The 136,092-nt window shown below is 44.4% G+C and overlaps 22 protein-coding genes across 33 annotated transcripts in view; 14 read left to right on the top strand and 8 right to left on the bottom strand.

The window, feature by feature from the left end:
- Positions 1-1,150, top strand: part of LOC113566197 (chondroadherin) — a 4,950-nt gene extending 3,800 nt beyond the window's left edge. The window contains exon 2 of the mRNA XM_026990743.1: positions 1-1,150. This exon is cut by the window's left edge and continues 5 nt beyond it. Coding sequence (XP_026846544.1) covers positions 1-1,150 — 1,150 coding nt within the window.
- Positions 1,151-33,896: 32,746 nt separating this feature from the next.
- On the top strand, positions 33,897-35,489 carry LOC6597239 (innexin inx6). The gene is made up of 2 exons (XM_002022498.2): positions 33,897-34,617; positions 34,682-35,489. The coding sequence occupies exons 1-2, from the start codon at positions 33,958-33,960 to the stop codon at positions 35,402-35,404; spliced, it is 1,383 nt and encodes a 460-aa protein (XP_002022534.2). The 5' UTR covers positions 33,897-33,957; the 3' UTR covers positions 35,405-35,489.
- Positions 35,490-35,836: 347 nt separating this feature from the next.
- LOC6597238 lies at positions 35,837-36,821 on the top strand. The gene is made up of 4 exons (XM_002022497.2): positions 35,837-35,912; positions 35,980-36,044; positions 36,098-36,157; positions 36,220-36,821. Exons 1-4 carry the CDS (start codon positions 35,837-35,839, stop codon positions 36,655-36,657), a joined length of 639 nt encoding a protein of 212 aa, XP_002022533.2. The 3' UTR covers positions 36,658-36,821.
- An 11,256-nt stretch (positions 36,822-48,077) lies between these two features.
- On the top strand, positions 48,078-49,885 carry LOC6597237 (N-acetylglucosamine-6-phosphate deacetylase). The gene is made up of 4 exons (XM_026990727.1): positions 48,078-48,309; positions 48,640-48,908; positions 48,965-49,505; positions 49,587-49,885. The coding sequence occupies exons 1-4, from the start codon at positions 48,078-48,080 to the stop codon at positions 49,766-49,768; spliced, it is 1,224 nt and encodes a 407-aa protein (XP_026846528.1). The 3' UTR covers positions 49,769-49,885.
- A 605-nt stretch (positions 49,886-50,490) lies between these two features.
- LOC6597236 (ras-related protein Rab-10) lies at positions 50,491-53,362 on the bottom strand. The gene is made up of 4 exons (XM_026990631.1): positions 53,157-53,362; positions 52,322-52,521; positions 52,111-52,200; positions 50,491-51,897 (listed from the first exon to the last, which is right to left on the bottom strand). The coding sequence occupies exons 1-4, from the start codon at positions 53,281-53,283 to the stop codon at positions 51,700-51,702; spliced, it is 615 nt and encodes a 204-aa protein (XP_026846432.1). The 5' UTR covers positions 53,284-53,362; the 3' UTR covers positions 50,491-51,699.
- A 1,485-nt stretch (positions 53,363-54,847) lies between these two features.
- Positions 54,848-57,295, top strand: LOC6597235. The gene is made up of 2 exons (XM_026990619.1): positions 54,848-54,899; positions 54,960-57,295. The coding sequence occupies exon 2, from the start codon at positions 54,963-54,965 to the stop codon at positions 57,126-57,128; it is 2,166 nt and encodes a 721-aa protein (XP_026846420.1). The 5' UTR covers positions 54,848-54,899; positions 54,960-54,962; the 3' UTR covers positions 57,129-57,295.
- Positions 57,296-57,473: 178 nt separating this feature from the next.
- Positions 57,474-60,462, bottom strand: LOC6597234 (protein obstructor-E). The gene is made up of 4 exons (XM_002022493.2): positions 60,327-60,462; positions 58,409-58,624; positions 58,131-58,325; positions 57,474-58,053 (listed from the first exon to the last, which is right to left on the bottom strand). The coding sequence occupies exons 1-4, from the start codon at positions 60,376-60,378 to the stop codon at positions 57,824-57,826; spliced, it is 693 nt and encodes a 230-aa protein (XP_002022529.2). The 5' UTR covers positions 60,379-60,462; the 3' UTR covers positions 57,474-57,823.
- Positions 60,463-62,593: 2,131 nt separating this feature from the next.
- Positions 62,594-65,064, bottom strand: LOC6597233 (protein obstructor-E). Its single transcript, XM_002022492.2, has 4 exons — positions 64,898-65,064; positions 63,684-63,887; positions 63,422-63,625; positions 62,594-63,328 (listed from the first exon to the last, which is right to left on the bottom strand). The coding sequence occupies exons 1-4, from the start codon at positions 64,947-64,949 to the stop codon at positions 63,072-63,074; spliced, it is 717 nt and encodes a 238-aa protein (XP_002022528.1). The 5' UTR covers positions 64,950-65,064; the 3' UTR covers positions 62,594-63,071.
- A 2,736-nt stretch (positions 65,065-67,800) lies between these two features.
- Positions 67,801-76,071, top strand: LOC6597232 (cytoplasmic dynein 1 intermediate chain). 6 transcript variants are annotated; one of them, XM_026990586.1, is made up of 9 exons: positions 67,801-67,846; positions 68,290-68,564; positions 68,652-68,798; positions 68,896-69,023; positions 70,100-70,120; positions 71,802-71,849; positions 73,685-73,837; positions 73,901-74,823; positions 74,908-76,071. In XM_026990586.1, exons 2-9 carry the CDS (start codon positions 68,410-68,412, stop codon positions 75,259-75,261), a joined length of 1,929 nt encoding a protein of 642 aa, XP_026846387.1. In that variant the 5' UTR covers positions 67,801-67,846; positions 68,290-68,409; the 3' UTR covers positions 75,262-76,071. The 6 variants fall into 6 exon arrangements, with proteins under 6 accessions (XP_026846387.1, XP_026846386.1, XP_026846389.1 ...); XM_026990585.1 differs by having other exon boundaries at positions 73,682-73,837; XM_026990588.1 differs by lacking the exon at positions 70,100-70,120.
- Positions 76,072-76,429: 358 nt separating this feature from the next.
- Positions 76,430-78,075, top strand: LOC6597338 (annexin B10). 2 transcript variants are annotated; one of them, XM_026990684.1, is made up of 5 exons: positions 76,430-76,602; positions 76,716-77,427; positions 77,495-77,676; positions 77,790-77,792; positions 77,851-78,075. In XM_026990684.1, exons 1-5 carry the CDS (start codon positions 76,591-76,593, stop codon positions 77,905-77,907), a joined length of 966 nt encoding a protein of 321 aa, XP_026846485.1. In that variant the 5' UTR covers positions 76,430-76,590; the 3' UTR covers positions 77,908-78,075. The 2 variants fall into 2 exon arrangements, with proteins under 2 accessions (XP_026846485.1, XP_026846486.1); XM_026990685.1 differs by lacking the exon at positions 77,790-77,792 and having other exon boundaries at positions 76,432-76,602.
- Positions 78,000-79,255, bottom strand: LOC6597337 (TIP41-like protein). 2 transcript variants are annotated; one of them, XM_002022489.2, is made up of 4 exons: positions 79,175-79,255; positions 78,776-79,113; positions 78,470-78,689; positions 78,000-78,394 (listed from the first exon to the last, which is right to left on the bottom strand). In XM_002022489.2, exons 1-4 carry the CDS (start codon positions 79,184-79,186, stop codon positions 78,146-78,148), a joined length of 819 nt encoding a protein of 272 aa, XP_002022525.1. In that variant the 5' UTR covers positions 79,187-79,255; the 3' UTR covers positions 78,000-78,145. The 2 variants fall into 2 exon arrangements, with proteins under 2 accessions (XP_002022525.1, XP_026846488.1); XM_026990687.1 differs by having other exon boundaries at positions 78,776-79,110.
- Positions 79,256-80,097: 842 nt separating this feature from the next.
- LOC6597336 (xaa-Pro aminopeptidase 3) lies at positions 80,098-81,885 on the top strand. Its single transcript, XM_026990694.1, has 2 exons — positions 80,098-80,491; positions 80,555-81,885. The coding sequence occupies exons 1-2, from the start codon at positions 80,138-80,140 to the stop codon at positions 81,827-81,829; spliced, it is 1,629 nt and encodes a 542-aa protein (XP_026846495.1). The 5' UTR covers positions 80,098-80,137; the 3' UTR covers positions 81,830-81,885.
- A 97-nt stretch (positions 81,886-81,982) lies between these two features.
- Positions 81,983-83,374, bottom strand: LOC6597335 (delta(3,5)-Delta(2,4)-dienoyl-CoA isomerase, mitochondrial). The gene is made up of 4 exons (XM_002022487.2): positions 83,263-83,374; positions 82,935-83,118; positions 82,225-82,849; positions 81,983-82,142 (listed from the first exon to the last, which is right to left on the bottom strand). The coding sequence occupies exons 1-4, from the start codon at positions 83,312-83,314 to the stop codon at positions 82,044-82,046; spliced, it is 960 nt and encodes a 319-aa protein (XP_002022523.1). The 5' UTR covers positions 83,315-83,374; the 3' UTR covers positions 81,983-82,043.
- A 908-nt stretch (positions 83,375-84,282) lies between these two features.
- On the top strand, positions 84,283-86,071 carry LOC6597334 (PHD finger protein 7). The gene is made up of 3 exons (XM_002022486.2): positions 84,283-84,447; positions 84,505-85,001; positions 85,078-86,071. The coding sequence occupies exons 1-3, from the start codon at positions 84,349-84,351 to the stop codon at positions 85,871-85,873; spliced, it is 1,392 nt and encodes a 463-aa protein (XP_002022522.1). The 5' UTR covers positions 84,283-84,348; the 3' UTR covers positions 85,874-86,071.
- Positions 86,072-86,931: 860 nt separating this feature from the next.
- LOC6597333 (ras-related protein Rab-35) lies at positions 86,932-89,190 on the top strand. Its single transcript, XM_002022485.2, has 3 exons — positions 86,932-87,519; positions 88,240-88,539; positions 88,637-89,190. Exons 1-3 carry the CDS (start codon positions 87,468-87,470, stop codon positions 88,885-88,887), a joined length of 603 nt encoding a protein of 200 aa, XP_002022521.2. The 5' UTR covers positions 86,932-87,467; the 3' UTR covers positions 88,888-89,190.
- A 1,831-nt stretch (positions 89,191-91,021) lies between these two features.
- Positions 91,022-97,390, bottom strand: LOC6597332 (neurogenic locus notch homolog protein 3). Of its 5 annotated transcripts, none has more exons than XM_026990698.1 (6): positions 97,316-97,390; positions 95,372-95,558; positions 94,770-95,002; positions 94,606-94,687; positions 91,654-92,267; positions 91,022-91,432 (listed from the first exon to the last, which is right to left on the bottom strand). In XM_026990698.1, exons 1-6 carry the CDS (start codon positions 97,316-97,318, stop codon positions 91,223-91,225), a joined length of 1,329 nt encoding a protein of 442 aa, XP_026846499.1. In that variant the 5' UTR covers positions 97,319-97,390; the 3' UTR covers positions 91,022-91,222. The 5 variants fall into 5 exon arrangements, with proteins under 5 accessions (XP_026846499.1, XP_026846497.1, XP_026846500.1 ...); XM_026990696.1 differs by having other exon boundaries at positions 94,770-95,005; positions 97,316-97,389; XM_026990699.1 differs by having other exon boundaries at positions 94,770-95,005; positions 95,483-95,558; positions 97,316-97,389.
- Positions 97,391-101,303: 3,913 nt separating this feature from the next.
- LOC6597331 (putative odorant receptor 19b) lies at positions 101,304-102,622 on the top strand. The gene is made up of 3 exons (XM_002022483.1): positions 101,304-102,037; positions 102,111-102,471; positions 102,557-102,622. The coding sequence occupies exons 1-3, from the start codon at positions 101,304-101,306 to the stop codon at positions 102,620-102,622; spliced, it is 1,161 nt and encodes a 386-aa protein (XP_002022519.1).
- Positions 102,623-105,126: 2,504 nt separating this feature from the next.
- Positions 105,127-109,651, bottom strand: LOC6597330 (putative uncharacterized protein DDB_G0291608). The gene is made up of 5 exons (XM_026990726.1): positions 109,535-109,651; positions 107,963-108,137; positions 107,637-107,773; positions 106,541-107,555; positions 105,127-105,965 (listed from the first exon to the last, which is right to left on the bottom strand). The coding sequence occupies exons 1-5, from the start codon at positions 109,649-109,651 to the stop codon at positions 105,127-105,129; spliced, it is 2,283 nt and encodes a 760-aa protein (XP_026846527.1).
- Positions 109,652-124,177: 14,526 nt separating this feature from the next.
- Positions 124,178-124,579, top strand: LOC6597329. The gene has a single exon (XM_026990688.1). It carries the CDS (start codon positions 124,193-124,195, stop codon positions 124,568-124,570), a length of 378 nt encoding a protein of 125 aa, XP_026846489.1. The 5' UTR covers positions 124,178-124,192; the 3' UTR covers positions 124,571-124,579.
- Positions 124,580-129,932: 5,353 nt separating this feature from the next.
- Positions 129,933-131,233, top strand: LOC6597328. Its single transcript, XM_026990705.1, has 4 exons — positions 129,933-130,414; positions 130,487-130,634; positions 130,716-130,914; positions 130,973-131,233. The coding sequence occupies exons 1-4, from the start codon at positions 129,979-129,981 to the stop codon at positions 131,180-131,182; spliced, it is 993 nt and encodes a 330-aa protein (XP_026846506.1). The 5' UTR covers positions 129,933-129,978; the 3' UTR covers positions 131,183-131,233.
- A 305-nt stretch (positions 131,234-131,538) lies between these two features.
- LOC6597327 lies at positions 131,539-133,109 on the bottom strand. The gene is made up of 6 exons (XM_026990709.1): positions 133,050-133,109; positions 132,662-132,976; positions 132,352-132,607; positions 132,064-132,266; positions 131,781-131,973; positions 131,539-131,715 (listed from the first exon to the last, which is right to left on the bottom strand). Exons 2-5 carry the CDS (start codon positions 132,667-132,669, stop codon positions 131,958-131,960), a joined length of 483 nt encoding a protein of 160 aa, XP_026846510.1. The 5' UTR covers positions 132,670-132,976; positions 133,050-133,109; the 3' UTR covers positions 131,539-131,715; positions 131,781-131,957.
- Positions 133,110-133,360: 251 nt separating this feature from the next.
- LOC6597326 lies at positions 133,361-134,626 on the top strand. Its single transcript, XM_026990706.1, has 4 exons — positions 133,361-133,851; positions 133,924-134,071; positions 134,153-134,351; positions 134,410-134,626. Exons 1-4 carry the CDS (start codon positions 133,416-133,418, stop codon positions 134,617-134,619), a joined length of 993 nt encoding a protein of 330 aa, XP_026846507.1. The 5' UTR covers positions 133,361-133,415; the 3' UTR covers positions 134,620-134,626.
- The last annotated feature ends 1,466 nt before the right edge of the window (positions 134,627-136,092 follow it).

Raw genomic sequence — 136,092 nt, 5'->3', positions numbered from 1 at the left:
GTGTAACACGGGCGGCCTCGAACAGATCCCGCTACGCCAGCTGCCGGCGACAGTGGAGAACCTGGCGCTGACCAAGAACAACTTTCCGATCATCAAGCCGGACTCGTTCGCAGGGCTGAGGGCGCTGAAGAAGCTGTCGCTTGACGGCAACAACATAACACGGATCAAGCAGTTCGCCTTCCGGGGACTGCCGCGGCTCAAGGAGCTCTCCATCCAGTATACGCCACTCCAGACGGTGGCACAGTTCGCATTTGCTGGACTGCAAAACCTGTCGACCATTCTGCTCAGCCACAACCAGATCCAGCGGATCGAGGGCAATGCCTTCGCGGGGACGTCGAACATTAAGCTGATACTCCTGACAAACAACCCGCTGATCCGCATCGACAGCTCGGCCTTCTCCAGCCTGACGAATGTGGGACACCTGATCCTGCCGTCGGGCATTCGGAGCATCGAGCAGGATGCCTTCTTCGGTATGGATGCGGTGGGGCTGTTGAAGTTGGCCTACATGGACCTCAAGGAGATCGCGCCCTTCACCTTTCGTGGGCTGTCCAACGTTCTGCTGCTGACATTGCAGGAGTCCGACTTGGGCGTGATCTGTGCAGACGCCTTCACGGGCCTCACCCAGGTGGACACTCTGCAGATCCTCAACAATAAGATCGACTCTATAGAGGAGCTTAACTTCACCAGTACGGCGGCCATCAAGCACCTCAAGTTCCACGGCAATCACGTGCTGGAGACACCCGACCCGAACGCCATCATCGTGGACGGGGTGGATCATCTGCAGCTGATGAACAACCACTTCCCCTGCGGCTGTCACATCCACACCCTGCTGGACGGGCCCCTGGCCGAGGGGGCATACAACCTGAGCGACTTCCTCCAGAAGAACTACTGCATCTCGCCGCTGGAGGTGAACGGACGCGTGATGAGTGAGCTGGACATCGACTCGATTGGCCGCTGCTCCGACCAGCTGACCAAGGGAAATCTGGGCAGCTCCGCCGCCTCGCTGGCCCTAAGCATCAACTCCATGTTCCTCATAGCCGCCGCCAGTTGCGTGGAGTGGCGCCATGTCCGGTTCCTGGCCACGCGGCTCGTCCAGCTCCTCGGTCATGTGGCATGGCGACGGCGACGGAAACGGCGGAAGGGCAACTAGGTCGCGCCCAGAGTCGCGCTCTCACTCGTACTCCTCCTCCGCCTGTTAGGTCTGCCCACGACCAAGGTAGGTAGCCCCAACCCACGGCTTTGTGTAGTCTGTAAGTCATGTGACACCTGTTTAATTCCCTGAATCTCCCGTACGGAGCAGCAGCAGCAGCAGAAACAGAAGTAGCCGCAGCCGCATCAGCAATGTCAGTATTTTTTCCACTATTTCCAACTCCTATTGTCAGCTGGCAAATGGGAAATGGTTTCAATGGTCTCTCATCTTTAAATGCAATAGCAAATACAACCGGCAGACCCGGCGGCCGTCAAAGTGTTTAGTCATCATCATAAGTATTAAACGCAGTCCAATCCCGATCCCGATCCCCAACGCCACCCCACCCCAACCCCAGCTCGAATCCAATCCCAAACTCATTCCCTTTCCTTTCGTTTTTTGGTCAAAACCAATTGAACTGCTTGAAGGCCAACGCTGCAGTGCAGCAAACATCAGTTTTCGGATACAGTTTCATTGTGGAGCGCTTTAAGTGTGTGGCTACAGGGCGTCCAGCTGGAGAGGGGGAGGGGGATGGGGTCAGTGGGTAGGTTAGCATACAAAACGAAAACGGAAATTACAAATTCTATTCACTCGCCCCGACTGTGGCACTCTAATTCGTAGCCAGACCGGACTGGACCGGACCGGGCCGGACCTCCCATTCCATTCTGCGCTCCGCAAACCCCTCCGGCAACCCATTTAGCCTTGCAGCAGACGGAGCAACTTTGATGGAGACGTCCGGAATGGAGATGGGGTTGGCGATGGGGATGAGGATGGGGTAGAGCAGATTAGGGTAAGGGGGTGCGGGGCTAGGCTATTCTTTAGCCGCTTATCGCAAAGGATTTAGATTTATCTAACTTGATTATGATGCCGAGCATTGCTGGACCTGGACCTGCCCCCAACGACAACGACAACGACGACTACGACTCCTTCTGTGAGTCCTGTGAGGCTTCTGTTTCTGATTCAGATCCTCCTCGAGTTAAAACAAATGCCCAGAGAAATCATTGAAGGAAATTAAAACTTTGTTTACTTTCAAGTCCCTCCTCAACAGAGAAGGCAAAAGGAAGCAAAGGAAAAAAAAATTCGTCGGGATTAGGACATTTTCCGAATGTTTTTTTTTCTGTGTTTTTTTTTTTGGCTTCGTTTGCTCCGCTTTCCGTTTGCATTTGCATTGGCTCTTCCTTTTGGCCACATTAGATGGCCTATTCACTTAATCAGTTTTTTGGCTAATTGAAGGACAGCTTGCAGCACGATGGCGATGCGGATGAGTCCACTTAAAGACTTAAAGCCACTCCAGGAGCACGACCCCGAACGGGCGAGGCCCGGACGATGCTCGGAATGAGGATGAGGAGGTGCAAGTGGACGTGCAATTGTCGCCAACGTTCAGTTCGTGTCCAGTGGCCAGCTCTGCGATGTGGCCAGCTTAACACGTTCCCAGGACCCACTCGCACTCGTACCACCAGGCCCACTCCCACTTCCATTTCCATTCCCAGGAACCCCTTGAAGGCCGGCCCCACTCCTAAGTTGACCATGTTGTAGGCGCACTTTGCTCTTTGCCGCTTTGGCTCTCGTCCGCAGATCGTTAACTTAATTGTTCCGCTTGAAATCCGAAAACTGCCATCGCCATTGTTGCGACTGATAGTCGTGAATGGGTATGGACACGCCCCCGTAACCCAAAGTAGACGCCTAGGGCAAAAAACAGAAACAGTACTCTAGAACCGTAGACCACTGGAATACCAGAACCAGAGCACCAGAATACCAGAACACGAGCCAGGAACAGGAACAGAAACAGGAACAGGAATGCAATAAAATTGGCGTGACTAACTCGGCCCTGGAAGCGATGCGAGCGAGCATTGCAGATGAGCTGAGCCTCGAGCTGGTGCCCCAGGAGGTGATGGCGGATGTCGAGGAGGATGTGGCTCCCAGAGAAGGGCGCAAGTCGTGCGTGCCTCTGCCAACGTTGACGCTGTCATGCAATCAGCAAATAGGCGACCGCAGCAAAAGTCGCGTAATTAACGCGAGGCCAACATGACCAGAGGAGTTTGGCGTTGGGCATTGGGCATTGGACGGTGGGCAGTGGGCAGTGGGTGCCCCCATCCTGTTGGCAGTTCCGTTCCCATCTCAAATTGGAGTCCCCAATCATCGTCCGCCTGCTCTGTAGCTTCCCCACCCTGCCCGACAGTACGCCTGTCTGTCCCCGAGCTGTGATAAATGTTCAGTCCAAGGTCCGGCGTGAGGCAAGAGCATGGGAAAGTGAAGGGCGATAAATAAAATCAGCGACGACGGGAAATAAAAACGTAGAGCGAAAAGTGAAATGCAATTGGGAGACAGTTGCAAATTGAAAAGACTAGATTAGAGGAGGTTCCACAAAAAATAATATATAAGAGCTTTGCATCGCTGGAAGGCGTTTGATGGGATTATCCGCAATGAGTATCTCCTTTTTTTATTGGATATTGTATACTAGACACTGGATTTCCTGTGAAATATTACTAAAAATGACTAAATGGGTCTTATATACTGTCCTATTAACTTTGTTGTTTCAAAATGAGTCCATTAGGTCCAAATGCGTGTCACTCTCCTGACTATTTTGAATGGGTGGTGAAACTCATGTTTAAAAGCACCTATCAGCACTTTTGGATGAGCGGAATATTCAATATTTGGCTCGTTCTTGAAAGATCTCTGACATGTCTATCTCTGCGAGTGTCTATTTTACGCCTCTTAAAATAAATATATATATATATATTGAGTATATCCTTTTAAGTTTTCTTAGTTCTCTCTTTGGACAACCTCATCATCGTCTCCGCCTTAGGGTCACGTCTTAAGTATCGTCCCAACAAAATCCTCCTTGAAGCCGTAAAAGTTTCCATCCCAATCAGCAGTAACATATTTAAAGTTGCTTCTGACAGCTGGCCTCCGTGGAGTACATAACTATAACTAGCAACCCTTTCGGAGTACACCCTGCCATCGTCCATTACCCGAGTCCATTGTTCAGTTTTCCTTCCTTTCCCTAATCTCTTGAGCCGTAATGGGATTAGCCTAGCAGCTAATCGCTGGGACGCCATATGGATCATTGCTCGCTCGTCATATGCAAACATTCATTCAGACTATCCCATCCTGTCCTATTCTATCTGTCCCACATACAGCCCACATCCCTGCTGCCCTGCCTCCCTGCTTCATACAGCAATCTCTGGCAAATTACCAGCGACATAAATTATAGCCAAACCACAATGGGCTACAAGGTTCCAGGGTGTGTCTGAGAGTGTCTGAGTGTGCCTGAAATATGACAACGGCCAGTGGCGGGTTAAGCGACGTCCATTTGCGTGTCGCAGGGCATTTTTTATACTTCTTTGCTCCATTGCAAATTTATTGAGCTAATACAAAATTTAATCAGCCTCCCAGAACATTCTCCCTCTCTCTTTTTCACTCTCTTTCCCTTTCTCTGTGCTCGCTTTGCTCTTTCTGTGTATTATCAGACTCGACTCGACCATAAATAACTGAAAGTAAGGTCCAGATCCAAGTCTGGGTACAAGGTCGGGGTCGGTGCCGATGCCGATGCCGGTGCCGGTCCCGTTGTTGCTGTGTGGAGTTTGGGGCAACAGCTGGCGGCAGAAAAGGATTGCCATTGGTCCTTACACTTCATTTAAAGTCAAGGAGTCGCACATAAATTTACATGCACATAATTAAACTACCAAATGACAAAGCAAAATCGTTAAATCGAGGTCAAAATGAGGCGACAATGAAGGAGGCCATGGGCCGTGGGCCAAAAGTCAGGGGGAGTAAGATAGGGTAGGGTATGAGAGTGGGAGTGGTATGCAGAGGGCCAGCAGTCGCCAGCAGATTCGAGGTAGAGGCAACCCCCGGGTTAAGTACAATTCTAATAAAATATGCAACCAGATAACCCCGCACCAAATTAACCGACCCCAGCTGCTAATTTTCTGCTCGTGTGTGTTTATCTAATAACAAAAATTATGAAAATCTATGTGGGTGTCCTGTCAATTAACGTCGAAAGGCAATGACTCGACGGACACACAGCCAGAGCATATGAACAATGGGCGACTGCCAGCACAAGCCACACAATGCGGGCCTATAGAGCATTTGCAAGGAAACGGAGGGACACTGAAGAAATGGTCGGCAACAGCTGCGGAAAGGGCACTAATCTGAATTAAAAACTCAACCGATTTCGAATTGAACTCTATTCATTAACTCAATGGAGCTAGTATGTTGTTTCAACAATCACATATGTTTCAATCATTTCAATTGTTGCGGGATTGTTTTTGACGGGAATATCCCTTATAAACCTGTTTCAAATCTTAATTTGTAATTTAGATTGAGGGGTTGTGCTTTAAAATCGTCTGTCAAGACATTCCTTGGGTTGAAATGACTCAAGTCAAGTTGTTTGAATGGGAACAAGGATGCCTAAATTGGCTTTGATAGGGAGCTATCAAAATTGGGAAACCAACCTTTAAGATATTCCGATTCTGATCTGAATCTAATTGAATAAATACTTATTCAAGCCTTTTAATAGAATTTTGCCTTTGGAAAAGAAGAAACCAATCGATATTACGAGAACTTCGTTTAGCAATTCAATTCAGCTAATTGCTGCCAGTGGAAGAGAGCTAATCACTCCAAGATCCCGAACTGTCTGGGCACGAGAGTGGCAGAGCTGGGGGTTGGGGTTTGGGTTGGTTGAAGGTTGGCACAGGGTTAAGTGCGAGAGAATGGAGAACTTTATCGACGCGATTTTGGCCGCTGACTGGGACTGAGATTGCGACTGACATCGAAGGCCGAGGCCGGGGCAAAAATGCTTAAGTAAGCTTAGGGAGTTGAGAAGCACACACACAGACACACACACACACTCCCCCCTCCCTTCCCACCCTCCTATAAAACATTTCCACACATGTGCGCACTTTTGTATGCTACACTGAACCTCCATAAGAGTGCAAGAAAAGGGAGTATCAGAAGCTGAAGGGGACGGGGACGGGGACTGGGATGGGTACGGGTACGGGTACGGGGACTAGGGCCTGAGGGCCTGAGGGCAGAGCCGCGCCAGAAGGAAGAACCTTGCCAGAAGGATGAATCCGAGACAGAAGGAGTACGAAATTGAGCGTAGGGGTTCAGGAAGGTAACATGGGCCGAGCTCAACAATTTAAAAGTTAAAAAGTTTCTTGCTGCCTTTAAAGCCTTTAAGTATTTTAATTATGTAGGATTTCAGTTCCCGTTCAGTTCTGTTTCACTTTCCTGTTGAGCCCATAGCCTAAAGCTCACCAAAATTTGTAGATGTCAGTGCAGAATGGGGCACCAAGAAGGGCCGGGGAATCGGGAGGCTGGCTGCCAACTAATTGAAAAATCGCCTATGCCCGGAGCTCGACTTTGTCTCAGTTGCGGAAGTTTTGCGTTGGGTTCAGGATACCCATCCGCCCCTCCCCTTTGGGGGCCAGGAGCAGGGGAAGTGCGTGCGTGTTGAATGGAGTGCTCGGAGATGAAGATGTGAGAGACTTGTCACCAAAAACTGATGTGACACATGCAAATCATACGAGCCTGCCGACTAGATGGAAGCGGACAGGACACGGACACGAAGACGGAGACGGACCCGGACGCTGACAGGAGCTCTGGCTAAGTGCTTTGGCTGTCAGTTATGTCGAGGCGAGTCAATCTCTAATCCAGTCCGATCAGCTACCACCTCTCGCAGCAACTTGTCGACACGCATGGCAATGGGAGATGGAGATCATCATAATCGTCATCAGGATAGGAAAGGACCTTGCCCCAACAGAAGTTCAAGCCCATTTCCATTTCCATTTTCATTCCCATCCACATCAACAACATCTTCATGCTCTTCAGTCGGCAATATAAATCAAATCAAAAGCACAAACAAGCCGCGAGTGTGTACACAATTCAAGTAAACTCCATGGAGAGATTGTCATGGCCGAAAATTTCAGAGAAGGCACCGACACAGACAACAGACAAAACAGGACTCGGTCCAAGACATGCGGACGGACAGGCATTCGACTGGGACATAAATCAAGGCGCCGCCAACTTTGCACTGCACTTGCAGGACCAGGACCAGGACCAGGACCAGGACTCACTCGTGGCAACGGCAAAGGCAACGGCAACATACAGATGTCAGGGGAGTCATGCACACACGAGTACACATATCTCTCTATATAGATGTACGATATATACGATAGATAGGCATGTAAGTGCACTCGAATGTTGCTTTTTGCGATGATGACATCGTCATCCTCCTAGCCCTAGTCTGCAGAACATCCACATTCTCATCCTCGACCTCATCCCCATCCCCGTCCTCATGCTCCTCTCCAACCTTATTCCTTATCCTCATCCTCACCCTTTTCAAGGCTCTTAGCTCGTGTTTTGGGTGGTGGAAAATGTTGTATGGAACATCAATCTGCTTGAGCTATGACAACGAAGCGTTTTATTGTCGTAAGCATACACACACTCAGAGATGGAAAGAGATGTAGAAATAGGGAGCGGAACCGGAAGTGGGGAAGCCCAACAAATAAAAATTTCGAGTCCCTGTTGAAGAGCTCAACTAGTTGAGACCCTGCGAATTGTCCTGTCCGACCAAGAAGCAAAACGACCTCACCTTGCCATCCCAGCAAAGGAATAATATGGCTTGAAACGGCTAAGAGCCCTAAACAAAACTTTAGAAGTCGAACTGCTCAATATCAAACTTATATTTAATCTCCAATGAAGATAAATAAATTCTTAGTTAGAGAGAGATAGCTTCTAGATAATTGTTATTTCTCATTTGAAAACCTTTGAAATTTTTCGATCTTGTGCATCAGAAAATAAACACATTTTTGGATGATTCTTTCCGTTTAAATATTCATTTTAAATACTTCCAAAAATATATTTTAAGCTCGGTGTTCTTTTCGAAATTCTTGGTTTTATTGATGCTCTAAATTTGTGGTCTAAGTCAATCTTTTGCTTGTTTCCCAAACGAGATTTCTGAAAGCTTGCATTTAAAGTGGGTTTTTTTGCTTGGAAAAATCTCAACATGCACTCGCCTGTTCCTGGGTATCTGCCTTGTACATCTTTATTGTATATAGAGATACAAAAAACTCGTATATGTACGTACGAGTGGGTATATAGTAAAAAGCTACAAATTGTCAAATGTAAAACGCTGCATTTTTGTTATCAACATGAAAAATCAGAAGGAATCTAAAGCTGAGGCTGCTTCTGCTGCTGCTGCTGATGTTGCTCCCCTTCCTGTGAACTCTGCCGAAAAATGCTGAACCCTGGGCTAATCCTGCATCCAGGATGCGCCATCCTGCAAATACTGGGCCCCGGGGCCCGTTACGTTACGTTTGTTTGTTAGTTGTTGCTTTCTCTGTTCCTGTTCCTGTTTTTTGTTTTGTTTTTGTTTCTGTTTGCGCTAAATGCGAAAAGCAAAATGCGGATGGCGGATGGCGGATTGCGGATTGCGGATCGAACACTGAATTATTATTATATCGAATTTCGAGCGGAATGTGTGTAAATCATGGAAGAACACATATGGACGGCGGCATAGACAAAAACTGATTTAAGCGTATTTTAACATATGTATTTGTACATGTAGCCGTATATATGTAAGCATATTCATATAATTATATATATATATATATATATACATATATATATATATAAAGAAGCAAGTTTTTTTTTAATCATAGTCGATTTTTCATAAATAACTGGGAAATTTATTGGCCAATTAATAAAGATGCGATTTATATATACATCGCTATAAATACTATATGGATAAACGAACAAGCATCTGCATTACCTAGCCACATGGACATATACATATACATATATTGATATGTTGGTGTATATGTATATGTTTACATAGCGAGTCTAGTCAATTAAGGCCACAATAATCGTATCTTGTGTATCTCTGTATCTGTATCTACGATAGCCAACTTAATGCTAACTGAAAACAAATACACCCAACTAAAACACAATTTGTACTTATTTTATATGTAAATCATGCGAAACGAAACACGAAACATGAATGGTACACACTATTACTATTATATGGATAAATATGTGATAAAATGTTTGCAGTGTCACCAACACGGAGGGGGTGTAAATCCCACTCGCATTGCAAGCTGTACATATCAAAAAGGAAAACTCTTATCAATTACCCCTTTGCTTAGCTAACTTAATGAACCTCCCTCCCCCCCACCTCCCACAGAAAAACAATGTACATTTGATGGCTAAACGAAAAACACCCAGCCTAATCCAACTAAAAATAACTGTATCTTTAAGTGAGATTGAAAGTCTATCGAAATTAAATGTAAATTTAACCAAATTGTCCAAACAATTCTGCCACAAATCGAATGAAACAAACAAACAACAATTTGTACAAGCTAAATTGTTTTTCAGCAAACCATTTTCGACTTGTGTGTGTGTGTGTGTGTGTGTGTGTGTGTGTGTGTGTGTGTGTGTGTGTGTGTGTCTGCGTGTCTGATTCCATTTGCTGAAGCCCAGGCGCATTGTTATTTCAAATTAGGCGTGTTAGCTAAGAAACCTACAGCGAAGTGAACAAATACATAGGGTACATACTAGTACATAATATATAACATATGTATAACATACATACAACACCATAGATATCCAAAGGTTTTTTTTTTTGTAACCCAGTATTATGTATAAGAAACATTTCCCTCTTAAGCTGCTAGCAAAATGTAACTCGAAAAAGTTTCTAAAAGTCGAGCCAGTCGGCTGTTTCCACAGCGATACAAATTTCGATTGTATGTAAAATAGGATAGTTGTGTGACCCTAGGCTAAGATCCCCTCATCATCAAGATAAGTCCGGAGAATAGGGATAAGATCAAAGTGGTGTTCCTGTAAATGTATTTGATTTGATTTGATTTTGGTTTAAAAGAATCCACTGATATAATTCTGAACAGGTGCCAAGAATGTCAACAGAAGATGATTCAAAAAGAGCTAAATATTCGGAGATGATTCGGTTTTGATACAGACCCAGACTGAGCCATATATCGACCCGGGCGATATTCGATGGCAGAATCGAGTTCATCTTAAATTCAAATCAGTACAGGAGTTTGCAAGAATGCCACTAGCGATGAAGCAGGGGAGAGGAAAGATAGCAAAAATATATACATATGTACTATCTTGGGCATAATGCATTATAATACTACTACATGTAATGTTAAATGTAGGTTAAATATGAGATATACAGGTGCATAACGATAACGATAACGATAACGATAACGATGCATAGCTGCAAAGAACTAAACTAAATGGAACTAACAACTTAAAGAAGCCCATGAAAAATTAATAATATATAATAATAATCAAACCTACTATCGATGAAGAAGCCAAAAAAAAATAAAAAATAAAAATAAAAAAAAACCAAGATGAGGAATCGAAAACAAAGACAAACATAATAAATTCAAAAGCCAAGCCAAAGGATTATTTATTTCTGGGGGGCGAAGCGAGGTTGTGGGAGGATGGTTGGACGACAACGACAACAGGGCCCCCCCTGTTCGCAGTAAGTAGGCGTGGCCGTTGGTTGGATGGCGAGGGGACGGCCTCGGCGACGAGACTAATAAATCAAGGATTGGCGCATCCCAGATGCTCTCCTGCTTCTTGCCCTCCGCTCTCCATCGTCTGGCCAGAGCGTTGGGTCTCTCTCTCCATACTTCCCTGCATTGACCCCGACCCGACCCGCTGTCTCACTGAACATCTTCTTCTGCTTACGCTCCTTCTTCATGATACTCTTCGAGAGTATATTCTGCTCTGCACCTGATGTTTGCAACGCAGAGAAGGATTGTTCTTTATAGGATTGTTCTTTACAGGGAGAAATGGTTTGGCATATCGGAAACTTGATCAGAATCGGATGATATTATATACACTAGCATATGGAAACAATGGACTCCAGGGTATGCAAAGCTTCGGCGTTTAAAGGTAAGTCCGACTTTCCTTCTTGTTTTTTATGTTTTCTTGTTCCGCTTTGCTATTTTTTTATTTATATGCCGCAAAAGCTTTAAATGCGTCACCAGCACCAGGAGGAGGAACAGGAGCACCAGGAGCAGCAGCAGTAGCAAAAGGACAAACGAAGAAGGAAGAATGGAGAAAGCAGACCAGAGCAGAGCAGAGGAGAAAGCGAGAGTGGAAAGAGGAGCGCTCTCCCAGGGTGAAGATACACAGCAATTTCAGCAACAATAATAAATATCGCGAGTCAACCGCAGCTCCACAGCAAAATGCAAAAAAAAAACATTAAAAAACAAAAACAAGAGCGAAAAGCAAAAAGAAAAAACGACAAAAAACAACAACAGTGCAGAGCACACACTCTGCTTGGTCCTGCGCCCGCTGGCCCCCTTGTTGTGCCCTTTTGCGAAGACAAATGTATGCATAAGTCGCCATCCAGTATCTGCGGGAATGATTTCGCCCAGTTGCTGCCTGCGCCACGGTCCAAGGCTGGCCACAGTCACTGCCAACAGTTGGCGGACGCCCACCGATAGCCGGCGGAGGATACAATGACTGCGGCGGGAGAAACTATTTCATCATGAATCATGATGAATGCCACGATAGTACGATGGTACAGTTTCTGGCTTCTCGCTTCGGTTGATGGCACTCCTTTGGCCAATTACTTTTGCCAGCACCTGTATCACACATACAGCAGCATGCAGATGCATAGTTAGCCCTTCGACTGCCGCTTCTGCCACTGCCTCGGCCTCTGCCACTGTGGTATGCGAAATATGAGCCGCATTAAAAATTAGTCCAAAGTACTGCTAAGTGCGGATGCCACCGCGGCAAACTATCAGCGACAGCAGCTACAGCAACGGCAACAGCAACAGCAACAGCGGGAGCTATCGGACAGAGAAGGGCAGAGAAGGTGGACAAGAATCGACCACTTGATACCCAAAACACTTTGTGGAACAGGGTAGAAGGATGGATATTATTTTTCTCATGATTTCCCACGACTCTCTCTGAATATCCAAACCTAAACAACCTTTAAAAAAAACATATACCATGGAAATTATCCAAACCGGAAAAAAAGAGCTAATTAATAATTAAAATTTCCACTGTTTTTTGATTGGTTTCTAATTTTTCCGCTCAAATATGATAGAGATAGAGAATTTTAAATTACACAAAAACTCAGCAGCTATTTCAAAGCCAAGAGTGGAACTCGTCTTTTAAGAGGTTTCATTATTATTATGTATTTTTCGATATGTGTTGGAGAACTCGAAGTAATAGTTGGTCAAATAATACAAGTAGTATACAAATGTAGTAGAGGACTACGCTTGGATCCATAGTGTTCATAAAATCACAGCTATGCTTGTTAAATACTTTCGACCATTACGAATCTTCAGAATCTTCCGTTAGATTCGGATCACTCCGCATCACTAAAAACCGCAAAACATTCTCTTGCCATAACTGAAATTCATTTGGTTACTTATAGTATAAATGTTATACCCATTGAGAAGTAAATCCACATGTAAAGCCTTTTCTTATGAGGATTAACCAATTCCAAAACTAGTCAGCAATGAGGCCCCAAAGAAATATCTAATCAGATCAACAACAAAAAAAACAATCATCTGATCGACCGTAAAATGTAATATAAAATGTTTGAAAAAAAGAGGTCATACAAATGTCATACAAAATACAATATGTTTTCAAATAATGTAGCCTAATAGTGAAGGACCAACAAAATATTGCTTTTCAAAATATTCCCCACTTGTGCATCCGCAGAAACCAACATTCCAAACACTTTTTCGACTTCTCTGAAACGAGTGTTTTGGGGAAAATGCCAACTTATGCTGTATATCACGAGGAAAATTCTTCTTGACGACCATCTTTTTATGTAACGTTGAATGCCCTTTAATTCCCAAAGATGCCTTTATTTCATGGTATGACGATATTGGATCAGCCAATCCCGCACAGCATCCCTTTTCCGTGTAGTGTTACTTCCATTTTTCTCCCAAGATGACTCTTTCGTTTATAGTTAAAGGATTTATTTGGCCAAAAAGTGCTAAACCTTCAAATGGAAGTGTCGATTTTGGACCTGGTCTTACCAAAAGCCTACGTATTCTATCCCTGCAGTACTGGGATAGCACGAACTCTCCAAAGGTAAGTATACCAGTTCGTTGATGCCCTTGCTACCCTACACATACATACCTACATATACAATGAACTGCCACAAAGCCTCACCACTCACACACAGCCAGAAGCTCAGAGATGGCCATCTTCTGTGTGCCATATTTTTAGTGTCCAGCCAGTAGTTGTGTATGTCTCCCCCGCCCGTTTTCACTGTCTCCTCGTGCCCCTCTCGGGCATGGTTAGCTTTTGCTCTGCTGTTGCAGAGGGTACTATGACTTTGGTACCTGAAACGCTGAGAATAATGCAATTCCGACTGAATAAACTGTATTGATCAGCATTCACGGCTGCCAAGGTCCATCCATTTTGCTACCATTCGGACAGTCTGTGTTTCTACAGATAATTCTCTATAGCTCAAAGTCGAGTGACTTTATCCAGTAGCAATTATAGAAACCCGAAATCTGAAGGGTATCAAATATGTCGGACCCATAAAACTGTCCTTGTTGTTCCCTTTGCTGGCAGTTTTGTTGGTCGAAAATTGTAATGCCGCATTTAGCACTGGCGACAATGCTGACGTTGGCTCTCCTCTAGCTCTGAAGCTCCCTCTCATCTCAAACCCTCCCCCCCTCCCACACACCCATCGTTCGGACATCCCTAAGCTCAGCGAGGCTTTAAAACGTCCCGAAAAATATGCAATTCTTTTTTTCCTCTGTTTTATTCTGTTTTGTATAGAACAGCCAATACCCAACCCCCCCCCCCCACAACATGGGAAACAGACGACATTGGCATATGCCGCACGAATATGAGCAGTAGTTGCATCCAAATGGGGCAGAGAATTTGGGGACAGTGCAGTCCATTGGCCATAGAACGAGCATAATTGGCAAGTTGTATCTATTTAGTAATGGCAGCCGTGGGTTGATGTGGGTAGAAGTGGGGTGCATGGAATCAGAAGAGTGCTTCTGCTATTTTTGGGGGGGGGGGGGGGGGGCGACAGCTGTAAGCGAGCATATGTATGTATGTACGGCTAGAACGGTGGAAGGGTGAAGGGTGCGACGCGTCGCGACGGTGGCGGAGTGGAGGGGCACTCAAATGGAGAATACAAAACGAAAATCGCTTAAACTGTGCAAACCAATAAATTTAAAGCAGCTTAAGCGACGAACATGAAACAAAATAAAAACAGTGTGGCCAAGAGCAGACAGAAAAAGCGATGCAACGAAATAGAGGCAGAGTCACAGTGTGGCAGATAGTTTGACAGTGTGGGTGTGGGTGTGGGTGTGGGTGTTGGAATGTGACCGAGAGTGAGAGTCCGATTCCGAGTGGGAGTGGGAGTGGAAGTGGGAGTGAGAAGGTGGGACTTCACACAAAAAGCCACTTTATAAGAATGGCTGTATTGGTGGGGTATTCCCAAAAAATGTCACATAGACGGGAGTCACAGACAGGGTGTGAGATCGCGGGAATGGCATCATGGAATAGGCTACTTTGGTGGCGTGTGTTTTGGTGTGGGGGCTCCCAAAAAAAATCGCTGCAATTAAATCGAAATCACATGCATAGATGCAGCCACCAAAGAGAGGTAGAGGTTGGTCGTAAGGGGGAACGGGCAACGGGGGAGTAATACGTTCACAGGGTAGCAGGGTGTGATTGAGACCCAACTTGAACTTCCTGTTGTTCTTACGGCCAGCTGCATGTTTAGTTTTGTCGGTCGTGCATCATCCTCATAGCCGTCATCATTATCCTCCACAAATGCACATATGTAGGTAAACAAATCACATCAGCAGCGGCAAGAGCACTCACCTGTGTATATAACCGCCACATATGTCTCCTTCCACAGATAGTACACCGACTATAAGCACATACTCGTATGTATCTCCCTCTCTTCGTGCACTGAGAAAGAAAATGTTACAAAATAGAGAATATGTCAATCTTAGGATACAATCTTTAACCAAAATGTAAGGACGGATCTTATTGAAAGATCAGAAAGTCGTGAACTATTCGTATGAACGCAAGGATCTCAAATACCCTTAGAGCCCCGACGGAAGACAAGCTGGAGAAACCTTAGGCATCTTCAATCTTATATCAAGATCTATCAACAATATTTGGACGCTGTTTCCCATTTCTCACCCGTTTCCTCAGTGTATGCGTATGTGTATGCGTATGATTATTTGTGCCAGATGACCCTCTACGAGTATTTCGGCTACGGTCTGTCTGGACGGGTCCCCACACGCCACTGGGCGCATCTCGCTCTCTCTCGCTCTCTCTCGCTCTGTTTTCACTTGCTGCTCAAACACAAACACAACACACACCAATTCAACTGCAATTGGATGCAATGCATTTTGCATTTAGGATGCCCAGGACAAACACTCATCGACGGCTGAGAGTGGGGGCCAGAAGACCGGGAGAGCCGGGAGAGTCGGGAGAGTCGGGCATCTGCTGGCCATGAAATAATCCTTAAAAGACCACAAAACGATTTTATTCAATTAAAATGTCAAAAACGGTGTTTGTTTTCGTTATTTAAAGCTACAAATATTTGGGCACTTTTCTATATGCTGCTCCACTCGCCATCCGATGAGAGGCGGGTCGGCTGCATCCATGAATGGCTGAAAGGGAAAGCAAAAGCTTTTCACTCGAACTCGATCTGTATTTACACACTCGACTGCTCGAAATGATTGAGAATTAGAAGTAGTTACAAAGGCAAATGGATAAAGCCAATGGGAGTGGTAGTGGCAATAGCAAGTACTCGGTCGGAATTGGGAACTCTGAAATAAAAGTTTGAGAGTAATACTCAGTCCTAGAACATGTTGGGAATTCGAATATCAAACAAATAATACAATCTGAAATCGTCGCGACTAAGCTGATTCTGATGCGGCAAGATGCAATGGCCGCTGCGTGGGTTGCCACAAGTTGCCACTGCCACTCAGATTGTTCCACTTCGAGTGGCATAAACATTGCTTACATAATAATTATGATTATCAAATTGAATGGTGGAGGGTATAAGGGCTCTCTCTCGCTTTCTGCCTAAAAGAAGATGCAGCCAGGGCCGGGCCGGGCCGGACCGGGCCGGGCCGATAATTTGTTGTTGCTGCTAGCTGAACAATTTTTGGCTTATTGCAAATTTTGGGCACGTACAACTCGTAAAGACTATTTACGATTCTAATAAAAAGTGTGCCCCTGAACCGAATAGCCCAACCACCGGCTGGAAGGCCCCCTGGAACCGAACCACCTACTGGCCGTGTCATCGTCATCCCTTTTCGAAGGAGTAACCAAAGTTGAAGTTCTACTGAAGGTCCTTATAATAACGAGCGGGGTCTACTTCTGGCGTGCGCCCCCCCAAGCCCCCCCCAAGCCCCCTCTGCCCAGTGTCTTTGTATGGAAATTGTTAAATTTGCTGCTAATTAAATTGCCGACGCTCCTTGAAATTTGCATTCGCTTTTAATAAACTTTGTCGAGAAGGAACTGGAAGAAAGAAGAAAGAAGAAGGCAGAAGGAAGAGGTAGAAGGTATCTTTATTAGGGGACAAATATCCCTGACAAGACACTGACAGAGACATTTTAGTTTCTTTGTCAAACACGCAGGGAAAAGCTGATCTAACTCTTGGGCGAAACCCTAGAGGGCACCGTTTTTTGGCGACTTCGCCCTTCGCCCCGCAGAAGCAACACGGTACGATACGCTGTTCAAGTCGTGGACTCCACTCTCCGCGCAGATCGTACCCACCGTTGGTAGTCCACAATTCGTTTTATATTTGCCATTCAATTGTTTTTTATTTGCTAGTATTGCTTTCTTACTTTGCTCTCTTTTTGCCCCTCCTCGCTGGCAATCTGTTTTCTTCCTCTCTTTCTGCACTGGTTGCATTTTTAAATCTCTCTCGCTCTTGTCGAGGGGCAAGGTAAATGCTGGGAAACTTGGGACCTGCTGGCACTAGTCAAAGGACACCATAAGAACAAGTTGGTGGAATAAATCCTTCCATTCAGAGGGGTACAGACGGTGACCTGGTGTCGAATTCAATCATAACAATCGAATGCGAAAGGATATTTAGAGTTATTGCATCCCCTTGTAATATGTGTAAGCCCTGACCAATATGAAGAGTGCCAAACGCCTGCCACGGCATCCATCTAGTCGATCAGTCGATGGCAGATGTCCTAGCACTTCTTACGTGCCTCGTTCGGTTGCATTGATTGCCACCTGGCAGTGCCAATGCAGTGTCGCTTCTGGCTACTGCCTCTTGCCTCCTGGCTTCTGTGTCCTGCCTGCTACCACCTGCCTTCCGGCGCCTGCCTCCTGGCTTCTGTGTCCTGCCTGCTGCCTCCATGAATGTTGGCTTCCGGCGCCCCGCTTCGGCTCCGGTTGCTGGTTCTCGTTTTAAATCAATACAACAAATTTCGCGGATCGCCATGGACTGTTGGTCTGGCTGCCACCACACTCTATACCAAACCAAACCAAACCACACCACACCACTCCACCCACGCAGTCAGCGAGGGGTAGCTGACTCCACCCCAATTTCCGTGGCGACTGCCCCTATGGACTTCCTCTTGGCCATCTGCTTCTTGTGCCGTTTAAAATGTTCTGAGTAATTAACACGCCGCGTGTGTAACCCCAAATGGTCATTCCAGGCGTGGATGGGGTGGCAAGTGCCACCGTGCAAATGTGCAACGTAAGCGCAGCAGCGGCAGCAGCAGTGGCTGGATGGGGTACATGAACTGTGGGATGGGATGTGGTGGGAGGGGGAGGGACCCCACGCACATGGCCAAAAAGTTACACGTCCCCTTTCGATATAGTATGCTTTCTGTGTGTAACTTTTATTTATTGATTTAATACTTTTTCAATTTACTGCAAATGGCCAAAGAGTTTGTGTCAGTGTGTGTGTGCGTGTGTGAGTGTGTGAGCCATAACTAGCGACAGTAAGTGAAAGGGGAAAGCGATGGAGAGGAGGAGGGGCATTGAGAGCACATTAAAGAAATGTTAGACCATTCCCAATACGACTGCGATGCCAGGGCATTAACGGCAATGTCCCCCAGTCCACAGTGCCAGTCCACAGTAGCAGTCCCCAGTTCCATGTCCTGCGTCCTCGCTGCCTGTCGGTGTAATCGCTGTCAGCTGGCTCTAACCCTGTACGAGTATTCCCCGGATAATGATGCTACAGTGAGAGAGAGAGAGAGTATGAAACAACGTTTCGATTCGCTCTTAATTCAAAATTTAATTTCACAGTTAGTTGCTCAATGAACAAAGGCTGCTGGATCTGAGTTCTTTGCTTGTTTTAATAAGCACAATTCAATACAATTAGGGATAAATATGTTTCTGCGATGGCAGATCACAGATCTATTCCGTATAATCCTCTTAAGACACTTAAGCCCGCCCTTGGAATCCTAAGCACTGGCACTAAGGGGAGTGAAACACTTTTAAAGCTGGTAACCAACCCGTATGCAAGTGAGGTCGCAGATCTCTATAATTACGGCATTTAAGGGCAGGCTAAGACTAGCAATTCGTTCAAGCAAAACGTCGCTCTCTGTCCCCTGTCCGGTTTCCCCTGCCCGGTGTCCCCTGTCCGGTGTTCCCTGTCCGGTGTCCGCTGTCCTCTCGCTCTCTATGTCTAAGCAAACTCAAGAGTCTCGGCGGAAATGAAGGTGCAAGAGACGAGCAGACCCGTAACCGATGTTCAACCGTGACGCCGACACGTCCTTGCCCTTGTCCTTCGCGGACCCATCCCTTTTTGGAGTAGGAGTCCGGAAAATGCCCGTGAAAAGCAACAGCAACAAGAGCAGCGTCCGGGAAAGTATCTGAGAATGGTAAAAATTCAATGAAGCGAAATTGATTTGATTCGATTCGAAAGCTGAAAGCGCACTCGCAACGATAACAACAAAAAACGAACAATAAAAAAATAAGGAGCCCCGAATCGAACAGAAATCATCAGAGAACGGGGTAAAGGAACCAACAAAAAAAAAAAAGAAACAACAAAATTGATGTAATTGATTCATTTATGGAGAAACGAATGAGGTGCAGGACTCGCGGTTGGCCAATTGTTTACACTGTGATTGCCTCGCATTGTGTTGCAAAATGAAGGTGCATCCTATAGATACAGATACGCCCGCACACACGCACAGATATGAGTGCCGCGCCCCAATCCGCACAGGCCGACACCCACGGGCAATGGGAATGCAACGGTCAGGACAGGCAAACAGCGAGAGTGAAAGTTAAAAGGGGGAAAGGTGCTGCGAATCAGGAAATACAGAAAATAAAGGGTACAGTGCGATCCTTTCGTCAAGGAACCAGCGTAAATATAGGTTATATGCAGAGACTATTGTTCTAAGGATTCTATGTTCTTCTTAAGTATAAGATAAGAAGAGTTACACCTGATTATTACGATTTCCACCACACAAACATATATCAGAATAATACTTTGAAAACATATAAGCTTTAAGAGCATATGTTTCAAATGCATTTGTAAGTCCATCGTTCTTCTGAGAAACAAAATGAAACAAAATACTGGCCTTTGAAACGATCGTTGTCAAGGTATCATATTCTATTCTCTATGATATTCCTCCTGTTTGTACTATACTGCGTGCAGCAAAACGAAGGAGGTATGTAAAATTATAGTCGTAGTAGTTTGCATAGAAACCAGACAGACAGACAAACACACAGACAGTAGGACAGACCTTCGGCAAGGATAGAATAATTATTTTTTACGTGTACTTTATACAAATCCCCATGGTCTATGCGAAAACAGTTCGCTACCCTTTTAATCGCTTTAAATACGAAATATTTCGTTAATTTTAGCTCTGCTTAAAAGTTGGTTATGAAAGGCAGCGTAGAAAAATAAATTTTGTTCCAATTAGTTTTTGGAATCAAATATTTACGGTGCAAATAAGTTATGAGCTCCCCACCTGGTCGAGTTTCGGCATTGCCGTGGATACATTACGTTACAATAAATTAACACAAGCTGTTTACACTTTATTCACTTACTCGTACGTATACCTCCAATTGCGAATACAAAATTTATAGGGACATTTTCTGATAAGGAGTTTGTAAAGACTAACAATTTAGGATTGAAGTCATTTAAATTTAATTATTCAGTAGAGAAGTTTTAACCTTAACACGTGTCAAAGGAAAACAGATGGAGGAATTCTGTTCATTTAAAGCTTATAATTCATGAAAGAAACTGGGATTCCTATACGAAATACTAACTGAATCTTTTCCAATGCGATTTATAGAGGACAAATATTGTACTGTATACGATGAATTAATAAATTTACAAATCTCGTGACCCAGTGTTTGTGGTTAAACTTTGTTGTATACTTAATAAGTATGAGAATAGGCTTTGTTTCTTTATCTTACATTCGAGTACGCGCCAAGTATTGAATATTCCGCTCATCCGAAAGTGCTGATTGGTGCTTTGGCCGCCATTCCATTCTCATGCGCTCCAATTTTAGTGGTGATGGATTAGCACTGAATATACCCGTCATTCATCGGCTACACATCTGAAAAATGTTGTCACTGTATAATGAAGTATAATTTTACTCGACCTTCAAACTTTTAACGGGCATATGGGGCAAACTTGTTTGCTTTTCAGTTTCAAAAAACTTAAGCAAAGTTTAATCAATTTGGAGGTGTCCAATACTTACCTCACGGTAAGAAGTTGCTCTTTTCAAAGCGATTACTTACTGTAGGCGCCAGTGAAATGACAGGTCATGCCAATACACTCACAGCCATAGCCACCACCAGCGGATGACGTCCCATCAATTGCGTCGCCAATAGCGGACTTACATATACCTTGAGGGTGGACGGAGGGTAGTGAACCTGCACATACATACCTGTACCTGAATGGGAGTTCAATTGAAATGCCTTAACCTTGTATGTACATATGCAGATGTGAGTTCTCTCGCCCATCTCCTGTGTGCTCTTCATCCTTGTCAACGCCATCTTCTGAGGTCAATGGTGGCGCTAGGGGGGTGGATAGAATGAAGATTCATAGAACCCTTCTTTAAAGAACATTCAAAGGCCTCAACTAAGAGTTGGCCTTTGATCATACGTGTACGACTGTTGGTCACATTTAATCCTTTCCTTGTGAACCCCTTTGTTGACCCAATTTATGCGCGCTCTTCGGTGATCTTCGGTGATGTTCCTCTTATTTTGTGTGGACTGCTGTCTTGATCCTGCATATCATATGAGACCCCGTCACTCTACGCCACTCCTCATACTGGTATGTGGCTATATATGTATGTGGTTTTGAGTGTGTTTGTCGGTCATATTTCACTTGACCATTATCCGTTGTTCTGAACAGATGCAGACAATTTTAGCCAGAGGGTGAGGAGTGTAGTGGAGTGCAGTGCAGTGGCTCCCAGAGAGGGAGAAGGGGAGGGGGACAGCCAGGTAGCGTTAACATAAATCAAAGCTTGAAGCTCAAAAGCGAGCGACAGGCGCAGAGAGGCACACACACACAGACAGAGAGAAGCAGAAAGACACGGGTGGGGCTGCAGAGCGCCATCATTCTGACGTCCACCGCTGGGGATGTGCAATGTGCGAAGAGGCTATAGAGACATGAGAGGGAAAATGCACTGTGAAAAAACATACGTTCTCAGATGAAGGCCACATCGCTTGAAAATTGAATGGAATTCGTTGATAATGGTTCTTAAATCTAATAGCTAATCCGTATGGCTCCAGAACTATCTGCTATCTTCTGAGGAACCAAATTCAGGTTTCCATTTATCTATTAGGCAGGTCTGATTGCCTTGATTGTTGGCGTATTTTCGTCAAGTGTATAGAACATGCAACGGAAATGCCGCCTGACACACTTCCAGCTGCATTTCGGCACGTGCACTTGAAAAGCGACGCCAAGCCAAGCCATGGCAAGGGATGGGGGTGGGGATGTGGAGCCCAAGAACTCAAGAACTCCCGGGTTGTCACAGTTCTCTCGGCTTTGTGCGAAATTAGACAGAGCATATCCAGAAGCGTCGCCAGAACGGGGACAGGAGGGTGTAGGAGATATAGGGAATGCCTCGCGTCATTGCCAGTCATATCCTGCGGGGATAAGCGCACTTTATGCAAAACGCACAACCTTTTTTCTCGCTTCTCGCCAGAGTTCTCCCCATCTATCTATAGGGGCGAGAAAAGTGTGAAAAGCTTCAGCAACAGCTCCAGCTTGGGCTTGGGTTTGGGCTTGTCCTTGTTATGTCGCCGACAATGCCTCCAAGTTGATGGCTTTCAACGGAGATTTGCCACCGGAACGACGGAAGACGGTAAAAGGCACAAAGGCGGCGCACAGCAACGCGCAACAACGGTAAAAGCGATGGGAATTGATTGAAAAGAAAATCTCAAGAAAGTAGCGAAGAAAGCAGGAAACCGAATAGAGGAAGCAGCTGAAACACTTAACTAGAGAATTAAGATATACGAGCAAGAGCAAGAGCAGGAGCACGAGCAGTCCTATATGTAACAAATATGTCCTCACACTCGAATAACTGGCAGCTGCCGCGCCCCCGGGCGATTTGATTATGCTAATGAAATAACAAGCCTATAAAACTGAAAAAAGTGTCACTAGGGTAGGACCCGTAGAGCACAGGGAAATGGGAAATGGAAGCTCAAACTGAAGCTGAAGAAGGAAAGCGAGAGAAAACTATGCCAATGTCAATGCCAATTCCCATTCACACGCACGCATATCTCGTTGGAGGAGGTGTGGGAGGAGGTGTGGGAGGAGGTCTGGGAGGAGGTCTGGGAGGAGGTCTGGGAGGAGGTCTGGGAGGAGGTCTGGGAGGAGGTGTGGGAGGAGGTGTGGGAGGAGGTCTGGAGGTGATGAAAATGACACGGTTCCGCATACTTCGACCATTGAAAAGGATGACGGAAAATGGGAATGGGAAATGGAAATGGAAATGGATATGGCAACGGATTAGGAGGAGATTCGAGCGACTGACTTAGATTGGAGAACATTGAATACCCTCTTACTTTGACATCTCATTTATTCTCTTTCGTTCCTGGGTCATATATCGGAACAGAAAATCATCTGTTGAAGCTCTATTTGTGAATAGAATGATAGGAATCACGCAGCTCTTAATGGTGAACTATTTCTGAAAACACATGTGGATATTTTATCGGATAAGTGTGGACCACAGCTGGAAGCAATGCGAATATCAAATATCATTGTTCGGAAATATGGATACCCAGAAAAATATCAGCGCCGAAGGTCTATTTCCAATCAAAACAATCGAGCACATGCCAACGCGAATTCCAGCTCAGATCCAATGACAGTGCGTGGAAATATTTATGAAACACAGTGCCATGTGGCATGTGCATTAACAGATGCCATTTAAAAAAAAAACAAAAAAAAATAGAAGACGAGCAAATATACCCCAGAATGAAATAAATCAATCAAATCAAGCGTCAATCATAGATGAGGAAATGTGAATTTAAGAGATTTCGTTGGACTCAAGTAAGTATCAAACAAATTAAGCATACCCTGTTGTGTAGGGCAGCATAAAAAAGCGATTCGGGATGGTCCAATAAACGGAGTCGCTGACGGAACTGCAGCGACACCTCAAAATAACGCTTACAGGAACGATGTGACGCGGCGGCAGGAAGGATGGAAGTAAGTGTGCAACCATGGAAGGCAGGACGCAGGAAAGGAAGGAAGGAAGGAAGCTGGTAACGATGCAAGCAATTGTGCTTTGGGGCATCTTCATTCGATGGCCGGCCTGCCTCACTTATGGCCCACTCCAGGAACTGCCAAAGGAAGCTGCTCCTCTTTGCCTCGTTGCCCCGCTCTTTCGCACGGTTTTTTTTCCACAGAATTTTTGCATATTTATTGTATAGTTTTGTAGTTTTATCAAGTTAGCTAGTTAAAAGTCAAGATGCCACCAAGTGGGGGGGGTGGCTCGTGGAGCCTGCTGCAGGTGGATGAGCACGTGCACGGCGCCATGTCGACGGCTTCCAGCCTCCGACGTACCTCATACTCCACTCCACTCCACTCCCCCACCCCATCTTCTTTCATGGCCTGGCTTTTATTAGCTACGTGCAACGGTCACGAAGGGTGGAGCCCGGCCAGGAGGCGGGCTGTTAGGGAGGGTCAGCCGGAGGGTGGGCTGGGGAAGTGACGCCAGTTAGGTGGGTGGCAGAACTTGCCACGGCGCCGCGGCGATAAGATGAGCGTGCTAAAGTTTTATTGCCGCATATTTAAGCTATTAAAAAATTCATGCATAAAATGACACACACACTATCACACACAGATACACACGAACACATGCTGAGGCGCACACACACACACGCAGATGCATAGATACAAACGCAGCTCAAGGAGGAACAAAATTAAAAACGCAGTCGAAAAGGAGCAGCAGTCGGAGTACAGAGAAGGAGTAGGTATCGGAGTCGGAGTACGGATCAGAAATCGGAGTCGGAGGCGGAGGCGGAGTCGGAGGTCAGAGGACCAGCCAGAGAAAACTGGAGAAAATAAAAATAGCCAGAAACAGCAACCGGAGTCAGAGCCGGAAGAAAACCGAGAGCAGCGAGTGTTAAGTTGAAGCTTAAGTGTGCTCCGGAATGACTACGGATATCCACAGTGGAGGATAATGACTGTCAAGCAGCTAAGGATACGGCATCTAATGCGAATATTCAGTCAGCTACAAATTCGAATACACTTGATTATAAAATCTGATAGGAATCCGATTCGAGAGGATATTCTGGCGTTTGAAAGCTATAAATGAGGCTTCCAAAACTGATTTTAAATTTGGATACAATTGGGGATAGAAAGATGGATAGCAAAGCAAATATAGTAAAGGAATTATGCCGTAAATGGGAAGTACAGAAGGATCCATATGTGTAATAGAGCCCTGCATGAAGCCCTGCCTCTTCGGCATCTCAGCTTTCTCATTACACCATCATTACAGCATTTTTGTTCGGAATCGGCCAGATCTGACCACTTTCTTAAATATACATACATATATATACGGATATACATAAATAAAGACACCTGAGTGAACATCACTCAATACGGATAAAAACAAGCAGAGCACCTGCTGAGGCAGAGTGGCCCCAGAATGTTAAGGGCTAACAATCGCAGACGATAAAAAAAAGAAGTGCAGAACAGAGCTATGAATAGCAGGAGCAGGGGGCAGGGGCATCGGGAGACAGACAGGGCAATAAGCAAAACGTTTTATGTTAAATACCGCATCGTTATCTCCTCTGTGCCGTGGTCGAGCAGAGCAGAGCAGGGCGGGGTAGAGTCGAGTCGAGTCGAGTTGAGTCCCGTCGCGTCGCGTTGAATTGTCCGGCTCTGGCCCGAGGCACCTACAATGCTGCAACAACCGCGATGCAGATCGCACTGCAGCTTGCATTGAAGTCGTCACCGCTGCCCAGACGAACCCCCCGAGCCCTGCACAATAATAACTATAATAATCAACATGGCGGCCGCACACACACACACACAGAGTAGCGGACGTGTCCATGTTGCTGTTATACCCTGAAAAAGGGTACCATCATTTTGATCAGATCCAACATAATCTATTATATACGCAGAGTCCATTTTAAGGACAAGTGTTTTATGGCAAAGACTCTTTGTCGGGTTTGGAGATATTGAAAGCAATCGTTAAATACTGTATTTCCATATCGCCATATTATGTATGTATGTATATTGTTGTCATAGGAATGACCGATCTTCAAGGGTATCCGTGGCCTCGAAACTCTTACCTAACATTTGCCTTCCTTTTTTTTGTGGATTTTCTTCATTTCATTTTCTTAATTTTATACACACGTTTGTTTTCATTCTGCTGCCTTTTTGTTGTGGCCTCCTTTCGCCCTTCCCTGCAGTGCAGTGCAGTGCAGTGTGGTATTTATTGCAAAACGCCCCACACACACCCTCTGGCAGCACTCTCAATACATCCCCGGCACGGGTTGGCGCCCCATTCCCCCTAGAGCTCGTCTCTTGTCTGGCAGCTTTTTAGTATTCATTAAACTGCATAATTATACAATAAGTGCAATGGCTCCGACTTTGCTGTGTCCTTTCACCCTGACCCAACCCCAGCCCCAGCCCCAGCCCCACCCCAAACCACACGCACTCCTTTGCCGCCCACTGCGGCCACGCCCCCGCCGACACACACTGCTGCCACTCCACGTCCTACGGGGACTGCATATGTACTCCGAGTATACGTAGGAGTATATCCTAAATGGTGTATGGAAAATGCGTGGGGCCAAAAGATACATTTCCTGCTTTCCGGGGAGCAAACAAATTTCAGTGGACAATTTCAAAGAATTTTCATCAGAATGATTTCCATATTCTAGATAAATCTATGAATTAAAAGATCTAAGAAAAAGAAACTATAGAGCTCACAAGTTAATCGCAGAGGAATAACAAGTACCAGTAAGCATTGGCAGCAGCTTCGAATAACTCTTATGATACTTGTATAATCTCGTATATTAACGTCTATCCGAGTTCTGTTAATTATTCTGTTGTCGACCATCCACGCTCTCCCGACTCTTAGAGAGGCAGGCACTAGAAAGAGATGGCAAACGTTTTGCTTCCATACTGATAAAAGGATGGTCCTCGAAAGAGAGAAGATACGGTGACGACGATCCATTACAAAACACAAAAACACAATTGTCTATATTTGTTCCAAATACTCTGTCAGATTCCTAGGAGCTGCGACTGTTAACCAAAGAAGGCATTTAGTAGGTGGCCTTCTTACCGCCGTACACATCCGCATCCACAGTCACAGTCCCATCAAACACTTGTCCCAGAAATGAGGATAATTTATTTAACTTCCCTTGACCTCCCCGGTAATGGCCAAAACAAGAAAGGGTCGAACAGGGGCTGCCAGAGGGATGCTGTAGTATGGGACATGGGATTATTAAGCAGGATTATGAATAGATGGGCTCATTCAGCCAGGCCGTTCTCGCTCAGGCCACTCATTGTTTTTATGTTTCGAGAAACTTTTGCCAATTTCAAATGGACAAAACGGAAGCGGGGCAAAATATGGCCAGCCACCTGAACTACTCGCAGTCCCGGTCTAGTCCGGTTGAGATCTGGGACAGTCCTCTGCAGGACACGACAGACCAGGACAGGACAGGACAGACCAAGCCAGGGCCAGGGCCAGGGCCAGGGCCGGCCCAGGCCAAGCCCAGGCTCATAAACAAATCCCTTAAACGTTTTAAATGCCGGAGCCCAGCTGCATGCGGCCACGCCTCCAATCCACCATCCAACACCTCCTACGCCCCCACATAAGTTGGTGGCAAACGCAACGAAAACCGAACCAAAAAAAAAAAAACAATTGAAAATAGACAAAGCGAAAGAGGAAGCATTGAAAGGGGGAAACCCCGGACTATGCGAAGTCTGAATACCCTTCATTTCATTATAGGACTCCCGTATTGGATTTCTCCTGAGAAATTTCAACGAACTGGACTTGGCCATACAATGATGAGCTGATTTAAGGGTCATTTGCAACGACTATAAGGTAGGTGAGAAAATTATGGCTTCCAATTTATAGCAGAGGCCATGTTTGCATTCAGTCTATTCAGTCTATGAAAGCAAGCGAAAGTCTTTCCCCAAAGTCTCAGCCTCCATGGCAATGGGAAAGGCCTCAACCTAGGGTATAGGGAAAGGCAATGGGGAAGAGTGGACATTGGACGCACTTGGAGCATGTGTGCGGACCATTTCATGCTCGAAAATAGTTTTTGGCCGGCGATTGGGCAAGGCATTGGGTGTTAGGAGCTATAGCTGTAGCTGTAGCTGGATATGGAGCAGTCCGGACAGGATATGAGACGGGGCCAAGGAGCGTGGACCAACCAAGCATCGCCCTCTGGTGCATCGTAAAAAATAAGCAGCAGCAAATTGTATTTTTATGAGCTGAAACTGTTTTGGGGCCACATTTCAATGTCGATAAAAACAACGACGGTCTGCTTGTCGATGCTGCAAAGGGGGCAGGAAATACGGGGCGTTCTTTGGGGCAGGCTAAGGAGTGTGAACAGTATGTGAACCCGTGTGTGTGAGTGTGAGTGTGTGTGTGTGTGTGTGGGGCAACTGGAAAACCGAGAGCCGACAACCGGCAACCGACAACCGGCAGCCGGACACCGACAACCGACAACAACAATAAAAACTGAAACAAAAACTTACAACAAATTACAAATAACGAGGCAAAAACCTTCGTCTAGCACTGAACAGGCGGCAGCGCGGAATAGATTGCGGCATGGATACTGTGGACTGTGGACTGGGGTGTACTAATAGAAAATCATGTGGGAAAATTGCATTGCGGGCCGCCGGCTCCACCTCCAAAAACGGGGCAGAGGAAACAGAAGACGAGCCCCTGTCAGCTGAACATTCATTAGAACTAATTAAACGTGATCATAAAGCTGGTCCGTACCCGGAGCTGCAGTCGAAGACAGAGCCGGAGTGAGTTCGGTCCGGACCTAACTAGCCGGGAGACCGAATCGAATTTGAACCCTCTACAGAGCACGGGCCGGGCATGTTTTTGTCCCGGTCATGGCTGTGTCTATGGCTAGTTAACTAAGCAAACATGCAACTGGTCGAATGGGGTAAATTGAAATCCCAGACCCCCACATAATGAACACAGGGAATGGCTAACCACCAGTATCGCGCGAAATGTCCGGTCTAGCTGCCAATGGGAACGGGTTCACAGAAGGTGGAGGCCAATTCTCATCTGGTTTCCAATACAATATGTACAAATGAAGGGCAGAAAAAGAAATCAAGGTCAAATTGTTGCTTGAAAAACATTAAATATTGACTTAAGTGGTCTTCCTATCAATTTACTCCTATTTCGATCTCTCTTTTTCAATCATCGTCTTATTCATGTGCATTCATCTAACTTTTTGTGTTGATTTTGTATCTTAATATTAAGCTTAATGTATTTTCTTTTCAAAAAAGGCATAAGTAAGCAAGTTTTGAGCGCTATATGTACTAAAAAGTTATTAATATATTACTTATAAGTATTAATATTCATAGCAATAGATATAGCCGATATTTAGTGCATCAATATCGATATATTCTTCATCACACCCATCACTAGGCTCAGGTACTTTTTTTCAACCCTGAATTGGTGAAGTGCTAAAAATAATGTTAAAAAATACCCTTTCCGCATTATAAGAAAATTTTCCGTTAAGGATGGGCGATGAGAACGAGTTTACTCTATATGTACATCCCAAATTAATATTGTGCCCAAACCATCCTTTTTCCCACGAACAATTCTGTGTAGCGTTTACCAATGCTTCATTCAAATCGCTGTATCTATGTACAACCCCTGCCCTTACCCATCACCAAATCAGAGAATCGCTCAATCGCCTGCTCGCCGAAGCGAACAAGGTTAATCGACAATCTAAGACGACCACAGCCACATCTCTGGTTGGTCACTCGGAGCCGCATCTCTTTGTCGATGAGTTCATCTCCATTGTTGGCAATATCACATCAAATATGTTCCTCATGCGCCACCGTTTGATTGCTACTGGGATTCTAATATTAATTAAAGGCTCAAGTCGGTGGCCCCACAAGCTGCTGTCTACCCTCTAGTTAAATGGTCCTCGTACTGGCATCTCCCTCTGTCACTTTGTGTCCCTGTGACTGTGTGCACGCCCAGTAAATAAATATAATTAGCTGGGAGAATCGTTCCCTCTTCGGTCGCCCCGTTCTGTATTTGGTTCGGCTTTGGCCCCGTTCTGTTCCATCCTGTGCCTGTGTTGTGTGGCACGCAAAATGATATGACACTAAATCAAAGTTATTCAAATCACGTCGTGAAGTCATTAATCGAACAATGCACGGCGGGAACATGCTGGGATACATTCGCCCACACACTCGTCGAAACATATGCTGATATCGTCCTTGCCGTCGCCGTTGCCGTCGCCGTCGCCGATGCCTTTGCCTTTGGCTTTGTCTTTGCGTCACGTTGACGGCCATGTTGGCACATAATAACGGGTCCAGCCCCTTGACGACAATGATGATGACGATGATGATGTGGCCTCAGAGATAACTAGCGTCATCGCGGGAGCCATCATCCAACTCTTCGGACTCTCCCAACTCCGATGCATTATTAAACGCATAAATTTCAAGCCAAGTGGCAAGTGGCAAGTGGCAAGTGGCAGCGACGCGACCTGAAATGCCAGAGACAGACACGCGTATGGGTACCCAGTGACAGGCCCTTGCTGGAAACCCTTTCCCGAGTGATGATGGTCAGTGGTCGCAAACAGTCGCGGGACTGCTCCAAGAGCACTGCCTTGCGGTGGTACAGCAAGGAGCAGTCCAAGGCCTTCCAAGTGCTTTTGACAAGAGTTCAGGCTGTGGCGAGACATGTTGTCAGAGTGGAGTGGACCCGGCATACAGCCAACCGCAGATCTGCTCTCCGAATTCAGTCATAATTTATACACGATCCATTCAATTTATTATCCATTTTTTTTAACGAAAAGAAGTCGCATCAAACAAGTAAGTAACTCAAGAAGTTCCTCCTTAAAACTGAGTCAAAACCAAGGTTTCGTAGATATAGAACAGGCTTCGTTTCACCATCATTAGATTGCAGCCTTATAAGTACAATTCATTTAATCTGTATCGAAAGATTAAATCTGTATGTCCATATTTCAGATTGCAACGAGCCCGAATATCGAAAAACAGAACTTCAGAGCTTGCCACCAGAGGTTACCAAGTGTAATTTACGGGTAAAAGCATTGCCAATTATGGTAATGGAAATAAACCTCGTTAATTATTGGGAAATCGTACCAAAGTTTAACAAAGTTTGACCGATTTTCGCATCAAATAATCGAATCGAATCGAATCGAGTCGAGCTGGGGAAAACGCAAACTAAACCCTGGTCCACAGACAGAGTAGAGGAAGAATGGGCTGTGCTGTGTTAGGCTAGGCTGGGCTGGGCTGGGCTGGGCTGTCTGGCAGCTGCTTTGGCAGATTTATGCGGAAAAGTAAACCACCATCGACCATCCAGCAATCCAGAAATCCACGAGTACAGTATCCTTCAGCGGACAACGTTTGACCATACAGCAGTTACCGCATTCAGGAGTTACAGCGCAGAAAGGGATCGGCATGGGCATCGGCATCGGCATCGAAGCATCGGGAATGGAAATGGAAATGGAAATGGGATATTGGGATATGCGAATGGGAGTCGTCAACGGGCAGGGCAACTGTCGGCCGGAGAATGGAGAATGGCCCGGTAATAGGATTATGCCTGGGCTCCATCAAAGCCAAAACAACCGCAACCACGCATAATTGTTCAATTTATTTATTTAAGCACGAAATGCGTGGCCGTAGCCCAACACAATGCCCACACAAACACACACACACACACACACACTCACACACACACACATAGCCATCGAAAAAGTGGGGAGTCGGGGAATAAGATCCTGCCATCCATCCTTTCAGCCATTCATCGTTTCACCCATCCATGGCTGGACACCCTTGGCCAGACCCCCGCACCCAGTACCGGCCACGCCAGTCCCCAGCCAGAAAAGAGCTGGGGCCGAGGCCGGGGTCGGCAGCAAACGTTTTTCGGTTTTTGTGGTCAATGAAAAATCGCTTTAAATAATGAATTCCATTTAAATAAATATTTAAAAAGCTGTCAGCGAACTTTTATGGGCTTTTATGGGTGGTGTTTCGCATTGGTACCCCAGCAAGCGGATCATCACCTGGCTGTGATTGGGGCGGCTGTGGGCGAGTGTGGGCGGCTGCCAAGAAATTAGTATCTATTTAATGCGGTTATTTGGATTATGGTTCGTTAAATGTATTCCATCACGAGCAATAAGCACTGCAGAACAAACCCAGCTCTGCTGAGGAAGATTTTGTGATATCTATCGATTATTTTCATACTTCCAAGAGACAGAGTTTCAGAGTTGCACTTCAATCGATTGCAAAGTTTCAAGTTCCACGATTATTCCGGAACCACCAGGGCACTGGTGCCCTGCCTTTTTTCTAAAATTCTTGCGTGACGGATAAAAATATCATTTTTGCTGCTGCATAATTATGATTATGAATTTGTTGAGAGATGCGCCGGTACCCAATCTCTGCTTAAAATTGTTCTTTGGTTGGGAAAATGCAAAATGATTTTCCTCTAAGGCTAAGAAACGGTAGAATGAAAGTTTGCTTTGTTTAGTTTTTGGGGCCGTCTGATGGAAATTATAGTACCCTCTACAAGGGTATGGCAACGTTGTGACTTCTTCATTTAACGTAATTTCAATTCATATTTCATTTTCATTCTCATTCCTATTTAATGGCCAAACAATCAGCGCAGGGGCTGGAGGTGAATGGATAAGGGATAGGGCAATTGGTAGACACGAGAAATTATAATTATAATTTCTGCAGCCCGGGTATATACGGCACCAGGCCAGGACTAATTAGTCTCCTGAGCGTGTTCTTTGATTCCCGATTTCTGATTATTGTAAATCTCTGGTCACGCACAAACGAAACAATTCATAAATTTAATTTTTGTGGCCCTGGCAATAGCGGAAAAAGAGAGCAGAGAGAGGAAGAGGGAGAGATGAAGAGATGGATGTACAGCGAACGGAGGCCGGGAGTGTGCCCTGGGTGAAGGTTGTGAAGGTGGTGGGGCAACTGATGCTGGATGCTGGATGCTGGAGTCGCCACTCGACACGTTCCAGTCAACGAATTCCCACAATAAACATTTGCACGGGGCCATCCGGCAGTGAGGATGATAATGTGGATGACGATGTAGTTGCTGCTTTCCACTCCAACTCCCACTCCCAATGATGATGATGATGATGATGATGATGAGGACGATGTGGGTAATGACGCTGATGACGACACACCGTTGGGAATTATTTGTATATGCAGTCATGTAGCATCGATTAATCATTTTATTATTATTGCCATTCGTTGCCGTTCCCATAGCTCGTGATCCTCATACATACGAGTACGACTGCGAGGATGAAAAGTCTGCGTGAGTGGACACCCGGGGCAGGGGTCCTAGTTGCGGTGCTTAGGTGCGGATTGATGATGGGTGATAGGTGATGGCTGATGGAATTTAAAACGCTGTTCATAGTCGCTTCGAGCAAAGTTTACCCAATTGATGGGTTAACAAATCAAGTGCAAATACCACGTACTCGTGTCCAAGCTGGCAATGCTGAAAAAAGAGCATCAAGCGTGCTCTTGCCAAAGTCTAGGTATCTCTAGTGCTCTAAAGACCATAAATATAGAGAATCGTTGTATTTACTTAAGCTCGAACGATTAAATCGGCACTTACACTTATCACTTTCCATTATGATTAGCTGTGCTGCAATCTGGCAAAGCCCACTGTTGGCAATGCTCCACAAATTACATTTGTACTTCATTTTACAACACTTGACAAATAATGACACAACACAGAATGCATTTCTATCGGAAAGCAACTGCAAACAAAACTATACCTGAAGTGGATCTAATCTAGAGCTTTTTGCATTGGCATCCACTACCCTCCACCGTCCACTTTGACAATCATTCATTGAAGCAAACGTTGAATTTATCGATATCTATCGATGGTTAACACCATGCGACTCTGTCGTAAAATTGTCACCCGAATACGAATATTATCATTAATTGGAAAATAATGGTGGCAACTCAGTTCCTATTTGCACTTCAGTTAATCGGCTCTACAATCGACAAGAAATGAGACAGACTTGTCAGATTTTGTTGAAAACAAAAAAAAACCTATTTCTGGAAAGTTCTTCCTGCGGCAAGGGGGAAGCGGAGTCCTGGACCACAACAACAACAAAAATACATAAAATAAAAGTTCCTTAAGATTTTGGCTATGTATGCGGCAGTGAAGCCTCTTTCAAAGTACCTGCGCCAGAAGACGGTGCGCATATACGACCCGATATTCACACTGCACTCCAAGTGCACCATCGTGATCCTGCTGACCTGCACGATCCTGCTGTCGGCCAAGCAGTACTTCGGAGAGCCCATCCTGTGCATCAGCACCAGCAGTCACACGGAGTACATACAGTCCTACTGCTGGACAATGGGCACCTATATCCTGCCCACCGAGAGCAACAGCAGCGCCGGGCTCTTCTTGCGCGGACTGGCCCCCGCGGACTTCAATCGGAGCGATCTGCGCGGACTGATGGCCAGAGATCAGCAGTTCGTCCGCATCATTTCGATAGCCGAGGGCGTGGGTCCCGAGAAGCGGGGCGTTACGAAGCGCCTCTATCTGCGATATTATCAGTGGGTGTTCATGATTCTGCTGTTCCAGTCGCTGCTCTTCTACTTGCCCTCGTATCTGTGGAAGGTGTGGGAGGGGCATCGCATGGCGCAGCTGTGCTGCGAAGTGAGTGGCGCCATCATCCTGGAGGACACCTACCGCACCCGGCTCCAGATGCTCACCAAGTACTTTCGGGCGAAATTTTCCAGCATCCACTGCTGCTATGCCATCAAGTACACCTTCTGCGAGATGCTCAACCTGCTGATCAGCGTAAGTATACGCCTAGTAAGCCCGTCGCTTAGGCTCCTCTCTAATCTATAAAGCATTCCAGCAGATACTGAACTTTTGGCTTATGGATGTGGTTTTCAATGGGTTCTGGCACAAGTACATACACGCCCTGGCCGCCATACCCGTGTACGATTGGCAACTGTGGAACATGATGACCTCGCGCGTTTTTCCCAAGGTGGCCAAGTGCGAGATGTTTGTGTATGGGCCCAGCGGCAGTCCGAATGTGCTCGACATCCTCTGCGTCCTGCCGCTGAACATACTGAACGAGAAGATCTTCGCCGTGCTGTATGTGTGGTTCCTGTTCATCGCCATGCTATCCGCCCTGAACATCCTGTACCGAATCGTTCTCGTCTTCTGCTCCCACTTGCGGCTCCAGCTGCTGCGCACCCATCTGCGCGGCATGCCCAAGTCGCATGTCCGCGAGGTGCTGTCCACCGCCGGATACGGTGACTGGTTCGTCCTCATGGGCGTCAGCATCAACGTGAACCCCACGCTCTTCCGTGAACTGGTCGAACAGCTCTACGCGGAGCTGATGGAGGAGCGTGCCGGGCTGCACGCATCCTCATCCAAAAGGCAATTGTCGTCTCCTCACTACACGACTAACAACAATCCACAGGAGCATCGTTCGATTGGTGCGCTGAGACCCACTCATGCCGAGAGGAATCCATCGGTTCCCACCCTGACTCTGATGGCCCCCACCCTGAATCTGATGGGCTCCAACAATGAAATCGTCAGCATTGACCGCTTCTGCGATGAGAGTCAGGCCTGAGATCTTTCAAACGTTCATGTAACTGCATTTCATCTCTTCTTTTGAGTTTAATTATCAATATTGCTTAGAGTCTGTATTTTACGTACATTTTCTGTCTTTCATTCAGTGGAATGATGCAAGATGTCTGCGCATTGATTCGATACCACACACACAAAGAGTGTTATATTTCTTCAATGGCTTGATCATTTTTCAACAACTGCTATGGAAAGGTTCGGTTCGCAGAACTGCACTGTGTAGAAGTAAAAGGTGTACAATCATACGTTAAACGAAAAGCTAGTCAGACCTTTCCTGGGCTCGAATGTAAACATGATACATATCGGTGGTGCCACGCCAAACGCTAGGGCTCTGCCAGCTGTGCGGAGTCTATAAAAGGCCCATGTACGCTCTGGCTGAGGCACAGTTTTCAGTTAATACCTGATCGAAATGCCATCTATGGGGAAATCGTTTGTGTGCATATCATTCATCCTGCTCCTGGGTGCCACCATCCACTTTCAGGACTACTGGCACCGTGAGTTTCTGTTCATCTCTCTTCCCAATTAAGTATAGATTGTATTTATGGTCTTATGCCTTCCCAGCTCACTGCTCGAAGCCCTTTGTGAACATCGGTGGACGGTGCTATTTCTTCTCCTCCAACAAAGTCGTACGTAAGCCATCCGTATGCCGGGGTTCTCTCTAATGATTCCCTTTTTGTAGCCCACTTACGAGTACTACAAGGTCACCTTCAAGACTCGGGTTCTCAGTGTGCCCGTCGTAGTGAGTATTTGCATTTGAATCCGCCACAAGGGTCCGAATTATTCGAGTCTCATCGACTTTAGATGGGTTGGCTTCATGCGAACCTAGGCTGCGAGGCTATTGATGACAAGTCCCGGCTGGTAACTGTTCGAACGGTCGAGGAAATGAAACAGATTGCCTACTACTTGAAGTACAAGGCACATGCCGCCACCCATGCGGTCTTCTGGTGCGGCGGTCATCGCGGACGCCTGTCCAATCCGGACGATGTTGATCACAAAACACTCTACGACTTCTACTGGCACAATGACGCCCTGCCCATGAACTATACCAACTTTGTGAAGAAGGAGCCACCAAAGACCCGCTTCGGCGATGGCTACTGTGTCTATATGGAGTTTACGGGCACAGAACTGGTCATGGGTGTGGAAAAGTGTGATAAGAAGTTGGCCTTCGTCTGTGAATGGGACCCAAATTTACCCACACCACCCAATCCTTTCGCCCCGCAACGCGACACAACTCTGTAGAGTATTTAAAAGTACATAATTTCACGTAATATATTGGCTATATATATTGGGACACTAAAAACTGCGTATCATTTGATCGCTCCCAAAACCATTTCTTCGTTAAGTAAAAAAACATTTGATCTTTGTAATAGATATTGTTCAAATAAATTCCCATAAAATAAGGAATTATTTATACAAATACGTTTATAAGAAACCTGATTCATCGTCTGGTATTTAAGAATGATGGCGAAATCTAAGTAATCGTCCCCAGACTCCTTGTTGGATTGAGTGCCCAGAAGTATGTACTTATCATAGAGACTCTCAGGAAGGATCATTTTTGCTGTGAGAATCCCCTTCGCCTTAAGTTAATCCATTCATATATATTTTTCAAATAAACGAATTGCATTAAAATGCTAATAAAATGCACTAATCATAATGAGTGTGGCGGGGGGCGGTGGGTTAATGCGTTGGTATGGTACCAGCAGGAATAACGCAAAAACTTGAGCAAACTGGCAAAAGTTACACAAGCCCTGAGAAGGCGGAAGATGATGGCGATGATTGCAGAACACTTCTTCTTCTTCCGACCTGTCTGTTTGTCCGTCCGTCCGTCTGCCAACAGGTAGGTATAGTGGGGGTGCATGTGGCTAGGATGGTGGCGATGACAACACAAATGGCGGCAATTACATGCAGCTACTCATACAACAACAACAGCCCCCGCGAACAGCCTCCACAACTGCATCAGCAACAAAGAGGGATCAAAAAAAGAAAGGGCCGAAGCCGACCATTTGACACCCTTGCAGATCCGTCGTTCGTTATTAAATTTTCATCAAAAATTGGCACAAGCCAACAGAATAGACCCTGAGAGAACAGGCCTTTAGGCTCGAAAAGGCTCTATGCTAGAAGGAAGACATTAAAATGGAAACGATTTCACTTACCTTTTGATCTAAATATAATTCATATTTAAATTAACTATTTCCATATTTGAATTGAATATATTGCCCTAAAATTTAATATATTATATTTATTTTAAAGTCTTTTACATTTACATTAAAGACTTCTTAATACATTTATTGTAAGTGTAAACCAAAGTGATTTTTGTACATTAAAATCAATGTAATATTAATTTAATTTCATAAATGTTTATTTAAGAACCGAATATTTAATTGAAAGTGAACGAATTATATATTACAATGTATGATAACTATATGATATAAGAAAATATTATTAGAAAAAACTTGCTTGGTAACTAATCGTTCCTAAGAGAGCTGCCAAAATATATATTTTATATACTGATAATACTCTAAAATATACTGACCCGAGCTTGGCGGCATCCATTATCGGTTGCAGATCGGAAATATATGTATTTTCCTTGCTTTGTTTCCAACATCTGCCGGAAATCATAATACCTTCTGCAAGGGGTATAAAAAGAAAGACGGTGAGAGAGAGCAGGAGAGCAGGAGAGCGGGCAGAGTAAACATTACTGTGTCTGTGGCAGCCAAAGAGAGTGCAGGCTAGAGAAAGCGAGAGAGTATTGGGTGGGGGGAGGGGGGCATTTGGCGTGAGGAAAAGCGTAAAATAAACAAAGTTAATTTTAATTAAAAACCGCAGGAAACCGAAAAAACAACAAAATGCTAAATAAAATGGGCGTGAACAAGACAGGAGGCCACTCTCAACGATGACGATGACGATGACGATAACGATGGCGATGTTGAAGTCTTGCATATGCAAGTGCTATGCAATGAGTGGCTTAAGGGGTGGGATGGGTGGTGTGGAACTACAAGGCAAAGAGTGGAGGCAAATAAACGGGAAAGAGGCAGCCAGAGAGACAGCCAGAGCGCCTGCCAGACTGCTGGCTGCTGCCTACTGCCTGCTGGCTGCTGACTGAGTGAGAAAGAGAAAACATGCCTCCAGCTGTAACCGAGCAGCTGTAGCCGGTTGTAGGCCCACTAACACTAAACCAACACTGGCGCCCCTCACTCCACGGCACCACCCCCTAAGCCCGCGCCGAAGCGCCCTCGGAAGACCCACCAATGGATAACTGTAACAAAGACACATGTAAACAATTTCGTTTGTCTTCATCACTGCCTTTACCGCTTTCCGCCTGCCCCCAGCTTTAATTATACAAAGGGAAAACTTTTCCCGCACTACCCTCTCGCACCGCACCTCACCGCACCTCACTCGCTTCCCAGAAGAAAGTTGAAAGTGAGCAACGGTGAAACGATTTCTAACCTACCCCCACCCCCAATACACATTCCCCACCTCAGACCGAACGGCACTCGCTCAAAAGTACAAAAAGTACAAAATGGGCATTGTACGGGGGAACAGGGGAAAAAAATGCAGTCCCATAAGGAAATGATTGGGAATAGCCAAGTGGAGAGTCTGTTGGAAAGGAAAGAGGTTACAAGTTGAACAAGAATGTCTTTTATTTATTTTAGTAACGAAAAGCCCCGTTTGATTCTCTAAATTAGCAAAAAATATGTTACGTATACGGTCAAAGAGGAGAGGTACAAAACAATAAATGAATCGACATGAAAAATTAATGAAAGTTCACAAAAAAACGCCAAAAAAACGTTCGATAATGTGATGAGCAACGGCAAGGTCCGCGGCTCTACACTTATACCCGATACTCAGTCAGTAGGAGGACTCACAGGATTTTGCACACACAATTTTATTGCTCTAGCACTTATAGACAGATAGAAAGGACTTTAGCGACTTTTCTATTGAGGCTAATCAAGGATTTATATACTTTATGGGTTCGGAAACGCCACCTTCTGGGTCTTACACACCTCCTCTTCGAGTACCGAGTATTGTAACAAAAAAATGAAAGAAAGTCCCAGGATTTCATCCCTACAACCATTAAAAGATACAACCCAATTAACCCATAAGCGATGAAGAAGGAGAAAGGCACTCTGAAACTCTTATTAAATCTTGAGAGCAGAGAAATATACATACGTATATCAAAAGAAAGAGGAAGGCCACAGAATGACTTGGCTGATCAGAAGCAAAGTTAAACAAAAATTAAGTTCCGATCAGAAAGGATGACAGAAAAAGGTTACTTTTGGAAGGAAGGCGAAAAGTGGCAACTGTCTTTAAATAAGTGCTGAATACTCGTATTGAGGCAAAGGAAAATTCAACCCAAGAAGAATTAAAAAAGAGAACATCGACATCTGAGGCACCCTCAAGAACCCGTGCCCATAATCAAAGACAGCCAAACAAAAACAAAAATGAACCCGATACCAACCATACCATACCATACCAACCAGGCTGGGTTACCATCGTTCCCGGTCGAGTTGTTGGTTGTTGTCACTGGCGCCACGAACAAAGAAAATGGCAAATAAATTAACAAGTTAATTGAGTTTCGTGTTTAGGCAGCGGCGAAACGAACCCAACAAACCCCAAACCTTATGGCCAATAATCGAGTGGAGTTAGGGTTCCAGGTGGGCCAACGGCCTCCTCTTCGTCTCTCTCTCTCACTCTCCCTGGGCGGATGGTGTCGGGCTTGATGCGGTTTGTCAGGTGCGTTAAACTGTGCGGTCCTCGCTGCGGCCGCTCTTCGGTTATTAACAATTAACAATTAATGCTAAATCAATAGGCCAGCGCGAGTAGAACTTGTTTGAAAGGAGACGCATCACTTTGCCACACCCCCTTCCCTCACCTCACCACCCCTTCTCCCACATGCCACCACACTTTTATGTCTGACTGAGAGGACAATGTCATTTATATGCTAATTAGGATAGCTCAAGGAAGGCCAACCCCCCTTTTGGCCCCATGGTCTTGGAGATCTTTCAGCAGGACACAATTCTCGACGAATTAATTAAAAATTGTTGCGCCCCCCAACGAAATTACCAAAAAGCAACGCCACGTTTCGACAGCAAATGCAATCCGGATCCGGATACGGGTCCTCATCAACAGCTCCGAGCCCGAGCCCGAGCCTAGTCCCTGCCCATGGCTCTGGCTCTGGCTCTGCCGTGGCTTCGGCTTCGGCTCCCCATGCCTAGGCAACGGGCGGACATGTGTAACAAAATCATTTTTCAATTACATTTTCGGGTTTTCGTGTGTGGTCCCAGTTTGGTCCGTTAGAATCCAGCCACGACCACATACCAGGGCCTAGTCCCCGGCCCGACATACTAGCTGGGAGGGAGGGACGAGGAGGCGATAGATAAAGGGATAGTCAGGGATGTTGGTCCCGAAGGTGGGTCCACGCCCGGCCTGGACCGTCCTGGACCGGCCTACCACTCGCGGTGGTGCATATTGAAAATTTGCTGCAAAATTGATTCCACGACATTTTTGCGGACACGGCCATAGCGATGCGCTTTTTGTGACCACCGATGATTGTGATCGGATGAGCAGAGCAGAGATTCTGAAACAAGCGGGAGGACAAAGCGAGGATGAAACAAGAGAAATCCATATAAAGGACAGCTTAAAATGAGAGCTGATAAAAGCGAACGAGACTTTGATTGGAATACGGGCATGATGAGACAACGACTAGACATTTCCACGTAACCAAAGAGCCTTAGCTCTTATCGAATCAATCACATATGTTTTTTTTAACTCTAATGTAATTAGGCTTTTAAAAGAAATAAGCCAAAATATGACCTGACTAACAAAAACAGAAGTGGCTTTCGCGATTAAGACTCGTCTCCGGTTTTTTCCATATAAATCCGCGGAAGCAACTGATGTACGTTACTGGCATTACCTTACCAAATTCCAGGGTAAAACAAGTCACAAACTATTCCTTTAGACGATATTGGGCCAATTTACTGGGATTTTTGTATAGTTATAGTTCAATATGTTAGGGAGGCGTTGAGGAAAAACTTTGATCAAGAATCATCCTTCTCATAGGAGATAATAATGGTAAACATAGCTATAAAAATAGCGAAAAAAATTAAGCTTCTAGTAAAGGAAATGCCCATAAGCTCATATGTATAAGGTATAGCCTTCCGATAAGTAAGACAGATGCTATATATATATATTTTTTGAGCCCTTGATCCTCTCTTCTCTACTTTTCATTGCAATTTTGGGTAGGGCTTTGTAAAATCCCTTAAGTTCTCAATATTGAATAAATACCTTTGCTGCAATTTGTATGGCATTTATGTAGGAACAAATGGTTCTGTTAAACGTTTAAACACATACGTACTCGTATGGCATTTGTATGCTGTTTCTGTTATGGTCATTCTGGATCTGTGGATCGGGAGGGCATAGCACCGAAACCGATGCCCAAACAAAATCCAATAAGGTGGCATTATCTGTAACCGAAACCGTTTTGCCAGCAAAGGCGTTGATTCAATATCATCCCCTACGGCCGTGCACATTCAGTTCTGGCTTTTCCCATTACTGTCCATGGCTGTCCCTCGTCATCGCCCTCGCCTACGCCCCGTAATGCCCAAGGCCCGTAGTCCGTAGTCCGGACAGAGCGCTATCATCCCCATCACCATCACCATCGTCGTCGTCATCATCCATACCGTGCCGTGCCGTGCCATGCCGTGCCGTTTTAATCAATTATAATTGCTAGCATTTTTGATTAGTTGGCACCTGCCCCAGTCATCAGCAACGTCCAAATGGTTGGGAATCGTTTTGGTCAACCATCCAGAGCAACGTATGTTGGATTCCGGTCGGTATGTGGCTGCCCTGATGCTGGTGCGGGCCAGCAATGGGTGTTCTGGCCAAGAGGAGACGAGAAGAGAAGAGGAGACTGGCAAACATTTTACGTAATTGCGCACATATTTAAATTGCGTTCCATAAAGCACAATACATCAAATTATGAACCAAAGCAAAGTAAATCTGACAAGACAGACTCAGATGTGGAGAGGGGAATAAAAATGGAGGTGGTCCTGGAGGTGGTCCTGGAGGTGGAGGTGGAGTTGGAGTCCTGAGGCCAGTTAATAAGTAAGCTGCAGGATTCATCTTGCTGTCCTGTCCGTACTTTGGTCTGTCCGTCTATGCATCCAGGGACTGTCTTCGTTTGACTTTCGCATGCATTTTGCATGAGATTTTTGTGCACTCAAAACTGAGGAAAATATCTATCCATCTGCATTCGGGCTTTGAAGCTTCTAACCTAAGATCTTTACGTTGGATACTATAATGTGATGAAGATCTCAATGAATTCGTAATAATAAAATGAAAGATCTTAAGATTGGGTGGAGAATCCAGGCATGAATTATTTCTCACAGTGTACCAAAAACACAGACAGAGCATTGCACTGGCAGTATAATTTATTTAGATTGTCTTGGCAAATATTTATGCACATGTTTTTATTGATTTATAAATCAGTTATTTCCCTTTGGGGCCAGGCCAAAGCCCTGGCCTCGACTCTGTCCTTAATTAACAAAGAGGAGAGGCCCGCGGTAGGGCCGGGCTCAAGTAGCCATCAAGATAAATTACCTCTAAAGCGATTTCGGCCATATCGGGCCTAGTTGAATGAAAACTTTACCGCACTCAAGTGTCGCATTATGGTTCCCGGAAGGGAAGACACTTATACACTTACACTAACCCCCACCACAAGTGGAGTTCAAAGCTAATCCCTTTCCGGGCCTTCGCTGGCTCCTGGATTAGAGGCAATTGTCCGTGAGTTTGGGAGGGCCATCGCCATCGCAATCGCTATACTTGTGGGTCATATCCTTATCCATGGCTGGTTAAGTTTGCAACTGATTTGATTCCATCTTGGCCAATTGTCCTTGCCGGCCACGCCTGCAGCTAAACGTTCTGCCGCAACGAGAGTGGCAGCAAAAAAGGACCACTCCTTCCCGTTCCCCATCGTTCGACATTCCACTAAATATGGTATACTGGATATCTAAATATACATGTGGATATGTACATATGTATGTACATATATCCAAATCGTTTTCAAGCGTCTTTGTATGTACCTAGAAAATATTTCACAGGCAATTTCGCATCTTCACACACAGCTTCGTCGTCATCGTTGTCGTACCTTGGTTCTGGTCTCCGGCTGCGTCTCCATCCCTGTCTCCGTCCCCGTCCCCGTCCCGGTCCCGGTCCCGGTGCCGGTCCGGTTCCTGTTTCTGAATTCGTAGCCTCCGTCTTAGTGCCGGTCCTGCCACTCCTGGGTAGGGACATCCACTATTGTGCATATACAAACTGTAATAAAAAATTCAGTCCACGTCTCAAGCACTTATTGATACGTGAGCATAGATGACATACACATGCTCGTACTCACACTCCTACTCCCACAGACACAGTCATAAGTAGCGCATATATATGCATAGGGTCTGTGTACGGGGGCGTGGGGAATCCTGTGGGCAAGGACACTGGGCACCGGACAGGAAACAGGCGGCAGGCTCGTGCCAAAGGCCATGTACTGACCGACCATCAAAAACTGCCTTCAGTGGAAACATTGCGTGAGAGAACAAAAACAATAAGCTAACAATAAATCAAAATTCAATGAAACATTACCTTCAAAGCCAGTTATTTGTTTAAATATAATTCGCACAAGAATCTTAATTCCTTGAACAGTATTCATGATTAGTATCTTATATTGCTGGGACCTAAAGCCACTAAACGGATATATTTACTTACTCAAACCATTAAAGAAATTGTTTTAAATTTTAACGTTGCCAAAACATTAAATAAATATATTTTTCTTTTGGTACACAAAGCATATACGATACCTTAAACGACGCCTAATCAATGAAAGTTTTCAAAACATAAAAAGAAAAAAATGTTTTCCTGTCAAAATTTTGAAAGTAAATACCGCAAAAATGGATAAGCTTTGCATTTGAAAGCTTAATATTTCCCAGACAGTAAGCCGAAGTCACAAAGTGTTTGGATCTGATTTATTAGCTTTTTGGGGAAATTATTGAATATTAAATGAGACAATTTCGAAGGACATTTAAGGGGTTACGGAATGGCAGAGGGAGGGCCTCTAAAAGCGGTCCACAGGCCCGAGAAGGAGCTTGTGCAGAAACACAACACCGTGGCATATTGCACGGTAAAGTAATTCAATTCTAAATAAATGCAGAACGGAGTCGATTTAGTCCGTCCGTCTGCGTCAGCAGCAGGACAATGACAAACATTTCTGTGACACATACCAACATTTTAATTAATTAAATTTACTTATAATTGTGCGGTTACGTAAACGTACATTTAATACATACATATACGATAAATAGCCACCTCGAATAATTACTCAAATTACTCATTAAATGAATCATTACACTTCCAGCGCAGAGCATAATTCTGTACGCGGATTTGCAGATCTTTCAAATGGAATACATGGGGCAGTCAAAACACTTCAATCATATCTGAGCAACGTCTTCACTAGAAACAAAAAATATGACCATTTTTTATTATTGGGAATACGTCAGAATGTACATATTCATATTTAAGAATAGCAATAGAAACTACCCGCATAAATCGAAAAGTGTGTCAGGGTCCAGCAAAGTAAAGATATTTTAGCCGTGTATAATATTTCAAAGAAATAGGAAGAGAGATACAATTTGTCCGGTTAAAGGTGGATCACAATTACCATCCATCTTAATCTCTCGAACCATCGCTCATTACAGAACGAGACCCACTAGCACGTCGAAATGAAATACGTGCCGTGTTGTTAAATTATCGCGGCTGAAATAACCGAAAATGTTTATACATTTGTACATTTATTCTCTATGCCAAGGTATATTGTACGAGTATTTGCCCAGGAAGGATCAATGCTATCCCTGCACATCCTTTTCTGCAGCGACTGGTATAAAAGATGGGTCGGCACTTTCGGCACTTATACTACTAGGGTATTCTGGTTTTATAAAAAGGGTATCTCTTTTGTCCCAACGAATTGGGATTATGTGAAAGGATCCACAATCCCACCTATCTATCATACCGGATACCTAGATATTTTGTCGATTTAGAGGGTATTCAAAAGGTTTATAGGCCCGGACAAATGGCATTATCACTTGTTTTATTTCGTTTGTGGAATTTTTTGTTTTTATAAACAGCAATGAATTGGCATTCGATTAATTAATTGGGAAATTGCAGTCAGAGACACGCACGTCTGAAGGACTCCATAAGGAGCATTGATTACTTCAATTTTGTATACCCACATACAAATTTACATACTTATACATATGTATGTATGTATGTACCATATATAAAAGCACTCGGATATGTGTGTAAATGGACGCGAACAAATCAATTAACATTATTCATTCAAAGACAATTAATTCCCATAATTAAGTCTTATGAAATGCGCTCTTTGAAGTGCCAACTAAATGATGGATGCCAACCATAATATTGATGGTAAAGAAAATGATTATAAACGGAATCGCGTACAATAACCAGAACCATACATACTTGTACATACTCGTATTTTTTAATTTTATGTCAAAAATCATCATCATTGTTGAATGGTCCCGTCTGTTGAAAAATATTCAAATAAATGAATATGAATATTAATATAGGGAAAGGTACGAGTAGTATTGAATATATTTATGTATGTAGAACCATTTAGGTACCTTAAGAACCTGAAAGAAGACGATCACAAGTTGCTGGTGGCTGAACGGATCGCAGAGGTATTGGATCCAAAGCTCTGACCGAAGAAGGTCCACGTGCAAACAAGTATTCCAAGTGCAAGCGAAGAATAAGGTCGAGCGCGTCTCGCTGCATGCATATACATATGTATGTATGTATGTATAATATGCATTTATTTGGGTTTAACAAGTTTACATTCGCGGCTGGTTGCAACGGGGGTTGAAACGTAATTAAAATGTATGTTAATGCAAGTTCGAGCTTGAAAGCTCAAGTCGCGTGTGGATCTTGAGAGCGAGCGCGATACTATTCTCAGAGAGCGATAACAGGCTGTTAACCTGGGGTGCTAACAGCGCTGATGCTCTTTTAATGCTTTTTCAGCTGAACAAGTAATTTACATATGTACATACATATGTATATAAAAGAGCGTTTTTGCCCGCCAGTTTCTCCATCTCATGATCGTACGGCTGGCGTTCCCTTCCGAAAGCTTTCCAAAGTGCGTCTTTTCAAGGCAAAACAATGCCAGAGATCGCTTTAACTATATTTGCCTATTATGGTGTATAGCTCCTGCTCTCACACTGTCTCCGGCTCGCTCGCTCTCTCTCGTCACGCCTAATGTGCACGACACAAAGGAACGAGGCGAGCCAATCTCGGCATAAACAGGTGACACCAAGAGGGAGACAATAAACTGCAATGGCATATATCGTGGGGTGTCGCAAGGCAAAGCGATGATGCAGAGAGGGAGAGAGAGACAGAGTGAGCACACGGGGCGGGCCGAGATGCACACAAAGAGTGGAACATTTTGTTAAGGCCACTTTGCGACATTTTAATTTAAATGCTAATCAGTTGCCAATAGAGAAAAAAGAACGAACCTATGCATCCCACCTCGAGTGCACTCTTCCCCTCTGCCACCCCTTTTTGCAAGTCATTTGAGTAGAGCAGGGCAGAGAGAGGAAGTAGGAGAGAGGGGGAGGGTCAGGTGAATATCAAGAGAGGGAAACAGCGCTGCAATTTGTGTAAAATGTCGGCCATTGTGGATTAGCAGCAGCATCGGCCGCCGTCCGTCGCAGGCGGCCTACGAGTATGTGCAGTTGGGGCGACGGACAGGAGGCTGTCGTGCTTCCACCTGCAGCTAACGGTTTAGTTGCGATGCCCTTCACAAAAGGGTACAACGGCTGTCCGTCTATAAGGAATTCCACGGGATATATGTATGTACATGTGAACTTATGATGTTTTTTAGTCGCTATAGCGTCTTTTTTTGTTGCTGAACGTTTCATATACATATTTAGTTCTCAATGGATCTGCGAGAGTATCAAAGGTTTCGGCTGGGCCTGCTTTATGTTTGTTTCTGTTTGGGGCTGTTGTTGGAGCTGCCGTGTCATCATTATCATTTGCATTTGCATTTTCGGCAGGCGGGCAGTGGCTCAGCACCCTGTGCCCTTGTTTGCCTCTGTTGTTTGGCAAATATTGGCATTTTATGCTGCGTCCACAGCGTACGTCTATGGTCCGGCGATAGCATCAGCAGAGGCACTGGCATGTGAGTGTCAAAGTGGCGAAATGGCTAATTCCCCCAAGCATTTTGTGCCATAAAAACAAATTGGACTTGGGCCACAGAGAGTGTATAAATAGTCAACCCAAGAGTTGAGAGTGCAGTCAAAAATTGAGTTAAGGAATGGAACGAAATGCATTTACATGATTTAAATCTCCCACCTCAATAGACAAGTATCGATAGGCTGCACACTGCCTAAAGGTGGCTGATGAGGCACTCAAAGGACTGCCATTCTTGTCGATATTTAGGGTATTTCGATACTCCGCACCTACCAGCACTTGAGGCTTACCCCTATGCAACACTGATTGCTTGTTATCGTTAATTTCGTTTTCGTTTACGTTTTACGTTTTTTTTTAATGGACTTTAATTTGTTTTCTGTTTAAAATAAGCTTAGTTTAGTAAACGACTGCCTCCCGCCATGGCCGCACCACGACTCTGCGACTGTGATAGCCCCACGCTGCGACTGCTGCAGCTCACCAACTGCCGCCTGGTGCGCGGCCACCAGTTGGTCCGCGACGATTTGTGGGTGCGCGATGGGAAGATCGTCAATCCTGAGCCCGTGTTCTTTGATGAACAGACAAGAGCCCACAGGCGCATCGACTGCCAGGGTGCCATCATCGCCCCCGGCTACATTGACCTCCAGATTAATGGTAAGCCCCGCTACCACCATCATAGCTATTCTCGCACTCCCATTTGGAAATTTCACTTTCGCTGCGAATTCAATCAGTCCGTCAAGGTCGGGCGGGTCTTCTCAATTCACCCAATTACATGATGGCCTGGCGGTCCCCGTAATCAGCTCGTTAATCTTATCGCCCCTTTGGCGGTCCCACAAGTGGTGCACCGCACTGGCGTCACGATAGAGCTAACCCAGCTTGTGTGATAAGCTATGCCTTTGTTTTTGGGTCGCTTTGTGCGTGGGAATGACCCCATTAATGCCTACTCTTTATTGAATTCCCACTTCACATTGCACTCCCGATCAGGTGGCTATGGTGTGGATTTCTCGCACGACAAGGACACCATTGAGGAGGGCGTCACCAAGGTGGCCAAGGGACTGGTCCGGTGTGGCGTTACCTCCTTCTGCCCGACGCTAGTGACCTCACCAAACGCCAGCTACCACTCGATACTGCCGCGCATACCCAAAAGGGTGCCAGAAGGAGCTGGAATCCTGGGCATCCATGCCGAAGGGCCATTCATAAATCCCCAGAAGAAGGGTGCCCATCCTGAGAACTGCATTCAGACAATTGACAAGGTAAGCGGATCTCTCAAGTCTCAAGTCCCATTCCTCTCTAATGATCTAATCTGCAGGGGCTGGAGACACTGGAGACGACATATGGATCGCTGGAGCGCCTTAAGATCATTACTTTGGCGCCGGAGAAGGTCAGCGATCCGGAGGTCATTGGACAGCTGGTGGCCAAAGGCATAACCGTGTCCCTGGGCCATTCCGCAGCCACACTGAGCGACGGCGAGCGTGCCGTCCAACAGGGCGCCACCATGATCACGCATCTGTTCAACGCCATGCTGCCGTTCCACCATCGCGACCCCGGCCTGGTGGGACTGCTCTCCTCCGATGCCGTGCCCCAGGGACGGACCGTCTATTTCGGCATCATTTCGGATGGTGTGCACACACATCCCGCTGCGCTAAGGATCGCCTATCGCACCCATCCCGACGGTCTCGTCCTGGTCACCGATGCCATTTCGGCCTTGGGCCTGCAAGATGGCATCCATCACATCGGTCAGCTGCCGCTGGAGGTCAGAAGGGGCAAGGCCTTTATCGCCGGCACCGAGACCCTCTGCGGCAGCATCGCGCCAATGGACGAGTGTGTGCGCATCTTCCAAAAGGCCACAAGTGAGTAGAGAGCCACTCCATCCTGCTCTGATAATGAAATGGGTCCTCTTCACATCGTAATCGTTGTCCCTGATCCCACAGATTGCTCTATTGTGTATGCCATTGAGGCGGCCACCTTGCATCCTGCCCGTTGCATCAATATCGAACACCAGAAGGGAACCCTAGACTTTGACTCCGATGCCGACTTCATACTCCTGAATGACGAGCTGCGTGTACTGTCCACCTGGATAGCGGGCTCCTGTGTGTATCAGTGCATCAAATAGTACATGCGATACATATTTATATGTACATATACACGGATATAGAAGCGATACTGGGATGCACATATGTATTATACACGCACGATTCTCTGATTAAACTGTGAAATCTCTACGTTCCAATTGCAGAGTAGTTCTTCTGTATTGCACGTAAAAGCTGTGATTTGTAGGATTGGTAGGATGTCCCCGTATGTCCCTCAGCTCAGATCTGTTCACTGGATAAAAGTTTGTAAAATTGTAGATAAATCGTTTGAAACACGACTCCTCAAGTGATATACATGTTAATATGCCTCCAAAATGAAGCATTATTCCAAATATGCACTACACAGATCTGTTCATTCCACCGAAGAAACCTTCTAATCCTTTGGATGCAAGTTTGAGGTCTTTAAACATCGTGCTTAGGTTGAGATTTAAGACAAAAGTAGATGTGAAATCGTAGGATCGGCCACAAGGTTTCCTTTCACCACAAAATACTCCGCATGCGGCCTTCATCGCTGTATTGGGATATGGCTTGGATTGTTCATTATATTTTTTTTAATCGGTAAATCATTTGGTGTGGACAACTACACTAAATCCATATACAATTACAAATAATAAGTATTACACAAAAAAAATAGGCTTACAATAAAATTACAAGAAGGAAAAAGTACACAAACGTACATCATAATATATAGGTTTTTTAGGTTTTAGGCTGGGCGCGATTAAAACGATAACACCCCGCCCCCCTCCCCCCACACTCTCTCACACACACACACACATATGGTGTGTACTATATATATGCATTGATCAGAAAACAATTGTGGAAACAGGCACAGCGAAACCCCTGGCATGATGAGTGATTCCAGACCCAGAAGACCCCCAACCCCACCCCTCCTCACTCTGCGACAACTTACAAACAAAACGAAACGATACGAAAACGAAAACGAAAGCAAGATCAAGCTACATATATAAGTACCATAGCATATACCCATGAGTATATATATACACACCTATGTATTACTGGTAGATATCTAGGCTGCAAACACAAATAGTACGATGAAGAAAAACCCACCCACACTTTTGCCAGAGGACTACGGACTGTGGACTGTGGACTGCGGACTGCGGACTGTGGAAATGGAAATGGAAGATGGAGCAGTAAAGGTGCGCTGGTGCAGTATGTACTAGGAATTATGGTATATAGCATATCAAAAAATGTTCCATTATAAAAAATTGCTTTGTTTTTCTAGCGTTTTCTCGCCTAGAGATGGTCTATGGAAAAAAGGGTGTTGTTCTTCTGTGGTACTCCCTAATCGTATTACTCGTATTGTAAAAAATCTGTCCCACGTTAGCTAACTAGAAATCGCTCAAGATGTCCGCTTTCCTGGGAAGCCTGACACGCCTAACACGCCTTAAACAATCCTGGAGTGCAGTGCCCTGAGACAGACATGAAATGCAGTTCTGTTTCTCCTTCTTCTGCTTCTCTCGCTCGCGCGGTTTATAATTTTTGTTTGTTTTGTTGTTGGTCGAGAATTGTTCTTGGTTCAAAATGTGTTGTGCGTTAACTAACGTATCTGTATCTCTAGCTGTTTCTGTATCTGAAGCTTCCTGATAACAAACATCATTGTCGTCTACGGATTGTAAAGTTTCTTCCAAATGTTCGTTGTTACAAATTGTTTAAACTTTAGGTAGGATGTTTCTGTTACTGTTTCTATTGTTTGTTTGCTTGCTTTTCCTTCTGCATATTTTCTTGTAGTAAGTAATTTCTCTCGTCTCCATCTACCCCGGTCTGTGTGTGTTTACGTTTATTGCTTCATTTGCGTGTGGAGCAGTTTCAAAAACCGATCCGCAAACCCCCAATATATCGTCTCGCGTCGCACAGCTAAACACACGCCACCGCCACGGCCACGGCAGAGAGAGCCTTGACCAACGGGCCGGCCTCAGGGCCACTCGTCCCCGTTTTACGCACAGCATTTGCTGTAGCCCGGGGCCTTGTCATTATTCCGGCGATCGATGACGACGCGCTCAGGATTCTCGGCCGCCTCCTTTCCAGATGTCTTATCCAATATGGCCTCGGCAAGCTCGCAAAAAGCACGCTCAATGTTGGTGTTCGACTTGGCGGACGTTTCCATGAACCTTATGCCGTGCTCGCGGGCAATCTAAATGAAGAGTATTACGGAAACAGTCAGTTTATACGAATGGAAAGCTGTCTTGCCTACAGCTGCGATCAATATCATAGTGGCAATGAGAAGCATTTCTTCTTTTCTGCTCATGAATACAGAGAGTGAAATAGAACTTATAATTTAGATATTGCCATAAAAACACTATTCTGTTGACCGCTTCTGTAGCCATAATGGTTGAGTTTTGCTTACCGCCTCGCCGCGCTCTTTGTTCACCACACGCTTGTCCGTCATATCGCATTTGTTGCCCAGTATCATCTTCTCGACATCCTCGTTGGCATGCTGCAGAGAGCCACAGAAGACAGAGAGATAGATAGAGAGAGAGAGAGAGAGAGCGGAAGAGAGAGAGTGATGATGATGAATCAATCAGCGAACGGGACCACTTATTTACTCTTGCACTCACCTCGTCTATGTTCCGTAGCCATTTGACGATATTCTCAAAACTCTTTTCGTTCGTTATGTCATAGACTAGCATGATGCCCATCGCCCCGCGATAGTAGGAGGTGGTTATTGTGTGGAATCTCTCCTGGCCGGCCGTGTCCCATATCTGTAGTTTGATCTTTTTGCCCCTCAGTTCCACGGTTTTGATTTTGAAATCAATTCCTAAGAATAAAATTTAATCATACGTTATGACGTCACAATATGCATTAGAACGCCGCCTGGCCATAAACCAAAAAAAAAAAAAAAAAAACAGTTGTCCTCTCTCATAAATTATGAATCACCAGAGCACACACACGACGCACACACACACAGCCCATGGGGCAGACACGGATATGGAAGTGAGACAGATAGATAAATAAATGTTTGCACGTATCGGTTACGTGTATTAATCTAGTTTTATTGCCTAACTAGGGGCAGGGCTACCGTAACCCGCTCTCCACAGGCCGAGTCCAAAGGCTGCAACGATCTCTACATTCACACATATTTATTTACATATGCAGAGAGAAACAGTACATTGCATTCACACTGAGAAACATAAGCATACATATGCGCACATGTCGAGATGCCTTTGCAGGGAATATTCCCGTTTCTGATCCCACCGATAAGACAATGCCACGCCCAATTACACACACGCATATCCTTGACACAGTCGCCGCCGCCTACCCACTGCCACAGCTGACACAACTTCGGCATCTACACATGTGCATACACATGTACTACATAAGTAAATTGTAGGCAAAGTGTTTGTACGAATATCCCGTTTGCCTTTTGGACAGGCCATGGCCCATGTCACTCACCTATGGTGGATATAAAGGTCGAGGTGAAGGCATCATCGGAGAAACGGAATAATATGCAGGTCTTGCCAACACCCGAATCGCCAATTAGCAACAGTTTAAAGAGCAAATCGTAGGTTTTCTTCGCCATTTCCACACACCAGCGGCTCTTATAGAACAAAGCACACACAAACACACGCGCAGCACACAACGCACGCACCCACACAAACACACGCACTCACACAAACACACACACTCGCACCCACAGCACACAGGTGACAAGCGATTAATGCTCTTGCTCTAAATGCACTTTGTATATGCTTCGCTTTATTTAAATATGTTTTGTTGTTTCTTGGCTTTGGGTGCTGATTGATTTGATGAGAAACGTTGATTTATTTCAGCTATGCGCATTTGATTTGACTTAATATTTTTCTCTTTTTTCTGCCCCTCAGAAATATACCGAACTGCGTCACAAATATCAAAATATACCATAAATATACTGACGAATTACTTGTATTCAAGTTCGATCATGTTCCATCGTTTTTGATATTCGGTTGAATATTTCCAGCAAGCTAAGACCCTCAGCTCTGAACTTATAGTTGTATCCGAATACTAAATCAATTTCCTACAAGACAGGTTAAACTTAAGCAAACGTAAACTTAAACAAAAACAATTTTCACTAAATTAATGTTTCTACATGGCAACTACGCGCTAACTGCACATTTGCTACATAGTAACTACATTTTTATGTAATTACCAAAAGCGACACCTGAAGGGTTTACATTTCAAATTTTTTTTCCCGTTTTTTTTCATGTAAGCCCCATTGAAGCGCCAGTGTGAAAACCTCCGCTATTCCCTTTCTGACATGGCTTTTCTTCCGGCATTTTTGAAAAAATTGAGGTATTCGATGTGGCCTGGAACATGGCTCTAAATGGCATTTCTACACGTTTTCTACTTTGGTGCATTTGACAAGAGGGTGAGTCAATAAGGCATTTTAAAATATACAGGAAAATACTATGAAAAGTATACACATTTGCAAGGTGTGTGAGGTAGACATGGTGGCACTAAAATCTGAAAATGCGATGAAATATACGGTCTGACCCTCAGAAATATACAAAAATATACCGTCTCATTTTAAAAATATAAAGTAAAAGAGCCTCAGCGATAGTATCAATATTGAACTCTCTTGTTTAACCTTGTTTTAGTCAAAATACAGTAAATGGGAGTACTCAAAAGTAATTAATCTTGTAGAAAATTTATTCATCAATAGGATAAAACTATGTTGGCAGCGGCGAAGGTTTTAGTTAGCCCGCTTTATTCAACGGAATATCAAAATTGAACAATAGGAACGATTACTGTCTTACTGTCTTACGAATTTTTGTTGGTTGACCTTTTTCGCTAAAATATTTTTCTATTCAAAATCCAATAAAAGCAAGTATTTAAAATAAAACAATCAAGTTGAAAATTGATTCAATAATCGTATAAAATTATGTGGGCAGGGCTGAAAGGTCTATCTAGCTAGTGATACCCGACGGAATATCAAAATCGAGTAATAATGGAACTTGAATTCGTCAGTATATTTACGGTATATTTTTACAATGAGGCGGTATATTTCTGAGGGTCGGACGGAATATTTTCACGATAATTCTGCGGTCACACTCAACACTGCAACCTAAACAATTTCCGAATTGTCTTTGTTTTTACCCATTTTCTACTTTTAAATTCAACAAATTTCCTAATTTGCGTGGAAGCTCGAACAAAAAACCGGTAAATAGCATCGATCTAAACATAGCGGCTGATATTTAACGATTCCTTTGCTCAAAAAAGGTCATGGATGTCGACTGGCAAAACAATCTGACTGCGATTAAGGATCGCGGCCAATATCTGCTGCAGACTGAAAAATGGGCCGACTGCCGTTTCCTGGTGGGCACATCGCCCAACCACCGCATCATTGCCGGCCATAAGCTACTCCTGGCGATGGGCTCGCCGGTGTTTGAGCGCATGTTCTTTGGCAATCTGCCGGACAAGACCGATCCCATTGTTATACCCGATGTGCAGCCGGAGGCCTTTGAGGCCATGATGGAGTACATCTACACGGACCGCATCACCATTGGCTCCTTTGATAAGGCCTGCGAGCTGTGTTACGTGGCCAAGAAATATATGCTGCCCCATGTCGTCACCCGCTGTACCCACTTCCTGTGGGCCGATCTCAGTCCCAAGAACGCCTGTCGCGCCTACGAGTTTGCCAAGCTATTCGATGAGCCGCGCATTATGCAGAGCAGCATGGACCTGATTGCGACAAACACCAGGGAGGTGCTGTTGGATCCCAGCTTCATGGACATCGAGGTATCCACATTGATGGCAATACTGGATCAGAACCGTCTAAACATCGACTCTGAGCTTGATCTCTTCAACTGCCTGCTGAAGTTTGCCAGTGAGAGAGGCATTCTCAACGAATCCGGCCAGCCCGAAGGCCTCTACATATCCGGCGACAAAGAAATCACGACCAAACAGTCGCCAGACCACTCCACCGGCGATATAATGGTGGAGGAAATCAAGATGGAGCCCGATGTGGCAGCCATGGTCCAGCACATGCATCAGGATGATGATGGGGACAGCTTCGAAGCAGATCCGAATGGAGCCTCAACTTCTTCCGCAGCTGCTGCGGCAGCGGCCACCGCTTCGCCTGATGCGAATTCCAATGCCGATGCCGATACCGATGCTGATGCCGCTGCCTCTGACGATGTGGTCATCATCGAAAGCGATGCCTCGGGCAATGCCCTCGACGATGAGGTGAACATGATTAACATAATGGATGCCCAGCGTACCATCATGGACGGGGCGATGCTGCGGCAGGCCGTCAAGAAGATACGTTTCCTTACCATGACACCGCAGCAGTTTGCTGAAGGCCCGGCCCGATCCAAGCTGTTGCAACAGCATGAGGCTCTCGCCATCCTCATCAAGATCTCCAGTCCCACCCTGAACGACTGTAACATGCCCGAGGGCTTCTGTGTCTCTCGCAGCACTCGAAACTTCTACGAATCTGGACACCGTCAGAGAGAGTTGTCCACCTCCTATCGTCATTCCGGAGCCGCTGCCACATCATCGGCAACCTTCTTTCCGGTTTTTGGGAACCGAAACAACGGGGGCGAGGTGCTATTTTCCCGCATGGGGGCCACAATACATCGCACGAACAATCGCACCGACGCGCCCGCCCTCCCTATTAATGCTGGCGTGTTTGGCGAGGAGGGTATCATGCCCATAGGCTTGCGAGCACCGGAAACGGTGAGTGTGGCGGACAATCCGGGCGCTAATCCCGCTAGCCATGCCACATTGCGTTGCTTTGGCGATGGCTATGAAGGCGGAGGAGCTGCCCCCGCTGGACCAAACAACGTCAATGAAAACGAGCCACCAGCTGCTGGAGGTGGTGGTGGCATAGGTGGTGTAAATGGAGGTGGAGGAGAATCTGCTGGGAACCAGCACAACGACATGGTCCGAGCCTACTGCACGCGCTCGCTGACACGTCAGTTCGACTATCGCAATACCAGCGTCACGGATGCGGGAGTCACCTTCCAGGTAGACACAAACATCTGGATACTGGGCGTCCAAGTGCCCACGCGTGTGCTCTGCGGCGAGCTGATGACCTCCGCCGGCTTCACCGAACGCTACAACGAGGTTCTCTACGCCCACATCCAGGATATGCACGGCTCGCGCATCACCTACACCCATTGCACTGCCCGGGTGCGCTATGACTCGCTGCTGGACATCACCTTTGACCGGCCCGTCTACATCTACCGCAACCAGATCTACAAGATTTACGTGGTGTTCAACAAGACCGGCTGGTATCCGATGTACTCGTGCGTGCCCGACGCCAACAGCCATCGCGTCAAGTTCATGTTCAACGTGGGCAATCCCACGGAGTCGGTGCGCGATGGCCTCATCTATGCGATCATATTCTTCACTCCGCAGGACCATTCACGGCATCTGATCGACTGAGCCAGGTATTCAACGGATGTCGCCCACATTTGGCTTCACTTTAGGTTTAATTTTGAATTTTTGATGTGATAGTTTTAGGCCGCTAAGTATTTCCGCACGGATGGAAACTACTTTTCCCATATTCTTATCTTTAGAATAAAAATTGATTATCCTATTCCAATATCCGATATTCCCTAACTCCATGTTTTTCATTATACTACGGGGCATTCGAAGTATTCAGGCAAAACTACGTTCCACGAACTAGTTCAAAGTCCGTTGGATTAAAACCACATACTAGTTCACTTCTGACAGCGCCCAAACAACGTTTGTGGCTCGTTTTCGCATGGATTTGTTTCCAAAAAAGTGTTACAATAAATAAAATTAACTTTATTGCGATTCATATACAAAAAGGAAGCCCACAGAACAACAAAAAGATAATAAAATACAGAAAGATAGAAAGACGACGATGTTAACAGGCAAAATTACTATATGCAATATTTTTTTTAATCGGGATTGGGTTTCTTTTCGCTAGGAAATTCGGGATAGTGCGAAAGGCTTGCGCGTGCAGGGATAGGATAGATAGATTGTAGTGAATTGGAGTGGTTTGGATAGATCGATTCGGAGCTATTTAGCTTTTCATATGTACGTATTTACATACAGAGCCTATCCGATCCGATCCGATCCGAGTCGAGATCGGACGAAGACGACGTGGATCTCTACTTTCCGTAGTTGGCGCAACCGCCGCTGGCGTACTCGGGCTCCTCGCAGGTGAGCGTGTGCTCATCGAAGACCTTGTCCTCGCCGCAACTGATGAGACGGGGATAACCCTCCACACAGGTGATCAGGCGATGGCAGTCCCCGGAAACGGGGAAACGTGGGAAGGGCCAGAAGCGAGCGGCCACCGAATTGGGATCCACCTTGGTGGGGCACTTGAAGCCAACGACAGCTGTTAGGGTGCAACAAGGCCAAACATTGTTATGTAGTTCGAAAATAGAGTGGGGATTGGGCAGTGGGGGATCTTACCCTCGGGATTGCAGTGGTCGAGTAGCTGGTCGGGCCAGTTGCAGCCATGGATGCGCTCATCGTAGGCCAGGCCTGCATCGCAGTCCTGTTCGTGAGGCTCGCCGTGAGCACATTTGATGTACGTGGTGGCACAGTCCTTGGACACCGCATACAAACCGAACTGATACTCACAGCCCGGCGAGGAGATCGGAGTGGCTGTGGGGTGGGGTGGTCCAAAAGAAGTTCAATTTAAAGGTTATCCCAATCGGATGGATATATCCGTATCTGTATCTACTCACGATCCCACTGACGGCCCTTGCAGTCGACGGCCCAGTTGTAGTTGCAGTGATTGTGGACAGCGCCCTTGCCATCAAAGAGCAGTCCATTCTCGCAGGTCTCCAGGGTCAGGGTACCATTGGTGCAGAGGAAGAACTGGTCGCAGTTCTCGGTGTGGGCATAGGCCTGTTCACCGTACTTCTCGGGGCACTCCGGTGAGCCCACGGCCAGAGCATGTCCTGGGAATGGATCAAAAGAAACGTATGTAAAATATCCACTACTACTTTTAATTTTTCCATTTCGCTTCGATTAAATAGATCCGTAAAAATCACTTAACGAATTAAGGACAATCCATAGACATGCATATATTTATTATCGATTTAAAAATCATTAAACAAAGTCGAACATCATCGTAATTGATCGATCTCGATTGTTTTATCGAATCATCGAATTTTGACAGCTGCAGTTGCGAAAAATGTCACCAGCACCCACCATTAACCACTTCCTTCCTGCCTCTCATGAGGAGGCGGAGGCGTGCAACTGGTTTGGGAGTGCGAGTGCAAGTGCAAGTGACGCCACTGCTCGTCTCGACACTTTCGCGCATCTTCGCGAAGCGGCATGGAGCGGCGCGGTGCGGCGCGCGTCTAGCGGCAAATGTGCGGCTCCGTAACATGATGTAACCGTCGGCTGGGTATATCGCTTGGAATGCCGATGCCACCATCGAGATCGGGTAACAGGTTGATTGCCTACCTGTCTGCCAACACTTTGCTCAGAGCCCAAAGCCGACAACAAACACAAACGCACACGCATACAATGTGTGCGAGTGAGTATATATATTTAAATCTGTGAAGATTTCCGGTAATTTGTCTGGGACAAAATGTGTGTTGGGAAAACTCTCTCGGGGCGAAAATGCCGAAACGAAAGTTAATCGATGGCGCCTCGAATCTTTCGATGGCCTAACAATCGTTAGATGATCCCAACTGATCTGATCTCTTCCCAGATTGTAGCACAACTCATGCTATTACTTCGTTCTCTTAAATGATATTTAAAGAAAGGCAATCAAGAAGAGTGTTCTTCGATCATTCACCAATTAAATGGCAACGTTACCAATCGTTAAACCTAACCTTTTGTTGGTTTAAACTTGTCGTGTCGGTTGGGCAATATCTAGATCGTATCAAGTGATTGTTTTGCAAGTCTTTGTTTTATTTATTTATTCCCACCCATAATTGTCAACTGGTTTGACGGGCCCCAAGTTCTACTTTGACCGACCGGGCTTTGGCATTTGATTTAGGTTGCGATTCCTGATACTCGTATGCTATATGTATTTATTGAATACTTGTGGTGCCAAGCACCAAACGGCTTGAAATGATCAGTGATTTTAGATTTTAGATTTTAGATTGAGGATCTCGGTTATTGGAGATCTACATATGATCGTGCACCAGGCCCAACCCAGGCAGGCCCTCGTCTGCTCTACGCTTGTGAGTCAGCTTGAACAGAAAAGCAAAAGTGATCGAACGCACATGATCTGCATGCAAAATCAGCAGCAATAAGCCACTCTCCCTCCCCGCCATGGCGGTGTCTCAGGGTTAAGTATCCACCAATCTACCAATTGGAGCAGTCAGGTAACTAATCTTTGGCCTAGCCTTCGCTTGAAACCAGTAATTAAACTGGATTTTGATTTTGATTTCGGTATTTCGGCTTGCTACTGAGGTGAGAACAAAAGAGCTAACGGTGGCATGTGTGTGGTGTGGTGGGTCTGGCGGGTCTGGCGACCGTCTATGACCACTTCACGCGATTGCAATTGGAATTTTTGAAAGTAAAAGCAACATGCTTCGTAATTGAAAGGTTGCGCTAATTGCGAATTGGGAATGAGTATGAGTGCGAGTATACTGCACACACATGAACACCACCGCGCCCCAAGGCCCTTTTTGGAATACTCACCAACTGTTATCCAGGACAGGGCCAGGATACTGCATACTAGCATTCTCTGCATATTTAACACTTTTTGGTTTCTTTTATTATGAATTTGGGTAAAGCGGAAATTCAAAAACGGAAATTCACACGCACACACACTCACACACACACAGAGAAAATCACAAAACAACAACAACAAAATTTCAAATATACAACACGCGCAAAAAAAATATAGGTGTCGAAAAAAAACTGAAACTTTCGCTCCAAGTGGCTTGTACGTTTTAACGGTTACGCGTTCCAAACTCAACTGAAAAGATTTATACCGGACTCCAAGAAGAAGAAGCAAGTAGCGGTAGCAGTAGCGGCAGAGCCAGAGGCAGACAGCGACGTCGACGGCGACAGTAAACAGAAACGAAAAAAAAATATACCAACAAACGACAAAAAGTTTTGCAAAAGCTTTGGGTTGTTGTTGTTGGGGGATTTGGTGGGTGGTAGGGATGTGGCGAAGGACGGTTGATGGGGGAGGGTAAGGCAGTTTTCTGTGTGTTGTCACAGTTTTATCGAATGATCTGCGGTGCCTTGCTGTTGGTGTAACTGCAACTGTTATCGGCTGTGGTGTTGTTGAATCTGTTGGGATTTGTGTTGAATTTGTTGTTGTTGTTGTGGTAGTGGTGTTCTTGTAACTGATAATTCTGCTGATATAAATATCATAGGTGTAGCTGTTGGTGTTGTTGTAACTTCTTTCCTTTTTACTGTTGGTGTTACTTTCGTTGCAGTTGTTGTTGTTGAACCTATTGTTGTTGAAACTATTTCTTTCTGCAGATGTTATTGTTGTGTCTGTTGTGGCTGCTAATGCTGATGGTATTCCTGTTATTTGAATGCTGCCGCTGTTGTTGGTGTTGTAATGCTGCTGCTGCTGCTGCTGCTGCTAGCTGCTGTTGTTGCATGCAAAACGTGATTTGGGGTAAGCTTCCAGAAGGCATGGCATGCACGAGTATGTGATTGAAAGTAAAAGGCAAAGCTCGAGCAGAGCGCAAGCTTCATTCATGATTGGCTCTTGTCTCGTTTGTTGTTGCTGCCGATTACCGTTACATTGTTAACTATTGCAAAACTTTTGGCCGCCGTTGTGCTGCTGTTGTGGCTGCTGCGGTTATTGCATAACCAAAAAATCTGCTGCTCTGCTCTGCCTGCAGCCTTTTTCATTTATTTTTGACTTTTTTGCTCTGCTGCTCTTGTGATTTGTTTCTCTTGCGGCAATCCGCTTTGGCCACTTTGGTAATTAACGGCTCTTTTGTGTGCCCTGTCCCAACAAAGGGTTAATAGATCACCCCAGACCCCCCGCCCCACCCCTTTCTGTTGTTGCCTGTGCTGCAGCGTGTTGCGAAGTCCCGAGTGAAAGGTTTGATTGATTATTCGAAATAGATGATCTCCGATATACATGTACATGTATTTCCAAACAAGATAAACACAAAACACACACACAAGATTTCCTGTAGTTTTGAAATCATGTTTTAATTTAAAAATGAAGTAAAAGTGTGTCTTCCATCCATACATGAGATGGAAGACTAACAGTCGGGTCTTAAGCTTTAGATAAACACACATCAAAAAGCTGTATAGCCAGAATAGTTTTCCAGTCAAAGAAAGAAACAGTCAGAAACCAAATAAATATTATCTAGATATTGAATAGAGAGTGCTTAAAATAGCGGAGAAGAAAGGTGATGAGTATTTAGAATAGTATTTTAAAAGGTATACCAGAAGATACGATTTTATAGCTGCACAAAAGAGTTCCAAGTCTTCGAGTAAAACAGTTGTTCAAATAGAAAATAAAGTTTTCAGATGTTGAAAGATGCCTATAGGCAAGCAATATTATCAAAATAAATTAATAGTTTTTTCAATAGACCAAGAAAATGTTAAAGAAAACAGTTAAAAAGATATCTTAGATACAAAGTAGAGATCCAACTTAATTGGAGATGTTAAAAAACAGAAAATATCGTATAAAGTAGTATTTCTTAGAGTAAGAAAATCGAATAGAGAAGCTGGTTAGGATATAGAAACAGTACAGGTATTGTTACTAAATACGAGTATATCCTTAGGAGAAGTAAAAATGTATAGAATATGGTTAGAAGAAGCTACAAATAGTAGTCCATTTTCATATGATATGATCAGATTGATCGCATAGCCTAGGAGGATTTTGAAGGGAAAGAAGGCAAGGAGAGCTGAAAGATAGAATAGAGAATAGTAAAGAACAGATATAGTTAGAGGAAGTGGAAAGATACATAGAAGATAGATAGAAGAAGTTGCCGGTGTAGTTTATAAAACAAAAATCAGTTTATTTTCTTGTATAATAATTAAATGAAAGTCAGAAAGAGGGGGAAATATATACACAACAATTTGGTCAGAAGATTCAGTTGGGCACAGCGATAGACAGGTGAGGAGGTAGATACAGAAAATGAAGAATATAGTATAGTTTGATAGAACGGAAAGACCGACACAGTCAGACAGTCAGATAGTCGGACAGTTGGTGAGTAGACAGAGGATAGATTAGAGTTTAACTGCTACACATACATATGTACGTTCTATAGGAAGTGGGCTAGAACTACTAACTTTAAGTGACTACGACGCGAATCCTTTTTTTTAGTGTGCATGAGTGTGACTGTAGGTGTTTTGGTGTAGGGTGTAGGGTGTAGTGTGTATGTGTAGATGGAGAGGAGAGAGGAAGTGGGAGACGCGCATTGGGCTTTTATCGGCGGGCGGCGCTGGACAAGAGCCGGCTTAGTCCTTCTTGTCATCGACATCCTTGTACCAGTCCTCGCATCCGGGCACATTTTCGGGTGCGTCGCACATCTCTGTGTTATCGTTGTAGACCTCGCCCAGCTGGCAGCCCAGATCGCGCGGATCCTCGCCGTTCAGGCAGACGTAGAACTTCTGGCAGTCGGTGGGATGAGGATACTTGGGATGAGTCACAACCTGACCGCGATCATCGGTCTTGGGCTGATCCTTGGGGCACTCAAAGCCAGTCTCAGACATTCCTATAAGAATGGTGAAGAGAGAAGGAAAGCAAACCAAAAATTGGGAACCCATCAGTCAAAAGTCCATCTCGAAAGGCAGCTGAAAGGACTTACTCTGCTCGGGGTTGCAGCCCTCACGCTTGGCCGTATCGGGCCACACACAGGTGCCCGAGTACTCGTCGAAGTGCAGGCCCACGGTACACTTGGTCTCCAGGGCATCGCCCTCGATGCAGTTGTAGAAGATATTGCACACAGCCGGATCGGGATGGGCAAAGAACCCGTTCTTACGTGGACAATACTTGCTGGACTTGGGCTCCTCTATAAATGGAAATCAATTAAAACCAGTCTTGGACGTCACTCCATGTCATTAGCTTACGCAATTCTGTACGGTCCTCGCAGTCTACATTGAAGGGCTGATCGCATTTGTTGAACTTGCGGTTCAGTGGATCGAAGACCAAGCCGTCTGGGCACAATCTCGCCTTGGGCACACCATCCTCGCACACATGGAACTTGTCGCACTGGATCTCATCGGCGAACTGGCCGTTGGGCTTGGGGCACTCGAAGCCGGCGGCGGATACAGCTGGATGGAGGAAGAAAAATATACAGACGGGAAGAGTTCAGTCAACTTGTTTTTCACACTTTCACTTTTTCCATAGCACGGAAAAGTGTAACAACGTGACCGATGATCGAACAGTCGATGGCAATTCCGTCATTGGCATTGCGGTTTCCTGCTTGCCATAGAAATGACGTGGGGGACTTTTAACAGAGTAACGGTTGTGGCTATGGCAATGTTAGCAGGGGATATGTTTTAACAGAAGGTGCTAGAAGTATGGGAAATTTTAGCAGAACTTGAGAAAATTTAGACTCAGACTTCAGAAAAGCTCTTGCAGGAATGCCAGACCCGAGACCCCACAGTACGTTATAAATGCGATCTCCCAAAAGCGAATAACGATTTGAGCACTTAAAGTCACAGCTTAATTAGGAGTATCTGTCACAGTCACAATCACATTCACACTCGTGAGTGCATCTCTGGTCTATGTGGTTCGCGATGGCATCGCCCCGCCATGCAATGACGAGTGCAAAGAGTTGCATAATCCACAATTTCAGGCAGACAACGACCGTTTTTTAGGCTTGGCAAGCGCGCAGCAGCCAGTTTGCCCAGACCCCCGGAGACCAGACCCAGTCCTAGCCACCAGCCGGTTTTCACTCCTCATCTCGTTATGCCCCGCCTCGAAACCGTTTATGGATCTGCGTCTGCGTCTGTATCTGGGAACTTCTTGAAAGGTTGGGTCGCCACATTTCAAGTCACTTTAAATGTCAATCGCTCGTCTGGGCAGAAATTAAAAAAAAGAGGCTAAGCCTAATCTTGATTTGGTGTCAATGTCAAACTAATTAGCAACAAGTTGCGACTTCTGCGGGTGTTTTTATGCAAATAAACAGACAGATATCGGATATCTATACCACTCAAGCGACACCGACACCGAAACTTCCTTCAGTCTCCACACGATCACCGATCCAAGCCGATCATTGATCATTTATCATTGATCATCGATCATCGATCACCGATTAGCGATTCCGTTCAACACTCACTTGTCCCTGCCAAACAAAGCGTTACAGCAATGGCACATAAAAATAATTTCATTTTGTGAATTTATGCAGATTCCAGGGTAAAGAAACAAAAACAGCACACGATTTTGTGACGGCGGGTCCTTCCAGGAAGAGGGGAGCAGCTGAGCAACTAAATCGCGACTCAAGCGGTGCGATGGTTAAACTTAAACTAACAACGGAACGGCAGAGAGGCGCACTTTTCAAGACTTTTTCACCGGCCCCGGAGGTGCTGCGACGACGCCGACGCCGTTGACGGCCGCGGCAGAGCAATGGCAGCGCCAGCACCGCTCTGAGGTGGGGCAGGGGCAGGTGCCGCCACTTAAACTGGCCGATGGAAACGGCTGGGGTGGGCTGGGAAGGGAAGGTGGCAAAGAAAGGCGAGACAAAGATGTAATGAAACCAAATGGTGCGAGGAGCAAGTCGAGCTTTGCATACCCTTCCCCTTCCACTGTTGAGCCAGGCCGACGACATTTATGATCAAGGCGTCAGTGCAGTGATTGGGTGGGTAGAGTATTCCACAAGGAAGTAAATCAGCTAAGAGTAGGAGAGTGGCACACTCATACGTTCCCATGACTTGCGAGTATGCACATATACACGTACATACGTATGTACATGTGGCCAATGCTGCACTGGCTTAGGGCATACATTCATCTGATATGTGATCTTTTGCGAGAGCACAGTACATGATGTAGGAAGCAGGCGACAAAGAGAGGCGAGAGCGTAAAGATGAAATAAAATAGCAACAAGACAGCGGCCATACCCTTGCCCTCTCTCCACTACGTGAGTTGACTGCAGCTCTAGCTGTTACAGTTAGACTATTCTCTAGGAAGTCATAACGAGGGAGAGGAGAGAGAGAACGAAAGAGCGTAGACTGGAAGCCTGGAAATCCATTCCAATCATATGCCAGCCAAGCACAACTTTTGTTTTGGGTTAGGGTATTCCAAGCATGAACAGTTCCAGGGAGTACATGCTGTGGATGTGGCCGAAAAAAACGCCAGCAAGCCACATTCATATGCGCCAACGCTCCCAGCGGGTTGATGGGCCGCATGCAAATGTCGTTTACAGCAATAAAACCCCAAATCACAAAACCACCAAAACGAATTAAGCCAAAACGAACAATCGACGCATACGATAACAACTCTCGCGTTGACCAAAAAAAAAAAGAAGTTGTTGAAGGTGCAGCCTTTCCATTCCCGAGCTGGTGCAGCCTGTGCTTGTGCCTGTGACGCCCTTCCATTAGTAGATGCCGGACAGAGTCACGCTGCAGCCTTTCCAGCAAATTCGCAGCCTTGAGGAGGACCTGCTTTTTATTATTTTTTGGGAAGGGGGGTTCCTTGGCTGGTGGAAAAACTGTGTCACAGGGGAAATCGAAACGAAATGTCCGATAGTTCGTAATATACATAATATATACATATATATGCTAAATATACGACACGGCACGCAATGGTCCCAAAACCAGTTGTCCTTGAGAGATGCGATCCGATACGATCCAATCCGATGGCATCTGTTAATGCGGCTGCGGCAAAAACCCGATGAGATAGAAACTAGTTTAGGTTCAAACTTAATTAACCAGACACTTTTACTCTCGACCAGCAGTCCCCGATGTCGTTGGTATTCTAAGAAACCAGCAAAAATCTAAAATTCAATTGGCAAATTAATTTGTAAACTAATCACGAATAAAAATCGTATTAAACGAACCGCTTTGGTTTGCGTACGTAATTAGCGAAAACCTACAACAACAATTCCGCTTCTTCCATCCCGATGGAGCCACAGCCACCCGGCACATTGGTTTCCTTTCCCCTTCCATCTCTTCCCATCCCAGAGACGCTGATTTATCAGCCTGGAGCGAAAAAAATATTTGGTAATTCAAGGTTTTTACTGGCAACATCGGCTAAGATGGCATGGTTGGGATGGTCTTCCAGTCCGGTTTATCCAATGATATTACGAAATTAACGAAAAGACAAAACAACAGAAACCAAAGGCAAATGGATTGTAATATAGTTTATAGGTCATCAAATGTTGACATTTAAATGGAAATGCGCCAAAAATAGTCTCCCACTCTGAAGACAAGTTTCCGCTGCATTCTGTGGCATTTTGGGTTTGGTTGAGACAGGTAATTAACAGGTCATTTTGATACGCCACCTGATGATGCACCGACACCTACACACATACACAGCAGACTAACGGTAAACAGGTATGCAGTTTGTATGCTGCGGCTTGAAGGTAGGGCCCCACCGCAGCATGGCAACAGGCGATGGGGGTGGGGCCGGCTTGGCATTGATGGCATAAATTAAAGACAATGATTCAATTGTACATTTGTGCATTCTCAGCTTTCTATTTTCAGTGGCAGGTTCTTATGATTGGTTTCACTTGCCCGCCCCCGCCACCGAAACACGCGGCGCATATATTAACTAACGGCAATCATTCATGGTAAGGCTTGAAGCTGCTCAGCGTAACATGTGCTTAAAAGTGTGCTGTTGAGCGCCAAATTGGTTGCCAGATTGAACAATTATTTGCGCATATATGCGGAATATTTTGATAAACGATGTATTTCGGCATATTTCTGCTAATTTTTGAAAGGAATAAATGGGTCGGGTGACAATGGACAACAGGAGAAAACCACCAAAGAAAATGGCAAGGCTCGTACAAACCTCACCTTGCCGTTTTTTGACGAGCAATATACCTTGTCTTCAAAGTATATCAGGCAAAAGGGGTGGGTTTTACCTCTCATGCGTTGCGTTTTCTGGGCAGTGTTGCCTATTGTCCATTGCTTAGTTACCGTGTAGCATGTAGTCGCCATGTAATAAATTGAGTAAAATGTAAATGTATCGATAAACGCGCTGAGTCAAAACATTAACAAAAAACATGGTTGATAAATGTTAATTTAAGTACTTAAATTGCCGAATTCGAACGTTTAAACAACGTTAAGAGGTGGGTCCATGGAGATATTCACCGAATCAAATGTGATCGGAGTGAAGCAAAGTCTGTGACACCGAAAAAGAAGTGCGAAAGAAAGTGCGTCAGATACTCTCATTTTGTGGACTGCATTAGATTTATTGATTTTTTTTTGCATCAAAGAAAGGGAATGTGCGCGTGTGGGTGGCAGATGTTCTGATTAGATTTCGAGTCTAAGGCCATTATGAAAGGTGTAATGGCGTACTAAATGATTATTTAAATGTGCAATCGGACACCGAAACCCACACAAAGGTAGTGAACACGCACACACATGGAAAGAGGGTTTTTCTGAGCATTTGGCCAACTGGTGACATCATCAAAGCCACCAATATTGGTTAAGGCGATGGCATAGCCATTGATTGATTGTATCGGCTCGTTAATCATCATGTATATCATATAATCATCATCAACCCTTGCAGAATATCCCGCTTCATAAGCTTCTAGCCGACGACATCCCTCCCTCAGGAAGCAGCACCCAATTCAAGACCAATCTACATCCAAAATCACTCAGAGAGACCTCGAGAGAAAGCACAAAAAAAATGGATCGTAAGGCTGAGCTGGAACGAAAAAAGGCCAAATTGGCGGCCCTGCGCGAGGAGAAGGATCGTCGGCGGAGGGAAAAGGAGATTAAAGATATGGAAGAAGCGGCCGGACGCATTGGCGGTGGCGCTGGCATAGACAAAGATCAGCGAAAGTGAGTTTTGATTCAATGAAAAAAAAACCCCCAAACCTAAACAAAATGCATATTGAATGTTTTTCCTCTCTCCCGTCGCTCTTCCAGAGATCTGGATGAAATGCTTTCGTCCCTGGGCGTGGCACCTGTCTCCGAGGTTCTGTCCTCTTTGTCATCGGTCAACTCAATGACGTCGGAAAATTCCAATACACAGACCCCCGACGCCAGCCTCCAGGCCACTGTCAATGGTCAAAAGTGAGCTCTTTGTGTTCCCCCTCCTGTGCTCGCAACACGTTTTAATTGATTATATTTTTGTTTATTGTTTTCCATGGCTACCTTCTACCTGAACCAGTGGCGGCAAGAAACAGCCCTTGAATCTGAGCGTTTACAATGTGCAAGCTACGAACATTCCACCAAAGGAGACCCTGGTCTATACGAAACAAACACAAACGACCAGCTCCGGGGGACATGAGCGTGATGGTGCGTACTCTCGATAAGCAAAAGCCAAAAGGCAGAAATGGCCATAAACGAAGCTCTACTACTATAACCACTATACTATCCATAGTTTGTTTCCATCTATCGTTATTATTAAATGTACATTGTTCTTGGTCTCTTTGTTAAATGTTGACTGTATTTGTATATTCTCGCTCACGCTCTCTGTCTCTCTCTCTCTTTTTGTTTGCCTAACTAATGGTCTAAGTCTAATCTCTTGTTAAATGGGATCTCTTTCACACACACACACACACACACACACACACCCACACACACACACAGTTTCTCAATCGCTTAAAGTCTGGCTTCTGCATGCTACCTTTACCATTTAACCAGACACATACGGCTTCTGCGCTTCGTCTCCTTGCAAAGTAAAAGAGTCCCACGAAAACATAAGAAAAACCCCCTTCCCAGACCCGACCCTGTCCAGAAAGATAAATCATACGAGCAATTCATAGTGCAAATAAAAATAACAAATACAGTTCTTTCTTGCCACTCCTCGCCTCTGTCAGGATATATGGAGGACTGGTGGCGTCCACGTAAAGGTACTAATCTTAATTATAAGCAAATTCCATAAACAACTATATCTACATACATATATCAGATCAACACACGATTATTTTGTAATGGTTAAATACTTAGTTATATCGCTACGAAAAGAGCCCATATGCAACGTTTATACGAACCGGAAAATCACGATTGGTTGAAGGATCATTGGGAGTGATCGTATAAACGTATATGCTATTATCATCTGACGAGCGCGCTTTTGGTGGCTTGGCTTCGATTTGATCAGTCATGAAGGCATTGCATTCTCTTTTGTTACCTTACCCCCACTCCACTCCACGCCACTCCACTAACATCATTATCATTATCATTTTTGGTTTCGCTCCATTCCCTCAACCGCCCCAGGGATTGGCCCTGGCCCCGGCCCCACACCCCCAATTGGCATCGTTAGAGCATACATTTTGTAGCGCATTTAATAATTTGTCTATTTAATTTCTATTTCTCTCTCTCTCTCTCTCCCCCCTTATCTGTTATTGGCACGCACGAAAAAAAAAATGCAGCTCATGCTACGGATTATTATGGTGAGTAGCTACGTTCTATCCGTAATTTTTGTACCCTAAAAACTTTTCAGACTCTGTAGCCGTAAAGCGTAAAAGCGTAAATCCTAAACCGTAAACTGTAAACTGTAAACCGTATGCCTTTATGTAGAGCTATTCCTGATACCTGCTATACCCCACTCTATACATATATTTACACCTACCACACCTATCTATGTATCCCTCATGTATACGTATACGTATGTGTTTTCTGTGTAATTTTTGCTCTCTTTCTCTCTCTCTCTCAATCTCTTTTTCAATTCGTTCCCACTCTTACACACTTTTGTAGACAAAACCCACCCCAGCCACCCACCCCCCTTGCATTGTCCTGCCTAGAATTATGCCTGATACGTATTATCTTTGTTATACACAAATATATTTATATATACATATATATACACATATATGTATATATGGAAATCTATATGTAGTATATGGTTTTATGTTTTAGCTTTAAAACTATCGTAGACGCTTCTTTGATCTTCGTTTCCGATTCGGTCGTTTGATTTGTTCTCCATAACCGATCTATCTGATCTATATATACATATATATATGATTTATAATTGATTTGTTTTTCAAATTAGCTCTAGAACCACATCGCAACAGATTCAGTTTGTATCAGAGCCATTATATAATCGTAATTGTTAAAAGAAAAACGAAAAAAAAAACCAACAAATTGTTAATCTCCACCCAATTTATAAGTTTTTTGTTTTTTAAGTATATTTCGTATGAATTTTTAAGTTTTTTTTTTGGTTTATTTTGCATTTAGTTTATATATAAATGTTCTACGTAGGGCTGCGCATTATGATCGTTTTTATGACAGTATATATACTTAGAGATATATATCCTGCATATAAGACCGTTTTACACATATTCTTTCCTAAGTTTTCGAAGAAGTTCTCTTTCAACTTGTATTTTGTATACCCATTTACGATCTATCATACATATACCATACATACTAGATGATTATATCATTTTCGTAGCCCCATCCTCCCCAAGTATTCTACGTCTATGATATTTCATGTATGACATACACCGAAAATTGCATGTGAAAGAAAGCACAGATGAAGAGAGTCCAATATGCGTATGAATTATAGTAATTATAGTATCTGAACCATCAGTTGAACACTCTTATACCATAATATTTATGTATGTATTACTGTATGATAAACTATGATAATCTTTCAACCGTCCCAAGCCCTGTCCTTTGCCCTGCCCTGCCCTGCCCTGCCTCCGCCACCCTATTTTGTGTACCCATCATAAGCCAGGCTTGTGTGCTATATACATACATACATATATATATTATCGTATATACTACCTATACTATATCTTTCTATATGTGACCAACCGCCCGCCCGCCCATGTGTGATCTCATTTTATCCAATCCAAAGCAAATATTAAGCAAGCACACTAAAAACATTTCCTCACTTCTTATACGTTATGCATTTAGCTTAAACATTGACTATCGATCTCTTATTAATTAATTGATGGGCGGTATGCAGAGCCAAAACTATATTTTGTTTTGTTTTTCTCTCTTTCGTTTGTTTTTGAAAAAATCACAACAACAACAACAAAAATCATAAGCAAAAGTAACCCAAAATCAAACAAATCAACAAACAACCAGCAATGTATGTACAATATATTTATTTCTTTATATTTCTTCAAGATGAATACAATCTTAATCCGGGTTTAGAGTGGGAGGATGAATTCACAGGTAGGTACAGGCCTCCACTGGCCCCCACCCAGGGCCGGCGGCCTCTGCCCATATTGAAACAGTGACGGAATCGACATGAAGCAAAATAGGAACGTACAAATTCTATCAAAAAACAAAAACAACAAAACAAAAAACAATCCAAAAGTAAAGTAAAGAGAGATCAAAATCGAATCGAGCGTTGAAAATATTCAGTACTTTGAGTTCGGGTTGTCAGTGTTGGAAGATATGTAGTGGTTTTCGTAAAGTCAGTGTTGAAAAAGAGTCGAAATGAAACATTACACAGGCACACGCACCACACACTAACGGTCAGACCCCCGCAATCGATCGAAATCATCTCTGCTTGCATGTCCTGCCCCCACTTCCTGATCCACATCCCAAATCTCTAGAGTCTTCTTCGGTGTGTCTTTGTGTGTGTGTGTGTGTGTGTGTGTCAATCATCCTGCAAACCGCCCCGTCGTACTGCCCATGAAGCAATCCCCATAATTTTCCTAACCATGTACTAACGCCTCTCACCAATGCAACATCAAAAGGGGTATCCTTGGGATATATGTCACTAGGACGAGAAGGGGGGAACCCAAACCGACTTTCTTTATTTCATTATAGAGCGGAAGGAAGGAAAGTTAATTCTTTGAAGTACCGGCCAAACGGGGCTTCTGAATCTGCGGCCGCTGACCCATTTAGCCAGTGCTTAGCCAGTTTTTCCGCTGCCAGCTGCACTCTCTATTCCCCTCCAGTGCCTGCACACACACAGACCCGCAGAAAGACACACACTCCCTCATTCTCTCATTCTCTCAGCTCTGCTCTCCTGGACGATCTGATCCCCTCTTCAATTTACAGCACAGAAACACAGAATAATCGATCGCTTGTCGATCAATAATCGGCCGTTAAACTTAAAATGTTAAATATATGTGTATTATATATATGCTAGCATAAAACTAAATAATTTTAAGTGCAAGCAAATTATAAACTGGGTGGAGAACAAATGCAAACAATTTTGTGATATAATCGTATAACGATATAACGATAACGATAACGACGGCTAACGATGTGCGATATACATACACACATACATGTAGAGTTAATCGAAACATAAAGGCGAGAAAATTGTCATATTTTTAGTTGTATAATTGGCTTTGTATATTAATTAGGTGAACAACAAATCACATACATACATGTCCTTGCATATATAACAATTGTAATATATATATATATATATGTATATATATATGTATGTATATATTATATTTTTGTGCGTGAGTCCTTAAAAAAATGAACAAAAGCCACGTACTATCTCACACGCATTGCTACCACCCCACACCACCCCATCACTAATCACCTCCAAGTAGAACCAAATATCCACAGCTGCTAAACGTTTGCCCTCCACAGACTTCACCCTTCACCCATCACCATCATCCCGCTCCAGAGAAAAGCTCCAGAAACGTGCTGCGAACTAACTCCCTCTCCATCTCTCTCTTTCCTGTATGTGTCGCCCATATGTCTATCTCTCTATCTCTGTCCTAACCAAGCACCCGCAAGCTTCAATCAAACACCAAGCTATAGCCTTAACCATAACCGTAACCTGATCAACCTGCTCCGTATCGAATCCCAGCCAAAAACCAAAAGAGAAAGCCAAAAGTCAATGAATTTATGCGGTTTCCTAGCAAAAGAAAAACGACGAATGAATAAAAGAAGACAAATACGAATAAGAAAAAATCTAAGAAGAAGAAAATGAAGCGATGAAGATGTAGAATTGTTCCTGTTCTGTCGATTGTCATATTCCTCTAGCTGTGTTAGTTTTATACCTTAAACAGTGCTTGCATTTGATGCCCAAGGAGATGACGAAGAGAGCTCCCTACCCCATTTGGATAATGGCTTCTCCTCGAAGCTTCCGCCCGGTTTCCTCACCCATGGCCTGCCCACGGTGAAAGATGTGGCACCGGCCATAACACCGCTAGAGATAAAAAAGGAACACGAGATCAAGAAGGAGGGTGAGTATAACGTTACTATAAGGTTTCAATATGACTATGGATGTGTATCCCTTTATTTTCCAGTCAACGAGCTGTCTGAGGAACAGAAACAGATGATCATTCTATCGGAGGACTTTCAGAGATTCGTGGTGCGAGCCGGACGTGTTATTGAACGGGCCCTGTCGGAGAACGTGGACATTTACATGGACTATATCGGCGGTGGAGACAGCGAGGAGACCAGCGATGAGCGCTCACACGCCCGTCTCTCACTGAATCGGGTATTCTACGATGAGCGCTGGTCGAAGAATCGGTGCATTACCAGCATGGACTGGTCCACACACTTCCCAGAGCTGGTGGTGGCCTCGTATCACAACAACGAGGAGAGCCCCAACGAGCCGGACGGCGTGGTGATGGTGTGGAATACCAAATTCAAGAAGCGCACACCCGAGGATGTCTTCCATTGCCAGAGCGCCGTGATGTCCACCTGCTTTGCCAAGTTCAATCCCAATCTGATACTCGGCGGCACCTACTCGGGCCAAATTGTCCTCTGGGATAATCGTGTCCAGAAGCGCACCCCCATACAGCGGACGCCGCTGAGCGCGGCAGCGCACACACATCCTGTTTACTGTCTCCAGATGGTTGGCACCCAGAATGCGCATAACGTCATCTCGATATCGTCGGACGGCAAGCTATGCTCGTGGTCGCTGGACATGCTGTCGCAGCCCCAAGATACGCTAGAGCTGCAGCAGCGCCAGTCGAAGGCCATTGCCATCACATCGATGGCATTCCCGGCCAATGAGATCAACAGTCTGGTGATGGGCAGCGAGGATGGCTATGTCTATTCGGCCTCGCGGCACGGCCTGCGTTCGGGGGTGAACGAGGTGTACGAACGGCATTTGGGGCCCATCACGGGCATCTCGACGCACTACAACCAGTTGTCCCCGGACTTTGGCCACCTGTTTCTCACCTCGTCCATTGACTGGACCATCAAGCTCTGGTCCCTAAAGGTATGCAATTGATTTCTATATATACGTTGTATACCGAAAGTATTTCTCTAATTTACACCGTTCTCTCTTTCTATCTTGTTGCAGGACACAAAGCCGTTGTACTCATTCGAGGACAACTCGGATTATGTGATGGACGTCGCCTGGTCGCCCATTCATCCCGCACTTTTCGCTGCTGTCGATGGTAGCGGTCGTCTTGATTTGTGGAATCTCAATCAGGACACTGAAGTACCAACAGCATCGATTGTCGTTGGCGGTGCGCCGGCGCTCAATCGTGTCTCCTGGACCCCGTCCGGACTGCATGTCTGCATTGGTGACGAGGCCGGCAAGTTGTATGTCTACGACGTGGCTGAGCATCTGGCGCAACCTTCGCGGGATGAATGGTCACGATTCAATGCCCATCTCGGCGAGCTAACGATGAACCAGGGCGACGAGGTCTAAGGCGTTGCCTTAGTCGATGGTAGCCGATTGGCGATAGCTGATAGTCGATCGTTTATACTGGTACGATTTCTGCGATTTCTGTAACCTCCTCCTTTTGTTGGGCCCTGCGCTCGACAAACGAAAGACCCCCAAGTCCCTCAAGCCCATGCCCAAGTGGATTGTATTTTATGTATTGTGTGTTTTTATCCATTTTCTATTATGTGTGATCCTGCTCCATAGTTGTGTATAGCCCAGAACCAATCATCAGAAACTATACGTTTATCAAGCATTATCAAGCAACCAGAAATAGAAAGGTCATTGAATGAAATTCGAAAAAGAAAACAAAAAAAATTATATATATACTATAAAAAGATTAATTATGTAAAAGAAGAAAGAATAGTGTAGTCGAAGGTAGTCTTCAGACCCATCCTTGATTGATAATGTAATTTATTTTTTGTATTAGATATTGGTTTTATTCTCCACATTTGGATTTATATACTCTTCACTTATTATTTTCGTGGAACTAATGAGAATCAAGAGTAAGCAGATCGGATCAGATCAGATCTATAATTCGATAGGATGCATTATCGGCAGCAGGCTGAGAAAAACAGCGAGAGAGAGATAGAAAGCAACATATAAATTAAATACTATTATATTATATATTCGATACTAATAATTAAGCTTAAACCCGACGGTAGAGAAATGAAGAACGAACAAGCACAGTAGCTCCTCCCAATTGAAAGACAGAGAGCGAGCGCCACAGCATGTAAATGTATTAGAGCGAAGCCTATTTAACGAGATTAAATAAAGATAATATCTATATACACCAGACACAAGCACAGCGCACCGCGCTGTCCCACATAATTTTATGAGTACTCGCACAGTGTCCACAGTGGGGTAACAATCCGACGAAACTAACGGCTGATCTTCAGGTTGTGCTCTAGGGTCGGGTCTCCACTGTGTTGGCGATTAATTAAAAGCATTCGCTGGCAATGCCATCCAGATGATTCCACCGCCCTGGCATGCCAGAGTGCAACGGCACATTCCATTCCGAAACCGAATTGAAAGCTCGCCAAGTCGCGCTCTCAAAAGCTTTTCCCATAGCTTGCGCTCTCTGCTAGAGGCACAGCACGCAGCACCAGCACTCAGTACTTAGGTGAGACAGTCGTCTCCTCCATAAGTAGCCAAGAGCAAACGAGAAGACAACACAACTAAATACACGAGTGGCTACATCGGAAGCAGCAGCAGCAGCAGAAGCAGAAAAACAGCGAAGCAAAAGAGAAACGTTGCGAAAGTTTGCCAATATTTTGACATATATTTCCCCATTAAACAGTATTTGCAAGAATCTCAATGGATTACAAGGTAAGGGCAGTGGCAGTTGCAGTGGCAGTGGCAGTGGGTTTCCACTCCTCTGCAATCGTACATATATCGATTGGCGCTGGCATAACCGAATAACAAAACTATGCGTCATCCAGCCCGTGCCTACGGTTGTGGGAGCCACCCCCTTCGATGCGGCCGCCGATGCCCAGACCCTGAGGGCCGCCATGAAGGGATTGGGCACAGATGAGCAGGAAATCATCGATGTCCTCGCCAGCAGAAGCAACGGCCAGCGACAGTTGATTCGATCGGTCTACGACACAGAATTCGAGCGGGATCTGGTGGATGACCTGAAGAGCGAGCTGGGGGGCAAGTTCGAGGATGTGATTGTGGCAATGATGATGCCACCCGTGGAGTACCTGTGCAAGCAGCTGCACTCGGCCATGGCCGGCATGGGCACCGAGGAGTCCACACTGGTGGAGATCCTGTGCACCAAGAGCAACGAGGAAATGCACCAAATTGTGGAGGCCTACGAGGACAAGTATCAGAGGCCGCTGGCCGAGCAGATGTGCAGCGAGACATCTGGGTTCTTTCGCCGCCTGCTCACCCTGATCGTCACTGGTGTGAGGGATGGACTGAACACACCCGTGGATGCGGCCGAGGCCAAGGAGCAGGCTAGCCAGCTGTATGCCGCTGGCGAGGCCAAGCTGGGCACCGACGAGGAGGTTTTCAACCGCATCATGTCCCATGCCAGCTTCCCCCAGCTGAGGCTCGTTTTTGAGGAGTACAAGGAGCTCTCCGGCCAGACCATCGAGCAGGCCATCAAGCACGAGATGGCCGATGAGCTGCACGAAGCCATGATGGCCATAGGTATGCGCAGTCCCTGAATCAATTTCTGTTTTTTGTATAAAATAATCAAAACATCCCCCACCTCCAGTTGAATGCGTCCAATCGCCGGCGGCCTTCTTCGCCAATCGTTTGTACAAGGCCATGAATGGAGCTGGCACAGATGACTCCACCCTCATACGGATTATTGTTTGCCGCTCCGAGATCGATCTGGAGACGATCAAGCAAGAGTTTGAGCGCATCTACAATCGCACTCTGCTCAGTGCCGTGGTGGTAAGTCAATGATTCCGAATGGATTCCCATTCCCTCCCTGGCAAATAGTTCGTTCCATGTTAACGTCTTGCAATTTCCTTTCCATTTCCTTTACGGTGTTTGTGTTGTCCTAGGATGTAAGTATTGGTAGATCCATTGCCTTCTCTAACCTCTAATTTCGTGTCTGTCTTGCAGGCGGAGACCTCGGGCGACTACAAGCGGGCCCTGACAGCCCTGCTGGGCGGAGCCTAAGCCTGGACGGTGTCCGGTTCATATTAGAATGCATATTCGTCGTAGTGTGCCTTCTGGGGAAGCGCTTTTAATGTCTGCGCGCATGCGCATAATTATGGAAATATGTATTTAATCGAACATAGCACATAGCAGGTCTTAGATCAATGTTTAATAAAATTTTGAATTGAATTTTTAAGCCTGTGCGGGTGGTATACTGAGGATGGTGGGTGGTGGTATGGTGGTATGGTGGTATGGTCAGCTAATTGAAGAACAACTTGTGCATTTGCTTGGAGAGCACGGGAAGGTAGTTTTGCATCTCATCCGGATTGGTCCAGAAGGCCATCGAGCTCTGAAGCTTCGAGCACGGAGCCTCCCGATGCACGTACTCCTTGAGGATATAATCGTTCTCTATTTCATGATGGAATCGCGTATCGTACATGCGCATTACAACATCGTCGACGCGCAGGAAGTGACGAAGAAGTATGAAGAAACCTGAAGGCATCACACGCTGGAAGAAAGATTGAACCATAAGCAATGTAATGCAAAAAATGATTAGATTAGCCCCGCCCTGGCGAATACTTACGATGCGCACACTCATCACCGAGATGCCGTGATCGTGCAGCTCATCCTCGAACAGGGTGAGATCTGTATAAAAGATTATATTCTCGCGTTGCATTAACTTGAATTTGTTGAGAGTCATATCTGAGCTCTCCGAGCGGATCTTCTCGTTCATGGTGCCCTGATAGGTGGACGTGAATGTCCAGTCGAACGGCTTGAACTTCTCCTCCATGGTTTGCTCCGGACTGGAAAGGGCAGAGGGAAAAGGTATAGAAATGAGTATGGAATTCGCACTTCAACGTCGAAACTCTTTAACCGCTCAACTACCGACCGGGTAAGACGCCATTCCTGGGCACAGGCCACCTCCATAGGCTGTTTGCCATTGTCGACCAGGGCCAGGGCATCCATAGGCTTGAACTCCATAAGAGCGCCGTCCTTGTGCTGCAGCACCAGTTTGTTTTTGTGGAACACCATGTCAGGCAAGTGAGGCAGGTCCAGCGAGTATTGATAGTGGCAGAGTTCACAGCGATTGGCATCGTCCTTGTCGCAGCACTTGGTGCTGCCCTGCTTGCAGATACTTTTCAATATGTGCGACTTTTCGTAGCTAATGTTCCAGTCATTGAACCGAATGGATTCGCCGTCTACCGGCAGCCGGGGCAATGCGCACTGCTGGAACGGTCAACATGAGATTAGGAGTAGTCTAGGCGACTATGGTCCTGCGTATAGTTACCTCGTTTTCCATTTTCGCAAGCTGTGTATGTGGAAGTAAATTTTATTTTCGCCCAAATCCGATCCGAAATGGTTTCATATCACCGAAAAACAGCGGAAAGTAAATAATCTGGGTACTCGTAAGACTGATTTTGAACAGTCCACAGCACAATGTGATCGAATACGCAGTGTACGAAATATCATGCGTAACCAAATACAAAACGACGTCAATGCTGATATTCTTGTCGTTATTTTTGATTATTTTGTATGCCTTTGTTTTTTCACATTTGAATACATATTCTCATTATAAATAGTTCAACATATATAGGATACTTGACTTTTTGGAGTACCCCGAATGTTTTTGGGCAATCTATCGACACGCAACTGGGGTTTTGCGATAGAGTGGCAGCCCTGCTACAAGCAACAGCTTCAGCCACCGTAGTTTTCGAATTTTACGGTATATTATACGCTGTTCTGTATATTTTGACGCCAAAATTGAGTTGAAGGTATATTTACGGTATATCGGTATATAATGGTACATATATTACATAAAGTCCATCAGTCAATTTAACTGAATTTTTTAACGGAATATTAAGGAGCATAGGGTATAGAAACTTCCATAAGCAGGTGTTTTGAATTTTCGTTCTCTCAAATCGTACAGCCGTGCATCATTTATTCCACTGGATTGCCACTCATTTACTTTACTATGGCGCGTAGCTCTGGTATACAGTCGATGACTTTCTTGAGATAAAGGATTAAATGGATCTACAAGAATTATTATGAAATCAAATTGTTATTCTGTTTAAATAAAGTGGGCTTAAGTGGCGTATGTTCGCTCTTTCATCGGTATATTTGTGGTATATTTCGGGTCCAACGGGTTTATTTTATCGATAGTATATTCGATATATTTGATGCCGATGATCACAATTTATTAATATAAACAAACATAGAAATTGTTTCACAGCCCGGTTCGGAGTCAACCAGGATGATTGCCCTGAAAAATTTAGCACGTTGCGCTCCGATGCGGGGACGCAGCCTGGCGGAGATTTCCACATTTCTTCAACCACAGAGGCGCAATTCCCAAGCCAGCAGCACCAAGGACAACACAACGACAAACGGAACCAGCGGGCTGGTCAATCTGCTAAATAAACTGGACGGCCCCAGGCTTGGTCAGCCCACTTGTGTAAGCCATCCGCATCTCATCCTGCCCCACGAGCTAGTGCCGGGCCTGACGCTGGCCGAGTTCCAGCAGCGGCGCATCGAACTGATGCAGAAAATACAGTCCTATGCGAGCACCTTTGGCGACAACTACAATGGCCGCTCCACAAAGAACCATATGGTATGCGAAGCCTGTCCCGCATTTTACCCCAACATTTTCTATAGCCAGGGCGTTTCTTTCCAGCTGATTGTGGGGGCCGCCTCGAAGAAGTACATGAGCGGTAAAATACCTTATGTGTTTAGGCAGAACTCGGACTTTTACTACCTGACTGGCTGCCTAGAGCCAGACTCGGTTCTCGTGATGACCATCGACCAGGGCTCCAATGTGGAGTCCATGCTGTTCATGCGCCCCAAGGATGCGCATGCCGAACTGTGGGACGGTCCACGTACTGGCCCCGAGCTGTCCGTTCCACTCTTTGGAGTCACCGAGGCACATTCCCTCAGTCAGTTCGAACCGATCCTTGGCAAGCTGGTCACCGGCCTGAAGCCCCATTTCTGGTTCGATCTGAAATCCTGCGACCTGCAACACGTCAAGGAGGGCGTCATCAAGACTGGCAGCACAGAGAATATCCAACTTCTGCCCGTCCACACCTTTTTGGAGGCCATGCGCCTGCTGAAATCCCCCGCCGAGATGGATCTGATGCGTCGCACCTGCCATATTGCCGCCCAGTCCATCAACGAGGTCATGGCCGAGACCCGGCCTGGCCAGTCCGAGCACCATCTATTCGCGTCCGTCGATTTTAAGTGTCGGCAGCGCAACGCCAGCTTCCTGGCCTATCCTCCGGTTGTGGCCGCCGGTCGCAATGCCACCATCATCCACTATGTGGACAACAGCCAGCTGTTGCAGCCGCAAGATCTGGTCCTCATGGATGCTGGCTGCGAGTACGGCGGGTACACCAGCGATATCACGCGTACCTGGCCCGCCAGCGGCACCTTCACGGATCCCCAGCGCACCCTCTATGAAATGCTGTCAACACTGCAGTCGGACATTATCGGGATGATCGGGAGCATAGGCGGCGAGACGCTGGACCAGCTCTTCCAGTCCACCTGCTACAGGCTGGGCAAGTATCTGCAGGAGATTGGGCTGGTGTCAAGGGCTTCGGACGACTACAAGACGGTGGTTAGCCAGGGCTACAGATTCTGTCCGCATCATGTGTCGCACTATCTGGGCATGGATGTGCACGACACGCCGAATATACCGCGGAGCAAAGCTCTGGAGCCTGGCATGGTCTTCACCGTGGAGCCGGGTGTTTATATCGGGGAGGACTGCACCGACGTCCCGGCGGAGTTCCGGGGCATTGGCATACGCATCGAGGACGATCTGCTGATCAGTCAGGACGGTGTGGTTGAGGTGCTCACGGCTGAGTGCATCAAGGATCGCCAACGATTGGAGCATCTCTGCCAGCAGGTGTCGGTCGAAACAGACAGTGTATCCGCCTCTGCCTCCGATTCAGCCTGATTTCAAGTGTCTCTCTCTCTCTCTCTCTCTCTCTTTCTCTCTCTCCAGCGAAGATAACAAATTCCTAGTCACAATCTTTCCTGATGCAATCTGATGCACTTTTAAAGTCATTCGCAGCCGACTCCTCGCCAAAGGCAAATGAGACTGGGTTTATGAATGTGAATATGGAAAATATATGTATTGGAAAATGTATAAATGAAAAATGTCTCTCAGCTTAGAGCTTGGCGAAGATTGGCTTGTCGTCCTTCGTCAGCTGGGCGGCCACGGCCTGGGCAAAGTCCTCTGACTGCAGATTCAACTTGTTGTACCAGCGCTGCAAAGATTAATAAGGATTGCGGGGGTCAAACGAATCAGATTCAATAAATCAATGGGGTGGAAGGGGGAGGAGAACGTACGATATGATCGAGTCCCTCCTGGTTAGTATGCTCCAGCGAGTAGACCATGTTCGCCTTTGTCGTCTGCACCGCAATGGGGCTCTTGTTGGCTATTTGCTCGGCCAGGGCCAGGGCGCCGGTCACCAGCGACTCCTTGTCGGGAAAGACACGGCTAACAAGGCCACAGGAGTGCGCCTCGGACGCCTCAAAGCGGCGTCCGGTGAAGCAGAGCTCACGGGCCAGGGACTGGCTGCCGATGGCCTTGGGCAATCGCTGGAGGGTTCCCACATCTGCGGCCATGCCGATTTCGACCTCTTTCACCTGAAAGAATGCGTCCTGGGTGCAGTAGCGGATGTCAGAGGCAGTTATCAGATCGACGCCAGCGCCAATGCATGCCTGATGGACGGCCGTTATCACGGGCTTGGGGCACTGCTCGAGGGCACTGATCGAGTCCTGGTACAGCTTGATGACACGCTCCAGAATGTAGCCCTTGCGGGCACAGTCATCGGTGTCGGACAACTGCTGGCCAAGGTTCATCATGTCGCTAAGATCGATGCCGGCCGTGAAGTGCTTGCCAGAGGCGGACAGTACAATGGCACGGCAATCGGGGTTCGTCGACAATCCTTCAAAGCAGTCCTTGATCTCCCTATGGAGATGGGGAGATGGGGCCGAAAGGTGGACACTTAGTGAATGGGCCACTGGCGGGGAAAAGGAGGACATTGGGTACTTACAGCCACATCTGCTTGTTGATCGCATTCAACTTGTTGGGGCGATGAAGTTCCACATGGAAGACAAATGGCTTGGGCGTCGTTATGGCCAAGGTCTTGAAAGACGTGTGTCCAGGAGTGTCGGCCGCCTGGGCGCTGTGGGATGTGTTGTGGCGTTGGGGCTGCATCGCAACAGTTGATCGGCCCGCTGCCAGAAGGTAAATGTTAAACGGATATCAGCGCGGGTAAAGGTGTTCAGTGGCACTTCGGACTTTGAACCGTCGCTGTCCAGTTGGACTCGGGGGCCAAGGGTAGAGTCCTATGGGCAAGCCAAGGTAATCCTATTACACACCGGTCATGTTGGGTGCCAGCCGGATCAGCTTGTTCAGGCGATATACGGACATGTTGGATGAATAGACTAAATCCTTTTAAATTTTTTCTGTTGTCGCGATATCCACCAATCTATCAACGGACATGGTGGCAGCTCTGTAGTGGCGATTTTTTTTGGTATTTTTTTTTGGCAGCAGAAAATAGATCTTTTATAAGTAATAAGGTTTATTAAAAAGAAATGCTTTAGATCAAGAATATAAATATATGTACATGTATGTTTTTCCTCGCCAGAAATTGGCAGCACGAAAATACCAATATATATCGACGTTTCCGAAGAACGTCATCGGCCGAGCCGAGCTCCATCATTTGTTTTTTCCCGGCACTGGCTTTAAATTGGTTAGTATAAAAGTGTATAAATATAAACGCAGGTAAGGGTTTATTAATACGGCCTTTGGGTTTTTTTCGTGGAGGTAGATCGCAAAAATCAGGAGAGTAGAATCATGTTTCTGAAACTCAGCAAATCTCGCTCTAGAATTTAAAACAATTTTGACTAGTCATATGCTGTCTGCAGCTATGTGGGCACAGCCTATTTCGTACACTACGTGTTTTTGTGTAGTGTCTCATAATGTTCAGAAAAATCAAACACAAACACATTTAATAGGACTCTTGTGCGTGATGGACTCTTGAAAATATAAACCTGTGACGGACAGGCGGCGTCAAGTGAAATATAATTTTTTCAGGGCGCCATATTGTTAACCTTTGTTTTTGATTGGCGGCTAAAATTCGCAGAAATACACATAGCCAGAGTTGTCATTTTCTGGGAATATATTTGTTGGATATACAATATTTCAAACAAAAGAAAATAAGCGTATTTTTGTTAATATAATTTTTGTTAAAATATTAAAGGCGTTTGAAAATTTACACATCTTTGCAGTGGCAGTGCAAAATACCAATTTCTGAAGCTGCTCATCGCTGGCGTGTGATATATATCGATACGTCTGCAGTGTTTTGCATTTTACTTTTGGCGCCGCAACGCGCTGTTTTCCCGGCAAAAGTTATTTGTGCGACTGTTTTCAAATAATTAAATAACAATTTGGTGCTCGGAAAAATGGTGGACTGCGTGCTGTGTGGCTCCTCGACGGAGGATAGCTGTGACTACGGGCCATCCTTTCACTTCAGCAATAAGAAGGTGCACAGCAATTGTCTGGTAAGTTCCACATGCACCGGCGGTAGTGACGCCACATTTAATAATTTTTTTGTTTAGTACACTAGCTCTAATCTGGTGCAACGCGGCGGCGTTAAAAATGGAATCTCAGGATTCCGGAAGCAGGACATTTTGGCGGAGGTCCAGCGTGCCAGTAAATTGACGTGCTTCTACTGCGGCAGAAACGGCGCCCCAATTGGCTGCTGCCGAAAGACGTGTCGCCGAAGTTTCCACTTCAGCTGCGGCCTGGAGAACCTGGTGCGCTATCAATTTTCCGGCTCGTATAAATCCTACTGCCATTCACATATCGCTCGTACCAGAGCTCGTCCACAGGCCGATCAGTGCTGCGTAATATGCCTGGAGCTTCTGATGCCTGAGGAGAAGAAATTTTCTCCGGTATTGATGCTGGAGGCTCCGTGCTGCCGCAATGGCTGGTTTCACAAGCACTGCGTTCAGAAATACGCCAACAATGCTGGCTACTTTTTCAAGTGTCCGCTGTGCAACAGCTCGTCAAAGTTCCTGGATCTCCGTCTCTGGGGCATTTCGGTGCCGAACAGGTTTGTTTTTGAATATGTGATGGGATGATCGCCATTATCAATACATAAACTTAATCGTTTCTATCTTCCTCGCTAGCGATGCCTCGTGGGAGACCGAACCGAATGCATTCCAGGATCAGCTTGTCCGCGACATGACCTGCACGGTCCCCGATTGCATCGCTTTGGATGGGCCCGATTCGGACATGGTCAATATCATTTCTTGCCAACTGTGCGGATCGAAACCGGTGCACTGCTACTGTGTCGCGGCGACCGATACGTACGTCTGCGAGACCTGCAGTGCTGTGTCACCGCCTCCTGATGATTCCGAGGACGAATTTGAGGTCTTTGCTAGTACACAGTTTGCCGGGTCTAGGCAGGACAGGCGTGACCAGAATCGCCAAAGCTACCGTGATAAGCTGCGTGCTCCGAGCATTGAAGACGAAGATGACGATGAGGAAGATAATTGGGAGTCTATTGCCGATCAGACAAAATCACTCCACCCCACGGTGCGCCCTCACTTGGCCAACGCTCCATCCGCTGCTACCGAATCGTCAGCACGGACTCCTTATGGACTTGCCTTGAGAGCTCGGTCTCGCACCAGCTTGGCCAGCCTGGCGACTGCACCTCCTGTTGCTGCTGCAGCTCCTGCTGCTGAAGTGCGTCAGAGCAACACATCTCGCAGAGGAGAACTAGCAGCCGAACGTGAGGCTGGAATGACAAATGTCGCTCGCAAAGAGGAGACGGAGGCTACACCGATTATCAGGGAATTGCGTCGACGCCGCCAGAGTACGACTCGCCCTCGCGAAAATGTCGCACCGGAAAGTCCCCCGGCAAACGTGTCATGTGTCGCCAGTCGCACACGAAGGCGCACGGCTGCCAAGCCAAAAAAGTAATGTGCGAAAGTACGAATCAATACAGATTGATTTTTTAATGTTTTTGTTTTCTTAGATAATATCTATGATGGCATGGCCATATCATTATTATTTTTTATTATTAGTTTTTGTCTATTTTTCTTTTAGTACTTTTAATGCAGTATTTATCCTAATTTCAAGATCTCCCTAAACAAAGGAAACGAAAGGAACTTAAGTTAAGTTTGCAAAACAAAAACTAATTAAAAACAATTTTCTTTGGCGTCATTGATGGGGCGAGGGGAAGCTTTTGCATAATTTCGGTCAGAAATATACGAGGGAATGTTTTCCATGGAAAAGAGGGAGTTCATTTCACAAAATGATTTAAAAACCCGCTCAGTCGGCCAGTGCTTGTGCGCGACCAAAATGTGCACTAGCTATATTTGCTATATTTTGCTATAAATTATGCCAGTAAAGTAGAAAATAGTTTTATTAATTGGATACAATTTTGTGGGCATGGCTAAATGGTTCTATCTAGCTAATAATATTCGACGGAATATAAAATTGTGGAATAATAGAACTTGAGCTCGTCAGTATATTTACGGTATATTTTTCAAATTGGACGGTATATTTTAATCTATTTCTGAGGGTCGGACGGCATATTTTAACGATGGGTCTGCGGTCACACTGAGCCAGACCTCCAGCTCTTATTTTTTATATGTGTTAGTGCGTTAGTAATAGTTTATCCAGAATATGATTTAAAGACTGAGCCAGACGCCCCCGAAGCCCGACGATCCGCAACGAATGCAGCTCCTCAAAGGGATTAAATTCGAAATGAAAACTGGTGTCCCACGCACAGAGTGAAGCTAAAATACACACAAATTAAACAACAAGTCTGTCATTGAATGGGAGTGTGTGTGTGCGTGTCAGCCGTCAAATAAATTAGTGCAAATCGGGCGAACCTTCTAATTTTTCCATCTTCTGTGTTATAATAACTATTTGTGGATCGACAATAATTAGTGCATAAAATTCCACTGTGCTTCCTTCCTACTCTTTTGAACAAAACCAACAACAATATGTCTTTCACACACACATAAAACCGTTGCTGATACCCAGCAGTAGCAGCAGCAGCAGAGCCAAAAAAATTATAATTTTAATCCAAGGAAATTAAATAGCAAGGCAACATCAACCACAAAACTTACATAAATTATAATTTAGTACATCAGCACTAATAACAATAGCTAGCTTATCACACAAAAGCAGCAACAATTAGGAGCAGCAGTGGGGAGCAGAGGAGAAGCAACAACAGCAACAGCAGAAGAGAAGTTTTAGCAGAACCAGAGGCAGAAAAGCACTATCAGCAGCAGAGAAAAATACGTACATATATATATATATATATATATATATATCAAATATTCATAAAAACCAAGCCGGGTGCCGCCTAAGTGCGAGCGAGAACTATACAGCCCCAATACTTCTCTTGTTTGTGTACGTGTTTGCGTTTCTGCGTGTGAGAGCAAGGCAAAGGCAAGGCATTTGTTTTTGCAAAAAATTATTTTTGCATTGTTCAAAGCGGCTCTAACTGTAAATAAAAGCAGCGGAAAAAATAGCAGCCAGAAACAGCAGCAGAGAGAAGAAAATGGCACGCGGCTTTGATCATCTGTTCAAGCTGCTTATAATCGGTGACAGCGGTAAGTGCAAAATCGGAAGAGAGAAAAAGGGAGAGCGTAATGATCATGCGATTAAAATGTACTCTCTCCCCATCTCTCTCTCCTGTACTAAGGGTTTATAAATAGATGTAAATGTGAATTCAATTTTTTCCCTTGCCCTCGGTTTGCCAGCATCCTCCACCCCGCTAGAGGGTGATCAGCTGTTTTAACAATGGTGTGATCGTGCAAAAGGGTATATGGGTTTCATTCAAATGGTTGAAACGTAAAGCAGGAACTTCATCGTGTTCATAAATTATAATATTTTGTTGAAAAACAGTCCCACAATAGCCATATCTGTCCGTCTGTCTGTATGCACAGGTCCTTCCTTTTTCTTTTGTTTTGCTCGATAGAAATTTAAGATTATAGTATTCTTGATTTACTCTACTATATCCAGTGTATCAAGACTTTCGCCCCCGAAGATAGGATTACATACTTTTGTGGCTGTTGCTGGCGATGGGCCGTGACTAATGGTGACGCATCGCAGGGCAGGATTTGCACTTGATACCTAGGAATGCTGTGGTGTCTTGGTGTCAATTGTTTACTTTTCCAGCTGCTTGTAATTAGAACAATTGCTGTGGATAAGCAAATGGTGTCCCACACATTTCATATTCTATTATATTTTCCTAGGAAGAGACTCATTGTAATTGTGTGTGTTCAAGAGTGTTAAATAACGATTGTTTCCTTCTTAACACCCCCCCGTAGGAGTTGGGAAATCCTCCCTGCTGATTCGGTTCTCAGACGACACATTCTCGGGTAGTTATATAACTACCATTGGGGTGGACTTCAAGATTCGGACGGTGGACATCGATGGGCTGCGCGTGAAGCTGCAGATATGGGACACGGCCGGACAGGAGCGGTTCCGCACCATAACCAGCACCTACTACCGGGGCACCCACGGCGTCATCATCGTTTACGATGTAACGAACGGAGACTCCTTTGCGAATGTGCGACGGTGGCTGGAAGAGATCCAGAACAACTGCGATGTGGTCAACAAAGTATTAGGTGAGTACGTGTACGAGTACGAGTACGAGTACGAGGGCGTGTGTCGAATGGAGTAGCAAAAGAGTTGCCATTTATCTTCTGTACCTTTTCCGAACAGTGGGTAACAAGAACGATGATCCCGATTGTAAAGTGGTCATCACCGAAGATGCGCAAAGGTTTGCGAAACAAATGGACATCGAGCTGTACGAGACATCCGCCAAAGACAACATCAATGTGGACAACATGTTTCTGTCGATAACGCGGCAGGTGCTCAACCACAAGCTGCGCACCACCACCAACGAGCAGCAGAAGGACACCATTCACTTGAAGAATAATCCGGGAACTAAGCGTAGAAAATGCTGCAGTTGAAGGCGGCGTGGGAGCAGGAACTGGATACCAAGAGCGGGAACAGGACCAGGACCAGGATCGGTGGCAAAAGCTCGCGCGCTTGCGGGAGCAGATAAAATCGCTGTGGGGGGCGCATAGAACAATATGCTATACACAGATACACACAGATTCACACACACATACACATAGACATAGCTAAAACCAATGCACCAACACCTCGAAGACACCAACACACCCACATGGAGACGTTTTTTTTTTTTTATCTGTTTTCTTTTTCATCCTGTTTTATTCGGAATAAAATGCCAGATAGCCGTTAAATTAAAATTTAAAAATGAAAAGCGCAATTAAATGTATTTAGAAATTTATATACATAAAATATTTAATATATACATACACAAAAACGAAACTGAAACAGAGGGCATATTTATATACAAGAATATATTTATATCTACTTCAAAAAGCGAAAATTGTATTTACAATTTGCATCAAAGGCAACATCCCCCAACCCACAGCCCCCCAACAAAAACCAATAACAAGTACTGGAAAAGGTCTCCAAAGTCTCACGAAAGCAAAAATCAGAACAATAAATTCGTATGCAAAGACATTGAAGTTTCTCATAGGCGGACCCACCAACACACACTATGGAAACTATTTTTGTATGAAAAAAAAAAAATGAAAAGGTCATTTTGTCCGGTTGTGAGTACTGGAATGGAATTCCGTTATGGAAACTTTCATTGTCTATTTTTAAAAAGAAGATGCATCGCCACCAAACTCGATACATATGTATATCAGCAGTTGGTTATTACAGAAAAGCACAAGACCATGAAAGAACTTGCATATATGTACATATTTATATGCTGGTTGCTCTTTCTACTTTCAATCTCTAAAAATATACCAGATAACACTTTTTGTTGAATTTTGTATGAATGCATTTCGAGAGGAGATAACGAGGCAAAGTAATGACTTGCGTTCCCTATACTATTCCTGTACGTATCCAGGCCATATATGTTATGTATGTAATTAATAATTCCACTTGTTTGATGTTTAAAAATGGCACAAGAAATTCAAATTTGCAACGTGTTCGCATAATACAACAGATTAATTTGGATAACTTTATCAATGGATTCAAATAGGAGAATAGAAAATAGAAGATCCAGCAACCATATAATTATGTATTCAAACTGTTTGATGCGCAAGAAAATTAAGGGCCTAGACTTTGGTTTTTTTTTCGTTCGATTTGCTTTAAAAAAACAGAATACAACACAAAATTGTTATTGTAAATGGGTAAATATATACCGTATGTACAGTACGTTCTAACACCACAGGACAGTTGGATAATGACGTTGCGACTTGCAAGACTGTATTTGAATTATATCCAACAATAGACACAGTTCTACAAGAAATCCGATTACTTCCATCATCGAGATAGCTACCTTACCGCATCAAATCATAGCAAAAGAATATTTTTAACATTGATTCTGTGTCCTTAGCAATGCATTTAATTACAAAAAATAATACCTTGTTTGAATAATGTAGGCGTTTTTAAAGCCAAGTAAACTTTTGGCTTTCTCAAGTTTTTGGGATTCATAGAGGGTTCTAATTTAAGTATAAACATCTCATAGTATATGAATGCATCGATCATTGGTATTCCAACCGTTCTATGGTTCAATAACGTACTGTATGCACGATTCAGGTGTACCCAGGTGTATTTATTTCCAATTAGAAATTTAAACTATTGTGTTTGAACGCCAAAAATATAATTATTTAGTTATTCCTTTTGCTGCAAAAGTCTTTTAGAAAGTGAGAGGCAGTTCCATAGTTAAAGCCTATACATACACATTCATCCATACATACATATGCATATATCTACTGATCAGAATGAAAATTATATATTTATATATGTGTATATATTTATCGACTTTAATAAAGAACAAATTAAATTTTGTAAGGTATTTGTTCACATTTGGAGACATAGAAAGAATCATTCAATCAATCCATAATTGAACCAACATACAAATGTATTTTCGAATAAGTAGTCGATTTCTTGAATAGAATACCCTATAATTATCGAATATCCCGCCCATATTTAAATCCAATCTATTATTTCATTTGGTAATAACTTTCATTTAATTTATTAATATTTATTTTTATTACGTTTTGTTTTCATTGTTTTCGAAATATTTCTGCTCGTTTTAACTGAGTGAAACATCAAGGTGAATTAGCGACTAGTATGAAAAAAGAGACAAAAACATAGGGGATAGAGAGAGAAAGGGATAGACTGGAATAGACTGGAATAGCAGGTGGTGAATTGACTGTATTGGCAGGCAGTGCGGCTGCAGCTTCACTCTATCGGTATTCAGTGATACTTGGCCACGGGAAAGGTGCGCGTCTGGCGGCAGGACACGAGGGCATCCCCCGACTGTCCGGGTGGACAGCGGCAGACGGCCAGATGGGCCTTGGGTTCACAGCTGGCGCCGGTTGCGCACTTTCCAATGCAGGGATCAATGCACTGATAATTGATGCAGGCCCTATGATCGGGGCACTCATTGTTGCTCAGGCACTCACCCTATTACAAGAGAGGGGGAGATATTAGATTGATTATTTTCAGAAATGGAGATAATCCAACATAATCAAGGAAATTCTTTTTATGAAAACGAACGATCATCATGAAGATCCCTGGAGATCGTTAATGAAAATAACCAAACATCGAATATAATATCATCAAAGATAATCCCCAAAATCAAATATTATATTTATATTCCGGGTAGATGTATTCATGGGACTTACCCGAGTGCAGTGGGTCAGAGGATTGCCCGTGTGGCCGGGTAGGCAATTGCAGACGGGACGCTCGCGTCCGGTGTTGTCGTGTCCGGGTACACAGATGGCGTTCGAGCCGCAAGGATTCGGGTCGCACAGATCCTCCTTGGTGAACGGGCGACACCGTATAAACGGATCGCCAGTCATGTCGCGCGGACAGCTGCACACGGGCGTTAGGCCACGCAGATTGCAGTCGGCCCCCACGCCACAGGCACCGTCGCAGGTGTTCTTGCAGATGCCGTAGAAGCAGGCGGGCCGACCGGCCGGACAATCGGAATCGCCATAGCATTCCGGCCGGCACTCCGTATACGCACTGCCGATGTAGCCCTTGGGACACTCGCACACCGCCCGATGGTTGGACACAGTCTTGCAGCTAGCTCCCGAGCCGCACTGACCGCAGGATGGCACGCACTTGAAGTTGCTGCACATGTCGCGGCTGCTGCAGTCGCCGTCATGCTCGCACTCGTGCCTGCATCCGCTCAGAGGATTGCCCAGATAGCCGTGGTGGCAGGAGCATGTGGGGACGCCGTTAATGATCTCGCACTTGGTGTTCACGCCGCAGGGGCTCGGGTGGCACTGTTCCTCTGCGATAAAGATATGGAAATTAAACTTTAGTCCGATTCAATGGTAATACCTATTACTCGCACTGTTTTCTTGATATGTACATATATATCTCTTTGATCTTGCGGTTATTCAGACTCTTTGATTCCTAATAGTGGCATGGTCCTATGCCTACTTGGCAGGCAAACACATTTAAGAATGTAGATTTAAGGATGGTGGATGTAGATGTATGTATGTAATGCCCAGAATAAAGCGTTTTCGACCCCATAAAGTATATATATTCCTGATCAGCAGTTGTAGTCGTGTCGATATAGCCATGTCCGTCTGTCCGCCTGTCGGTCCGTCCGTCTGAACGAGCGTCTAGATCTCCGAGACTAGAAGAGTTGGAGCAGCCAGGTACAGAGGTACATAGAGAGCATTCGGCAGAATGGGTAAATCAATGACCCCCATATGTAGATATATACTGACTGAGTACCGGGTATAAGAGTAGAGCCGCTGCCCTTGCTGCCGCTCACAAAGGTTCCCGCTCGTTTTGGCTCTTAGCTCTTGTTCTCAAGAGTAGCTGATTGCTACTCAAAGGATACCACGAAATCGCAGGAAAGGAAAATTTGCAAAGCACCGAAGAATGTTAGAGGGAAAGCCATTAGAGGAAATGATGCAACTTTGGTCATTGAAAATGGAAAAACAAGGGGAAGTGCCTTCTTTCCTCATCATCATCATTATCATCACCGTCAATGGTGGAAAAGTCAAAGAACAACAATTGGCATAAAACTGAAAGAAAATTATAAGTAAGAACGAAATATATGTGCATAAATGGTCTTTTCCGATTTGATTTTGATTTTCTATTCGTAGAGTACTCCATGCTGAGTGCCTGGCCCCAATTATTGGCCCCGCCCCCTTTGCTATCATGGGTGCAGGGTAGGGTGTTTTTTTTTAGTGGACAACCTATGACCGGAACATAAATCACATGACCCCGCATAAATCAGGCGTTGGGGCGGGCAGCGGATGTTGACAACGAGCCGAATGGGTCGACGGAATAGGGAATGGGATGGAAATTACCTCCAAGACGACGACGACTGGGGTACACCTACCCATGGGGGCAAGTGGGCTCTAATTGGGCCAAACTGTTGTGTTTGAATATCTATTTCTGTTACGTGGATTTATTTTCGCAGTGAAGAAAAGCTGGCATCGGGGTCACCAGATTTAGGATACCCTTGCACCTCTTTACATCTTTCCGTATTCCGGTAATGTGCTACCTGAATACGAGTTCGTTTCTCTGTGCCTGCACGTTATACACATATTGTATGTACCATTACTCGTATGTATGTACATTTATATAACCATAAACGGTCTGGGGCCCGGGGTCTGGGCTCTGGTGTTTGCCGTCAGCAGCTCGCCTTCGCCGTTGGCGCTTCGGGTCTGCTCGCCCACACGCCCTTGTCCTTGATCTTGACAATTATGAAACAAAATGCTTAGCTAATTACCATAACATTACAAAGGCCCCGAGAGCGCTTCTGGTCGGACATGGGGCGGACACTGACACTCTTGCCTTGGTTTTAGTTGTTTTTTTGTTTTGTTTATTATGGATTATTATTATCATTGTTATTATTATTGAGCGCGAAATTTTATGCAAGCCAAACCCACATGAATACCCTAGCTGTGGAGATGTGGGGCCGTGTGGCTGGGGGGCCCAGCCCCAAGTTTTGTTTGTTTGTCGTTACGTTTGCCTTTTTTTTTTGGTCAAAACCAGTCAGCGCAACGTCGGCTTTAATAAACACAAAATGCGAGTAATAACCAGTCGATGGGGCTAAATGGGGCCCGTAAGTGGGTTGTACTAGAAATACAGTCATACGAATTATTTCTAATTATCAGGATTTCTATAAATATGTGCTCATGGTGATCTGGGGGCTTGCCGTGAATACTTCTTACACTTTTCTAAGGATAGTTCCCTACGAGAAGCCTATTAGTATATTTTATAAACCTTTTTTGTGTTGTATGTATCTGATTTGACCTAGTGTTCATCTGCCATATACCCTCTTCTCATCCTCTTACATTCTTCCTTCACTTTAGATACAAATATACACATCTCTGTTTAAAAGTATCATTTAATGGCCTTTAAATTGTGAAACCAGTTTGCGTATATTCCCACAGACTGACTTGACGATTGCCTTCTTTAGATTGATAGCTTTCGGCAGCTTCTTAGCATAAGAAAGACCCTTTAAAGGGTTTTCATTGTACGAGTACGAGTATATAGGTCAACAGGTTCCGGTTTTTTAAGCCCCAGGCTTAAGGTAACTGGTTCTCCTTGTCATGACAAAATGTGCTGGCCGAATGCGAATAATACGGATGACACGCACTCACCTGGATCGTTCAGATGGCAGGCATGGTATGGGTCACCATTGTAGCCCGCTGGACAACTGCAAACGGCCACATGGTTGCGGGCCTGTAAAGGGGAAAATGAGCAAACAGAACAGAACCGTCAGAAAGGATGGACGAGAGAGAGAGAGAGAGAGTTATCCACTTACGTCACAATTGGAGCCAATGCCGCAGGCCCCCACACAGGGATTAACGCAGCGATTGTCCTTGCACTGCAGGTCGCCACGACAATCGACGTTGTCCAGACACTCGCCGCGATTGCAGTGCGTGAGCGGATTACCACTGTAGCCGGGTGGACAGGAGCAGACCGGACGGCCGCCGGCTGCCTCCTGGCACACGGCATTCACGCCGCACGGACTCCCGCTGCATCCGTAGGACTGTGCTGCTGGAGGGCGAGATGGAGGAGGTACAGGTGGTAATGCATACGTGCACGGGTGTGTGTGTGGGTGTGGGTGTTGTGGGGTGTTTACTCTATTTCCTTGCGGGTGGGTTAGGTGTTAACTTCTAAGGTAACTAAACTTGGTGTCAGGTATATACAGGTGAGAGATCTATGATCCAGAGATCTATGTGAGTGTTTGTGTGACGGGTCGTTGTAAGAGGTATTGTGGCTCGGGGCCGGGACTGGGACTGGGACTGGGATTGGGGCTGTGCACTCTTACATATGTATATTGTATTAACTCTTTTTGATTTTTTATTATTTCGTTTGGTGCAGGAATAGATACGAGTATGCTAGAAGAAGTTGTGTAAATACCACGAGTGTAGACAGGATCTCTATAGACAACCCGCTGCAGGGCGCGACCATCGCCGTACGTGTAATACGTACGATACGAACAGTTGAGACAACGTTTCTCTATCTTTTTACCTATTGCCAGTTGGGGCAATGCAACAATTGCCAGTACCATGAAGGTCAGACCCAGTAGCTGATGCCGCTGTTCCATCTATAAAACAAAAACAAAAATCAGAATGTTACAATAGAACTCATACTCGTATTCTTTCGTATTTCGCCTCAACTTAAAATTGAAATTGCACCTAATGAAAGCCTTTAACGATGAACCATACCAAAGTTTAGTTTGCCCGGGGGCGGCACTGGTAAGCACCATACCGCCATATGTCATGTCATCAGCGAGAACAAACAAGAAACGAAACGAACCAGAAAATAATCAGAAAAAATCCCAGTAAAAATAGATGGGTTCTCAGTCAGTCAGTCAGCCGGTCGATGGCAAACATTAGTTTGGACTGTTTAATGGAATTTCAGCTGGCTGAAAGCAACTTGACACCAAATTTGGTTTAACCGGGGAGTGAGATAACGATCGCTGATGAGCTGATGATATGGCTTCATGCCGCTGCTTCTGCTGCTGCTGCCTCAAGGTGAGGATAGAGGATGATGATCATTTGTTTGTGGATGATTTGTGGATGGATGACACATAGAAGATAAACTCGTTGTCCGCTTCTTTGGAAGTTCAATTTCCACTTAAATATGAATCAATTCGAAATATAATGAGATTATGCAAATGTCCGGTTGCCTTATTGAATTACTTTACGCGCCCGATATGGCATGCCCGATTCGTATTAATTTAGTTGTCGATCACTCGGTTACCAGAAACTCGTATAAGGTTCGACCTGGTTCCACCGAGGGAGGAAATTGTCATAGGAAATTAGATTTCTTTATTTGAATCTTTATTTAATTATGGGAATCGGCAATGGAGGGTTTTCCTCGATACTACTTTACTTTCGTTCTGACTGTTTCTTCATCACCATAAAAGTCACAAACGAATTAAGAATCAGCTATGGTTCCCTTTGTTCCCTTTGGGATTATTATTATGATGGATTTCCTGAGTTGTTTTATGATCGATCTTCTCTTCTACGGCATTATATGTACATTCATAGATTGCGTAATCAAAAGGAATGGAATGGAATGAGGAAAAAAGGTTGAGTGCTTTCTTGGATTCAATTTTTGGTTTATTATTAATGATCTTCAATTAATTTTGATTGATGTTTAAGCAGAAAAACAGAATCGATTGTGGACTGGTCCGCCAAGCAAATATTTTCCTTGACAGTGTGTCCAATATTATAAATGGTTTTCTGAAGACAAATTGACTTAACAAGATCGGAAAAAAAAACAAAAAACCAATGTGATTTTAAAGTCTTCTTTCTTCTTCTAAAGTTTTACCTTTTGTTTTGTGTCTTGCATTTTGAAAAATATCACTTAAACTTTGTAAGTTCCAAAGAATTAAAGCATTGGGAAATAATACGAATCAATGATACCAATTTGCTTTGAATCAATTTATTGAAATAATACATGGGTATTGCTGGACTCTTCGTCTTTCTCTGATACTCTACGAATCTATGAATCTAGTAGGAAAAGAATCAATCACACACTGAGCCGGAAGCCGGAACATTAAGCCAGAAGCTGAAGTACTCAACAATTATATGAGGGACCTTCCTCCATGTAGTTTTTATTGGTATATTTTATCATGTTTACTTTGGTTTCAGGTGCGTTTTCAATACTTTAGTATTCCATTCACGTATCCACATCTGAATGCACTCTTTACGAGTACGAGTACGAGTACGAGTACTCGCGATCGTATGCCTTGTCTTTGTGCGTAATTTTATGAAGCAATGAACAATCGAGAAAAAGAGAGTACTCCATTTGCTTTTTTTTTACATGGATTGATATTTGTCCACTGCGACTCACCATTTTTCTAGACAAAGTTGTGAACACACACAATAAAAAAAAAGAAAAATATAAACAAACAAAAATTATAAGCTGAAGATGAGTTTATTTGCCACTTGTTAGTGCTCGATTTGAACTGAAGCGACTTCTAGGGGTACCGGGGCTATTTATAGGACCCATCGATGACTCTGGGCTCTGGCGAGAAACAGCTGAGCAACGTTGGCGTCATCACCATCATCCTCCCCTGCTCCACTCTGCTCCAGGTGTACAAGTCTCCCTCCGATTCGATCCGAGCCGCACCGAGCCGATCCGATTCTGGCCTGGGCTTGGGGCTTGGGTTGTTGACAAACTTGGCCCGAGTCGGAACTACTTTTTGCTTTTGGTTGATCGTTTTGTTGTTTGATTTCAGCTAAAAGTCATTTGCTGTATCTTTGAGATACATTCAGTGATTGAGTCAGCCATTCAGCCATTCAGTCGCTCACTCATTCATACATTCGTTTGGGCATCGGGCTATTTTTAAGCGCGTTCTTGACAACTTTTCGCCCCATATACCCCGTATACCAGCCATGAGACCGACCTGTGTGCATGCGCGTGGGCCGCCGTCGTTGCCTCCGATCTCCCAGATCGCGGCTCTTAGAAGTGGGTCGCGGGGCAAGATGAACCTGTTCGAGTGTCCTACGTACACGGCATTTTGACAGAATATACACAGAGAGAGGAAGAGATAAAGTTGGACTGATATGAGTCCAGCTTTGGAATGAGCATTTCCTCTCGTTGGCCCTAGGGTGGTGGACCACCAAATGAATTGACAACCACCCTAATTCAGGGAAAAAGTATTTAAACGATATATGTTCTTATCGATTTCAAACAATTTGTTCCTTTCCCCTTCAGGCCCCTACTGGCTTCATTATAGGAAAACCTTTCATGGGACATATCAAAGCTAATACTCGTATAATTGTGTGTTCATAGTCTTTGCAGCTGAACTACGATGTTTCAGATCTAGTAATTCTGAAATCTATATTTCGGAAATGGTTAACCTTAAATATTCCAAAAAACATTTTAAGCCTTCAAAATATTCAATGGCTATGGGATTTCTTATTTTACTTATTAATTCCTTAACAAGTTACATTTTTCTTTCTGTCCCATAAAAAATATAGAAAATTGAATTTCCGGAAAGAATTTTCTGAGTACCCGCTATAAAAGTACCCGCGGCCCTTGCTGCGACTTGAGCCTTATTTTAGGTACAAATATTTCCTTTTCATGTTTACTTGAATACCTTGAATCCTATTCAAGCATTATATGTTCTAGGGAAATACATTGAAATAATTAATGAGAAGTTCCCTTTGCGATTTGGCGAAAATTTTGGGGTAGAGTAACCATAGCTCGGTCTGATAGCCTCCCCCTCCGATAGTTACAAATAAAGTTGGAGCGTCTAATGTGTTGTAGATGCTCATTATTAATTGTACAGATATTCAATATGGTAATTTATAAAATATAATCTCACGATGCAAACAAATTGTTTGCTGGTTTCATGTCAGTTTCGCTACGTTTCGATCCGTTAACAAATTATTTGCCCACATTCCCAACTTAATTAACTTTGGTGGACTCTCTGGCGTGTGCTTAAAATGGAAAACTGTCGGATATGTGATACATACGAGTATTTGAAAGCCTAGTAAATAGAATTGCTCATTTCCGTAGGCCCAACAAATGTCGTCGCATAAAACACAAAAAAATATACATATAAATATACACACAGAGAAAAAGCCGGTGCTCGGGGCTGACAAGTTACATCTGTATTTAAATATTTATGGACATATTTAAAGGGCAGTGTTTTCACTTACATTTTGCCATTAATATGAAAATATTTTATCTAAATATATTTCATAATTATAATAAATACATTTCATACTTAAATTAAATATTATCCTATTTAAATAAAATATATTATAATATATTTAATTGGTATGAAATATATTTTATTTAAATAGGAAAATATTTACTTTAAAGTGTTTTATTTTAGACTTTTTAATACATTAATGCATATTTAATTTCTATTGAATTCTATTTAATTTCACTATGCCGAATATAGCAGTTAATTATTGGTGTGTTTCTCTTAACTATACCAGTTTTTCTCTCAGTGACTCGTATATGTATGTATATTTTTGTTTTTAATGTCAGGCTGAAAAAAATGTTAAGAGTAATTCCAAAGAGTGATGTGTCAAAATGATTTATATCGAGTTCTATAATTATATTTGTTGTTTTTTTTTTTCTATCGAATGTTAAGGTAAACAGATGGGAAATGTAAAAAATGAATACTAAAATATGCATAGATTATATCTTCCAAATAAGAGCATTCCAAAATCATAAAAATTGTTGGTTGTTTTGATTTTATTTTTAGGGCGGAAATTAAAGAAGAGAAGTCTCCAAAATAAAGAGTAAAAGATCCACATTGATGAACAAGTATACCCTGGGATATGGCTGGACTATCTACGGAAATGCCTCTGATATTCTGCCTGTCACGCCCCTATATTGCGTATGCTAGCAGAATGGGTACCCGTACCCACAAACACAATGCCACTTGACATTTGATGGGGTTTCAAGACAACAGGAAAGTCCAGCCTTGAGTTGAAATATAATGAGCTGGGTATCATGGCAGCGCGTCCCAATCCAATTGATTTCCATTTGGCAATTGAAATGCGTTTGTCAACCGAAATGAATCGATATGGGGATATTATAAATTGAACTGACAATTGCAAAGTTGCCCCAAGTGCAGAGTAGAATTGGGGACACAACAGGAGATTACAGGTTGGTCGGACTTGGGCAAAGGGCAATTGTCTATAATTGAATGAAAATTGACTTGTCCGTTCGCTGGTCGTCGGCACCGGGTGGGTGACCCATCGAGACCCATGCGAAGTGGCAGGTTGGCCAATTTAATTATGCCGTCTTGCCGGGCAAATCTTTTGGCTTACGCAGCTCATTTGTCAAACGCTCAAGGTCGCGACAGGTTGCCCTGATGGATCTGGACTCCATCAGCGTCGTGTCCTGTTACCGTTACCGTTCCTGTTCATAATTTATACCGACCAATATCAATCATATTCAATCATGACGGGCTGTGTGGTGCGGGTGCGGGTCCGGATGGACTACAAATTCTACTGTGTATCTAAGCTTGCCCACAGCCATTCCATTCCCCAACAGATTGCCATTGACAAATGTTATATAATCAATTTGGCATTATTAATTTGAATAAAAGCCACCTGTGAGCCACGTCGCTGAAATGGATTCTAGATTCACTTCTATGGGTCCAGATTGCTCTCTGGTCAGTGGAAACAGGTTCCGCACAAGAGTCCCCAGCGGCAAGGAATATAATGTAGAATGGAGAAAGTCGAGGCTATTGATACTCTTGAATTGTTTAAAAAGGGGGAAATTTTGTTATTTGTTAAGATAGAAATAAGTTAGCCTAGCCAGTTAAGGATTTTTTTTTTTTTTTTTTGATTCCGTTGGCGAATAATAAATAAATAAATTTGAAGAAAATTATAAAAGTTTATATTTGGAATAAAGAAATCTTGGTACTAGAGATTCTCTTTGTTTCAAAGGCAAACATTCCTTAAATATTGTACGAGTACTGAAATTAAATTTAACGTTGATTTCTTTAAACCAGAAGGAGTAGTTGTGGTATATCCTGATTGTCAAACAGATAGACCAATAGACCCGGACCATTCGGCCAATATGCTTTCAGGGTGGCGCACCTCTGACCGTGGTTGGAGCAACCTTTTGTGGGTCTAATTTCTATTCGTATCGATTAAATGGGTTCCGTGTGGTGTGAAATATACGAAGGAAGAGGCCCACAAACTTTTTTGGTCTCATTTGCAGCAATTTGCATAATTTGCGGTTAACGGAATGAATTGATACGAGTACTCGTACGCATGTAGATGGATAGCTATTTTGGTCGAATCGATAAATGGGCTATAAAAGGGTCTGGCCAAGCTGTGGCCAGTCCAAAGTACTTGACGACATGCGGCCTGTGGACTCGATGAGCGCCTTCAGACACCACTGGCAGATATGGCGAGTGATGGGAATGCATCCGGCAGACCCGCAGACGTTGTGGGGTCGCCACTACACGCTCTATGGGATAGTGTGGAACGCCTTGTTTCGTCTGGGCATGGCGCTCTCGATGGTGGTGAACTTTCTTCTGTCGACGTCCCTGGAGTCCTTCTGCGAGAGCTTGTCTGTGGCAGTTCCTCATACGGTCGCAAATCTTAAGGTTTTCTTTCTGTGGCGAATGCGGAAGCAGATCCTGCAAACCCATCCCATCCTGCATCATCTGGATGGGCGAATTGGTTCTCTGGCCGAGAAGCAAATCATACTCGAAGGAATTGACCGAGCTTACTTTACATTCATTAGCTTTCTCCGTGCGATAATTTTCATTCTAGCCGTCAGCATTCTTATTCTCTGTTTGTCGAACGATCGGCCACTTTTGTACCCCTCCTGGATGCCCTGGAACTACAAGGACTCATCCCTTACAGTTTATGTGATGACGGCCAGTCTGCACAGCGTCGGCATCATAGAGAACGCCTTGTTGGTTTGCAACGTGGACACCTATCCGGGCTCCTATCTCATCATGCTAGCCGCCCACACCCAGGCCCTGGCCTATCGTGTCTCTCGCCTCGGCTATGATCCACGCCTGTCACGCTCCCAGGCCTGCGATCGGCTGCGCAGTTGCATAAAGGATCATCAGATCATTATGAAGTGGGTATTTTTGTAGATGTAGATCCATATCGATATTTTCTTGGCAATAAAAATCCCTAACCTTCGGTCCCAGTCTGTTCAGGTCGTTGGAGCACTCGCTGTCCATGTCCTGTTTCCTACAGTTTGCCAGCACAGCCATCGCCCAGTGTGCGACTTGCTTTTTCGTCATCTTTGTATCGGTTGGCACAATGCAGTCCGTGAACATGATCTTTCTTTTCCTGGTCTTCACCACCCAGACATTGCTGCTCTGTTTCAGCGCCGAGCTGGTGCGCCACGAGGGCGAGAATCTCATTAAAGCCATCTACGATTGCAATTGGCTGGATCAGTCCGTGGAGTTTCGTCGCATGCTCCTCCTTTTGTTGGCCCGCAGCCAAAGGCCGATGATCATGAGAGCCGGACTGATAATTCCCGTTCAAATGAGTACCTTTATGGTGGTTAGTATCCTGAGATATTCTTTTGTTTGTCTGTGTTTGTGTGTGGTTCTTCATCATTCACCATCTATCATACATATCGTGACAGGTGTGCAAGGGCGCCTACACCATGCTCACCCTTCTGAGGGAAGTGGATAACTCGGAAGTCGCATAAAGCTCTGCAATCAAATTGAAAAGGCATGTCCACACTCGGCCGCGCCAAGGCCGACCAGTACCGCCCTTCCATGATGGACATAGAAATACCCCTTCTTTGAGAGCACACAATAGTTGATCACTTGGGAGTTTTATTTTTGGCTAGACCGATATAGAAACATACCAAATATAAGTAGGTTCAATAAAACTTTAGAAACTTTGGAATATTGAAAACATGAAAGGAGATAATGAATCTTTCTTTTTAAATATGTAGATCCAAAAATTATCAGATCAAAAGGTCAGAAGATCTTTGAAGAGCAGTTTCCAGTTACCAAAATTATTCTTGATCTATGGTTTAATACCTTTCATAGGATATCTCACATATCCTTCAAGGACGAACATTAAGGATCAGAATATTTTATATTATATTCATTTTTTCTCCATATTCTGTTGCAGTATGTAGTATTTGTGGGTATTTTTCTTGACAATAGGGAATAAAATAGCTTTCCATTAGGGCACATTATAACCATAGAACTGTATGAGTGACTGTATAAAGAGATCCATATTTTATCAAATCTGTTCCTAAGTCTTTTACCAAATAACCATATGCACCCCATTGTATCCATTTTCACTGGTTCCACGTGCCTATTACACCCCCAAATGGCAGTACGATGACAGGGTAACAACAATGAAAGCACTGCAATCTTCGACGGAAGGCCACCAATATGGAGGGACCACCATCTACTTTCCGATTGGTCAACGGTCCGTGGAAAACTGCTGAAGAAGAGGGATATGGCGTGCGTGATCCGTGCTCGGATTTCCATTCATGCCAGTATCGGAAGTGTGCATTTTATGAAAATGTCACCCGCTGCCAGCCACAGGAAGCTGTTTATCTTTCGCCAGAGTTGCCGTTCCGCTCGCAACACTCCGTCAAGGACATTTATTTCATTCGAAATTCGAATCATTGGGAATCCTTTAACGTGGTCTAGGGCTTATAATTATTGCTGCATAATCCAGTGGCTCATTATTAAACGTTCGAATTAACAATAAATTGTACGGACAAAAAATCTGTCTGTCACCTGAACCACAAACGCACACAGATGCCATGGATGTACATGGCTCCTTAATAGACATTTTCATTTACACCTTGACGCGAGAGGAAGTTGGACGTGGACCCATTCGGTTGGATGCCATTCGCTTTATCATATTTGAAAAAATTCATGTGCTATTTTTCCAATTAAATGGCAGCGAGGGCTTAATTTGGTTTTATTTCTGGGGTCGATTGTCAAAGCCCACATAAGTCACTTAATGGGCATGCGATTAATGCTTTAACCTGCTTAACCGATGTTCGAATCGTGTTATACTTTCAATCTGATGCCTGTAAATACTCGCTATGAAGCCGTCGAATGGCAAGTGGATTTTGGTATTAAGCTGTTGAAATAAATGGCATCTGATTCAAGCAGAAATTTCAAACCTTAAACTGTTTGAATTATTATATACGATACCTAATTGGTGAATTATTCACCTGAACATTTGTATATGCTTTCAGCAGAATTTAAGTTAAAACAATTTAAATTTTCAGCAAAGTTTCTCCAACACTCGTTCGTTTATTGTTTCCCTGACGAGTATCTACTTTTGGAAGCCACAAAAGACTTCAACTGTTTGATGTTTAAGTTCATATAGATTCAGATAATTTAATAATTGAGTCATGAATATGGTGTATACCGCACTTTTGTAAAATTTCGAAAAGAAAGACTTTGAGGCAATAATCCGAGTATCGTTCAAATAGAATGAGAATAATTTTATTTAACATACCAATAAAAGAAATCATAAAATTATAATACAAATAACATGTTTTAATTGCTAATAAAGTGAAACCGTATATGTAAGTGTTTATTTGGTGAGTCTATTGGAAAATTGATCAAATATTTACACAAAAAAACCGAGCCGAAACTCATTAAAAGATGAAAAGCAAACTTCTAGGTAACAACGGCAGAGAACAAGAACAAACCGAGTGTTACTCGTATACACAGCGTTAGAGAGGGAACAGGAAAAATCGTGTAAAATACATAATTATCGTGATGGAAACCACACACAGCAGAGACATCGAATGATTCGGTATCGAGGCCTTAGATGCCTTACTTTACCAGATTTACGGTAATAGTGATTTGATTTGAATTTTCCCACCAAAATTATTGAAAGCTATATGCAAATGTGATTGATCTTTGCTGCTCTGATACTGAAACGTTGAAAAAGTCACTCATTTGCAGACTTATCGAATGGTACGGCCCTATATTCCACTGTTGATGTAGATCAATAATATTTATATGCTCGTAAAAAGTTGTATAGGTTCGGAAACAATTAATTTTTTGCGTAACAAACATCTGTTCAATATAAAAATACCCTCCGCAAGGGTATAATAAACGGGTGTCCCTCCCATACTAAGGGATGGGAAATGGGCCAGCGATTGTTCCTGTTACTGCTTCTGCGTCTTCTGCTGGTGGCATCCTCATCAGGTTGAATGCTTTAGGGATATTTCACAATATTGTTGCCGCCACCTGGTGAGTGTCCTCCACTTGTTGCGGCTGCACCAACCGTTGACTGCTGCTTGCTGCTTGATGGTGCACCTACTCCTCCTCTTAGTGTTGCTGTGGCTGCTGTTGAGCCCGTTGCCGGTCCCGTTCCCGTTCCCGTTGCCGTGGCTGCCGCTGCCGGGTGATACAAATGCGTGCCATAATGCACGGCACCCGGATGGCTGAAATATGGAATAATCGCTGGCGAGGCGTGGGTCATGCCAGGCACCGTAGTGGGCATTGAGACGGGTCCAGGAAGAGGAACTTCTTCGGTAGCATGGGCATATGGCGATACGTATTGCTGCTGCGGGGCATGATAAAGTTGTTGCAAAACCGGCACTGAGCCCGAGCCCGGACCCGGCTGATAGTGATGGAAATGGTGGATGGGCGGGCCGGGGGCACCAGCCGCTGACAATCTGACAACATGAATCGGTGGCGTTGATTCATGCCCCAGATGGTAAGCGGCCTTTGGGTTATTATTGCTAAAACGTGGCAATATGGCAAATTGATGTTGCTGCTGCTGCTGTAGCTGCTGTTGCTGCTCGGCGGGTGCCTGCACGTAAATTGGATTGTAGTGCACGATGGGTAAGTGCTGGGCGGCTGGACGTGTTGCTGTTGCCGGTTCTGTTGCTGCCGGCGCTGTTGCTGCCACTTCTCCTGTTACTCCTGCTGCTTCTGTTGCTGTTGCTGCTGTTGGCCCCGCCACGGATCCCGATGCCGGTGTGTATTTGTGTTGTTGCTGCTCCTGCTGCTGTGACTGTTTCATCCGCTGCTGTTGATGTAGCGGATATGCTGAAAGATACAACAAAAAAGCAGATTGTTACACGCTGCTCCCATCATCTCTCAATGCTACTGCTGCTGCTGCCCTTCTTCCATGCCCAAGGCGTTTTTGCAGTCTGTTAAATTAGCGTCACTAATTGCCCCGATGTCCCTAAGTCCTGATGTCTGGGTCAAAGTAGAGTTCCGTTTGCTACTTCCCCCGAGGCAAACTAATCAGAAGCAGAATGCCTGCTGCTATAGCGGCACCACCACGGAATAACAGCCGGGAGGAAATGATGCAGTTGCTTAGTGACAGCAGGAAGAAGGTACAGTTGCTGCATGAGAGTTAAAAAGAGTTACAGTGCCTGCATACTCGTATATGAGACGGTACAGTTTCCTGCACGGTGAGAGCGAGAGTTACAGTCTCTAAGCTGTTTCTATTGAACTATTTACAATACAGTAAAGACATAGAATTTGTTAAACAGCGGTAAACTGAAAAGTTATTTTTGAAAAGTTATGCCAACTCTCAATTCCGTCACTGCATAGGTTTTTGCGATTATAGCTCCTTGTTTATAAGTACAGTCTCGTTACAGTACAGTTGTGCTTACCATACAAAGGGCCGCCTGGCTGTTCGGCGTAGATAGCTGATGTTTGAGCGTGCGGCGGTTGCAGGAAGATACGCTGAAGTTGCAGCTGGGGGTGGTGCTGTGGTGCCTGTGGCTGTGGCTGATAGATGAGCTGCTGATAGGTGGGTGGTGGTGCAGCCTTGGCATAGACCGCCTGCTGTTGGGACTGCTGCTGGTGCTGCTGATGCTGTTGCTGGAGCTGCTGGGCGGCGGCAAGGAGCAGACTGGCTGGTATCTGGACATACTGCTGCTGGTTTCTGGGCGGGCTTGGCCCAGCCGGGGTGCCTATCCCCGTCAGTGGTGCATTGGCTGCATCCGACTGATAGTAGGGTCGATACAAGCCCTGATGATCACGAGCCAGCGGTCCGAACAGCTGCGTGATGGAATGATGCCTAGGCCCCGGCGTTGCCGTTGACGCTGGTGCAGAGCTAGTGGATGTGCTGGAGGTGGTGGAGGTGCTGCTGGCAGGACTGGCGGATGGTGTTGGTTGAGCCACCAACAGATGATGTTGCAGCTGTTGTTGCTGTTGCTGCTGCTGCTGTTGCTGCTGCTGCTGTTGCTGCAGCTGACGCATGTAGGAGAGTGGTATGGCAATGATGTATTGAATGCGCTGTTGCCGCGGTGCACTTAGCTGCTGAAACTTGTGGTGGCTGTGGTGGTGGGGCAGAGTTAATTGGTATTGCTGTGGTCCCGCTCGTTCATAAATGGGTCCTCCCTCGGATTCCACATCGCCGTAATTGAAAATCTGTTGCTGATGCTGCTGCTGCTGTTGCTGGTGGGTTCCTCCCGGTCCCAATGAAACCGACTTAGTGGCGGCTGGCCGCTGATAGAGCTCCACTTGCGGTGCAGCTGCAAAGCTGAAGCGATGCGCCGTGGTCGGCCCCTGCTGGGCATACTGCACCGGAGGCTTATGCGATCCTGCCCCCGCACCGGACGGTCCTGATGGCGGGGGGCCATATCGAATTGCCGCTCCGCTCTCCGGCTTATCGTAGTAGTTCTACAGTGGGGGTGGGTTGGGGTGGGGTGGTTTTGTTGCGTTAATTAAATGCATTCGCCTGTGGCTTCTGCTTGGGCATACTTGCGGTGCCGCCTCCGCTGCCGTGTAGCGAACGGTCGTGGGTCCAAAGATTTGCGTTGGCGCCTCATAGAAGTTGGCCGAAGGGTAGATGGGTCGGAATGGTGTATCCTTTGTGGGCCTGCCCGGGAAGATGGCTCCTGTGATGGATAAATCGATGGATGGATGGATGGGTGGCAGACAAGTCGGGAAACAAATTAAGAATGCAAATTACAAATTGCAAAATATTTCATTGCAATGCCCATGTCCAGGCGGAGCTTCTCCCGCTGATGAATGGCATTTTTCAATGATTGCTACTCGAAGGGATCAACTACTCGGAGTGGGATTACCTGTCTGATCTGATGAGTCCCGCTTCTCCGTCTTACTTTTGGGGTCCTCTGCGATGCTGGGCGTCAGTTTGGTGGTGACTGAATCCTCGACCTTGTCTGCTGCCTTGGGCGCCAGAGTCTCGATCTCCTCCCCGCCGCTGACCGCTACAAGGCAGAAGCCGATGACAGCCAGCACCTGGCCATGGCCATGCAAAAGTCAAACAAAATCGTATTAAATTAATCAAACAAGAAATCAAGTTAAATATATTTTTGCATTTCTGTTGGTTTCGCTATCTTGATATTTATCGTTAATTTGGCACATTAAATGTCGGGAAAGAGGAGCTTGATTAAAAATATTTGCTCAGTAATTTAATAATAATTTAATTAAATTGATTTATAAATGCAATTATACAAATTTCATTCTGCAAGCCCGCGCTGCCATCGAACTGTGCAACGTGCTGCAATTGTTTACCGCTCTTGTGGCCCATTATTGCTATTATTATAGCACGGCACACACGATTAATGACCAACTAATAATTATGCTGGGGCCTACAGTTGTACTCGTACAATGAACATGCCACACTATGCCGCACAAAGGTATTTAATTATCATTCAGTATTCATTTCAGCTGTAAGATCAAGTTCCTATAACAATAGCTGTCGGATACTGTCGGACTTTCTTTTGTTACAATCTCCAGGTAGCCAAAACTCTCAAAGAAACACCCATCTTTCAGTTCATTGAAGTTATTATCTTACAAATACAATGCATGATTTAGCTGAAATGCAACTAAAATGTATCGTTAAGTGGCTATAAGTGGGATATACAGATCTAGAAATGGTCTGTTTACAGGATTATTTGCATTTGCCTATCTGAATCCGGTTTAAAGACATAATCCCACAACAGAAAGGACAACATTCATTAAAGGTTACCCTTCAGCCAAACACTGAGTAAGCACCTATCATTGTTAATTAATCTTCCGCTTATCTGAACCGTGAGTACATATACTCAGTGCCTTCCAGTCGTGTGGAAGCAATCAAAATCAAAATAACGGCGACCCATACTCGCATTATCATGAATATTTGATTGGGCAAACTTTTGGTTAGCTCGATGGCAATTATTATAATTTTAATCCTATTTTGCATTATTCACCCGTAAGAGAGCCATTATTCCAGTTGTTGGCTTTGTTTATTTAAAAGCAATACTCGTACTGTTTTATGTTTATTCACACTTTTTTCCTACTCGTATGTACATTTGTTTCCTTCTGTCACTCAATTAAAATTCGCTTTACGCACAACAACAAACAACAAACAATATAATAAAAACGTTAAAAAAAAAACCAACTAAAAACCAACAAATGAAGCACTTTTCACTGTTATAAAATGTGTAATTATATAGGATATATATATGTGTATATATATGTATATATCCAGACTTGTGTGGCCTTTAAGCAAACAAAACGAAAATGAAACCAAATTTCAATTGCATGGCAGTCGCAGTCGCACTGAAGTCGCGCCCGTCTCGATGCAGGCGGTTCGCGTGTTGGCTAACAAAGTGAGAGTGAAATTGGTTCGCCAGCTCTTGGGCATTTTATACCTGGGCCTGCAAGTGCCTGCACCACTTGGAGCTGGTAGCTGGCGGCCACTTGCCACAGACGGGGGCAAGCACCTGGTGGTGTCGCTGCAGTCCAATCCCATCCAGCTGAGCCCCCATTTGTGGAGCAGCCACCAGCCACCAGCCACCATCCGATGGCCATTAACCGATTAACATTACCATTACAGAGGTGCATAGCCGTAGAGAGACACAGGCAGAGGCAGAGGCAGAGGCAGGGGCCTAGGCCTTGGTCATTGTCATGGCTTGCATCATCCTTTTTAGGTGGGCTGCCACAACCGGATTTGATTTTGTATTTTGTGTGTTTAAGTCGCAGTCTGTTCCCAGACAATCGACGATACGCGTACGAGTAGAATTTAAACTCTACAAAGAACTCTATGGCTCATTACATTTTCCACTAATTCTTCACATTACAATAAACGATCAGCTCTTCGGTTACCTCCTTGCCCTATTGGGATTAACTTTCCACTCATTAAGAGTTTTGTATTCGCATTACCCACAGATAACCCAGGCCAAGGGCAAGCGGAAAGCCAGGGTAGGGCCATTTCCGTTGCTGAACGAACCGTTTACAACGGGCGATGATTTTACGAGTGTTCCTAATAAAATCAAGTGGCTTTCCGTAAAACTTAACTGTTAACTGTTACTTCAGCAATAACACCAACAAAACACCAACAAAACACAACAACATCACATCACATCACATTTTCCCCTTTACCTTGTGCATCCGAACAAATGGCCATGCCAGGGGGGCATGTCGCATAAAAAACCCCAATTTGCAGCCAAACATAAAATGTGTGTGAGTGTGCGGCAAGTTTAAGGTACTCTCTCCCCCCCACGCCGCCCCGATCACCAGTCTTTAGTCTCCGTCCCGGGCCGGAAATGAAGAATATGCCGAGTGCCGAGTACCGAGTGGCAGTGGAATATGCAGTTGCCGTGGAAGTACTTAAAAGGCTTACTTACGGGTACGTACAGCACTCCGGCTCGGATCCGGCTTTACCCCCTTTGCAGCTAACATCCATTTAATTGTTATTCGGATGGTGCTGCCAGGTTGGACAGGAAAGTGTTATAATTAGTAGTGCCAACGATGATGTCGATGGGCAGGAACATCAGGCTTGTGCGCAATAACTGCTGGGATTGCGAGGATTGCGTGGAAAATGTGTTGCCGGTTGATTAGATAGTAAAAGTGTTCTCTTCTGGTAGGTTTAGCCGGGTACATGCGGAGGTAACACCACAATACCAGAAGCTGCTAATACGTGGCCGAAATAACAGATGGAAAATGTCTGACTGTGGGCGAAGCAAGACAGTCCCAATCGACTCCGACTTGTTGAATGCCCATGTGCCTTGTAACTGTACCCTCCACAGATTGGTGGATTCGTTTCGCACACCTGCTAGTATGATTCCAAATGCATATAAATACTATATGATGTCAGATTAAAACGAACGCATCGAATATGTATGCTGGAAAAGTGTCAACTGCCATCGAATTTCATCTAATATTATCGAATTGAATAGCGACAAAACCAATTTGTACGAGACACCAGCAATTGCATCAGCTTTAAAATGAAATAGATTTTCATTTGCTCCGCGAAAATTTCCAATTGCAGACCAGTACGTACATATTATATCCCCCAAATTTAAATGGTCTATGACATGGCATATGGAGTTCGGTTCTGTCATCAGGTGCCACCAGAACTGCCGAACTGCCGAACTGTCGCCACTAATTCAAGGCAATATCGAGGTATGTATCTGGTGTGTGTGTGTGTGTGTGTGTGTGTGTGTGTGTGTGTGTCAGATGGCAGTCTGTTATTTGGATCGGCATAATTTATGCACATTTGGCTCCGAAAACTAATTAGGGTTGCAGGGGGCGAGTCCAGCTACAGGTACAGGTACTGGTACTGGTCCATATCCAAATCCAGGTCTGGGTGGGGGCCCAGGAAACGTCGATGCGTTTCCAAACGGAATGAAACTTATGCAATCCACAATCGAAACTAAATCAGTGCGACCAAGTCAATTGGAACGAGTTTTCGGTGGGCGATTGGAGGAAGCGTATACGTATACGTATACGTATAGATCTCTTGGCCAACGCCAATTATTGTCACGGAAATGCGCCTCAGGTTGTCGCATTTTGGGTGAAATGCTGCAATTCGAGAGAGCGGGAGAGATAGAGAGACCAAATCACCAAACCAGATGGGGAGTCCACTCTGCCTCTTAATCTATCTCTTTCTCTTTCTTTTCTCTGAACTGGTTTAAATGGATTTTTCTCTGGCGGGTGCACTACTAGCCTTGGGATCTCCCGTCCACCGCCTGGCCATCGGTGACTCCAGCCATACTCTGCGGAGAGGTGACAACTAACAAATATCTAGAGATTAAAGCATTTTTGCTTAATTAAAGAGAGAGATTTCTAAAATATTTCAATTAATTTACTGCATTTTAAGCTAAATTGAAAAATAATCAACTAAATTTCAGCAAAAACTATTTAAAATTTCTTTATTTCCAGCATTTTCCAACTATTTTCTAGCAATAAGAAAAGGTAAGAAGAAAATACAAACTTAATTGAAGCCACAGCCGCCCAAATGTAGTGGCGAATTTTTGTGGCGCTTCCTATATGAGTCTCCTTGCCCCTGACAGAGGTGTGCTGAAGGGGGGTCGATTGGAGAACTGAACATATGTACATATAATTAAATTCTTAATCTGCAGCATACAAGAATTTGTTGTGGCTCGAATCTCTGGATATACAACTTTAAATAACAGTCTAAATGGATCTAATCTAAATTGTTTGCAACAGCGAATCGCCTTTTGTGGCAGGGATTTTGCTAAATTCCATCATCTTATAAAGTTTGTACTTAGAGGGAAATTGAAGGAGCGACTTGGGAGGGGGCACAACGCCTCTGGCGGAAGACGTAGAGAGTGGTTTGTCAACGCAGCCGAACGAAGCCAAAAACTAAACCCAACAACATCGGCCATCCGAAGCAGGTTGCGTGCCAACATCCAACATCCCTGCTACCGTCCCAATCTGTCTCCCTGATCCACTCGCTCCCCCTGGCACCCTCAATCACGCTGTCTACTCTGCAGCTTCCCCTCAAAACAGTTAAAAGCAAAATTATTCATTACAATTTCCGCGCTGGCGAGAAAAAACGCGCGCACATAAGAGCCAGACCTGAGCCAGAGACAGAGAAAAAGTTGTCCATGGAAATGCTTCAAATGCTCATTTGAATCTGCCAAGTAATTTTGCTTGCGGTCTGACGGGGGCGGGAGTGTGGGTGGGGGAGCGAGCAGGAGTGGAGGGGTGGCGGGGTGGCGGGGTGGTGTGGAGGAGCGTGGAAAATGTCTCGTTTTCGGCGCTGTTTTAAACGCGCCCGCTCTCGGCAATTGACTTTGAATAAGTTTTCGCTGCATTGAAACGATGCCAATTTCTTTGCTGTTGTTAGCTTGTTGTCTAACTTGGCCAACTGTGGCTGTGACAGTGGCTCACATCATTGGAGGCTGGTTAAAGTAATACCCTTAAAAGGAGTCATTCGATTGGAAGGTAGAGAAGGAAGCACTACTGATTTCTCAATTCAGAGAAATGATATCTCTTTCATACGACACCATTCCCGAATTCTAGTCAACCAAATTGGATTTAAATTGGGCCACAAGTAGATTCCTCATGAGCAAAGCTTGATTTGCTTTTGTACATAATTCTATCAAATCTATATGTATTTAAAGATGTTATTGAAATAATCGATGTGTAAAAGAGTATCACCGCCTTTGGTTTCCGCAGTTATACATTTGTTTTCTTGTTTTCATTGTTATTTGTAATTTATTTTGTAAATTCTTTCCTGGTTTGGCTTACGCAGCTTTCTCGTATCATGCATTTCTGGGGGATTCATTCATTCGGTCCTTTTGGCCACTTGTTGGCACTCCCCTTGGGTGTTTGCCGTCTCCACCACCACCTCCACCACCACCTCCAGCTCCAGCTCCATCTCCATCTCCCCCTCCTCCCCATCCCCTGGATCCACTTGACTCTTGAGCCGAGTCGAGAAACTTTCTTTAATTTTAATCAAAAAACTTTTTGTTGTTGCTCTCAGCTCCGTGCCGTTCTGTTCTGGTCTGGTTGTTGCGTTTGCGGGCGGCTGGAAAAAAGCGTTTAATTGGACAAGGGAATACACACTACAAACAATCAAGCAGCAGCAGCAGAAACAGCCAAAGCAACAGCAACAACAGCAACAAAAGGAAACTGAAAATGTTTATAAAGAATGAAAGTGAAAACAGAGTGAATACAAGCTGACAACTAATTTAATCAAACATAAGATTTGGAGCAGCGGGAACCAGCAAAAGGAGGAAACCACTAAGTGGAAGATGTGACAATTGGAGAGGAGGTAGTCCCCAAATATCCAAAGAAACACACAATACTGAAATCAGTTCCCTAGGTTAATGAAACGGAAATAAATCGACACTATTTATACATATTTGTAGCTTAAGAAGCTTTAAGCAAACCGAATAAAGGCTAGTATTTTGTTAGTGGCCAACATTGCCACCGGTGCATTCTTCTCCATTGTGAGATTGTTTCCTATTGTTCCTCTATCAGCTACTACATACTATATATTTGCTATTGAGCTATTTGGCCGACGGCATAAGCCGTAATGCACCATTTTAGAGCATTATTGACGCTGTCAAGGACTTTGGAATGAGGAATAACAGGGAGTCCAGAAATTAGAGCAACAGAAGAAGCTATTCTCTTCTATGGCTCTGAAGATTCTTTATGGACATGATTTCCCGCCTTTTGGCGTTGTTTTGGCTCTGGACCATCTTGACTGCTTCAAATGGTCGATGAGTATGCTGTTTGTGGCTGACGAAGGCTTTCTACCAACATCTTTATTGCCTGCATAGACAGAAGGAACTCTCCTTCTTTCAGGGGATGCCTGCTGGAACAGACATACATATGAATCTTATCAGTAACGATCACCCTTTGCCAGAGATATTACTTACATTTAGAATTGCTTTTTGAGTTTATCGCTTGCTATTTTCTTGAGTATACATAAGTAATTCTTGTTGGCATGGTTTGAGAAGTTGGTAATACTGTTCCTAATGCCTGGTATTGATATTGATATAACTTTTAGAAAAATAACATAAATAATTGTCTTACTATACTTGTGTTGGGTAACCATATCCGTTATGAATGTGGATTGAAAAAAAGCTGCATTTCAGGGTAACATTCACTTGGTTGTGTTTAGTTTTAAAGCTTCATTCGGAAACTAGACTTTGAGCGGGATGTTTTTCCTTTCACTGCTTGTATTTCCAATCGTATGTCCATAGTAAAAATGAAGGTGCATGCCCTTAAATGATTGTTATGAAAGAGTTCGATACGGATAGAAAGCCAGGCGTTCGGTAGTTTCTGAAAAGTATAATCAAGTGGCAGATTCTGATATCTGATCTTCGGCTGGCCCGCTTTGATCCCTTTTTTGGTTGGAATTTTGTGTACTGGAAACGAATTAAGCCATTAAAAAAGGCCCCTAACAAAATGAACAGCAACAAACAAATGCACAGACATGACATTTATCTTAACATAAATCACAGGGACCTGTAACTGACATTTTGAATATTTTGGAATTAGACCAGAGAAATGGGACCAAGGATGGGGACAGGTTTGGGGGCACGAATTCACTGAAAACTCACAAAATGTCAAATGCACAGAAAAGGTTGCCTAATAAACACGCAGGAAAATCCTCTCTCCTCCCCCATCCCCATTCAACCCCAACTGTCTGCCACAGAAAAAAAAAAAAAACAGAAGAAATTCATCGACCAGCAGCAGTACGAATAGAAACAACGAAAATTGTTCAGTCAAATGAAAAACTATTTAAATGCAATTGTTGGCCAAGCGTCGATTTGTTCACTGAATATTTTGTGAATGCATTCCGAGGTGCCTGGTGCCTGGTGCCTGGTGGCTGGTATCTGGTCCCTCGGGGGAGGTGGTTTAGGTGGTTTCGGTTGGGGCTGTTGGGCTGTGGGGGGCACGCAGGGTGTAAGCATTACGAAACCAGTTAGCAGATAGTATAATTTCCGCTATCAGCGTCTGTGTCCGGAAGGACAAGGAAGGCAGCAGCAGTGGCAGCACCATTGGCAGAACCAGCAGCGCAGGACATTCTGTGTTGCATGCCACACAGCAGCTGAAGCCAAAAACAAAACAAAAATAGCTAGAAATTTTGATAGACGAGTATTACAGCCACAAGATACCCCTGAATCGGTATTATTAAGAGAACATAATACGAGTATTAGAAATGGGAATTCTCATGCAATTGTAATGTACGAAACTTGCAATTGGAATTGGAAAAGCTGACAATAAATATATAATTGTCCAGATTGTCATAAAGATCTGTCTCTGTTGTTCTCTTGTTCCACAAGCCTACAAGAACACAATATACCCATAGATGTTGGAAGAAATACCGGGTGTAAGCATTTAAACTGAAATAATGGCAATTGGCTAGCAGCAGCAGGCAGCAGGCAGCAGCAGCAGCATCGAGTGCGAGTGCGAGTGCGAGTCCAAGCGGCCATGAGCATGAACTATGAATAAGTAATCGAGTGGGGCATTGAGTGGCTGCAATTGGTTCCATTGGAGTGTAATCGTTGCATCTGGTCTGCGGGCCCGGGCATTCCATGGCACTATAAGCCGTAAAGCTTATTATTGGAGAGCAGAGCTCCGCTCCCCCCTCGATGCGGACGGACTTTAAGGAACGCTGCCTTTCAGCCAGCAACGATGGGAAACCAAGCCATTCTTCCAATGCCGATCTATTTGCAAGTAAATTCACATACATTTCTCCTCAATGGGCAATCAAATTGTACTCGTACATGCAACAATTTTCAGCTGTAAGGCGGATAAGAATCTTATAAGAGATTTCAAAGGCTTTGCTATTTTTTGTTTCTTTTTTGTATCTTAAATCTTTACTTGTTTATTTGCAAACTTGAAAAATGGAAAACAAATATCCATTTTTTTCACAGCTCTCGCAGATTATGCTTTATCTTTGTTTCCAATGGCCGTAATATTCCACTACAGTACCTTTTCACTTTAATATACCATTCATGATGATGAGATCCCTAAAGAATTAAACATGCGTTTTCTTGGGAAAAACAAAGATACAAAGATTTAAAACAAATTTCATCAAATATTTGAGAACTACATAGAAAATAGTTGAGGCCTCGGATAATCCCTCTCTCTTTCTCTCTCCCATAGATGCCCCAGGGCCTAAGCCAGAACCACCAAAGTTCCAGTGCCAGGGCCAGATGAAATTTAGCGAAAGCTCATTTGTGAAATGGATTTTTATCTCCGACTGGCAACAGAAGCAGAGTCGGGGGAAAGAAAAAGAAAACTGAACCCCACCCAGTGCTCAGGTTGTAATTGACGCCCACAAAGAAGGGAGCGAGCGAACAAAACGCTGAAAACGCTGTTGGCAATCGGGTGTCTGCTCTGGCAAACCGTGTAAACCGAACGCGGCTTCCCGGCCATGGACATTCCCGGACCCAATCCCAATCTCAATCTGCATCCCAATCGCATCCCCATTCAACTCGCCCGCTGCTGCCATCGCTTGACGCAGTCAAGTGTGCAACACTGGGCGCAATCGCAGCATGCGCGGCGGCAACTTTGCATTTGTATACCGTATACCCTATGCTAGGCGTACTGCTCGTATGAGCATACATATATGAGCAGATAAGTATTTTTTTGAACAGTTAAACCATGTTTATCTGTTTCTTGCCTCAATTGTGAAGAGGCTTCCAGTCGTAGATACAGATAATTCCAAAACCTTAGATCGATCTGTAAGGGTATCTTAAACTTCGGCTTTCAAAGCAAGTCTTCTCGTCTTGTTACTCTTTCCTGCTTTTATTCCTTTTCCATGTTTTTTTTTTGTAAAATTTTTGTATTTTTTGTGTGTGTGCCGCCGGTTGCCGGTTACCGGCTGCCGAGTTGAACTGAGTTGAGTCGAGTCACTCACTCAGTCAGTTAAGTTTCCTGCCCCAGCAATTATATCATTTCCCCAATGCCAAGTAGCTGCCTTGCCTTGCCTTGCCTCGCCCAGTGCCTCTTGCACTCGTGCGTGAACAAATTTCAGCTAATTTGCACATTTTTTATATTTTATACATATTAAATGTATACGAGTATGTAAGTATAATTTTTGTGTGTCTATCTGTCAGTGCCCGATTTCGTTTCCTTTGGAATGCCGCCGCCGTGAATGTTTCTGTTGCTCTAAAAAATGCTTTTCCTTTCATGTTTTATCTGTTTTTCCTTGCTAAGATCGAATTTGTATTTCAAGTGGAGTATCCGATGAAGCAACTGAAGCATCAAGTTTGTGCTAAGAAGTTCCGCAAGAGTATGAAGGAAATGATTCGAAGTGGATAATTATATTTGTTCATCTAAATAAATCAAGGATTGTTAATTAATCTTCATACATACATATGTATGTATGTAGGAAGTACTAAGAAATCGGCAGCAGTCTCTTTATTTTATCTGCAGGAAATAGACTTCAAAAAACCGAAAATACTATTAAAGCGAAGAGGTTGTAAAATATCACTGTTTTCGACTGGAAGCTCCTAAAAAATCAAAAATCCCTATTGAGACTAATTATAGGCTCTGCACACTGACGACCATCCACCATCCACCATCCATTTCGGGGATGGTCCGTAAGGTTTTGCCGTTCCGAAAATTTCCCAGTTAGTCCACCATCCATTTTGGATGTTCCTAAACCGCACGTTTCTATGCGATAGTTAACCGAATAATAATTGTCTGAAATAATTGAATAATTGTCATTCACAATGGAAAAATGGCCTTTGGTCGTTAAACGACAAAGAAATAAAAGTGAAAAAGCCGTAGGCCCTATCAGCCCTCAAGGTCCTATAAGGCTTTTAGTTGCAGACTCTGAGTTAGCTTTATATATACATATAAATAAATAAGCTAAATTCATTGATAACTTAAACCAGAGATAGTTTTCAAATTTTTTAAAAGTTGTTTATTATTTCTATTATTGGCGTTCTCGTGGAAATCGGTAAATATGATGAGAGGTTGTTACGCCAAAGCTTTGGCTGCTTGATCCGCATTTGAATTGGCCAGAAATCCATCAATTTCAAAAAGAGAATAACATCCCTAATAAAGAGTTAAGGTGCACATATTGTACACCTGGTATTGTACAAAATGTAAATACTTAAGATATGTGTACAAATGGATATGTAGCTTCAGAACCGCCCAAGTGCCGTGCAATCTGTGCCTGGTGTTAATGTGATTTTTAGTTAATTTTCTCGGAATCTTATTTGGCAAGACTCATTGCCTTTTATTAAAATGAGTCGAGCATTTGGTTATCCTCGCGCGTGTCTCCAACTCAATGGAGCGCAAGTGAACAAAATTTGAGAAGCCCACTCGTGCTCGTGGGCCTGCACCCCCGAGTCACGTATGGGGGCGCAGTGGCCAACATGTGGTATGAGTAATGAGTTTTAAGCGAAACGCGACAAAGCCGCAAAATAAATGAGCGACTCTTTGCCGTATCCCCCTCCATCATCCCGGAGAAGGAAATGCGACGAGGCGACTAAGTGTTAAGGGAAATCGCACCGCATTTGGCATCGCCCAAAAGCAAACGGAGAAACTCTACTCGATTGGAAATTCTTCAATTGCCCAAAAATTTCGATTGAAATGCATACTCAAAAGATTAGTTGCTAACAATTGTTCAAGAAATATGAGATATTTTTGGGATATTTTACAATTTCAAAGCCAGATACGTATGCCAGAAATGAAAGGGAAATCTCTCCCGGTGGAGCCCCCGCACCTGACCCTACATCCTACTCTAATTTGATTTCCATTCGGCTGGAGGGAGCAGCGTGCTGGTGTTGATGCCTACTCAAATTTTACATCAAATTTGTATTGTTGAAATTTCTTGTGTATACATTTTTGAGATTTTGATTTTTCTTTGGCATATTTTTTGGCGAATTTCTTCTAGGAGCCATTTCCAATCAATCAGCAGTGTAGTTGGGCTGCGTTGGGTGGAAGGAAATCCGTCGTCCCCTCATCTTTTTGAAGCATTAAGATTGTGTGAAGAAGTTCCGCAGGAAGATGAAGGAAATGAATCGAAATGGATAAGCCTATTTGTCCATCTATGTGAATCAAGGATTGACAATTGATCTAGGAAGTACACAGATATGGGTATGTTTTGGGAAATAGATTAAGATAAAATGAACATGTTAAATCTTGACTGAATCGTACATATGTACATATGTAAGTGAGTACATTCCAGCCAGCTTTCACTGTACTGTATCCTAGCCCATCGTTACTTTACTGTTCCATGGTTCTAGTTAATGTCCGGAGGGATGTCACCACGAGTTATGCAGAACTGCAAACTTAATTTCCTGTACATCTTCCACAGAAAGAAGAGCCACAGCAGGAGAGTGCACCACCACCACCACCACTCTCTTTCTTTCCCCCCTCTCTTGTTGCCCCTCTCATGCGAATCCCTCTGTGTGTCAGATAAAATGAACAATTGCAAAGCGAAAATGAAAATTCAGTTTGGGAAATCATCAAATTTGCAAAGCAAATGGAAAGTGCGAAAAAGCCGACTTCCCTTTTGGCTAAGAGAAGGTTCCCCTAAGTTACCTAGTTCTGGTCCTGGGCTCTACCCATTCCCATTCCCATGTCCACACCCCTCTAAAGTACTCCCAATATGGACTGAAAGAGGGGAACTTTTTCGAGGACACACCGGAAGTCAAAGTTTGAACGGAGCAAGGCAGAAGGTCAGAACGATAGATAGATAGAGAGCGAGTGGTGAGCGGAGTGAAAGTTTAATGGCAGGCACGTAGTCCAGGACACTCGGTTGAAAGGGATCCTCCTGTTGTTCCTGGGGCTGCTTCTGTTTCGGCTCCTTCTGTCCTGCTCCTGTCCCGCTCGCTATACACTTTTCTGTTTGGCGTCGCCTTTTTACATATTTAATGAAATTATTTTCAACAATTTATAATTGCCACGAGCAGTCGACCTGGCCAGTAGTACACCCCAAAGTCCTGACTGCCGTCCTTGTCTGCGTTTAGTTGAATGCGCCCCAGGGAGAATTTTGTTACCAAACAAATTATTATTACGATATACATATACATATATATGGAGAATGTATATATATGGAGAACAGGATATGTAGATGCGATATCCTTACCTTTATTCAGAAGCCTAGTCCCATGGCGCTTGTTAAGCCTCCATCGCCATCGCCTCTGTCGTTGCCTTCCTTCCTCTACCGTCTAGCACGATGCCCCTTCAGCCCATCTGAGTAATATGCGATTACATCTTTGCAAATAAAAACAAAAACAACAAGGGGGCTCCGACATCGACTTGAGATAATTTCGAGTGCGAATTTGTTGAATAAAGTCCAAATATTTGTACAACAATTTATAGATAATTATGTAGTAAATGGTAAATTATATTTTGACTGTATCTTAAGTTTGAGTTACGAAGATTAAACAACCATAACTAAGTATGATGCTATCTGTAGATATGTATTTAATTAATTGTTAAAATTGTTACCATAAAATGGATTGGTCATTATTTGGGCGCCTTATCATAGAGAACTTTTGGAGGATGACAAAACCTATCATAAAAAAGTCGATCTAATTGCTTTATGCACCTGTTATGAACACAAGATCCCGTTCCAGTGAATATATTTAGCTTAGAAGTTAGAAAATTTATCACATACCAAAAGTCTCTTTACTTTTGATGAAATACTGGAGCATTCGACATCGTACTGCTTTCTTCATAGCCACAATCTCCATATCTCTACCTACGTGGATGTATTAAAATATCTGCACCCTTCTTCTATCTATAAATAGAATTTCGTGAATCTATTAATAAAACATTTTTTTTTGTTTTGTTTTATTTTGTTTTATCTGAAAGGCTTTTTTGTTCTTTGGCACGTAATTCATTCGCTTTGTGAGTGGCAGAAGAAGAGCTTTTGAATTTTTAATTGGACATGTACTCGTGCGTGCCCCTGCCACTGCCCCCTCCATTCAAGAAGGCCTCTGGCGTGGAAAAGTGTTGCAATGATAACAATTTTGTATCTTTGCCCATATCCTTTTTGGTCTCGGCTTGTCTTGTGCTTATCATCTGACAGCCCTCGGCAGGCGTTTGTAAACCCTTATCAAAAACGAGATACGTCACATTATATCGAGCTAAAATCAGTTTACAGGATTGTGGGGACTGCGGACTGCGGGGAACCTGAGAGAGCGAGAACAAATGCCAGAACAAACATGGCCGAAAAATCTATTTCGTATTGACCCATTTTCCCTGTCACATCTGGCTAAGAGGGACTAAGGGGCACAGATGATGATTGGATGAGGGGGCCTATTGTTTTCTGTTTTTCATTAAACTCGAATCAACCCCAAATCCACCGTTAACACACATACTCGTACGCGTTCTCCGAACACAATCGCATTAATCAAACTTGGCTAATAATGCGAGATACCCGCGACCTCTGGCATCTATCCAACGGGTATTTGCCCCGTTACGGTGCAAATGTCAGCTAATGTCAATAATTTTTGGGGCTCGTGCACCATTTGGAAATGCCAGCCAAAGTGTTTGACAGTCATTGGAATAGTTCTTCGGGGCCCATCCATTGGACCCATTATCCATTCCCGTTTGTTTCGAGCTCAAATTCGAATTTAATTTGAAATTGTTGACCAAACTTTTTGGGAAAATTGTCTATACCTGGTACATACTGATGCTGATGGGGATGTACGTATATTTGTTCCTATATCGTTCCGCTTTCCCATTGCAGCTCGCTGTTGAAATCCACTTTTTCGTGATCGTATCGTAATACATATACGTATGCACGTACCTATGTACTACATATATACGTATATTTTCCACCGATCCGAACAGAACCACAAAAGGAAATAATTTTCAAATTATATTCCTGTTGTTGCCTCCACACATTTTATCCCAATTTGCCGCCCAAAAAATTAAATTAGGTAAAGATCTAGCTTTAGGTAAAGTGATTTTTCTCACGAGTATTAATTTCAGAGGATTGGTTGATCTATGTATAAGGATATCAAAAGCTCAGGGCTTCAGAGTCCGAGCAGCCTTCTTTTCATGGTTTTTTTTTTTATTGGCGAACGACTATCGTTCTTCCTGGCAGATGTTTTCCTTTTTTACATTCGTAAATTCGAGTGCTGTTATTATGATTATTATTATTGTGTAATATTCTCATGATTATTGTTATGGTTTTTGCATTTTAAAACAAATGAGACTTAAATGTGTTTGTGTGGTGTGTGTGTGTGCCAAAAATTACCCGGAAATGTTACATTTTATGTTCCTTTAACTGCCTGTCCGCGTGTCTGTCCGTTGCCCATCAATTTGACTAACTTCTCCAGACAGCCAACACACACAGTAAGTAGCACAGATGGGGGAGAGCGCGAGTGGGCGAGGGGGAAAGACAAGCTCGAGGAACATAAAAATCAAATTTCCGCATAAATTGTTAGCTCAACATTTATACTTCTTTGTGGGCACCTTACTCGAAGAGCAGCAGGGTGTATTATATTCTTGGATGTGAATGTCACTGGCGGACGGACTACCTCCGATATACATACATACGTACATATGTATGTATAGAGTACAGCTCATATAATTCGTGCAATATTTGTTTTCAATATTCGTAATCTGGTCAATAACAAGGGATTCCTTATATTTCATATACTATTTCATATTTCCTTTTTACCTCTTTTCCATATTCTTCGATTCGATAGTCTATTCTTTAAAACTGTCCATTAAATCTGCTCCACGTCCTTACCCTTTTTCCAATTCTGCAGCAGAGGGTATGATGTGGTTGGGACAGATGACTCATGTGCGCTGTTTTTTTAGACGTATGCTTTATTTGTATGTGTTGCAAATTGAGTAATTATTGCCTGGGAGACGATTTAGCGGCGATTCCCCAGAATCACCCAGTACCAATCTTAAACACACAACGCAACACAAAGTACGAGTTTGCCTCTTCGAGGAGGAGAGTTTCCGATGATGCTGCTCTGATATCGACGTGGGAGTCGAAGATATGTTCAAATGTACATACATATGTGTGCTTTATGTTTTGTGAATTCCAATTTCCAAGTGAACTAACAGGGTGGCACGACCGGGGTCTGCTGATGCATGAGTGAGTTCAGAGCAATACCATTTGGGAGCAGGCACCCCGTATGCAAAGTGACTGGGGGGGGGGGCCTTGGGCCTGGCTGAACAAGAAGCGAAGTGGTCGAAGGTATAAATACACTTGTAAAAGAACAAGTTTCTCTATATGTGATCTTGGCATATGTACTGGCTGCCAAAAGTAAAACAAAGGCATGTTTTACTTTCCAGTAAGGAAGTGGGATACGGCTATGATTTCGCTGTTACTGCTGATCAGATTTAAGAAATACGAAAACTCTCTGCGTTGCAAACATCTGGTAGGAATCATAATACTCTCGACAAGAGTGTAGACCAAAACTGAAACCGAATCGGGAACGGAACGCAACCGCATAAATGCTCAAGTTTCAGCGATTAGAGCGCCGAGTGCTGAATGCTGAGTTCTGTGACCTTGAGACGGCTGATAAGGGAGGGAGCATCGGAATCGGAATTAGAATTCGAAAAAGAAAAACAATTTTAGTTGCTCAGTTGCCTTTTAGTTGTGCACAATGAAGCGTTTATTGGTGATCTGCCTGCTCCTCCTGTCGCTGGCCCTATTCCTCGCCCCTGGCCAGGCCAGCGTTTTCCGTGGGATCCGCGATGCCTCAGAGCCTGCCGCTGATGCCGCAGATCCTCCCGCTGAGGTTGCGGCTGGTGCCGGATCCAACGAGAACGATCTGAATATTGACTCGGGGGAATCGGTGGAAGCGGTCACCGTTCCGCTGGGCATCGTGTCAATCAAGGCCCGCGTCATAGCCAAGGATCGGGCCCTCTGCCAGCAGCTTTCTCGATACCATCCGCACTATCCCAAGTGCCACGAGTACTGCAAGCGGCAGGAGCACTGGATAGGCCAGTGCTGGAGGGAGAGCTGTCACTGCATATCATAGGATATACATGCATACATATGTATGTAACTGTCGAACGCAGATGCCTCTGGGGATACATATGGAAATTGTAAATGCAATAGTTGTGCCACTACTTAGATGGAGATGAAATCTATGAAAATACAACACAGCTTTAGATGGGAGCCTGTCGAGTTTACGACTACCGGTGGATGTATCTGTAAAATTGATCTGTCAATATGTTTGTTTAATATACATATGAATAAAATATATCTGGGCTTTCGTTTTGCTTTCTATTAAATTTGGAAATTGTCTTGAAAGTTTGTTTCCGTCCTCATTTCCGGATTGGCTTTGCTAATTAATCAAGTTTAGCCAACTTTCAACTCCAGGAAGCAACTGCACTTAATCATTTCTAATTAGTATTGGACCTCGATGGCTATCAAAGAACTGAATACACCTGCGTTCTCCGCTGACGGGGATCTCCTAGCAAGGTGAATTTTTTCCCGGAAGGCGAAACTTTTGAAACAAGTCGTTCTCAAGTAATTAGGAACTTCATTAAATTGAAAATAATAAAGAAAATATAGATTAAAAACATTGCATTCGGAAAATAAATAAAATAATATCTTTACATGTGTATGTTTGTATGTGTACTCAATATACTCAATATAAATATATATATGCTAAGAATGCCTTTGTTTCGCCCTCGAATATGTATCCGTGTCTGTATCTGTGTGGTTGGTCAGTGTTATCAACTCTTTTATATGCTAATTTTATATAATATTTTGTATAAAATTCAAATCGGAGAGAACAAAAACATCCACAACAATAAACCAAATAATAATGCGCGGTGGAGACACCCGAACACCGGCAACAGCCATATTCTGTTGTTAATTAAAGGATACCCCCTTCGATACATATCGGATCTCGTAGCCAAATCTACATATATGTAATATGTACATATATGAAATTACAAAACTTCAAAAGAAACTTTAGCGAGTCTCTTACCTGTTAAAAAGAATTCCGCGAAAATTGAAAAGATTGTCTGCTGGGGTATTTACCATTTAAACGCTTTATTTGGAGAAAATTAAGCAGAATAAATTGTACGAGTATATCTACGACACGGTGTAGATTCTACGAAAATAACCCCAATAAAGGCTAACAGAACAGGAAAAGGAAAGGGCCCCTAGTGGTGAGGGGCCCCTAGTGACATTCCAAGAAAACAGGTGGAAAAACGAAAAGAAAGATACAATTTCTGTTAAAGCACAGCAGAAACTTTTTTTGGTTTTTCGTTTTGATTAAAAAGCTTAAGCTTAAACACCTACACCTGTATTCGTCACGACTCATGAGGAACACATTGTCAAAACTTTTATCGCCACCCTCAGGATCGGGCCAGTAAGATATGTTAATCACAAGCTGATTAAGGCACTGGCAGAGAGCAAGCCGAACTGGGGGAAAAAGAGATGAATGTGTTTCGACCTCTTGATTTAATTACATTTTATATGAAGACTAATTTCAACCTTCCATCTCTACTCAAAACATACGATACAAAACTCACTTCGGAGCATCAGAATGGGTGGGCGATATGCGATGTTAAAAAATACAAATATCAATTGCAGATCCAAAATGCGCATTTCATTATCCACAGGCCGAAAGTGATGTATCTGCAGATAATTCTCGTTGAGTCCAAGTGGGAACGATGCTTACATTATGCTACAAAATTATAATCGGAGATTAAGACTTAGTATCTAAATAAATAATATGTATGTTTCATTCTTATTCTTATTTATAATATGTATATATGTATATGTATTTGGTATTTTGAAATCCTAATTAGTAAGAATATGCAAACGCACAAATGTGAGTGCTCCCGGGTGGCTATATTTATCGTTTATCTATCCTAGAGCAGCTATTCCGATCTGTAAAAAAGATTAAGATTTAAGATTAATCAATTTACGAGTATTACAGTGTGTAGCAAAGCTCTATCAATATGCCAGGGACTGGCATCTGGAAAAGGCTATAATGTAAACAAAAACAGCTGGGTTTTTGCCTCATATCGAGAAAATTGTAAGCTATGAAGCTGAGCCCGCATCAGTTGCCTTTAAAAGCTCAACGGATCTGGAATTTTTGGAGTCATCAACAGCCAAGTCTGTGAAAAATATTTAATCTTCGCGAGTAAACAAATTCGAACAACAAGATTATTGGCTATCCAAAAGGCAAGTGTAAATTTGCTTTACGTTCCTCTAGTGCCACTCAGATCGCAGCTTCGCTCTTCGGTGTAAATAATGAGAAATTGGAAAAAATGGGGCTAAAGGCTTTGGCACCATATGCTTGATACCTGGGATGGCAATAACCTGTGCACCGGTGGTGCAGGAAATCTATTTGATGGTGGGATGGGTAGTGAAGCACCTTAAAGCCCATCTTCGCCTCTGCCCATAAACATTCTCAATAATGCCTCACAATTGTAGTGCAGACCATTTGAAACATTTTTGAATCAGCATCACCCATGAGGCCCGAAAAGCCAGTGCAGTTCATTAGTAAATGATATTTGATTAGGTTTCACTTGAACTTCTGGGCAATAAATACAGTTTCAAAGTTGCTCATTAAATGAGAAATCAATCTTTTAATGAACTGACAACTAGAAAATCTAGAACACACATGCAAGCACATGGAATATACATACATATATACGAGTACATACTCGTATATTCGTCTGTTTATCTGCGTAAATATGGCTATGTAGCTACAGCCAGCATAATTTTCGTTATCCTGAGAGCTTATCGGCCAACACACACACAAATACAGAATAGAAGGACGATAGTTGGTTTGATAATTAATCGTTTTGACCTCTGATTGTATGCCCGCACAAAAGTACTGCTGCATATAACCGCACAAACCATATATAGTACCTACATATGTTTATTTGTATGTGTAATCCTGACATACATATCAACCAAGCTGCTCAAAAATATTCTAGTTCTCTGTCTTGGGATGGGCTGTCAGCCATATTCGAGCACTTGTCGACTAATTGGGTTACACTTGAGTCAACACAGCGATTATGGCGTCTTAAGGGTGTGCTCCAATGCTCCCCATTCAGCAGCGTTCTCAAGCTTTTGCTCTTCCCACAGACACGCATAGTGGGACCACACATGAATTTGGACAAGATTGTCAAACAATTACATGAGTTCGCAATTAATTTGTCTACACAATATGAGAACAGCTCAAAACCTCCGCAGCGCCCCTTTATTACCAGCATAATCTCTCAAAGTGTTAACCATTACATGGGCTCCCATGTGACCCCAACATACCCGCTATTTGTACACATAGATATGTATTTTAGTCGAGTATGTATGCATATCTTCACCTCAAAAATTGATTAGCAAAAAGTCGATCCAATAATTAATTTGTAATCGACGGAAAAGAAATCAGAAATCAGCAATGGCCGTGATCTTCGACCAGTTAAGCCCCTTGGTGTTGATCGGTTTTGTTTGATTTCTATTCTGACTTCTGTCCGACAGGGTCGTTAGAAGGGTTAAGACTGCAAGCTGCTGGTTGTTGATTCCGTTCCATGTGATAATGAAGTATACCCCTAGAGAACGTGGATATGCGAATGTTGTCGGGCTGTGTGCAGCTGGACATCCTTTTGACTTGGCCACTACAACTACACGTTAGTGGTAAGTGTGCCCATAGGCATTTCGATATGAACAGATACTCGTACATGCCCAGCACGCACATGGACACACAGCAGTCTTGTAATCTATTCAAATGACAATCAAGTTTGTATGTGTGTGTGTGTGTGTGTATTTTGACATGAGCTTGTATCTTGTTATGCCTTTTGACACTGTCCCCTGCTCAACCCTCCTGCGCAATATCCTTGCATATCTTTCCCCCAGCACCATTTAGATAATGGATTCCAATGCGATTTATTTGCGATATTCTGGTTCAAGTAATGGAACGCAAGCAGGAATATGCTTTACTCATATGTAATCATTTAAAAAACTCAGCGTTGAGCCAGAACATTATAATGTAATGGCACGGCTGGCTAAGTATTTAATTCCATTTTAATTCCTAGGCGTTGCCGACTCCGTATTGGAATTGATAAGGCAATATAAGGCAATATCGTAAAAAAGGATCCGCTCTGCTTGGTTAAGTACATAGGGCATGTAATCGTGTGGAACATAACCAATTGGTGGCCTTGCGATTGTCAATCGGTACGAGTGAAACCATTCCCAGTGAAGGTCTGGGTCGGTGCTGCTGTCTGCCGAGTGCTGTGTGGGTTGGAGGATCCTTTCGATTTGATTTGTGAACGGGTTCAGAAGTTCTCGCATTTTGTAATTTTACTCACGTTTCGTGTAATTAAAACTTAAGACAGACCGGCCGGCCTGGATGAGCAGCGAGAGCAGGGCCAAGCACAACTACAGCAGTCCGTCGCGGCGGGGCTCGGTGTGAGGCGGACAAATCAAAAAAGTTACTCAAGATTTCCTTTCCTTGTAATTTTTAATTTCATTTTGCTGCTACTCAACCCCCAGCGGAAAGTTTCCACGAACCAACCGCCAAGAGCCAGCCAGGACACTCCGTACATAAATCAGTCAGCCAGGCCACCTGCAAGGAGCGGACCTGCGGGGAACAGATCCTACAGATGGGTTGCGGCAGAAGTCACTTGGCTAACTATGCAAATGAGTGTGAAAAATTGCCTAAGTGAATCCCAAGTTGTAACATCAATTTGAATAGTTCTCAAATTCAATTTGTCACATCAGACTGGGGGAAAAGGGCGTCCTGTGAAGGATCACATATCTGAATCGAATCCGAACCGAATAGTACCTAAGCGAATTCTGCCCTGCGTTGAGTTTTGATTATTAAATTAGAATTAGCCTCAATTATTCCAGACCCAATATTTACATACACTATCAGACTTCTCTGCTAGTCTGATGAATGATCCTATGGCGGTGCCAGTGTCATTGCCACCCTATTGCGATCTGGCAACGACACTTTTCATGGTTCCACGAGTGATTTTCGGCACTAGTTCAATTCGTGGTTTCTGAGTCCCGAGGCGCAATGAAGAGCAATAACGGTCGATAAAGTAGATATGTATTTATGTACATATGTAGATTATATGGACATTTATTCATTTTACTCCTGAATGTGGAAAATAGAAACGTACTTATATGCATATGTAAATGGCAAAACTCGGACTTTTTGCCGCTTTGTTTTATGATTTTGCTATTAGCCGTACAAGCTTCGCAACATTTGCTGCCAAGAGAGAGAAAATTAGTGTTCGTAAACGCGTCTCCCGGCTATCAGTCGAATAAATGGGGCACTGTCGTTTTCCAACACACACAGCCAGCTGTTTCTAGTCAAGAGATACGCTTAATTTTCAGTATACTTTTGATGCGGCTTGTTTTCGATATCGAGAAAATATAGCTTATACCCTTAATACGGAATCGCAAACGGACAAAATGGATCTGGTGGACCTAAAACTGGAGAATTTGTGGGAGTACGACCCTGATACGAAGAGTTTGAAGGGAAACCCCCAGATTCTGTACTATCGCCAGCCGAGGGCCACTGAATATCCGCTGGACCTGAAAAAGGGCTATAGACGGTACATCCCTCGAAATGGAAACTTTCTACGCGCCTTCGGCCTGGTCCAGCACCATGTGATGCATCTGCCGAAGCCGCGCCAGGTGCTCGAACACATGGACTTCTTTCTCAATCGCGGAACAATGCTGAAATTTATGGGCGATCGGACTTACGGTAAAGAAACGAACTTTGCAGCCTGTCGCTTCAAGGGCTGCATCTATGTGCGGTCATTACAGGAAGATCACGATGAGCGGTACACGGTTCCATGCGTGGCTAAAACCTATCCCTTCAAGGCACGTCAGTACGTTTTCACCCGTAAGTAGCTGCACTCAGCATCAGCATCATCGTTGATAATCGCTAATAACCGTCACAATATTGACCGACCAGGTTATCCGGGCGCGCTGCCGCGCACCGATGCCCCAGTGGATGAGCGGAAGCAAGTGTATGGAATGTTCTCGGCCAAATTGGGAAGCTTTCGCCTGCTCTACTCGGCAGAAGTTAGTGGCGTGTCGAACAAGGAACCACTTGGCGATCTGTACGTCATCCTCTGTTGCATATACATAAATATGTATGTGTATACATAATTACATATATCGTGCTTGTATGTATTCCATAGAAACGATCCGGAGGTGCTAAAGAAATGCCACCTGGCTTCGCTGAAGGTTGACAAAGAGGGCCGCCGGAATAATTCTGCGCCCTTATGGCTCATGCAGAGCTATTTGGGAGGCATCGATCAGCTGGCCATCGCCAACACCAATGAGCGTGGCCTCGTGTGTCGACCAATAGAAGTGGTGTCCTGTGCCAAAGTGATGAGTGTGAGTAGCCTGCCGATTGAAGATTCATGCCCGTGATGGTCTTTCCCTTTCCTAGCAGGAGAGCCAATTCAACATACACGATCGCCTCCAGAAACTGCATAAGATTCTCGAGGAGATCAACATTAAGATGAGCAACAAGGACAATCCTCACCAGGAATTGAGATTCAAGATGCGGCAAGACTCGATTTTATTTGAAAATCGCCTTACGTCGATTGAGCCTCCAGGGAATTTTGACCAGCAATTCATCGATTTTATCAATCATTTGTAGATTCTCCATTACGATATGGAATAACAAATTACAAATTTATATTTCTCTTAATGCTATTGAGCCAATTTAGCACTTGGAGTGCATTTTTGTTTCTGTAATTTTGAAAAATTTAAAATGTGAATGAACCATGTATTTTTTTGTTTTGGCTATTGAAATGTATGAAAATTCAAATACCATAAAAAAAAGAAGTAAACTCAAGAAAAACCTTAGTATATATAGGCTCTCGAAGAGCTATTCATTCTTGGGAGTATCATTAATTCATAAAACAAGCAGTAATTACTGCCACCCGGCCCTCAAACTGCCAATCATCTCAATTACCAGGCCCACATTCTCAGCCAATAAGTATTATGTAAAAGTATAAGTACAACGCGAATTTATTCTACAGTATTGACTAAAAAATTCACAATAAATTTTGCCGATGAGTGTTCAGAGCGTTTTTCGTATTGTCTGGTCTGTTTCCGGTGGCGGATAACGCTGGTGATGCTAATGGTGATCTCAGTGCTTAGTGGTCCTGGTAGCCGATGGTGGAAAAACTATAAGGAGATGCGATTGATATGACGCTGATTTTTACAGGAATCGCTATCGGTGGTCTGCTTACTGGTGGCGCTGACCGTTCAGCGGCTCGAGGTATGTAACAGTGGATTCCAAAATTCCCTGCGTCTCCGCCTGCGGCTGTAAATTCAGATATTCTGGATGCATGGAGTAGCCGCCAACTTGGAACCCAAGAACTTCAGCCGCTGGCTGTGTATTGTTGAAAATATAATCTCTCAGTTCCTTACTGAAATCGGAATCTGAAATCGTTTGAAATAGTATTACAATTTCTATCCTACCAACTCTAGGAAGCCACTTATAGTGGGCTGGCTGACTGCTCCGGTACCTACATGGTGTCTCTTAGTTGAGAAATCTCCCAGTCCATTTGGATGTTCTTCTCGTGCTGCCTATCCCGCAACTGCAAGAGGCGAGCATTGTCACTTGAGCTCACGTTTGTAAGCTCCTCCAGGCGCCTGAGCTTCTTCTCCTGGCGATTTAGTTTTTCAAAAACGCGGCCTAGATGCTCCTCCTTCAAGCAGAGCTGGTTCGTCACCTGCAACGAGTAAGATTATTGCCATAGGCGGCCTATCGTATCGGACATCGTGTCGTTTCGTGTCCACAACGTATCGACAACGGACCTGATTTATCTGCGTGTCCTTCTCGCCAGTTTCTAAGTACAGTTGATTTATTGTCTGATTCAGCTCGTTGATTTCGTCGGCGCGCGCGGATATCGTCTTGCGGTCGCGATTCGAGTGCTCCCGCAACTTGACCACTAGCTGCTCGGATCGGAACAGCTCCATCTTCACGATTTCCAGATCCGAGTGCAACTGCTCCTCCCTTTGGTCATTGGCGTCCAGCTGGATTTCTGTGAGCTTCAACTTCTCCTGCAGCTCACTGGGAATTTTGCAATGAAAATACCAAACTTTTCAAAGTTCGGTGGGGCCTCACCTGATCATCGTTTCCAGCTCATTGTTCCTCTTCCGCAGCCTCAGAGAATTTTGCTCTTGCTCTTGGTGCAGGTTAATAAGCTGCAGGAGATTCTGTACCTTAAGCCTCAAATCACCTATGGTCTGATCTTTCTCCACACCAGCGTGTTGGATGTCCAAGACATCTAGGCGCTTCTGTTGCTGGTTTATGAGCTCCCGTCCCTTATGCAGCTCCGCGTCCAGGTGAACTACATGCTCCCTGCTCTTCGCGAGTTCCTTCCGTGTCCAGACCAGTGCACCATCCGACCCCTTCAATAGCTGATTCAGCTCCTGATTGCTGTTCAAGGACAAGTCAAGATAACTTAGTGATATTAAAATTACATGTACATATGTATGTATATGATGTATACCCTCGCACCCTTACTGGTGCCTCAAGCCATTGGTACGTGCCTGCCGTAAGCCTACTGCAATATGTGAAAGCCTAAGCACGGAATTTTTGCTGCTTAGTTTTATGATTTTTCTATTAGTTGTACAACCTTTGCTCAAGCTTCGCTAAATTTGCTGCCAATACAGAGAAAATTAGTGTTCGTAGCCGTCTCTAAACACGGTCCCGGCTATCAGTCGAATAAATGGGGCACTGACGTTTTCCAACACACACAGCCAGCTGTTTCTAGTCAAGAGATACGCTTAATTTTCAGTATACTTTTGATGCGGCTTGTTTTCGATATCGAGAAAATATAGCTTATACCCTTAATACGGAATCGCAAACGGACAAAATGGATCTGGTGGACCTAAAACTGGAGAATTTGTGGGAGTACGACCCTGATACGAAGAGTTTGAAGGGAAACCCCCAGATTCTGTACTATCGCCAGCCGAGGGCCACTGAATATCCGCTGGACCTGAAAAAGGGCTATAGACGGTACATCCCTCGAAATGGAAACTTTCTACGCGCCTTCGGCCTGGTCCAGCACCATGTGATGCATCTGCCGAAGCCGCGCCAGGTGCTCGAACACATGGACTTCTTTCTCAATCGCGGAACAATGCTGAAATTTATGGGCGATCGGACTTACGGTAAAGAAACGAACTTTGCAGCCTGTCGCTTCAAGGGCTGCATCTATGTGCGGTCATTACAGGAAGATCACGATGAGCGGTACACGGTTCCATGCGTGGCTAAAACCTATCCCTTCAAGGCACGTCAGTACGTTTTCACCCGTAAGTAGCTGCACTCAGCATCAGCATCATCGTTGATAATCGCTAATAACCGTCACAATATTGACCGACCAGGTTATCCGGGCGCGCTGCCGCGCACCGATGCCCCAGTGGATGAGCGGAAGCAAGTGTATGGAATGTTCTCGGCCAAATTGGGAAGCTTTCGCCTGCTCTACTCGGCAGAAGTTAGTGGCGTGTCGAACAAGGAACCACTTGGCGATCTGTACGTCATCCTCTGTTGCATATACATAAATATGTATGTGTATACATAATTACATATATCGTGCTTGTATGTATTCCATAGAAACGATCCGGAGGTGCTAAAGAAATGCCACCTGGCTTCGCTGAAGGTTGACAAAGAGGGCCGCCGGAATAATTCTGCGCCCTTATGGCTCATGCAGAGCTATTTGGGAGGCATCGATCAGCTGGCCATCGCCAACACCAATGAGCGTGGCCTCGTGTGTCGACCAATAGAAGTGGTGTCCTGTGCCAAAGTGATGAGTGTGAGTAGCCTGCCGATTGAAGATTCATGCCCGTGATGGTCTTTCCCTTTCCTAGCAGGAGAGCCAATTCAACATACACGATCGCCTCCAGAAACTGCATAAGATTCTCGAGGAGATCAACATTAAGATGAGCAACAAGGACAATCCTCACCAGGAATTGAGATTCAAGATGCGGCAAGACTCGATTTTATTTGAAAATCGCCTTACGTCGATTGAGCCTCCAGGGAATTTTGACCAGCAATTCATCGATTTTATCAATCATTTGTAGATTGTCCATTACGATATGGAATAACAAATTACAAATTTATATAAATTAATTTTCTCTTTTTGCTATTGAACAAATTTAGCACTTGGAGTGCATTTTTGTTGCTGTAATTTTGAAAAATTTAAAATGTGAATGAACCCTGTATTTTTTTGTTTTGGCTATTGAAATGTACGAGTATTAAAATATCATAAAACTAATCAATTTAATCCATTGACAAATGTTGTATGGTTCTCAAAGAAGTTAACCTCGGTACGTTTCCTTCCATTTCCAGTTTCCTACACATTTCCGGTTTATTTCGGACTAATACGTGTTTTCAAAAATAATATAATAGTAAGATGAGTAACGAGTATAAACGATTTATTCTTTACAGTGCGGTTTCCTGTTTTGAACCAATGAAAATAATATATTTGATCCATGGGGCATTCCTAGGAAATTGCAGGTTAACGATCTGTGTGCGGAGATGTTGAGCATGTGACTCAACATAGTCGTGACCACGTTGCTTTCCATTTCCGAGAGCTGGGCCACTATTTGACTAAAACTTAGCTGAAATTTAGTTGCAAACCTCTGTGCAAGTGTGTGTTGCTGGGTAATTTGGGGGCGTATCCATTGTGGGCATCATAGCTCGCATCGATAGCATAATAAGCCCGTGAATACTGGAGCACAGCCACACACAGGAACCGACAATAGCTTATTGGGCTAGTGGATGTGTTTAAAATTTAATGCGATGACAGGAAGGGAGACAGAGGCAGTGCTGACGGGGCGGCAGGCGCCTGCTGACTGATGCCTGGCGATGATGAAGATATCCTTAGACGTCCATACAGTGCGTTTCAAAGCTCTAGGGCACTCCTAATATCAAATTCCAAACAAAGCTTGCAGTGTAACCCAATGCGAGTAGCTTAATATGATTTTTAAGATTAATACGATTTAGTCCATCTACGATAGAGATGCAGATGCATTTGCATTTCCATTTACTGTCTTAGGCCTGCGAGCGTACTGTAAACGGGATCTATGTTCTCAATTCCCATGAAGGCGGGACCGGAAGGCAGCCGAGTATCCACCTCCACCTTCACCTTCCCCACCAGCACCCAGCATCGTTTTCTCCTGCTGGGCTCCATGTGCTCCTTGTGTGTGGTCTGTGATTAAAATGATATTTTCAGACAATGTCAAACAGCGTGTGACTAATGGGTCTATGGGTTGTCCGAAATGTCTGTTATTACTTGATAAATCTTGTCGGTCACACATTTTGGCATGGCACAATGGCCAACACACACACAAACGCACACACTTCCATGCACATGTGTAGGGCTGGCTGTGTCCGTTTGTTTTATGCAAAACCTTGGGTCCTTCTGCCGCTGCCTGGCCCTGCTTGTCCGCATTCTGCTCTAATGACAAATGGGTCAAAAATTTGCGGCTAATGACACAAAATATGCTTGTTTCTGCCTATAAATTTTATGCATAAATAAACCAAAAGCTGAG

Source organism: Drosophila persimilis, unplaced genomic scaffold (assembly GCF_003286085.1).
Source record: "Drosophila persimilis strain 14011-0111.01,24,50 unplaced genomic scaffold, DperRS2 tig00000606-arrow-arrow-pilon, whole genome shotgun sequence".
NCBI classification, from domain to species: Eukaryota; Metazoa; Arthropoda; class Insecta; order Diptera; family Drosophilidae; genus Drosophila; species Drosophila persimilis.
This window is presented reverse-complemented; position numbering and strand designations above follow the sequence as displayed.

What these genes read in the sequence shown, in the direction of transcription:
- LOC6597239 (XM_002022498.2), top strand. Translation starts at nt 33,958, where the DNA reads ATGTATGCGGCAGTGAAGCCTCTTTCAAAGTACCTGCGCCAGAAGACG. An exon ending in TGCTCAACCTGCTGATCAGC is followed by an intron (nt 34,618 to 34,681) that starts GTAAGTATACGC and finishes GCATTCCAGCAG; the next exon opens with ATACTGAACTTTTGGCTTAT.
- LOC6597238 (XM_002022497.2), top strand. Translation starts at nt 35,837, where the DNA reads ATGGGGAAATCGTTTGTGTGCATATCATTCATCCTGCTCCTGGGTGCC. An exon ending in CTTTCAGGACTACTGGCACC is followed by an intron (nt 35,913 to 35,979) that starts GTGAGTTTCTGT and finishes ATGCCTTCCCAG; the next exon opens with CTCACTGCTCGAAGCCCTTT. An exon ending in TCTTCTCCTCCAACAAAGTC is followed by an intron (nt 36,045 to 36,097) that starts GTACGTAAGCCA and finishes CCCTTTTTGTAG; the next exon opens with CCCACTTACGAGTACTACAA.
- LOC6597237 (XM_026990727.1), top strand. Translation starts at nt 48,078, where the DNA reads ATGGCCGCACCACGACTCTGCGACTGTGATAGCCCCACGCTGCGACTG. An exon ending in CATTGACCTCCAGATTAATG is followed by an intron (nt 48,310 to 48,639) that starts GTAAGCCCCGCT and finishes ACTCCCGATCAG; the next exon opens with GTGGCTATGGTGTGGATTTC. An exon ending in GCATTCAGACAATTGACAAG is followed by an intron (nt 48,909 to 48,964) that starts GTAAGCGGATCT and finishes TCTAATCTGCAG; the next exon opens with GGGCTGGAGACACTGGAGAC.
- LOC6597236 (XM_026990631.1), bottom strand. Translation starts at nt 53,283, where the DNA reads ATGGCGAAGAAAACCTACGATTTGCTCTTTAAACTGTTGCTAATTGGC. An exon ending in GACCTTTATATCCACCATAG is followed by an intron (nt 52,522 to 53,156) that starts GTGAGTGACATG and finishes TTTTATTCTTAG; the next exon opens with GAATTGATTTCAAAATCAAA. An exon ending in ACAAAGAGCGCGGCGAGGCG is followed by an intron (nt 51,898 to 52,110) that starts GTAAGCAAAACT and finishes CTCTTCATTTAG; the next exon opens with ATTGCCCGCGAGCACGGCAT.
- LOC6597235 (XM_026990619.1), top strand. Translation starts at nt 54,963, where the DNA reads ATGGATGTCGACTGGCAAAACAATCTGACTGCGATTAAGGATCGCGGC.
- LOC6597234 (XM_002022493.2), bottom strand. Translation starts at nt 60,378, where the DNA reads ATGCAGAGAATGCTAGTATGCAGTATCCTGGCCCTGTCCTGGATAACA. An exon ending in CAAGGGCCGTCAGTGGGATC is followed by an intron (nt 58,326 to 58,408) that starts GTGAGTAGATAC and finishes CCCACCCCACAG; the next exon opens with CCACTCCGATCTCCTCGCCG. An exon ending in CGACCACTGCAATCCCGAGG is followed by an intron (nt 58,054 to 58,130) that starts GTAAGATCCCCC and finishes GCACCCTAACAG; the next exon opens with CTGTCGTTGGCTTCAAGTGC.
- LOC6597233 (XM_002022492.2), bottom strand. Translation starts at nt 64,949, where the DNA reads ATGAAATTATTTTTATGTGCCATTGCTGTAACGCTTTGTTTGGCAGGG. An exon ending in GCTTTGTTTGGCAGGGACAA is followed by an intron (nt 63,888 to 64,897) that starts GTGAGTGTTGAA and finishes TCCTCCATCCAG; the next exon opens with CTGTATCCGCCGCCGGCTTC. An exon ending in GGGCTGCAACCCCGAGCAGA is followed by an intron (nt 63,329 to 63,421) that starts GTAAGTCCTTTC and finishes CCATTCTTATAG; the next exon opens with GAATGTCTGAGACTGGCTTT.
- LOC6597232 (XM_026990585.1), top strand. Translation starts at nt 68,410, where the DNA reads ATGGATCGTAAGGCTGAGCTGGAACGAAAAAAGGCCAAATTGGCGGCC. An exon ending in GTGGGAGGATGAATTCACAG is followed by an intron (nt 71,850 to 73,681) that starts GTAGGTACAGGC and finishes TTGATGCCCAAG; the next exon opens with GAGATGACGAAGAGAGCTCC. An exon ending in ACACGAGATCAAGAAGGAGG is followed by an intron (nt 73,838 to 73,900) that starts GTGAGTATAACG and finishes TTTATTTTCCAG; the next exon opens with TCAACGAGCTGTCTGAGGAA.
- LOC6597338 (XM_026990684.1), top strand. An exon ending in CGAAGCCATGATGGCCATAG is followed by an intron (nt 77,428 to 77,494) that starts GTATGCGCAGTC and finishes CCCCACCTCCAG; the next exon opens with TTGAATGCGTCCAATCGCCG.
- LOC6597337 (XM_002022489.2), bottom strand. An exon ending in CAGGAATGGCGTCTTACCCG is followed by an intron (nt 78,690 to 78,775) that starts GTCGGTAGTTGA and finishes TGCCCTTTCCAG; the next exon opens with TCCGGAGCAAACCATGGAGG. An exon ending in CGGTGATGAGTGTGCGCATC is followed by an intron (nt 78,395 to 78,469) that starts GTAAGTATTCGC and finishes TCTTTCTTCCAG; the next exon opens with CGTGTGATGCCTTCAGGTTT.
- LOC6597336 (XM_026990694.1), top strand. Translation starts at nt 80,138, where the DNA reads ATGATTGCCCTGAAAAATTTAGCACGTTGCGCTCCGATGCGGGGACGC. An exon ending in GCTCCACAAAGAACCATATG is followed by an intron (nt 80,492 to 80,554) that starts GTATGCGAAGCC and finishes GTTTCTTTCCAG; the next exon opens with CTGATTGTGGGGGCCGCCTC.
- LOC6597335 (XM_002022487.2), bottom strand. Translation starts at nt 83,314, where the DNA reads ATGTCCGTATATCGCCTGAACAAGCTGATCCGGCTGGCACCCAACATG. An exon ending in ATCAACAAGCAGATGTGGCT is followed by an intron (nt 82,850 to 82,934) that starts GTAAGTACCCAA and finishes CCATCTCCATAG; the next exon opens with GGAGATCAAGGACTGCTTTG. An exon ending in AGGAGGGACTCGATCATATC is followed by an intron (nt 82,143 to 82,224) that starts GTACGTTCTCCT and finishes TAATCTTTGCAG; the next exon opens with CGCTGGTACAACAAGTTGAA.
- LOC6597334 (XM_002022486.2), top strand. Translation starts at nt 84,349, where the DNA reads ATGGTGGACTGCGTGCTGTGTGGCTCCTCGACGGAGGATAGCTGTGAC. An exon ending in AGGTGCACAGCAATTGTCTG is followed by an intron (nt 84,448 to 84,504) that starts GTAAGTTCCACA and finishes TTTTTTGTTTAG; the next exon opens with TACACTAGCTCTAATCTGGT. An exon ending in GGCATTTCGGTGCCGAACAG is followed by an intron (nt 85,002 to 85,077) that starts GTTTGTTTTTGA and finishes CTTCCTCGCTAG; the next exon opens with CGATGCCTCGTGGGAGACCG.
- LOC6597333 (XM_002022485.2), top strand. Translation starts at nt 87,468, where the DNA reads ATGGCACGCGGCTTTGATCATCTGTTCAAGCTGCTTATAATCGGTGAC. An exon ending in GCTTATAATCGGTGACAGCG is followed by an intron (nt 87,520 to 88,239) that starts GTAAGTGCAAAA and finishes ACCCCCCCGTAG; the next exon opens with GAGTTGGGAAATCCTCCCTG. An exon ending in TGTGGTCAACAAAGTATTAG is followed by an intron (nt 88,540 to 88,636) that starts GTGAGTACGTGT and finishes TTTTCCGAACAG; the next exon opens with TGGGTAACAAGAACGATGAT.
- LOC6597332 (XM_026990696.1), bottom strand. An exon ending in GCATTGGCTCCAATTGTGAC is followed by an intron (nt 94,688 to 94,769) that starts GTAAGTGGATAA and finishes TCCCCTTTACAG; the next exon opens with GCCCGCAACCATGTGGCCGT. An exon ending in CTCTGACCCACTGCACTCGG is followed by an intron (nt 91,433 to 91,653) that starts GTAAGTCCCATG and finishes CTCTTGTAATAG; the next exon opens with GGTGAGTGCCTGAGCAACAA.
- LOC6597331 (XM_002022483.1), top strand. Translation starts at nt 101,304, where the DNA reads ATGCGGCCTGTGGACTCGATGAGCGCCTTCAGACACCACTGGCAGATA. An exon ending in GATCATCAGATCATTATGAA is followed by an intron (nt 102,038 to 102,110) that starts GTGGGTATTTTT and finishes CTTCGGTCCCAG; the next exon opens with TCTGTTCAGGTCGTTGGAGC. An exon ending in AAATGAGTACCTTTATGGTG is followed by an intron (nt 102,472 to 102,556) that starts GTTAGTATCCTG and finishes ATATCGTGACAG; the next exon opens with GTGTGCAAGGGCGCCTACAC.
- LOC6597330 (XM_026990726.1), bottom strand. Translation starts at nt 109,651, where the DNA reads ATGGGGGCTCAGCTGGATGGGATTGGACTGCAGCGACACCACCAGGTG. An exon ending in GCAGGCACTTGCAGGCCCAG is followed by an intron (nt 108,138 to 109,534) that starts GTATAAAATGCC and finishes GGCCATGGCCAG; the next exon opens with GTGCTGGCTGTCATCGGCTT. An exon ending in CAGCGGAGGCGGCACCGCAA is followed by an intron (nt 107,556 to 107,636) that starts GTATGCCCAAGC and finishes CCCCCACTGTAG; the next exon opens with AACTACTACGATAAGCCGGA.
- LOC6597329 (XM_026990688.1), top strand. Translation starts at nt 124,193, where the DNA reads ATGAAGCGTTTATTGGTGATCTGCCTGCTCCTCCTGTCGCTGGCCCTA.
- LOC6597328 (XM_026990705.1), top strand. Translation starts at nt 129,979, where the DNA reads ATGGATCTGGTGGACCTAAAACTGGAGAATTTGTGGGAGTACGACCCT. An exon ending in ACGTCAGTACGTTTTCACCC is followed by an intron (nt 130,415 to 130,486) that starts GTAAGTAGCTGC and finishes TTGACCGACCAG; the next exon opens with GTTATCCGGGCGCGCTGCCG. An exon ending in AAGGAACCACTTGGCGATCT is followed by an intron (nt 130,635 to 130,715) that starts GTACGTCATCCT and finishes TGTATTCCATAG; the next exon opens with AAACGATCCGGAGGTGCTAA.
- LOC6597327 (XM_026990709.1), bottom strand. An exon ending in AGGACACGCAGATAAATCAG is followed by an intron (nt 132,267 to 132,351) that starts GTCCGTTGTCGA and finishes TACTCGTTGCAG; the next exon opens with GTGACGAACCAGCTCTGCTT.
- LOC6597326 (XM_026990706.1), top strand. Translation starts at nt 133,416, where the DNA reads ATGGATCTGGTGGACCTAAAACTGGAGAATTTGTGGGAGTACGACCCT. An exon ending in AAGGAACCACTTGGCGATCT is followed by an intron (nt 134,072 to 134,152) that starts GTACGTCATCCT and finishes TGTATTCCATAG; the next exon opens with AAACGATCCGGAGGTGCTAA. An exon ending in CCTGTGCCAAAGTGATGAGT is followed by an intron (nt 134,352 to 134,409) that starts GTGAGTAGCCTG and finishes CTTTCCTAGCAG; the next exon opens with GAGAGCCAATTCAACATACA.